This window comes from Phlebotomus argentipes, unplaced genomic scaffold, assembly GCF_947086385.1.
Source record: "Phlebotomus argentipes unplaced genomic scaffold, Phlebotomus argentipes genome assembly scaffold_18, whole genome shotgun sequence".
Classification (NCBI taxonomy): domain Eukaryota; kingdom Metazoa; phylum Arthropoda; class Insecta; order Diptera; family Psychodidae; genus Phlebotomus; species Phlebotomus argentipes.
This window is the reverse complement of record NW_026776177.1, coordinates 16,366,437-16,507,247: the sequence shown is the minus strand read 5'-3', so window position 1 is coordinate 16,507,247 and position 140,811 is coordinate 16,366,437. Positions and strand designations below refer to the sequence as shown.

The 140,811-nt window shown below is 41.1% G+C and overlaps 12 protein-coding genes and 1 non-coding gene across 28 annotated transcripts; 4 read left to right on the top strand and 9 right to left on the bottom strand.

Annotated features, from left to right (window-relative positions):
* Window positions 1-20,987: 20,987 nt before the first annotated feature.
* LOC132260391 (LIM domain only protein 3) lies at window positions 20,988-38,223 on the bottom strand. The gene is made up of 4 exons (XM_059758460.1): window positions 37,859-38,223; window positions 25,575-25,825; window positions 25,385-25,510; window positions 20,988-22,122 (listed from the first exon to the last, which is right to left on the bottom strand). Exons 2-4 carry the CDS (start codon window positions 25,823-25,825, stop codon window positions 21,762-21,764), a joined length of 738 nt encoding a protein of 245 aa, XP_059614443.1. The 5' UTR covers window positions 37,859-38,223; the 3' UTR covers window positions 20,988-21,761.
* Trnat-cgu (transfer RNA threonine (anticodon CGU)) lies at window positions 27,399-27,471 on the bottom strand. Its single transcript has one exon. It is a non-coding gene; the product is annotated as a tRNA-Thr (tRNA).
* An 8,866-nt stretch (window positions 38,224-47,089) lies between the features above and the next one.
* Window positions 47,090-48,964, bottom strand: LOC132259254 (uncharacterized). Its single transcript, XM_059756815.1, has 3 exons — window positions 47,637-48,964; window positions 47,519-47,570; window positions 47,090-47,383 (listed from the first exon to the last, which is right to left on the bottom strand). The coding sequence occupies exons 1-3, from the start codon at window positions 48,347-48,349 to the stop codon at window positions 47,090-47,092; spliced, it is 1,059 nt and encodes a 352-aa protein (XP_059612798.1). The 5' UTR covers window positions 48,350-48,964.
* Window positions 48,965-49,439: 475 nt separating this feature from the next.
* LOC132260582 (histidine--tRNA ligase) lies at window positions 49,440-53,089 on the bottom strand. Of its 2 annotated transcripts, XM_059758802.1 has the most exons (5): window positions 52,854-53,089; window positions 51,642-51,785; window positions 51,345-51,566; window positions 50,849-51,277; window positions 49,440-50,474 (listed from the first exon to the last, which is right to left on the bottom strand). In XM_059758802.1, exons 2-5 carry the CDS (start codon window positions 51,702-51,704, stop codon window positions 49,662-49,664), a joined length of 1,527 nt encoding a protein of 508 aa, XP_059614785.1. In that variant the 5' UTR covers window positions 51,705-51,785; window positions 52,854-53,089; the 3' UTR covers window positions 49,440-49,661. The 2 variants fall into 2 exon arrangements, with proteins under 2 accessions (XP_059614785.1, XP_059614784.1); XM_059758801.1 differs by lacking the exon at window positions 51,642-51,785.
* LOC132260579 (facilitated trehalose transporter Tret1-like) lies at window positions 52,573-79,861 on the top strand. 4 transcript variants are annotated; one of them, XM_059758797.1, is made up of 11 exons: window positions 52,573-52,603; window positions 56,568-56,809; window positions 69,796-70,128; window positions 75,852-76,026; window positions 76,108-76,295; window positions 76,369-76,601; window positions 76,678-76,919; window positions 77,367-77,672; window positions 77,997-78,020; window positions 78,085-78,218; window positions 78,279-79,861. In XM_059758797.1, the coding sequence occupies exons 2-11, from the start codon at window positions 56,783-56,785 to the stop codon at window positions 78,429-78,431; spliced, it is 1,815 nt and encodes a 604-aa protein (XP_059614780.1). In that variant the 5' UTR covers window positions 52,573-52,603; window positions 56,568-56,782; the 3' UTR covers window positions 78,432-79,861. The 4 variants fall into 4 exon arrangements, with proteins under 4 accessions (XP_059614780.1, XP_059614783.1, XP_059614782.1 ...); XM_059758800.1 differs by lacking the exon at window positions 52,573-52,603 and adding an exon at window positions 52,625-52,713; XM_059758799.1 differs by lacking the exon at window positions 52,573-52,603 and adding an exon at window positions 54,054-54,101.
* LOC132259926 (ovarian-specific serine/threonine-protein kinase Lok-like) lies at window positions 71,751-73,442 on the bottom strand. The gene has a single exon (XM_059757752.1). The coding sequence runs from the start codon at window positions 73,354-73,356 to the stop codon at window positions 71,962-71,964; it is 1,395 nt and encodes a 464-aa protein (XP_059613735.1). The 5' UTR covers window positions 73,357-73,442; the 3' UTR covers window positions 71,751-71,961.
* A 1,623-nt stretch (window positions 79,862-81,484) lies between the features above and the next one.
* On the top strand, window positions 81,485-101,642 carry LOC132261223 (piezo-type mechanosensitive ion channel component). Of its 12 annotated transcripts, none has more exons than XM_059759905.1 (32): window positions 81,485-81,727; window positions 83,457-83,565; window positions 84,469-84,564; window positions 84,624-84,795; window positions 85,292-85,615; window positions 85,687-85,806; window positions 85,867-86,062; window positions 87,169-87,216; window positions 87,491-87,581; window positions 88,144-88,268; window positions 88,342-88,539; window positions 88,612-88,816; window positions 88,886-89,088; window positions 89,395-89,543; window positions 89,614-89,896; window positions 90,095-90,397; window positions 90,467-90,624; window positions 90,686-91,020; window positions 91,148-91,788; window positions 91,990-92,296; window positions 93,861-93,920; window positions 94,752-94,891; window positions 95,317-95,520; window positions 96,424-96,833; window positions 97,046-97,162; window positions 97,351-97,422; window positions 97,745-97,858; window positions 98,601-98,736; window positions 98,810-99,396; window positions 99,459-99,606; window positions 99,673-99,887; window positions 99,970-101,642. In XM_059759905.1, exons 2-32 carry the CDS (start codon window positions 83,502-83,504, stop codon window positions 101,483-101,485), a joined length of 7,737 nt encoding a protein of 2,578 aa, XP_059615888.1. In that variant the 5' UTR covers window positions 81,485-81,727; window positions 83,457-83,501; the 3' UTR covers window positions 101,486-101,642. The 12 variants fall into 12 exon arrangements, with proteins under 12 accessions (XP_059615888.1, XP_059615887.1, XP_059615885.1 ...); XM_059759904.1 differs by having other exon boundaries at window positions 88,141-88,268; XM_059759902.1 differs by lacking the exon at window positions 87,169-87,216 and adding an exon at window positions 86,454-86,606 and having other exon boundaries at window positions 88,165-88,268.
* LOC132261224 (uncharacterized) lies at window positions 92,852-93,797 on the top strand. The gene is made up of 2 exons (XM_059759912.1): window positions 92,852-93,218; window positions 93,279-93,797. Exons 1-2 carry the CDS (start codon window positions 92,913-92,915, stop codon window positions 93,645-93,647), a joined length of 675 nt encoding a protein of 224 aa, XP_059615895.1. The 5' UTR covers window positions 92,852-92,912; the 3' UTR covers window positions 93,648-93,797.
* A 343-nt stretch (window positions 101,643-101,985) lies between the features above and the next one.
* On the bottom strand, window positions 101,986-102,512 carry LOC132260048 (uncharacterized). Its single transcript, XM_059757952.1, has one exon. The coding sequence runs from the start codon at window positions 102,482-102,484 to the stop codon at window positions 102,095-102,097; it is 390 nt and encodes a 129-aa protein (XP_059613935.1). The 5' UTR covers window positions 102,485-102,512; the 3' UTR covers window positions 101,986-102,094.
* Window positions 102,513-102,670: 158 nt separating this feature from the next.
* On the top strand, window positions 102,671-105,458 carry LOC132260257 (cysteine-rich with EGF-like domain protein 2). Its single transcript, XM_059758260.1, has 3 exons — window positions 102,671-103,685; window positions 103,813-104,244; window positions 105,223-105,458. The coding sequence occupies exons 1-3, from the start codon at window positions 103,193-103,195 to the stop codon at window positions 105,456-105,458; spliced, it is 1,161 nt and encodes a 386-aa protein (XP_059614243.1). The 5' UTR covers window positions 102,671-103,192.
* A 1,301-nt stretch (window positions 105,459-106,759) lies between these two features.
* Window positions 106,760-107,249, bottom strand: LOC132260258 (uncharacterized). Its single transcript, XM_059758261.1, has 2 exons — window positions 107,194-107,249; window positions 106,760-107,082 (listed from the first exon to the last, which is right to left on the bottom strand). Exon 2 carries the CDS (start codon window positions 107,055-107,057, stop codon window positions 106,764-106,766), a length of 294 nt encoding a protein of 97 aa, XP_059614244.1. The 5' UTR covers window positions 107,058-107,082; window positions 107,194-107,249; the 3' UTR covers window positions 106,760-106,763.
* Window positions 107,250-108,326: 1,077 nt separating this feature from the next.
* On the bottom strand, window positions 108,327-119,726 carry LOC132259706 (uncharacterized). Its single transcript, XM_059757437.1, has 6 exons — window positions 118,249-119,726; window positions 115,539-115,717; window positions 112,130-112,222; window positions 111,856-112,068; window positions 111,602-111,709; window positions 108,327-110,975 (listed from the first exon to the last, which is right to left on the bottom strand). Exons 2-6 carry the CDS (start codon window positions 115,633-115,635, stop codon window positions 109,468-109,470), a joined length of 2,019 nt encoding a protein of 672 aa, XP_059613420.1. The 5' UTR covers window positions 115,636-115,717; window positions 118,249-119,726; the 3' UTR covers window positions 108,327-109,467.
* A 2,966-nt stretch (window positions 119,727-122,692) lies between these two features.
* Window positions 122,693-136,845, bottom strand: LOC132259704 (nitric oxide synthase). The gene is made up of 15 exons (XM_059757436.1): window positions 136,419-136,845; window positions 131,632-131,794; window positions 131,262-131,495; window positions 131,052-131,191; window positions 130,649-130,823; window positions 130,171-130,562; window positions 129,962-130,106; window positions 129,058-129,162; window positions 127,533-127,562; window positions 127,380-127,420; window positions 125,142-125,721; window positions 124,917-125,064; window positions 123,859-124,717; window positions 123,719-123,785; window positions 122,693-123,432 (listed from the first exon to the last, which is right to left on the bottom strand). The coding sequence occupies exons 1-15, from the start codon at window positions 136,514-136,516 to the stop codon at window positions 123,325-123,327; spliced, it is 3,285 nt and encodes a 1,094-aa protein (XP_059613419.1). The 5' UTR covers window positions 136,517-136,845; the 3' UTR covers window positions 122,693-123,324.
* Between the last annotated feature and the right edge of the window lie 3,966 nt (window positions 136,846-140,811).

Genomic DNA, 140,811 nt, shown 5'->3' with positions numbered 1-140,811 from the left:
GTTCACTTTGACACTTTGACGGAACAAAAACGTCCAGAAAATCTGAATTTTCGTTAAAATTCAAGTGAAAATTAATACTAAGTCTGGTTGTTGCGAAATTAGGCGACTTTAATCATGTATTGATCACAATTGTGGTTTAATGTGCGTGAATTTACAAATATTTGGTATTCATGTCAAATTGTCTAAGTCTCCTCTCGGCTTAGCGTGTGTATGTGAAGCGCCTTATCACTGTTAGCACTTTTCGCTGAGTATAGAACAGACACAGTGAGGCAGAAGAATTGCACAGCTCGTGATATTGATCAAGGATGCCAGTTTAGGACAAGTGAGGGATTCTCCCGTCTTCCGCTGCACGAATTGAATTATACGATTATGTTGGACAAGTATGTTTAACAGCGTAATGTGCTTTTTTATCACCCCCAACGCCGCTCTATATGTTTGCGGTAATGTGTTTTTTATCAGCTTTACACCTCATTCACTTTTTCGCCCCCCAACCACACGTGTGTGCGCGCCCGGGTTTTTGCGCCCCGCGCCCGAGACATGCCTATTTGCTCATGTGGAAATGGAATTATTTATTTACATAATACACTCTTTTTTTGCAAGCCGCACTATCTCAATCTGGCGCGGCGAACCGCGGCAGCGCCAATCTGAATTTATGAGTGTATCAAAAATATTAAATTAAAGTATTACAGCCTGGTGGCGATTTTCCTCATTTCGAGGATACATTTGTGATCATTATGATCCGCATTTGGTGAAGATTTAATGTCACACTGGCTGTGAAATTCCGACACATATTAAATCGGGGAAATTAATTAATAATTCAGCAGCGATTAATGCTCAATTTACACACTAATTATTCATTTTCATGCACTATTTATGGTAATTTTCCGATTAAGAGAATGATTTAGCGAAATTCGTAAATTACATTTCTTTCCCATAAACATGAAATTTTGTCAAGTGCAATGAAATTTTCCGTTTTCCCTGGGTGACGACTTCAAGGGGCAAAGTCAGGGGGGTTTTAGGGGTGCACTGAAGTGGAATTAAAAATTAATAAATTTCCCAAATACACGCGGAAGTAATTAATTATGCGACGGGGAATCGTCGATGCGAGAAAAAAATCGCATGGTGCGGAAAATGTGATTTTTCTCCCTGGCTCTGCACCGCCAAATGAGTGTTTTTTTCCTGCCAGTGTTTTTTTTTTTCACCCAACTCTGCACAAGCCGAGGGAGGGCGGAAAGGGGGTGGCATGAAAAAATGACACGCGGAAAAGAGCGCAGAGGTAGGCCGCCAAGTGGGTAGAAATCCTCTGCATTTACGCAATAAATATAAACCGGAAATGAAACAAAACAGACGACAGAGCCGCTTCTGGCGGCTCACATCATTTCCGGCTGTTGAAAAAATAATATTTTAAAATTGATTTTTCTGCTGACGGAAAAAGTGCCTCCACTTTGGCATTATTTATTTAAGTTCGCGGGCAAACGACGAGACGATGACCGAAAATTTAATATTTGTCGATTGTAATGCAGGGGAAAAAAGGGGAGAATAAATGGTCGGTTAAATGGTATGAAATTGAGGAGTGTTTGTGGGGTTTTGTCACGATGGCAAAACGGATACAAAGTGGTAATCATCAATCATAAACAATCGGATGGTAGATAAGAATTCAATTGAGTTGATTGATGACACACAGAGCTATTCATACGCTAAATTAAGACTTGAATCCAGTCATTCTGATAAGGGATGTAATTTTTCTTCCCACACTTGGCCATTCATCCATTCTTCTCGCCCGAAGATGTGCACAAAAGCCTGTCGAAGGTTTTTCCTTCACACAGAGAGGAAAACCTGCGAGTCATGAGGGGTGATTTTTTCACCACAAATCCACAGAGGATCATGAGAAAAGAGGTTCATCGCACACAAATTAAAATTACAAATCAGTGCGGAGAACTGACTGCGATAAGAATTTTCAGAAAATGTGTGGCATTTAATTTCCCTTCCCCATGCGTGAAATGAGGAAGTGTGAGATGAGGGAGTGAATTAGGATTTTGGGGGTGAGTTGGGATGTAAGGAAGAACTTTCAAGAATCAGTGAAGTTAAACTTCCACTATACTTTGGGATTGTTTCTAATTAAAGATTCAAATTCAATTATTCACACGTCACATGCTACAAATTTACCCCTTGGCAAGAGTGACACGGCCAGAAATCGCATAACGCCCCATCAAATGATATGTGCAGAGATCGTGGTGTTGGAGCTGTATTTACAGTGTAAATGTACTTTATTGAGAGATAAATCTGTATAATTTCCACCCTTAAATATCTCGCCTATTGTATCCACGTAAGAGGTGTCAAACTTTGACACTCTCCTCACCTTTTCCTCAGCAAGTTTTCCACCATCCGCCATCTTCATACATTATGAATAATCACAAAGTCGTGTATGGGGAATATATGATAAATTTATTAAATTCACAGCACTCGTGACTGCGAAAATTGTCACTGAAGCGACAGGGAAGTGATTCTCATCCTCCTTGAGCATCTTCGTGTCGGATTTATTCATTTTTAATCAGTCAATTAAAATGCTGACCTTAAACTCTCGGATCTCAGGAAAATGCCCTTTTCCCAATTCACCAACTCACCCTCTGTCATGTTTCCGCTTGATGGCCTCGCCATTACCTTCGACTAAACTAAATTTAAAGACACACCATAAAATCAAGGAGAAGTTTCTTCATATCGCCGGCAAAGGACTGAGACGAGGGCTTCTTACCGACATAGAGATTAAGTAAAGTGGATATACTTGTCTCTGCTTAAGTGACTTACCCCTTTTCGGGCTTATGCTGTGTGAGAAAAGACCAAGGTGGCAAAGAGAGAGAGAGGAAGCATATTTTAAGTTATTTTAATCACCACCTCACAATGTGAGTCTATCAAAAGGGGTGGGAATTGAGGGTCGCTCTCCTCTCTAATCCTCCCCGGGAAACTCACGACTGGGGCATTTTTGTGCTCTACACCAGACGATATGGACGGAAATCACAGGGATTATTCTACTTTTAATTATTTATCCTATTAAGAGTGAGACTTAAGCAATATACGGCTTTGCGAATTCTTCGGAGAGTCTGCAAACTTTCAGTTTGCTCTCATGCAAACTTCCGAAGCGGAAATGTGCAAGTTTCGGGCTTATTAGTGAAATATATTTTTGCGTTTTTGGTATCACATGAGTCTCTAAAAGCTTTACGGACTATTTCAAGATTGGTTCAAGTCCAACATTTTCATCATTTTCTCATCAACATTGCGCACTTCTGGCATTTCACCGTAAAGGGGTGAAAATTCCTCTAAATTTAGTATCTTTCTTGTCCCTGGAAATTTCCTCAATAATAATAATTCTTGAGTTCATCGCCAGAAATCCTCTGAATTGACTCACCCTTAGCGCGTGGCTGTAAATAAAGAAGCAATGCGAGATATTTAATTAATTTATTGCAAAACATTTGATCCTCCCAATAATGCTTGCCGGCAAGCATGAAGTTACTTGGGAAAGTATGAAAATGTCTCATGTGAACATTAAAGTGAAAAATGTTGCACCGTTTGTCATGTTAACGACTTGTGTGCGGTGTTTATTTGAACAAGAGCAGCACTATTGAACAGGTGCTGATATTCATGTAGCATTTGAGACTGGGCGAGAAAGAAAACTCTATCACGTGCTTTTAATAGTCCATCCACGTGGGAAGAGTTAAAATTCCACCTGACAGGGTGAGATTTATACCAGGACTTTTTCCCATTTGCCACTTCCACTCTGGGTGCGTTTTTCTCCATTACACGACCCGTTTTGGGGTGTGTGTGTGTACAAAAATAACCCTATATATTCGCCTAAGTCTGAGCTGAAGAATTAAGAGGGAAAAAGCGCTGGGCATTTTGCATTGAATCACATCCGAATGCTTTGTGATGGGGCATTTAATTCCCGCGTCCGAAACACCCAAATTCTGGCCAAGTCTGATAACAGACAAATAATGTGCTCAGGTCAAATGTTGCCCACTTGTTCTCAGGCATGGACTCAATTTACCATTTTCGCCAACTTTATCAGCATTCGCCCTCATGTGGAGCCAAACTCTGGCATTTTCCGCACAGACACTAAGAACGGAATGGATTTAGTAACACCCGAACAATGCACAAATTTTCAGCATTTGGCAAATAAATTGAAATGCCATTTTTTTTTGTTGTGTGGGAAAGCTTTGAAAGAAAATATCATTACAATGATACTATAAAAGTGCAAATATAAAGCTCTAAAACTGTCATCTTGATAATGTTTGTGGCTTTGTTTACGATTCTCCCTTGAATGTGTGCCCAAAATGCTGTGCTTCAGGTTCTTCACCCTCAGAAATACCCTCACTGAGCTTCAGCCCCTGCGGAGGAAAGGAGCGAAAACAAACAAAAGTGATAAGACGAAGTTGTGTTTTATTGGAAAATTGAGTGTATCGATAACTTTTATCGGATTCATCCTATTTTATTGAATTTACAATTAAGGGCGGAAAAATGTTCTGTCTTTTCTCAAATATCTCACAACGAAATTCTTGGGGATTCTCAGCCTGAAAAATGATACATTAGGGGTGGGAAATTGATGTTTTGACGGAAAAATTATCCCAAACTTACATGAGAAGCAAAGGAGAGGAAAAAAAACCGTTGACTTTCGGTCGAGGGTGGAAAATGGGAAGATTCTCTGCCTTCCGATTTATGTTTTCTCAACTTTCCTCATATCTCTGACGTATTAAGTGAGACACATGTGAGGAATTTTCCTCCCACGCCGACAAAAAGAATCCACATCACCGAGGGTGAAGGATGCGTTCGCTGAGGGTGAGAAAATCCTGTGTTTTTTACAGCTCCGGAAGACACATTGATAAATGCGACCAAATAGTATTTATTGATGTGTCATCATATTTTTTGGACAATTGAGATTTGTTATTCCCGCCGGGTTTGTCACATGTCTAGAAGAGATTGTTTTCATTTTTTTTCGGCTTCTCCAGTTAATAATTGTGCAGAAGGTTGGTTTATTTTCGATACGGTGCTCAACATGAAACACAATCCAATGAGGGGCCATAAATTAGCCACCACATGGTTAATATATCAAGAAATGCCAGGCGATAAATCTTCAGCTGGCCTGTCTGAAGAGCCACACGGAGAATATTTTACCCTCAACTGATAATTTTCCTGAGAATTACATGTGAAGCAACACACCAATCAGTGGAGATAATCACCGAACGATTGAGAAAAGCGAAAGCAGGTTAAAATAATATAAAGATAATGTGGGAAAATCTTAAAGACTTCGCTCACAAGTGCTCTTAATCTAGTCTCTAATGCTTTAATGTTACAGTGTGACTTCATGTTTAGAGATATTGCAAATAAATGCAGTCAAATGAGCTCTTTAACAATAACGACTGTGAAATAAATGCATTAACACCGCTATTGGAATTAGAATTTCACAAGAATTCAGCACAATCAGAACTAACAAAACAATTCATAAAAGCTTAGAAATAAACATGAGGATTGTCCAAAATATATTAAATCATCACACTCTTTTTGGTACTTAATTTTCAATTTGTGAAATTTACAAAACGTGCAATTAAAAATACGAATTGCGATTTACTTGGAAAAAAGAACTCTTTTCACTATAAGAAAAAACGAAGAGTTGTCCGAAAAAGAGAAAAAATAGCCTTAAAGACAAATTAGTTTTATAAACTAATAAATATATGATAAATAATTGAAAGAAATCTATAGAAAACAAATTATGTTTATCAGTATGAAATCTTAAAGTATCATTTCGAGACTATAATCACAGTAAACTATATAGAAAGATTGCAGTCTGTCACAGGTTTTGTTGAAATCAAGTAAACGAACTTAAACTTATTCAAGCTTAAACGAACCAATAAAGTCTGGGAATAAGCAATAAAATCAAAATCTTGCCAGCAATTCTCGAAAAGTTTGTGCTAACAGAAGAAGAGAACCAGAAAGCCTAAAAAGCAATTTATAAATATAAAAGAACTTGATTGTTAGGTTTCTGACAAGGGCTAGACTTATAGTTAATTGATAATTAAATATAAAAAAAAAATATGGGAAAAATACAGCTCGTTCTCTAAGTTCGTTTAAACATACAAAGGTTTGTGCATAAATCAGTATAATTTTCATACTCGGACACCATTTTGTAGCATTTCTTTGCGTTTTCTCATTAAAATCGCGAGACTGACGGATGACAAATCGAGTGAATCTCATTTGGAGTGACGACAAAGCTTCGTCTATGTGTATCCACATCACTGGCAAGAGCAATCAACTTCAGCGTGCTTATAAAAAACATAGAAGCGGTGTGGGAAAATGAGAAGGAAAATTAGCAATGCTTTGGCAGAGTGTAGAAAAAAGGCAGCAGCAGAAGAAAAGCTCCGTTGTCTGCTGCGCATCCTTCCAGTGAAGACGTCGCGAGCAGTAAATGGGTGGCAGTGGGTGGCCAATCGTCGTGAGCGTGGCGCCACGCCAAGAGGGCGGAGCTTCCAAAGCTCCAACACTGCTGTCCCCCTCAGAAAGCCCGCCGAGAGAGAGAAGGGATACAAATCAGAAGCACTCTCTTCGGCGCTGAACTTGCACTGTGCTTTTTTTGGCCAGCGAGAACCCATTTTCTGTCATCGCGACGGCAAATTAAACGCAGGGCGGAGAGGAATTTTTTGGCTGTGTGCGCTGGATGCGCTTTCGGGACGATGATGAATCTGCCTTCGGCCTGTCATCAGGCTCTTTTTTTCCGGCTCTCTCACGCGTGCGACGGAGAAAGCTCTCCCGGCTCAACAGGTGTTTGTAAATCAAATATTTCCGCATACAACCCGGATCATCGAGTGCGGCTCGTCGAAAGGGTGGCTTTTGCGTGCCTGGCGAGTTCAGCGTGCGAGGGGAGGTTTTGGGAATGCTGTGCCCAAGGAATGGAAATTGAGTCGTCAGTGTGGATTGAGTTACTCAACTGGAAGTCAACTTGCTGCTGGAGAGTTTACTAATGCAGCTGAACTTGTCTCACTTTTTGGGGGCTTAAATATGTGAAATTTATTTCAATATTTTATCTCGTAAAAAATCTTATTTTATTGTCTAACTGAATCAGAATTGTGTACTGAATCAGAGTCTTTAAATCATAAATTAATTCATAAAAATATGAATTAGAATTTCGAAGTATGATCAAATGTTCAAATCAAATGCAAATCAACACACTTGACCAAATGACTGAACATTGAATTATTAGAATGTGTAATTGAACGTTGAGCAAATGCGATTCACTCTGGTTTTTCGGCAAAGTTGCTCCGATTGCTTAATCTCCGAAGGGGTGTTGCGTGTTAAGTTCCGAACGGTGGCAGATGGTGTAACATATCTCTGCAAACTGATGATTTATAATATTAAAACTCATGGTGTCTCATGGCGAAGTGCGGCGCGAAATTTGTGGATTTCTCCCGCATGTTTTGAGAATGAGCCGCACATCCCCACTTGACGAAGCTCTGACCGCGGCACGGCAGAGGGTTTGCCGAAGTTGTGCGGTGCCCTGTGCGAATTAATACGTGTGTCGCTGATTCACGAGGAGGTTCACCCTGAAAACAGGGGCGCCACCGTGGGAGGGTGAGTCTGGCCCCGGTCATTTAGCATGGGGAGAATGCCGAGCGCTCTCAGTGTTAACAAATGACACTCGTTAGGACAACATGACGTCCCAAAAACGGATTAATGATGAGAGGAAGGTATTGGTTTATATGTAAATCGACTGACACACATGTGGACCTTATTCACAGATGCGGGTGTGAGAATTGCAGAGTTGATTTTGATTAGTGGGCTTGATTAATTCCACTCTGATGATTTTTCTTGCCATCGCGCGATGCGCTTTTTTGCCATTGCTCGTCTGCCGCTGGCAGAATTCCAAACTTCCACCCGGCGTCATCTCAACAGACTCCCTCTTCACCAGAGGGTGTGTGGAACTCATCATGTTGATTATTCCAATTAAAACGCCACATACCGTTAGGATGAGACACAAAAGACAGTGACAATTTTCCGAGGAATAGTTGTCTCTTATTGCCTAGAATATTACAATTTAATCAAAATCCCTCCAGCCACGCGACAACCCTTTTCCCATCCAAACTCTCTGCTTCTCTCGGGCTGAGGGGATGATATTTGGAATTTAACCCCTGCCACTTTGGGATAATATTTCTTTATTATAATTAGAAATTGTCTCCTGTGGAATCCCTTTGATTTTGCTGAGAACGCCCCGCGCTTACCTCTTCTTCAGGACCTTTTGTGCCGGAGAATGTTGATATTCAACAGAGTTCTCCTCGAGGGCTGTCAAGTGCTGCGGAAAATTGCCTCAGTCCACAGGTGACATCCCAAATGCACTACTCGTCATCCTTCTGCATTCTATCTGTGAAAAAAATCCCCATCCTTTCTCTGAGGGATGGAATTACGAAAACTCTCAGTGGAATGAGAGATTGTTGGCAAAAAAATCCCTGTAATTAAATCCACATGGAATTATTTAAACTTTCAAAGCAAATATTTTATTTTGCAGTTAACTCCTAAACAAACTCATGTGGGGTGGTTTCGGTTGGAAATACTGTGGTTTTTCCATTGTTTTAACCCTGCTAAATACTTTTACAAACTATTTCATATCTTCAGCTTCTGGCAAGTTGTTTTTCTTTCCTGTGCCATTCAAGTCGATGCTGGAGAAGAAAGGAGGACTGCGTTTTTCACAGAAGAAGCCACCATCAAAGCATAATCGAAGTTTCTGCCATTATTTCAATATTTAAGGGCTGAAATTGAGCTGGCCAATTGTAAAGTCTGCGGTTGGTTGAATTCAAATGTTCACAAAATGTTATAAGCTCATAATTTCAATTACAATGGGGGATAGTTTTGGGTGTGTTGCCTTAGATTTTCAGAAATGGGATAAATGTTGTCACACACACACACTAGATAGTTAGTATATCAGGAATATTGTGAGAAAGTTTTAGCACAAAAAGGAGACGAGTTTGCCATTTAGATTGCGGATCGGAGAGGATATGCGAACGTGCATCTCGCCATTGCACAAAAGGGGTTGAGATGTCTCTGAGTGTGGTTGGCGGATGAAAAGGCATCTCAAACTATGGGTTCGTCTATAGAAACTGTGAAATTGTTATCTAAGACATGCAGGCTAATAATAATACCCAGAGGATTGTCAAGACAAATATATGTGAAGAGCTTTCCTGCGGGATGATAAGGGTTCGCACAGCATATTCACATGCGAACATTGGAGAGTGGCAGGGCTTATGAGAGGGTTGATGGAAAAAGTGCAAAATCCATTAACCATTTTGCCACTTGACAGTGTCTTTTGTTGCTGATATTTTGGAGGACCTCCAGTGGGGTAATTAATCGTCATATATATTCTCATTATTTGCATCCTCTCGGAAAACGAAGTGACAGAAGTTTGGCTTCGTGTGTGGGTCTTTTGGAAACTCCGTGCGAGGGGTGGAAAGTTTCACACTTGTGCACAAGAGGCCAACATTTTGCCTCCTCACACTTAAAACATTAACTGGACAACACAAAACCATACCGCAATGTGTAATTTATCTTGAGAATAAATCACGATTTATCTTAGCCCATAAGAAACTTTATGAGGTTCCTTGTTTGTTGTTCAGCCGAAAGTTAAACATTGCGGATGAGTGGAAGTGGAGAAGTATAAATTCACTCCTTTGTGTCATTTCCATCTCGGAGGCTCTAATGAACATGTTTATGATTTTACGTCAATGCTCACGAGCATTGAGAGGAGTTGCAAGTGTTTGGAATTCGCCCAGAACAGGAATAGGAAAATGTAATCACGGCGTGCATCAGTGGACTAAATAGTGTTACATCCGAGGCACATTTTAGCGATGTGGCAATCACCTTCTGGTTGGTTTGCCGCGCAAACACGGAAGCTACATCAGAAAATGCATATTAGCGATTTTATTGCATTTGCATCGACAAAATTGTCGCGGCTGCCGTTAAACGGATTTCGCGTCTCTGCGTGTTCGGCAATTGGCTTAAAAATCTGATTTCCACGCGGTCTCTTCGCCATCCACAAAAACCCCTCGCGGCAAATTGAGATCCGAGCAGAGAGTGTAATAATGTGAATAAATGTATATACAAATACAACTAATTTTCATCCCTTTTAATGTGGTTGTTATGTTGAAAATTAAACACATCGCAGAGATATAATTGCGTAATTTCATTCCTTTTTGTTTCCACCCTCGACGGCCGAGACAATCACATTCCTTGTCATCCACCCCTTCAAACGAGGCCAACACAAAAGTCTTATCTCGCCTCCAACTCCACGAGTGGTGTTGAATTAACAAAATTGCACCACCTTTATTTCCACACTTTATTTCAGGGCCCCACGTCGCCCTGAAATCTGCAAAGTTTGGGGGTGGCAGAGTGGCTGGGTCCTTTGCACCCCCGCCGCCAAAAGCCTGGGCGGAATTCCAGATTCTCAAATCACATGCAATTTTTTATCCGACCCACTCCGCTTGCACGGAATCATTGTCTCTCTCTCTCGCCTTTAATTGCCGTAATTAAAATTGTGAGAACTTAATTCATGGTGAAAATCCAAATCGACCCTCATTCGCTCGAGGGTGGCTTTTTTCAGCTCTTCTTCGTCAGACCCAGACTTTGCGGACTTCAACTTATTGCGAGATAACAATTTGGCAAAATGTGAGCTGCTGAAGTGATTGCAAAATAGTTTTCCGAATAAAAGTAGCTAAAAAATCTAGTTTTATTTCTATTTCTCTTTCCTCCACAGTTCAATTCTATTTTGTAAATCTGCTACGCTTACGCAGCGATAGAGGCTAATTACAGGGACGGCCTGGCATTTGTTGGGAATAAATGTCCCTCGGCTTTTCACCGAAACCACCACTTTTCCCCCCAAAAACAGGATGAAAATTTTCGTTGGAAAGACACCACCATTTAACGCACAATTTGTCCGTATTAGGCGCATCATCCCTTAAATGAGACAATTTACTGGCTCTGATTCACACTCATTACATTCACCTCGCAATCTCTGCGCGTGAGATAATCTCGAATCATTGGGCATTATCGACAGAGGCTCAACAAAGTTAAATCCCCAGGATGAAAGAGTCTTCTCTACCTGATTGGAATTTTTCTGCCAACAATAATAATCCAATTACCTCGAGACACGCTGGATTAATTGGTGGCTCAGCAAATGGGTGAATTTTTCACTGAACATCACACAAATTAGCCCTCAAAGAGATTCTGCACCGCGGAAAGCTCTTCAAGTGTAATTGCAGGATAAACCGTAAGTGTTCTCATCATTTCTCGCACGATAAGCGCGTCTGTGAGACGAAGAATCCCCAGGAAAATTATCCCCATAGAACTCCACAGTTGAGAGGAGACAATAGTTCCATGTGTGGAGCATTAATTACTGTATCCTTCCTATCTCGGCTCAAGCATTTGCATTTCCCCAACATCCAGGGTAGAATGAATCTTAATTAATTATTGTATTAACATTAAAAAGAGCCAACATTGCCACAGAAGGACGCTTTTGGGTGGTGAGACAACTGCAATAGGGGAGTTAATATTTCAGGACGAGAGACTATGAAAGGGAGAAGCAGCAATTTTTAATCACCCAAATGGAGTGCACTTATCCTCGATGGATCTCGAGAATTCGCAGTGAAGAAAGAAAGAGTGTGAAATAATTTATTTGCAAAGTTTTACAGGATTTTTGCGGAAAACTTTAATAAAGTCCAATAGCACAAATTGGCGTCTCTTTTCAGGTTAAAAGCGAGACACAGTTTCCCAAAATAATCACCCTAATTTTCCAATGAAAGTCAATAGGAGAGGGTTCAAAGTGAAGGATTGCTGAACACCATTATTCTCCCCTTTTGTGGCGGAAAACATCTCAATAGAGAAAGAAAATTCGGGTGGGTTAATGGATCAATCGAGCGTTTTCCTTTCACCACGACAATGCTCCCAATTTCTCACACTCCTCAATTTCTCCGTGGAATAATGTAAGTGTTTTTCTTCCCAGTGAATTATTAGAAAACTTTAGTGGGTGTGCAATTTTCATCTGGATGCTTTTTCCCGCACACAAAGTGTTTGTCTTTCCCTGCAATGTAATCCGGAAGATTGGGATGGATTTTTTCACACCCTTCCGCTGCATCACCAGAATAAATCATCGACACTTCGATAAATGGTCAAATAGAGATTTTGGACACCTGCTGTTCTGTTTGCTCTGACCTCCAACCCTTGAGATTGCGCGTGTTTTCGGTTCCGGCAACAGGGGGAGGAAGTAAATCAGAGGCGAAATTACATTAAACACTATATATACACCAATATTGGATTGAAGTCTCATTCCTCTGGCGATGTTCATTGAGGAAATTTTCACAGCTCAATGTGCCACTTATTTCCACCCCCCAAAAGACACTCCTCGGGAAGGAAATCTCTGAAAAATAAGCAAGTCCTCGCACTCGGGGAGTTTATGAAATGTACGTTTAGAGCAACTTTATCGCCCACTTTATTTTCTTTTTCCCTGCCCCCTCGGAATCACCCTCTGGGAAAGCGTGTGCCGATGGGGACGGTGGATGGGATTTCGCAGACGTCGTCGTCTTTTCCGCTCTGCGACGGAATGTTGAGGCAGGTTCACGATTTTTCCGTTCGCTTTCGCACATCAATGTTTCCCCCACGAGGATTTTTCAAGTCAGGATTTACACGTTCATCATCTTGTTTCATTACACCCAAAATTGCCATTTCTCAAGCCATTACTCACTTTCTCACATCCAGTCGGGATTTCTCATTCAACTTTGCCGACGTTGTGCCGCTTTTTTATGAGCCAGACATTAACAATTTGCACGCAGTTTCTATGCTGAATTGCTTTCTTATTAAAGCTAATATTGCACGGGATTTACATGTCCTTTGATACCGTGATTATTCCGGGGATTAAGCTATAAGAAAACAAATACAATAAATGGAGTAATATTAATTTTGTATCACAATTTTGACGTTAGAATACTGAAATTTAGACCAATATAAAGTCATCAATTATAAATTATCAAAATACTGTTTAAATGTAAGCATTCGAGATCACAAAACCTGCGCGTATTCCACAAAAGCTTGAGGGTTTGGCTAAATGATATCCACTATCAAAGTGTCATTGTTGGCGATTTTCGACAAAAACACCCAACATTGAACAATTATCATTGATAATATTGACAATGGCGTATTAAATTAATGATCCACAGGCCTTCAAACATTTCTGCCACAGCGTGTGTGTGCAAAATAGATGGAAAGCACGAACAATCATCGTATTTATCACTATATCACATTGACGCTAATCGATTAAAAAATTAATTATTTCACCAATTGGCCACACATTGCGTCTCTCATGCTCAATTCCAATGCTAAAAAGAGGCACGATTTCATAACAGCATTAACATTATTGTTCGCAAATGACACTAATGAATGAGATAAAATAATGTGCATTTGTGGCCTCAGCCGAGAAGCTTCCCACCCTCGAAAGCTCTGCCAAAATAATCATTTCCCTCCTGATTGGTTAATCCATGTGATATTTCGCGTGTCTACAGCCATAAATGAAAACAATAATGTTATGCATATAATACGCATATTCATTCAGTCATAAATATGCAAATAATATAACATTATAATCGAGGACAGCGTCATGCGGAATCCAGCTGGATTTAGCGTTTTGCAAAATACCATTTAATATATCTGTCACAATTCCTTTCGTCCCTTGGCAAATTCACTCAATTGACTGTTATTTCTTGAGTGCGAAAATGGAGGTGTGGAAGGAGTCGCACTTGTGCAGAAACACCCATTAAGGGGTTAATTCTAATTAATATAACAACCCTTGGCGGGGTTGAAATTAAACAAACTTTCCTGCTCAAGAGGATATAATGGTGGAAAAACTCAATTAAGAAATTTAAATGAAGATTTAAGGTTTTTTCCTCACATTGAGACACCCATTTGCAAATGAACGTCATTTTTTACACCCCCAAAAAATTCTCCCCGCACTTTTCATGGAAAAAGGGTTACAGTAGAAGAAGAAGAAGTTGAGTAATTTCCCAAGCTTTTCACATCAAGCAACAGAATAAAAAACAGACCATTAATGCAAATTAATAGACTCAAATTAATCTCACAGGTATTAAATTATGATCTTGCGGTATTTTTCCTGCAATTCATAATTCATTGTAATGGACTTGGATGAATTTTTCAGCGATGATACTTCGCTCTTCTTGAGCATTTCTGTCCACGAAGAGGCGAAGAAAAAGGGATGAAAATCATAAATTCTAATTTCCCCCCGTGAAGACGATAGAATGACTCTTTGTTCTTTGGTTGAAATGGTAAGAAAATTTCCAGAGGAACATTAGCATTCAAAATTCACGCCATTTCCCTGCTAAGGCTATTCAACCCATTGAATTTTAATGCCGAATTTATGCATAGTTATCTCTCTTCGCCCATTGAATTGCTATTATTTAACCGAAGAACATCCTCGTGATGATTTAAAAAGCTTCACAATGGTTTTACTAGAAGCTTATGGAAGTTTTCTCGGGGATTTTAAGTGTTGCACAACACTTTCCTCTCCCCCTTCAAGTAAGCGACTTTCTCTCATCTTCACCCCCAAGAAGTCGTCAACATCGACTTGCGTAAAGCCCCAATAATCACTCTCATATATTTTATGCTTCGCATTCTCCTGACACGATGTTTTTTCCGCACTTGAATCTCCCATTCTTCGCGGAAAAGCGCGTGTGTTAGACAATGTAATGCGCGGAGACATTCCTTCAAGTCGTGAAAAATGATAAAACAAATACAAGAACAAGGAAGATTCATGTTGAATAGCAAAGAAGGATTTAGGGCGCATTTCGCCAATTTAACGTTCCCTTTTTCGCCCAGTCCGAAGGGCTGGGGAGGCAAGTATAATTGATCAAATGAATAATCTCCACCCTATTCCACCTTCAAAAGCCCCATGACAAGTGTAATTGTGTGATTCATTATGTGAAAATATTTAATTAAAATATCGCCGTTTGAAATGGTCCGATTTCAAAGTCCACAAACCCTCGAGAGGCCGCACTATTGTTTGGCCAGAAAGCGGGGATCACCGCTCCTCGAGAGTGACTGGAGGGTGGCTTCAATTAATGTTGAAGGCTATTTTGCGCGCTCTTGAGCCCAGAATCATTAATCACCGTGTCACAAATCATAGAGAATTTTAATGCCCGTCTCTCGGCAAAGGGGAGAATTTCCATTTTTACACACCCCATCGAGCCTCAATTTCAGATGTATAATATTCCACCCCCAACAGAGTGAAAATATAGATTGGAAAGTCCACAGTTTCAAAATCAATTTGCACGTGAAAATTGAGAACGTTTTGCCACCAATTAAATTCTATTATCTGCATCATATGAGCATTGCTCAAACAATCACGTATCAATGATAAAATGATAAAATGAATATTCCACCGGAAAGTTCATACGCTTTTCCAGCAAAAGCATAGTTGCAGAGCGAAAGAGTGTAATGAAAATTCTCCGGTAGTCTCAGATTGACTTTCTGACTCTTTCGTTCCCATAATTTATATTCCCCAAGCGATAATCTAATGACACGGCGGTAGAATGTTTCCCAGCTCCGGCACGAAATTGCTTAATTTACAAAAATAGCCCCGAGACAGTGAGCAAGTCCCCCAAATCGAATATAATTAGTCTGGGCTATTGGCCAGTCCTGGTCGTCCTGTGAAATTCATTTTAAACAATCCCCAACCCCCGAAAGCTCAGAGATTTTCCGGGGACAATGAGTTGTGGTGCAAAATTCAAATGGTAATTAGTGCAAATAAATACCCTTTGGCCGCACACACACTTTTTTTTCTCTATCATCCCTCTTGTGCCGGCCAAATCGGGAGAGAAAAGGCAAAGCACATAAATTAAGACACACAATAAATTTCGCATTAAATGAAACACAAACCGCCCACCAATTTTGCCCATAGAACGACCACCCAAATTACTCTAAGGGTGCCTTCAGTTCGCCTCTAATTACATATTCTATGCGGCTTGACCATTTTTCAGACGGACACTCTCTCACACCCAGCAATGCTCTCATGGGAAAATCTATTAGGGCACCACTTAAGGGTTTTCCTGCAGATCATGGTTGAATTAAAATCTCTCCTGCAACACCATCTCTAAACTGATTTATCTCGGTGATTTATCCACAGGAGTTTTCCTGCAAGCGCTATTCCTCACCATTTTCATATTATTTTAATTGGTTTCTCGGCATTCTCGTTTCCACTCCGGCCAAGACGTCCATGCATGGATTTTCTCAGCAAACATGTGCACATGAAATCTCCATCACCTCGTGGAAGTGTGTGATAATTGAGTATAAACCCAGATTCTGGATGAGAGAGGCGAATCATCCCCAATAATGCGGGGCAAACCTCACAAATATCCTCAATGTCGAGAGCCCCTCGGTGTAATGACCACCAACTGGTGTCTCGCCGCACCCCAAAGCAATCGGCCATGGAAAAGGCGAGAGGTTTGGGGTTAGTTTGTGTCTATTGCACAGCAACTGGGTTTTCTTTGTTGCTCGTAATCTGGTCATTTGACTAATCTAAACAGACCATTTTCATTCCGCCACATTGAGAAAATCTTCATGAGGGTTGTTTTGGGGAGGCCGAAGGGATGAAATGTCTTATTTAACCACTGTTTGCCAACTATGTGGGCGATGGAAAAAGGAGACACTATAATGTAGGTCGTTAGGAGGGTTGTTGAATGACGCCCAAACTCAGTCTTTCAATAGTCACAGGTTTGCTGAAATGATACAAAAGAAAAACGAGAGTGGAATAAAATAGGGAAGAAATCACGATTCTCAGGAATTTCCTTCATTTACTCATGGTACAAAATGAAATTAATTCAATTATGTGTGCTTTGCGAAATTCAAACGCAACATTTCACATACAAATAAAAGCGCAACACAAATCTAATTACATATCCACAATTGAATAGCGTTTGAGTTGGTTTTGAGACATGGGCAAAAAGACAAATAGGGAAATGCAATTAGAGGAAAAGTTTGAGGGAAGGATTAAGAAATGTGACATTTTTCCTTCAGACACGCCCTCTTGGGACGCCGTGGAAAGGGTGGCCAGAGGCATTGTCTTAAATATTGTGTCGTCACAGAATAAACACTCCACAGAGAGAAATAACACTAATTCCTATTCTTAAGGCACTCTTTTCCCTCAGCATCAGCACGAAGAATCCTCAACGACTGTACACTGTGAGAAATGGGAAGAATTTCTTTCACACACTGTCTGAATCACCAGAAATTGACGCATATTTATCCAGGAAGAATTTCTGTGTATCTTTTGTGGTGTGGAAGAAATTATTGATTGTGCTGATAAAATCTTATTGGTTTTATTCCCAAAATTCACTTAAGGAAACACTATAAAATATGTACGGAAATCAGAACATTTCGCTATGTTTTCTATGCGTGTAGTTGCGGAACTCAATGAAATCTTATCGACTCGTCTGTTTGCTTTTTTCCTCTTTCCACACACTCAGCGACTCACACTCCGGAAAATCTTGAGGGAATGTAACGAGGTTGTAACGACCGAAACGGGCTTCGGTGGTTGTGCTGTTAATTTTCCACTGATGCATCACTTGGGAGACATTTTCGCTGCCATAGGATGAAGCGAAGGAAAGTGGATCTAACGACTCCTTGATGATAAGACATAAATGTGGAGGAAGAACAGGAGAAAAAAGGTGAATGAGAGGCGAAAAAAAGGAGCGTGAGGAGAGTCAATGGAAGGAGTTTTTATTATTTTGATGATGATGCTATTTTGTATTCGTCGCCCACCCTCGAAAATGGCTCGGAGGTAAAAACACGCACATTTTGCACGGAGAGACGCGAAGAAGGGCGGATAAACTGTGTCTCGCTGGGAGTTTGTTGTACAAATTAATTCATATAATGTATTAAAAATTGAGATTAATCGTTGTTCCATCTCTTTTGAAGATTAAGAGATTTGATTGTCTTAATTCAAGACATTCAAACTCTCTCGCGCCATAGCCTCGGAATTAAGTAAATTACCTTTTCTACCCCTTCCTTCGCTGCTCCAGCCCAAAATTCTCCTCAATCGCTTGAGCATCTGAAAGTCTCTCAAATTTGTACAAGACAAATTGGACAAACTTATAAAGTTCTTAATCACACAGCACAACACATAGTCGAGAGGAGGCAAATGGCCCTCATCGGGTGGAAAAACACCCCCTCGAGTTGCACGAGGGAGTCAAATATGATTTTCACAGAGGTTTAGACGCACATAAAATGCAAATTATACACTCTCCTTTAAGTCGTTATAGGCATTAGCTTGGAAGAAGCCTTATTAATTCAGAAATTCTCAGTAGAGGAACTTTAGCATCGGCGCGGAGGAAGTTCATGTTGTGATGATGATAATGCTCACTGCCAGACCATATATACAGCCCATTACAATGTGCTGTGCGATAAGCCTCCACATGGCACAGAGAAGACACGGAGCCAAACTTTCTGAATAATTTCCACCAGATACTTGGCCTGAGGTGCCTTTTTATTCCCCCTTTTTGACTCCCAGAGGCGCTTTTTTCTTCCACTTTCTTGCCATATTGTTCAATTGGAAGAAGAATTGATGATGAGATATTCACTGCGCTTTAATGATGTGATGCTTTTCCGGTGAGTGTCTGGAAAAAAAGCGAATTAGGCACATAAATCGCATGCAACTGATGAAATTCTTCTAACCACACACAGCGCCCAAAGGCAGGCAAAGTACACAGAAGCATCTTGAACTCATTCTTCCCTTCAATCTTTGCATCTTTCCCGTGGGACGAGTGGAAAAATGTGTCTGTGTGTTTTCCCATCTAATGCGACAATCGATTAAGGGAAAAAAGGTGTTTTTACTGCCTCGCGCCACGCCAGACTTAATTTCCTCCCCCAACACTTTTGAACATATCGACAGAATCGCATTTTTATCTCACTTCCATTCTGGGGGACTTGGAAAATTTGCCATTTAGCGTGAATGATTTTGTGTGTAACCTTTTGAAGTAGGTCTTCAAGCATTTAGCATGGTAAATTGTTTGCCTCACGCTGCAGTGTGGCAATAAAAATGGGTGGTCATGCCCTCGTAAAATGCTAAGGAATCACGATAAACGTCCACGAGAGGGTGGAAAATTAATCAAACAGCTGGTGGTAGATGGACTTCATGAATAGGTGAACAATTTATAGTTGCCACTCGAAGTTGGGGTTGTGTGTAATTCTATTTTGACATTTATACAACTAATTGTGCGGACTCGGTTGAGTTCACATCGCCATAAAATCATATTCAATGAAGGCGGTTTTGAGTGAAAGCCAATGACGAGACTTGAAGCTAATTTGTGGTGCACACGGAAATCTGCGAGGATAGATTTCTGGTAGAAATTGATTGAAATTCCCTATAAAGCTGGCATTATTCTTAAGTTCTAATAGGAATCTGCCTATCAAACAGCACAGATTTTTTCCAGTGTGAATGCAGACATTGTGTGAAATTTAATTTTCGACATTTTCATCGATTAACCCCTCATTGCTGCCGACAATGTCGCAATAGTTTACTCGTGTACGTTTTTTTTTTCCTGGCACGAAGGCCAAGTTTGGTGGTATATTTGGTGAAAATTTTTGTGAATTTTCAACGTGAATGCAAACACAGAAAGAGCCGATAAAAGTGCCAATTCTCGTCTGCAAAAGAGGTGGAAAAAGTGGGGTGCAGCGCCATGGAAAAGCGCATTGCGCGGGGGATGAAGTGAATTCATGGTGGTAGCGCAAAATACATCCAGTTTTTTTGTCCACCCGAATGCACGAAGCCATTTGGTCGCTTTACAGTGATAACACCTTATCTATCCGCGAGTATTTGTTTCAACCGCAGAATGTTTAACATGACGGTGTTTAAATCACAGCACGACTGAGCGGCAGCAATGGGGGCGCGCAGAGTGGAGTGAAATTGAGGGTGAGCGACAAGGGTTGCGGATAAAAATGCGTTAAATTGCCATATCGAATTCTCGGTGAATTTTCTGGTTTATTTGCTGAAGATCTCTCTCGTGTAATCCACACAATGCGTGGTGTTTTTGTTAATTGTAATAAATTGGAAGACGTTTGTTTGAATTTGGCCAAATCCGGCTGAAAAATTGCCCAGAAGATTAGACTGTCGAATTTCAGTACAATCATTTTGTCATTTCCACCTTCAAAGCCTGCGATTTGAAAGGATTTTCCGCCAGAGTCAAGGATTCTGATGGGGAGGAGGACTCGAAATATGGTCTCAGTGGGATGTAAACTTTACATTCAGCACACTCACGAGAGCTGTTCAGGAGGGGAAAGAATAATTCAAGTCATTATGTCGCATTTAGAGCGATACGAAATCGATAGTCACACTCCATTGATATGGTTGATGTTAGGCTTCTAACGTGGTGTGCAATTTTCCGGGATTTCCCTTAGAATTTTCCAATGACATGACGCTTAATTTTCACAAATCTTTCATACATTTCCACTCATTTGCACGCCTCGCAGTCTCTTGTCTCGAGCGTATGAATTTCCTTGGAAGCTGGGCGAAATCGAATCGAGAAGTTTCGAGGGTGGGTTTCAACTGACAGCCTCAGGGTGGTCTTTATAATATTAAATGCTCCAGAGATAGATGTGTGTTTATGGAACTTCTGTCTGATATAACTTTTCGTGTATGAATTTATTACACACAATAGTCGTTTACTTATAATGGAAGATGACTGTGAAGACGACAAAACTCGAGTGTGCGGTGGGAAATCACCCCCAAAGTCATAGAGACAAATTCCACAAGAAAGATTCCCCCCGCCCCCGCCGGCGAGGGTGTCTTCGGGGCAATTGACTTTCACACAATAAAGCCATTTTCCTCCTCAAGTCCATCTTGATGAGGGGCGAGAGAGCGCAAAGGGATTCACACCACCGAAGAGGCAATCATGGAAAATACACTGTTTTCATTCAATTTTTCATCATATTTTATTTCACTGTCTTTGGTTTCCTCGTCTCTTCTCCATTCCACTTGATATTTACAATGCCACATTGAGTTTTTTTTTCCTCTTCCTTGCCTTGTCATAATTATATAATTCTTTTACCTCGCACTACAGTTATTTTTTTTTCTTTTTAAATACATCTTTTAAATGCGCTACTCTAGTGGTATTTTCTTTTTATACATTTAAAAATTAATAACAACCAAATTTGTCTTTATTCTGGGTGTTTAACTTAATCGGTGGGGTTTTACATGAATTGATTTATCAAAGAATACAACTGCCGTCTTTCCGTTGAGATTATCTTTTGATGCATTTGTCCAAAAAGCTATTATATGTCATCATCGAAGAGGGAGAGAGTTGAAAATGTTATACAATAGGTTTGAAATGCAGTCAAGTTACTTTGTTGAAGTATATTTTGCTCTTTGACTAGAGATTATGTTTATTTTGAAAAATTCTATATTATAATCGTTTCTTCCTGAAGAAATGTATCGCGCGTCTTCACTATATTTATAGATAATTAGATAACAACAACAAACTAATAGTCTTAACAATTTAGAATTCATTAATGAACGGGTGTGTGTGTGTGTTTTCCATTTTGGAAGTAATTTGAGCTTCGGAGAGGTTCTTACGAAAAAGAAATCACGTTTATGGATTCGGGGTGATCTTGCTTTCTCCAGCACTCATCTTGGGGGGGAGTTGGGGTGGTGTTTCGGGGGAGACTTTGAGTTGGTGAGCAACTTAACTTGACGTCCCGAGTGTCTGCTTCATGTGACTGGGCGTCCCGAACGGCGGCGGCGGTCCGTTGGACTGATTGGCTGCATTGTTGGCATTCTGGTTGTTGTTGTGATCTCCTGGCGGGCGCTGCTGTCCCGCAATCTGCGCCATCGACGCCACGGGGGCCCCGTTGCCGCCCCCAGGGTGGCCCAGGCCCATGAGGCCCTGCTGCTGCGGGGGCGGCGGCACGCTCTGGCTCAGGGACGAGGCGTGCCGCTTGAGCATCGGATGGTTCGCCATGGACGCAAACACCAGTCGCTCCTCGTAATCGTACTCGCAGAGGATTTTGTTCTCGCACAAGTAGAACCGATCGCCAACGCAGAACCTGCAAGGGGAGGCGAGGCATTAAATTTTCTGTCAATTTCCTCGCCACACACACACGAAAAAAAACATAGTCTGACTTTCCGCGATATTTTTTTCCCCGAAACGCCATGGACATTTTGTATCAACCTTCAATCAGAGACTGTTAAATTTTAGAATAGAATGTTGTGGTTTTGTGTATCGCCGCAGGATACAATTTTTGCTCTATGCGTTGCAAAGGGGTGGCTCAACCCTTGGAATTCATCATTCCCAATTCACAGTTTAATTTCCAAACTGCACACTCGGACCAGCCCCTCTAGCACACGAGTAAAAATTGAGGAGCGAAAAAGGCTCGCAATAAGCGCAGGATAGCCAAATGGTCGTCTCAGACACCAAAAGACGTGATTTCAACCCCATTGCAGTCTGTTTAGGTTGCGTTCTGACTTAAGAAAAAACTCGATATCATTTGAAAAGAGACAAATTCTCACTTCCACCCAAAATCAACTATTTATGCGGCTAACATTGAAGCCAATAATCGTAAAAAAAATATCTTTGCGTCCTTCCGTCCAGTGGACGGTGAGGCGACGAGGAGTGGTTGTTGCAATGCTGGATTGATTGCATTTTAACTCAATATTTCCGGGTGTAATGAAATAAACCATTCCTCAGGCCTTTCATCGAAATATCCTGACCAATGTTGCTTAATCACAAAAAAAATAATCCATATCTCAAGTGCTACTCAATTTTTCCAATATTTCCCATCTTCGGCAAAGCAGAGAAAGGCAATTTCTTCAGCGAAAACGTGTGAGGAAAGTGTAAATTTATCGCAATAATGTGACTCTGTGAGTGCGAGAAAACTACCCCGACGGGAGTCGTTTATGAATATTTCATTTAAATTCCCTGGTATTGTTTCCTCGTGAATATTTTTATATATGAAATAGGTGAACACTTGTTTATACAATTTTCTGAGGGTGCGATTGTTGGTAACAGAGAATTTATATGTAATTTTTTTTGTATTCGACCAGAGGAATTATTCATTTTCATTTGCAATTCGGACAGAAAGTGTGTTTGTGTGGATGAAAATATTTTTTGGAAGGAGCGGAAAAAGTATTTTTATGAAAAATATATTAGTTTCATGTGTGGGCATTTGAGTCACATGCGATGAATATTGCACACAAAGGGGTTGCGATGTGTGCGAGGGCGAGTGTGAAAAATCAGCTCCAAGACAGCAACAAAAGGTGCGATTTCCACTCTCCGTTTCTCTTTCGGAGGGGATTAAATGCACATTAGAGATCGTGAATTAAATCACACAAGTCCGGGCTATTCAATTTGCATCCATTTCAACCGACCACCAAACTGTCCCCCTTCGCGACAACCCCTGAACCATTAATCCAATTCGCGCGCCAGCCGAATTGGCCATTGTTGCCGTATGTGCGCTCTGGGTGGATGTATTTGTATAAAGATTAATTGTAAATATGGTAATTAAATATGATTTATACGCTGGCGAATTTCCGCGAGAGAATTTTAGATGCGGGGCTGGGGAGCAGATTTTGCGGCCGCACAATATATTGAATACTATTGCATTCATACAGTATTTTAGGAGAGTGCAAATCTCCGCGCCCAAAATAGTGTATATCGTTCAATAATGGTGCCAATACGCCACTCTAAATCCCACCATTCCGGGCCGTGTGTTTGGTGTCCGATGAAATGAAATTCGATTCACGCCAAATTCCTCCACGGACACCCACATATCCAATTGCAGCCCAACCCTCGCGGCGGTAATCCCGGAAGGGCCCGCGAGTCCATTCAATTGCATTCGCGGGGGTGCATTATTGCGTTAAAATAATATGAAACCACACACTTTGTGTCAATTAATTATCATAATAACACAATTACACTCTATCTCATTTTCTCACTCGATTTTCCACCGCTTTTTCAATGGACGGAGACGTATTTTGACCATTTGGTGGATTTTCTATTCGACATCCAATGCATTTTGCACTCACAGTGTGTTGGCAAATACATGATCGCTCATTCAAATGAGTCAAAAATAGAGGTACAAAAGGATGAGCGGCTTTTTGATTCAATCAGTTACATGAACTACAACATTTTCCTGGCTATAGAACTCTAATTTCATTGGTTTGCTCAGCAGAAGTATCAGGATTATTGAATTTCTATTGCAGTTTCTCTTACAAATCTGTTTCTAAAAAAATCGTGATTCTGGAAGCTGAGTGGCTAAAAACAGCGCTAAAGTCAAACATAACCTTGATTTTTAAAAACTTAATAGCTGTGATTTTGAGCTAGATAGATTCTAATTAAGATCTATTAAGAATATTCAATGTCATTCAAAGATTATCGCCAAAGAAGACACCAAAAGTGCGATAAGAGGAAGGAAAATGCTTGAAAAACTCAGTAATAATGTTGTAAGTTAGATTTCAGTTAGTTTACAATTGATGTTCAGGAAATACAATCTTTCACTCAAATATTTGTCTCTTCCTAGACTCATAGCGAATTATTGGAGTGTTAGGAAATTTTGTACAGATTTTAGACATACATATCATCTTCCCCTTTAAAACAAATAAAGATCTTCATGGAATTTGTCAAGCAACATTTTTTAATCGCTCAATCCACGGATCAACTTTCCGAACGCTGTATTTTTCCAAACCGCGAAAGAGCACTGAAAAATCCAAACAATTTCCTGTCATGCTAAAGAGTCAATTATGCAATCAATTTGGTCTCAATGGTGAAATAACACAGGCGTAAAAAATATTTTGTAAATATTTTTCCTCCCAATTTCCGATGGAAAGTCACTCAATTGTCTACATTAGTGCGTGAAAATAACTGCGGGATGGCTTTTATGCATGCCAAACTGTGTGTGGGGGATTGAATTTTGTATAAAAATGCTGGGATATATTCATGGTTTATTTGATAAATTCTGACAATAGCGCTTTCCCATGTGACTCTTTTGCCATTTTCCGAATTAATCCTTTGCATGGCGAATTGAGCGCGAGTGTGTATCGGCATGGAAATGTTGCATGAGTGAATTTTCTAAATTCACCATATGGAAATCCATGGCCGGGGGAGCTCAACATTGTTTAATGATTATTGCAATAAATGTAATTGAAAATGACACAGTCGTGATTGCCGTTTCGGGCGTCTTTGGGGCGGGCGTGTGCGGCTGCCTCGGCCGGGGATGCTTTTGGCAGTTATTGACGTGTCATAATGCGATAATTATCGATTATGTGCTCCGATAGTGGCTCGCCACGGGCATGGGTTGAGTGTTGATTTACCTGTGATTGCATTGCTGGCAGGCGAAGCACTCCAAGTGATAGACATTGCTTCGGGCCCTCATGACCATCTCGAATGCCGGGATGACTTTGTTGCAGGCCGCACAGAAGCCCGTGTTGCCGAACAGCCTGTCCCAGTGGTGGATTAACAATTTAGTCACGGAGCATAATTGGCCACTCCCGAGCGTCTCACCTGAGATAGTCGCGCTTGCAGAGCATGAGATTCCCTTTGGTGTACAGTGTTGAGCCCACCTCGCCTAATCTACAATCACAGCATCCGCACTTGAGACAATCCTCGTGCCACAGCATGTCCAGGGCTCTCAACAGATATCGATCCTGAATGTGTTTTCCACACCCGGCGCACAATTGATTCGTCGCCTGGCCATTTCCGCCTCCGCCAACCCCAGATTGGGGCTCACTTTTGGTAACATCCATCGTCATCATCTGCAAGCGAGAGAGAGAGCTCATTAAAATCCACTACATTTCCCTCACGACTTTTTTCCTGCGTCCTTAATCTCCACTCTGGCCAAGACAGAGAGAGAGAGAGAAACAATGAGGAAAATCCATTAGGAAACTATAGAGGTGAGGGTAATTAACGCTATTTAGCGTTTCTCCGGGCGCGTGAAAAGTTTTCGTGAGTTTTCAGAGAGGAAAAATGCCCACGAAAGTTTTTTTTATTCACTCAAGAACAATCGATTTTCACTCTAATTGTGCTTTTTAAGCAGTGGCGAATCGTTTTTGAGCGATGTCTGCGCCCCCTAGGTTAGGTAGCAAGCCTAGCATAATGTTATGATCTTGTTTTATTCTTTTGGAAATTATTTTTTTTTATAATCGTTACTGGTTTCGTGATACATTATCTTTTATTTAGAATTGAGCGCATTTCTAAATCATTTGATCAGTTCTTAGGATGAAAAGAAGCCATGTTTTCCTCTGATTGTTTTCAAAGAGTTCCTCAGAATCAATAGAGTGTCACTAAATATTGAAGGAATCAAGGTTTCACCAGTGAGCAAACTGGTTTGCAACAGGAGTTTTCATCACTGTTTTCATTGGTTTTCACCACCCAAAAGAAGTTTTCAGAGTGCTCTTCAGCCAAATAAATACCATAAATTGTCGCCATTCCATCTCATTACAGAAAATCACATTTCCAACGATTGCTGGTGTGTGTTGTGGAAAAACTGCCGCAAAATTTGCAATAAGCATTCCAAAAAGTTGTTCAAATAGTGCAATCAACTCTCACATCTCGAGAGCCCGGGAACATAACATGATGAGAGAGAAGGAGTTGTGCTTCGCTGGGCGAAGGAAGAAAAATAGCGCAAAAGAGTGGAAAACAGAGAACTTTTCACAAAGCTAAAAGAGCGATAAAACAATACACAAACTTTTTTTTTCGGGGAAAGATTTATACGCTTGAAATGTGTTCCGTGCGCGGGGGTTGTGCGAGGGAATTCGTGTTCACTCGGATAAAAATCCAGAGAGTGAGACACCCGCTGAGAACGAACTCACGTTCACGGACTTTTCTCGTATTTTCAGGAGTGTTTTGGGTGGTGGTGGTTTTTCGCCACCCTCTCGCGACATGTGTAATCGCTTGAAATGGGTCCGAGTTGGGTCAAGAGTGAGAGAGAGAGAGAGAGAGAGTGGGGCGCCTCTTCTTGGGGGTGAGTTTCGGAGAAACATTTCTCGCTTTCAAGCCAACAAAGTGACTTCGTCGGCTGTAAAGAGTTAACTTTCTCACATTTAATTATCTTTTAATGGCTTCGGTGGAGCGTGAGTGGTGGAAAAATTGTGAAAATCCACAGTGTGATGCCATTGAGGGTTGAGAAGATGTTTGCCTTCGTTGGTTTTAAAATCAAGCGGTTGCATGAAACCCAGTTGCGTACGACACATGAAATTGCATGGTGGTTTTTTGGATGAAAAGTGCCATTTTCGCGATTAAATTCAATACTAGAGCACTATTGAGGGCCTCCAGATTGCATATTATTGGGAATTATTGCGTAAAAAAGCGACCGAAGGGGAAAAAAGCTGCCCGAGGTGAGGTTTGAACTCACGACCCCTGGTTTACGAGACCAGTGCTCTGGCCACTGAGCTACCCGGGCATCGCGTAAAAGACGTTCACACTCTCTACCACCTTTTCAGCCGCTCTCCCGACGAATTCTCTCTCAATCTCAGTGGCGGGAATTTTATTTTAAGAGACGTGATTTTCTCCGCGCACTTCGCATTGTACTGATAATTCTCTCCAGCCTTGAGGTCAACTCAATCACATTCTTTCCACACTTTTCAACACTTTCTCCACTTCTGCCGCTGGAAAGGCCTTCGATTATTAGTTAAGCGATAGGCGAACAAATCGTAAAAGCCACTGTGAGGCGTCTTTTAAAATAAAATAAATTACAGAGGATGCCAAAAGGCTGTCACAAGTCAGGAGTTGTGTGTTAAATAATGCATTAATGGGGTGGCTAATTAAGGGATAATTGGATTTGAGATTTGTTCTTTGAAGTGGGTGCTTGTTTACTCGAAAAACTGAGGCCAACATGTGGCTGAGTCAGTGCTAAATCCGCTTCTGACGATGAGATTAACGCACATGCACTGCGCGTCAAGTGTTTAAAGGCATTTTTTGCCGGTGTTTCCTCCAGAAACCCTCTTGGAGAAGCATCCAGCGGCGTTAATTAGCATCTCACTCTTTCATCCAGACGCTGTGCGACTGAGGAAAAAGTGGAGGGCTGGCAAATGGGTTCTCGAAAAGACATTACTTAGAAAGTCAAAAAACACACACACACACACAATCTCAGCAATTTCAGCGCATTTTTTAGCTGTGCAATTGCAAAAGTGTTCTTTTCCCACCGTCCGGATGTTTATTCATCAGGCAATTTTAGGGGTGACTTGCGAGGGTTGCTGACAGTGAAGCATGACAACGAATGGTGTAAAATCTTCTGTCACGATTGCTTGAAATGTGGAATATTTACTTAAGATTTGTGTATTTCTCAAGTGTGCTCGCAACACAAATCACTCATTTTAGCTAGACGAGAAAAATACCAGTATAAATTGGTCCAATTATCACAAATTTGACTAAATGCTAATGCATCATCCGGTTTCTTCATGGGAGATTTCTTCGCGCCGCCGTTTCTTTATATTTTTTCCAGCCTTGTCAATATACAAAACAAAGCGTGGGCGCGGAGAAGAACGAGAGAAATTGTTTATCACTGTGCGTGAGGGAAAAAATCACTATCTCTGGTGTAGAGAAATTGATAAGAGCATTTGTTCTTTATTTGTCGTGCGCGGAATCTCGCGTCACACTGAATCATTGACCCAGACTTTGGAGGAATGGCGAGAATTCAGCTGAGAAATTGTTATCAGGGAAAGAATTAAAATAAACAATGATTTTTTGACTTCTGATTTTTGTAATTTTCGTGTTCTCTCAATTGACACTTGATTAACAATAAAAATCTTGTCTCATATTTCTTTTCTAGCTATGATTTTAGCAATCAGAAATATTGCGGTGTTTGTGAAAGTAAATGGCGCATGCAATATAAAAGCTGCCTGAGTGAAAGCTTTCCACTCATATGCTGATGTGGGGAAATAAAAGGTGGAAATGCTGCGAAAGGGGGTGGAAAAGTACGTCTAACAAGCCGTTGAATAGAAATAGCGAGTGTGTGTAATGAAAAGTGATAGAATTGAGGTGATGAAAGAGTTTTGCCGTGTGAAATTGTATACTCCTTTTTGCCACTGCACGGATCAATTTAATTATGTTTCCACGTCTGCAAATATTCGCCCAGATTTTCCTGTCCCATTAGTTCCATTCCTTTGTGCATGGCAAATTCATCGTCCAAATCACACCCACACAGCATTTGCCGCACAAACGCAAATGCTGTGAGATCGACGCTGAAGCCCAGCATCGATTGCGATTGGTTCTGTAAGATGATGAAGAGCATGGGATTCTATTTTAATAAATTTAATGAATGTATCTGACACCTCGTGTCTCTGATTGCCATTTGAAACCAGTCCTCTAATTAGTGTTATTGCACACAGACACACACATCACTCCCGGTAGCGAAAGCAACCCTCGGCGTCATCGTCATCGGATTTACATTTATTGTGCTCATGACACATGATGCGCTGCACTTCTCCCCCGGCATTCCGATGCCCTCTCGGGCCCAGAACGGCTGCAGCGCGCTAATAAGGCACGAGTCTCACTCTCAGACCCGGAGTGTATTGACACAATATTAATGGCCATTTATGTACATTCATATTACATAATCTGCAATTTCGCCAAACGCAAAATTCAACACAAACACACCAATTCATCAATTCAACCACCTCAAAGTGTGCACTCGCATAATTTCACCGTCGCCTGAGTTGACAAATTTCATAGATTCGAGTGGAATTTATACTATTTCATTGCGATGAATATGTTTCTTCCAATTAATAGTAGAGTGAAAATTCAGATAAAAACATAGTCGTCTTTGATGCACAAAATACTACTAAACAACATCCTTAATCTGTAAACTACAAAAAGCACGATTAAAGGCCAGAACTCGTCATCGAAATCCACACCATTCCAAGGCCTTCGTGAGAATTTGAGTAAGACGAATTGTCGATATTTGCTTTGGTCACCGAAGTGCCACAATTGCCTGCATCTAATCGATGAATTGGTATGTTCGGCTCGTTGTTCTCGTGGCACTGCAAGTGCCTGCGGACTTGATTTGGTGCCATAAATCAAATTGGCGCATAAATTCCCATCAATGCCATCTGGCTCATTGCTGAACACTTTCGCGAGAAGAGGCGCGCTTATGGAATTGGATTTGAAGAGAATATCAAGTATGCTGGAACGTGTGTCCGCAATAAATAACGCCCAGTGCGTCGCGGATTTCCCGCCAAAAAGTCCCTGCCATATTTTCCTCAGCGCGCAAACTGAAATTTCCTTGTCGCCACACACGCTCGGCTGGCGCATTCACGACGACGTCCACCCACTGACCAGAAGCCATGCTCTTCTCCTACCTCGAAATGTGTCACTACCATTTATGACGCAAAACCATATGATTTAATTACCAAGGAATGCCGAAATTGCTCACAAGCCGGAGAGAGATCACATTTCAGCGCACATTCGCAACTTTGCTTTCCAGGGATAAATTAATTCGTCCCTCTCGCATCTCAGTCGCGGGGAGGGAAATCAGAGGCACTTCTCGGGAAGAAGTCGTGAGAAAGTGATTAAAAGCAGAAACTGAGAGTGTCACTTTCAAAGGAATTCCTCATCATGTGGCGATGTTTCTTCGTTTTTGGGATAAAAGCGCGCGCAACAACATGTCACCAAAACCATTTTAATGAAGACTTTTCGCGGCAGTGGAATTGTCGATTTTCAAGTCATTCAACAGAATTTCCTTCCTCATTCTCACACCGACCTTAATATATTAATTTGAGGCATTTGTCTCACACTCCTGACCAACTTCCCGTTCTGTTTTTTTCTCTCTCCGCACGCCCTCTTTCTCTCACACTCTGATGGTGATTAATGGAAATTTATTCGCATGCACGCAATCGTCACAATTTGCATCAATTTCACTATATATGATATTGGTAAATATTTGCCGCGAAATGCAGTGAAAAAATATTTGTGTTCTGCTTTTTTCGCTACACGCCAAATGACACGCACTCTCGATATCACTTTTCTTCCTATTGCGAATGGCGCGGAGCCCGAAAAAATATTTATCGTTGTCAGATTAAATTTATATCAATATCAATATTGACTTCTTCACACGACGCGTGTTTCCCCGAAACTGTTTGATGGCTGCAGTTGAGTTAATAAAAAGAGGTATATAATTCCTCTTCCACCGTGCAGCATTAATTATAATACAAAAAAAATGTGTATTTTTACTACAAACGGTCCATAAATCAATTCAATATCGAATTATATTTCCTCTCAATGTGTGAGTTATTTAATATCGCGAGTGGGGAGGCAAAAAAAAAGTAATTACGGAGTGAGAGGCAATTAAATATTGCCGAGAGATTTAACTTCTAATTTAACTGCATTATTACTCAATAGGAAATTTTATAAGGTACACTTTTTGATCAAATTTCCTAACAAGAGAAATCTCTCGGTCGTAAAATTTGTGTATCATTAATTAATTGCTAATCAATGAATGTGAAGTGTTATGAGTTTCTTTGCCAGATATTTTCCTCCTTTCCTTGCTTCCTAAAAATCCATTCACACAATTGAAAATTTTCGCCCCGAAAAAAAAAATGCCTCGCATTTCATGGTGAAAACATCCATATTTTCCATCACACAACCAACGATATGTGGTGCAAATATTGAGGCAAATATTAATGCAATAATTAACATAATGTAATTTTAATTCACTTTAGCAAACATCATTTACTGATTAATTAAGTAATTTCATTTTGAGCCAATTATTTGTTTTGTGCGCACAACCACACACACACACACACAGACACACATTTTAAACCACATCTGCTTAATTATTTCAATCTTCTACGATTTTTTAATATGAAATAATTAAATAATACACACACTCATGTGAAATATTTGTTGTACTTCGTCTCCATAGAAGCATAACATAATTACATTCTTATCACTTTAATTGGATACGTGCCATTTCTAATAAATAATTGTTTAAACTTACTTCACAAACTTTTATAGTTAAAACAGACCATCAAGTGTGCGAAAAGGAGGGGGGCATAAAAAAGGGGAATTGCGGCAAATTAGGAGAAGAGGAGAGAAGTGTAATTGTAATGCAATATTTATTTGCGGCAGAGGCGAAGAAAAATGTGTATTTGTCGCTTCTTTTTATGCTTTAATTGCTAAATAGATTAATAATTAATTGAAAGTATGAATACGGGTGTAATAAGGTAGCACTTTTAGCAGGTTTCTTCGACTATTGCTGTGCCTCTTTCCTCCGTCCTCCCCTTTTGCAGTGTGCTCACAACTTATGGTACATCAATTTGCAAGTGTTTTGCGGTTGCAGAGGTGCACAACATTCCGAGAAAGTGAGTAAATCACTCGAGAATTGTTGCACAATTCGGACAAAATATTCTAAATGCCACTTCACAGACACGAAAAGGGTTAAAAAATTTAATGCTAAACATCGCATTAATGTGCATTAAGTTGGCGAATTGCACGCCCCTTGCATGTAATATGAAAAACATATAACGTCTCATCCGTATTTCTGCGAAAGCACTCTACAGCATGCTCATTAAGTAAATTGATTAGAAATTATGTCAATTTCATACTAATTACATATTCTTCTGCTCTGAGTGTCGCTTTATTTGCCAACGCATTTTCCAATTGAAAAATAATATAATTTGCAGAGGAAAAGTGGCGAAAAACGACAAGAAAAGAGTATCACTGATGGAATGTCTGGAAGCACACCCAGCAATTTCATTGATTGCACGCTCCTTAAGATTTATTTCTTGATCTCCAGAGAACAATAAATTAATGATCATGCTAATCGGCGCTGCACAAAGTGGAGGTGAGCGCTTTTTCTCCTTCCACAATTATTGCACACTGTGCGTGTGTGTGTATAATTTAATCGGTTCGCCAAATGGAAATAATTATTGATTGATTGTTCGCTTATGGAGACATTCATTATACTTGCAACATCATTCAGTGCAAAATGCGATGAATATAAATGTTGCATAATGAGAGAGGGCAAAATTGCCCACAAAGTCATACACTTTCTTGTCAATCATGTGACTTTGAGGGCTGCTGCAGTTTTATTTCACCGTCACAGCATTTAATTCGCCACGGAAGTGCCAGACACTTTGCATTTTGGCCCCGAGCGCCAAATAGTGTGTAATTCTTTTCACGGACTCTCGCGCGCAGAGGATGATTTTCTCCAGATGCTCATGCAGGTGTAATTAAAACAATTACCACTCGATGTCAATGGTGGCGAAAGAATTCAGTGCAATTGCATTTGACATGTACGGGCTGCGCACATGAACTGAGGCAATTTGCATTTTGCACACGCTGCATTTTCTGCCACAAATTGATCGAGCACACATCGCGAGATTTATCAGGTTCTTCATTCTGGGTAAGATTATATTCAGGGAATTTAAACGTCGCCTAATTGTAGAGCAACGCAACATATTTTAAGACTATTATTATATTTATGACGAAGACAGCAGTAAATATTCTGTCAATAATTGTGTCTTTATTAGCATACAAAATTAGAGAGTGTTTTCGACCACATTTTCAATAATTACATTTCTTTAAAGATGCGCTACCGTCTTTTCTACGTAAAAACAAGTCTGCAGCACTTCGTGCAGAAGAGCTCCTGTTAAAGTTACTCAAGATGTTAACTTCTTTTTCTCTTATTCTCTTATTTAATTCCATTTAGCGTTCATCTGAATGGGCGTGGCTTGCAAGTGGGCGGGATTTCTCAGTATATTTTTGCATTCTGATGCTCGGGATATAAAAAGTTCGAAACAAGGGGCACAATTTGAGACCCAATCGTGTCAACCATGTTCAAAATAAAAGACCAAAACCCGATTTGTCGATGTTTTAATCGATTTTTGAAAAAAATTGTTCTATTCATCTGTAATGTTTGTTGTTTGGGTTGTTTTGTGCGGAGTCCACAAGGAAAACGGGAAAATTAATAAAGTGTGTAGTAGCGTTGACCACAGCTGCTCCTCTTAGTATTAACCTTAAACCGGATAAATTCGGAGCTGTGTTAATTTGTTGCAAGCGACGCTTCGTGTTTGACTAAAATTCAAATGACGCGGTCGTTTTTTCGCTATTTTAATGCGAAAGCCAGCAATCAACTCGTGGCTTCAGCATCGCATTACGCTGAGAACTATAACACAGTGCATGCGATACGCTGATGGTGTATGAAATTGTGCGAGAATGTGCTGAGACAGTGGGCATAAGGCTCAATTGAAAAATGAGCTGCGCTGGGGAGGTCAAACGGCGCGAATTTTTGATACGCGCCACGGGATAGTCCGAAAATTGTCGCACTCTTGTCGATACAATGTATGGAAATTGCGAGAATGTGGCACACGGAATTGTTCATTAAAATTCATAAGCGCAAACATCATATTTATGCAGATGGTGTGTTATTTAAAATGTATTTTTCAAATATTAATTAACGATTTGCCATGATTTAATTAAACGAATTAATTGTGATCTGCTTCTGGGATGATTCCACCACAAATCCGCCTCATTTGGCAAATCACGCGTGCATCAGCGTCAAAATAGCGTCAGGCCATCGCGAATGGGGGAGTTTTCCACTAATTAATTGTCATAATTGAAACGATATACTTTTTTAAACGGCAGATGATCAATTTTTGCGCCCAAAATGAGCAGCTTGTCCCACCATTAAAAGCAATTGAATAATTTATTCACTTAAAATAATTAGCAAGTCTCGATTATGACCGTTCTGGGCAGTGAAAAACCGCATCAATTTGCAAGAAATGTTTATTGTTAAACTCGCGCACACGATTGTATTTTGAGGCCCGAATGATGTCAGTCACAAAACACATCTTCCGAAAAAAGATCCTGAGCGAGAGAGAAGCAAGAAAAAATATTTGTCATAACATGACATAAAAATTTTATGATGGTCTCTAATTGATCTGATTAAAATAATTGGATTGCGATAAGGCGAGAAATAATTAAAGAGAGGGAATGAGCATTTGAGATGCTTGTTTATTCCAATGTTTGTCCACACACGAGTCACTTTTCCAGCAATTTCATAAATATTACTTCATGTTAATTCCCTTAAGTAAAGCGAACGTCAATCAACAAATTTACAATTTCTCTAATCACAGTCTCTCACACTTTTCCACCATATGCCATTATTTTGTTTGTAATGAAGTTTGAAACTATGTAGAAATGTGGCGATCGAGTTTTTCTCCTTCATATTCATCAAACTCCGCATGTGCTTTATCAATTGGGGAAATGAATGTTAATGAGTGTGAGACGCAGAAAAAAGAGGCTACAATTAATTGCGTGGAGAGATTTTGCTGTGCTGTGCAAAATGCGGAATGGGAGATTTGGGAAATGCCTCGCATTGCGTGAAAACTACTAAAGTCAACGACAATTTGCTTCTTCGGTGAACAGGTTCCAGTGCAGATGGCTGGAGACGCAATTGCAAAAAAATGAGGTAAATAATTCACGTTGGCAATTACACTATCAATCGCATCCAATAAATAGTGTAATTATTTAGCATATGCATGTAAAATTAATTTATTAGGTGATTTATGTAAATATTGCAATTATATTCTGAAAATGAGTGTATAGTTACTCAATTTGAAATAAAACCATTCGTTATGTTCCGCTGAATCCACAATATCGCACAATATAATGTTGGCAGGAATGATTTGAATAAATGAGCGGTGGAAAGAAAATTTCCCCCCTTCAGTGACTGATTAAATTGATACAATTCTTCAATTTAATTTGCTTTTTAAATCAACCTCAAACCTTCATTTGTACACTTCGGGCTATTCGATGTGCCTTCAATTGCACACGAATATGTTCTCTGGCTGTAGCTCAACATAATTCTCATCCAGAACTCGCGCGCGCGAAAGAAAAAAAGAAGAAAAACTCCTCATGCTTTATGTTTACCTCTGAGAAATTTCTTGTGTGCGAACAATTAAAGGCACAGAGAAAATATTGGGTGGCTGTGGTGAAATGTATGCCTTCGCCATACAGTTTAGTTAATTTAATTTTCTCAAATCACGACATATTATTAACATTGTCACGACATTTTCCACTTGTTGTGTCCGACCGTGGAGTGGAAAAAATTTCCTCGCCGAAGCTATAAAAGTGCCTTCGCGTCTTGAATTTTCTGCCATTGGATTTTCTTTCTTCCTTTTCTGCAAATGAGGTCTCTTTACCACCGACTTGCACTGGCTTTTTGTCCACTTCACCCTCGAAATAATTGAAAATATTGTTGATTAGCAAACTTGTTTTTCTTTCACCATTTCCCACCTCTTTCTTGCCCGCATTCCGAAGGGTTGCTCATTCCGCGGAATCGCATACAATGAAATCAGTGCAAGTTTCTTACTTTAGAATTGATCAGGAAGATCAAGATGACTCTGTTTGAAAACTGTGAACAAATTGTCAATGTGTTTTTCCTAATTTCAAAAGAATTTGCCAAATTTTCGTACGATCTAAATGACTTTTGAAATAAGCAACATAATTAATTGTACGTTTTCTCGACCGCTAATGCAATTAAATGACTTTTACAAACCAATTCATTAGAAATCTGAAATGATCGATAAGAAAATGCCATGAAAAACTTCAGTTCTTGCTAATCTTCTAATCAGAGACCATCAAATCACTGACTGTATAAATTAAATGCGTCAATAGAGACTTATCAAGTCCACAACTTATCAACCTTAATCGGCCAGCAACACAGTGTCAGCAGACTTTCTGTCACGTCAGTCTCGACTGCACTGCTTTGCCCTTCTGCGAATCCAAGTCTGAATCCGCACTCGAAACGGTCGACTGGGAAAGCCGAGGCAATATGATGGGTAGTTGAACTGTGAATTGTGTGAAAAATTGCGTGGGTTGAGAGTGTAAGCGAAATGTGCGTGTTGTGTCGTGCAGCACTGATTTTTATTCCATCTCAGTCCCTCGCGAGAACACACACAATTTGCATATTAATTTATTTACGCGACAACTTTGTAATACAACCGTGATTTTTTGCATCCCCCACACCCTTCCTTGGCGCTCTCACGCCCACTTTTCAGCCACTGAGTAATTGCAGATATGTGTGTTTTTATTAAATTAATTGCATATACGCAATTTTCATCGCGCGGCACTTCCACCGGAGGATTTTCCGTGTGCGGTTTGCCAGGAAACAGACGTGCAACAGTTTTCGAACCACATTTCACTCTGCGCCCGTGACAGAAATGTTTGTGATTCTATTATTCAGTGAATTCCATGGGCACTCTTCGGTCTCGTTTTTTTTTGCGTGAGAGTCGGTCAGAAATCAGAAACACTTCCCAAAGACTCAGCTTAATGATTTTGTACGCGGGGTGTTGAGGGGCGAGGGCGGAGAATTCTGTGACAAACTGTGCGGCCAGAAGTTGCTTAGCCATGAAATTGGTAAATTGTGCAAGAATACACAAAGTCAACCATTCATCATTGCAGGGAAAACAACCCTCAAGTTGCGGAAAAAACTCTGCATTTCCATAATTTGTGATGCCGGATGGAGAGGTTTTCATTTCAAAGACTGCGAGGGTGCAATTGGAGGCAGAATGCTAATGAGAGTCAGAGTGGGGTCTTCAATGGGATAATAACTGAATATTCAGCACAGAAACTTCCCACTGATCAGCCTCTCATGCTGCATCTTGTGGTTTTTAATGGATTTTTAATGGATTGTCCTCTGTGTGTTTGTCTTTCTCTCTATTTAATTTGGCTCTCTGCATCACCAATTTGGTGTGAACTGTGTGGACAAAAAGTCGAAGGCTCTCAGCACAAGTGGTGCTGTTTTTTGCCGAGAGCCCCACGCGACGGAAAAGAAGCTCATTACTCACAGATAATCCGTTTAGGGCGACTATTGTGAAGGAGTTGAGTCGACCGGAAGAAATTCAATTGATTGGCTGGAATAAATTGGCTCAAGTGCGGCTCTTTTTGGCTCTCTTCACAAGAAAAGAAGAAAATTACCACCACTCTTGGACCACTTGACACTGTTTTCGCGGCACAGCTTCACACTCAAATATTACTCAGATGATTCGTGATCACTGGGAGGATTTCTCCTCGTGTGTGTGTGTGTGTTGGCAAAAAGAAGTATCTCTATCACAATTTCAATGCCACTACGGACAGGAAAACTCACTGACTCACGATGTGTTTGGAGGAAAAGTGTCGAGAGTCAATCTCACTCGTTCGACGATCGCACGCCGAATGAGTGGAAAGCAGAACTGAGCTCTGGAACAGCAAATGTTGGAAGTCAGTGAGTCTGGGAGGTGGAATTTGCCGGCTTCTCCTCAGCCTCTCTCTCTCTCTCTCTCTCTCTTCCGCCCTTCTGAGCACTCTCGGGCGCTTCTCTGTGAATGTCTCCATGGGAAAATCCTTCCGATGCACTTTTCCTACCCTCCTGGGGTGTTCCATGAATTCCGGCTAGAGGAAAATTAATCATTTTCCCGCTTGTGGACAGAAAAAAAGAAGGCCACAGAAGAAGAAATCCGCCGCGCATGCGCGCCACGAGCCAATGTGCCATCGTGGATGAAAAACACTGGGCGGTGTGGAATGAGGGGGTGGAAAAGCGGGGAAATGTGCTTGGGAAGTCATGTGAATTTTCTCCCAGAAGAAGGTGGAGACAAAAATGATACTGTTGAGCTGTGGTAACATCATTACAAGTGGCCCAGAAAACACTGATTATTTCCATCTCTGACGCCTATTTTGCTGCCCCCAAATATTCTCGGGGAAGAATCCTCCCTCTTGTATTGAGGGAAATGCTCGATTTTCCGCTGTGGAAAAGTCCCTCTTTCACTGTTTATATGAAACATTTTTTGCATGTTTTCTCTCTCATCTTCCGCTAATGACAAAAGAGATATTTTCAACCCTTCTCGTGTGGTGTGAATTCAATGGGAGATTCGCGATTTGCTCGCTCAAAGTCTCAAAGAAAAATGACACACACACACACAACACAGTCAAAAAAAATGTGTCATGAATACAAGTTGCAATAATTACTCAAAACTCTCAGATCTGAATGACTTCTTAATAAGTTAAGTCCCTAAATTGATTACCATACTGTTCCTCCATTCTTGCACATGAACGAGTTCCATTCAATTCGCACCCTCGAGAGGGTATTTTTCATCAAGAGAGGGATGCACTTCTGAGAAGGGTTGATATTCACGGCAAAATGAATTATCTTATTAAAAAGTGGAATTTTCTGCGACACTATCGCACTCTGCAATCAATGGAGTTTTAATTAAAAAATCTCTAAAGGTGACCAACCATTTTTCACGCCTGTATTCTAACGCCAGAACATTAGAACAATGCCAAAGGAAATTGGTTCTGTCAGCGCGAATTTTGTCTCCTTGAATCACCGCATGTCCTGAAGTGGGGAATAAAAATCACCCTGAGAAGTTGTAAATTGTAATTATTTTTCTATTGTTGGCACAGCAAGAAAAAGATTAGGAATTTGAATAAAAATTGTATAAATAATACCATGAAATAATTTCACTCAATGAAGACGCACTCATAAATAACAAGAAAACTTGCAAGAAGTGCGGGAACAATTGTATCAATTACACCAAACACTAACCGGGCCGGCGAAGGGGTGAAATAAAATTTAAACATCATTTTTCATTGCGGAACGAAAGAAACTCCGATGGGATTTTCGTTAATCTGCGGGAGACCAGAAAGACTGGTAACGCACACAAGAGATTTCTTTTCTCACTCCGCAACTCGCCTGGAGGAGAAATTTGAAGTAAGTTGTTCAGCACCCAGAGTGGACAGAAGATTAATCATGAGTGTGATTTACAAACCCTTCTGCCTCCGTCCCCAGGCGCAAAATCAACCCCATCACTCTTTCCATAATTGAATTCTGTGCGGTGCCGCCAGCAGTGGCACAATAAGAAGGAAATTGATGGTAATTATTAATTGGGTTAAGTACTTCAAGGGCTGCTGATCGTCTTTCGCAGAGAATTTATTAATATTTCACCCGATAACTTTTCACCTTCGCACACAAAGTTCCCGCTGAAGTGGCGAGAAAAGTCCTGAGAAGTGACATGTCACTGTCACTCGTGCCTCCGCAGCATCAATAAAACATCCCAACATCTCAATTCTGAAAACACACAAAATCTCCCAAGGCGCACTCATTCGCTGTGCGTGGTGTATTTACAAGGGGAAGATAGTACAGCACTTGCACAATGTGTATGAAGAATCCTTAACACTTCTCAGGACTTTAAACATCATAGGTAGTTAATAGCAAGACTAAAACCACCTAAAAACTAACCGCAATCTAACTAACAGTTCTGTAACTCTGTTTTTCAGACTAATTGCTTCTAATTGCACTTTCGGTATCGTAGAATCTTTCTAAAAATCCTTAACATGTCTTAGAACTCTTCGTAGAGATTGCAATTGGAATAAAACGATAAAATTAAGCAAAACTCCAGCGAAATTGTACCAAATTTTAGTTTTATTACCATGAAAATCAACCCAGATTATTATATTGAGGTTATTTTTGACTTTAACTTTGTTTCTTAATAATTCAGCTTCCAAAATCACGATTTTTATTGAGTAAAAGTACGCAATTCTACTAATAAAGTGAAAATGCTTTTAGTTTAAGCACAAGAATTTCTGCTTTAAGATATAATTTAGTCACATAACTTAGAAAAAAAATATCAAAATTATGACTTGAATAAGAATCAATTTCTGAGAGTGCAATAAGAAACAGAAAATCACAGCTGTGAACCAAATATCCGGCAAAATTAAAACACTTCCGATCATATTATCTCCCCTTGTGTATTTACGCAAGAAACTTTGACTCTTTCTGGAGAATTTCAGCTACAGGAATGAGTTCCGTACAAATGTATTACGAAATTTTCCACCCTTGTCATAAGTTGCGTCTCCTCGGAAGACACTCAACTTCCTGTGGAGTCTTTTGGATGGGTTGGAAAACAACACCAAGATTGCGAAATACACAGCGTCGTCCTCACAAAAGGATCCAATTCAGCTCCTTTTATTTAAACAGTTTTACACCATTATTGTTCGCGAACACGAGGGTGAGAGGCGACAAGTCTTTTGTGACATGCGGTTGTTACGCAATTCATGGGGAGAGATAAATCAATCGGAGAAAAGTCAAGCAACAATAAATCATCAACATTTTAGATGTGTGCGCGACATTGAGTCGTCTCTCTGTCCTGGAGAAGTGGCTTTTTTGCGCGCCAAATTGAGGATCATCCAAATTTATATCACAAATGACAATTTCAATCAACTTCTTGCACACCTCTCGATTCCTCGTCAGCATCAATGCTGGTTTCGACTGTCACGGACAGGCATGTTTTTCCTGGACTCTTGCATCAAAAAGGTGCGACGGCAAAAACGTGGGATTTTGCGTAGGAGAAAGACTAGAATGAGTGGATTTTTTAATAAATTAATCTCTCTGAAAGCCATTTCATTACTTCAATGGCTCCAGTGAAGTGCAATTCAGCTCTTTATTTGCACTCAACCCTCTCTCTTCGTCACATGCGGGTTGATTTTGATGCAAATCAGTACAAATAGCGCATGTTTCAGGATCGGAGTTTTGGACAGAATTCAATGCAATATTTATTTATTTACTTCCACGGAAAGGAAGAGCACATCTTGCGGTGTTTTCAGCTTTTGGGGACACTTTTGTCGTGTATCTGTGTTGCATAATGCGCTTCCTTGTTATTTCTGTATTACATCACATTTGCTGAAATATTTGTTCAGAAACGCGTCGAGTATTTATAGAGAGAAAGAGAGAATGGAACGGGGAAAGCGGGTGGAAAGACACGGCAAATGTTGCACAATGGGAATCCGTTGAGTGTCAATCAAATGCAGATATTAGCTGGAGGAAGACTTTCCCGAGGGTTGAGCGGGATATTCATTACATTCACCCCATTTATTATTGCTCTTGTGCACATTAATACCATCAATTAGGTTTTTCTTCACTCTGTGCAAAGAGAAGTGCGTGGATAATGGATCACGCAGAGAATTTCCATCTTCTCTAGGCGCAAAAAAATCCCACTTTAGCAAATACAGAAACACTTTCCATTGAAATTCGGTAATCATTTCCAAACAAATAATTAATAACGCTGAGAAATGTTTTTTTCCTCTTTTTTGCTGCTAATGTTTGTTTGCTGTTGAGCTGGAGGCATTCGTTCTGCGCTTTGTGCAAGGGTCGCATCTTTCAATCAACATTAGCAAATAGGGGCACTTCGCATGCCCAGAGAGACTATCTGGATTACTCACATGCACTCCTCTTTCCCAGGGATTTTGCCAAACTGCAGGAGAAAAAAAAAACCCATTCATTAGCATAATTCCATGAATCTTGTGTGCGGGATTAGGCAAACAAAGTGCTCCTGATCAAATTAAATCAAAGAATATCTGTCCGGGAGAAAATTATATTGGTTTTAGAATGTTGTTTTATCATTTCACCAGACGCGACAGAGTTGCTGGTTAAAAGTGCGGAGGGTGAATTGATTCATATTGAATTGCTTGCATAGAAAAGGATCACAAAGCATTTTCCACCACAACTTTCCATTCATTTTCCCTCCTTCATCGGAGAGAATCAATAAAGAAAATTGATTTATAATTAAATTAGCTTCAAGTGCCAATTTGGCTTCTATATTGGAAGGTATTTGATGAAGAAAAAAAAAACACAGTATAAGATTTAACCACCCTCGAGTTCACTCTGCGAGGACATGAGCGAAGAAAGGACACAAAGAAGGAACGAATAAAGGCACCATTGAGGGTAAAGAAGTGGAGTGAGTCAAATGGACATAAAATAGATTGACTTTGTGATTTTTAGCGCGAATTTCGGCAATTATGTCCGTCTCGATTGGATAAAACTTTTCTTGTTATCCCCCAGCGAAAGTTGCCACTGTTGGCGGCATGAAAAAGTGCCGCCCAATTAAGTCTCTTCGCTGCGTTTTATTTTAATGGGTGATTCATGGAGAAAATTGATGAGCATAATTTCCTAAAACGCATATAAATTTCCCTCAAACTCATATACAATCCATACTGTTTTGGGTGTTGTGTGGTTTATAAATAATTCAGCACGCAGTTTTCCACCCCATTTGTGTTACCGGCACTTTTTGGATGAGGTTTCCACCGTCACAGTTCATCCTGCGATGTGTGTTTGTTGTCCGGGAAGGAAGATGGGACACCACATGTATTTCACCCCCTTTTAACAATTTTCCAAAATGTGTATTTGAATTCACCCTCAGCCGTGTCATCCCACTCATCTTCGGCATGGAGATTGCGGTGAAAATTCTCAATTGTCTCAATAACCCCACCCTTGGCGTGGCCGCAAGAAAATCATAAATGCGCCCTCCTTCGGGGCGCATGGCTTTCTGGTTGAGTTTGTGCCTAGGGGATGAAATAAGGAGAACTGATCAGTATCACTTTGATAAATGGGAAATTTGATTATGCCGGAGAAAAAGTTAAGCTGTATAATTCGTGGAAACTGAAATAGAACACAAGCGTTCTGGTCTGATTCTCAATTCAATGGCATTTTATGTTATTATATGAAAATACTCCATCGCAACCCTCAAAATATTCGAGGGTGAGGCGTGAATGTGAGTCAAATTGGCGGTGCAGAAGTTATGGAATGACTTTGAGAGGCAAAAATTATCATTCTCATCCCTTATTTGTAGGTTTCAATTTTAAAAATGAAATAAGCAGCTGAAAATGGTTTAAAGTCACTTTTCTAAGGGGTTAAAAATCATCAGAAATAACCAATTGAAGTGTAGTAATGCATGAAAATAAGGAAAACTATCGATTGAGGTACAATTTCGGCGGCCGTTGCGACTCTCAGGCCGATGATTTGCAGGAAAATGTATGAAAGATCAAGAGGGTGGCACTAATTCATAATTGCGTGGTGAATAATTCTCATTGAGAATCACGTCTCTCGGCCAGCACGAATCAATGGACTTTTCCTGTGGAGGGTAAAAAAAAAAGTAACAAATTAAATTACGAATGTTGCGCTCTTTCAGCGAAATTGCATCAAAATTGCAGAAAAATCCTTCCATGCGTGCCATTGTGAGTCAGTCTTGTGTGATTTTCAATCCATTAATGCATCGCATTTTAATTTAATGTCAGATTGCTGGATTGGCAGTGGTTAAATGGAAGATTGGATATTTTCTCCTGACGTCCCCTCGCCACGCAAGACGCCACGTGGCGGCTGGAAATTTGGACGCCACGATAAGAGCACCGCCACGCGTCCTCTCATTGTTGCAATTTAATGTGAATGCACATTTCTGGTTTTAAGTGGATCTTCAGCGCAGAAAAAAAAAACCACCGCCGAGAATGGTATTTCGTGCGTGCGTGGAAAATGCCGAGATTCTCGCCGGCGGATTGTCTTCTGCATCAGATAACAGCGAAACCGTGTGACTTGCTGTGACTCCGTGAGGATTCCCAGCAGAAAAAAACCATAATTCATTTGAGCTGCTAATTCCGGCCACTTCAATATGTGTGCCACGAAAGGGAGACTCGAGCGAGGCTCAGGAGAAGGACGCCACGCGAGAAGGCGCACGAGACGCCTAATCGTGACAAACAATGTTTTTTTTTGGAGGAAAATACACCTCGGCCACAAACACCCGGTCACGCTATATTACACGAATCGCTTCGCAGAGGGAAGTGGTGGAAAAGCCAATTCATTCACTTGTCGCACGGACCTCAAACGCCAGCGTGACTTACAGTGGCTTATCAATTAATTGCGAGCACAAAAGAGCACACGATATGCCACCTAATAAGGGGTGGTTTTTTGCCTTCTCTTCCCACAATTTATGGCGGATTATTGCGTTATCTAATCAAATGCCCCGGAGATTTTCGCTAATGTCTGGGAACGGGGAAAAAGGAGTGAAATATGCCATTTCGACTGCAGGAATATTGTACATTTCTCTGTTCTGCGGTGGGATTACTGTATTTTTTCCCATAAAATACAGCAATTTTAGCATTATTCCCTCGCTGTGATGTCTTTGATTTGAATTTTTGAAAAAAAACCTTATTTGAGTAACGAATAATTTTCCCACAGAAGCTGTGAAGAGAAGAAATTGGAAAGAAAATCTAGAATTTCTCCTCAATCCAAAAGCAACAATTCATCATGGAAAGAAAAAAGCAATTCGGATCAAATTTTTGAGAGTAAAAAAAAACCGTGGCAACCGAAAGGGTGAAATTGCTGAGAAGTCACAATGGAAATTGCCATTTCTCACCGTATTGTTGGAATTTGAAATTTCATGTGGCTCGTCTCTCGGGATGTTGAAGGCGAAAGTGGCGGAAAACGAGCCCTAATTCAAATCGAAAGGGTTGCTCGCCTGCTAAACTCCCAAGAGGGTCATTTTTCGCATTTGAAATCTCCTTCCATCGCTGGACGAACTTTAAATGATATAAATTTCTCAGTGCGAGTAACTTTCTTTCAGTGCCGAAAAGAAAATTCCTGTCCATCTGGAGATGGATAAAAAATTCCTTTTTGTGATTTGTATCCAAGGTAAGAGATCCTTGAAGTATTTCAATATCTCCTGGCGTAACAATTGGCAAATTGTTGAATAACTTGAGAAGAATGTCCAAGAGAAATCACACTCAACATATTTTTGAGATGCCCAGAGGGTATTTTTCTCTCACTCCCTGTCCAGAGATGAATCATAGAAAGAAGCATCAACCCTCAAATTCTTTCCTCCATTTCGAAGGAATATATATTTTAATAAAGTTCCCACATCTCCTCGGTGATATCCAACAAATAGCCAATAAATGTCCAGTCAGAGTGAATCAGAGACTGAAAAATTGCTCTTTAGGTGAAAAGACATCGAAACCCCTTTCCAAAATTCACACGCACGCACCAAAAACATCCCTCCAAATGAGATTAAGTCCCTGATCGAGAGGCGTTCCGCCGTCAGAGAGAACAATTTGCAAGAGATACGAGAAATGCGAGTGTTTCTCTTCTTCTTTTTCACCTCCCCAAATATAATGTGCGGAATTAAAAATCCCTGCCCGGATTATGTTTCCAGCGACCAGCAAAATACGCAGACACTATTTACATTTCCCATGGAATTCGTCACGGTGAGGCAGGACCTCTTTCTCCCCTCCTGTTTTCCCCGCAATAAATCTTCCCGATGCCGCACAATCAAATTGCCCGAGAGCGGAAAAAAGTGCCCTCTTGGCGCTCTGAATGGGGCTTTTCGGTTGTCGTGCTGGCGAGCGATTAAGACGCCATGTATTTAGTTACAGCTCGAGCTTTTACACAAGACGTATACATAATTATCGAATTTATGAATGCACAAAGTGTTAATTATATTCCAAACAACCGCCTTTCTTGCCAACTTCGCCTTGCTTGTGTTATTGAGGTGACGTCGGCGGATAATCGCCAAAATTGCCTCAGAAAATGACTGTAAAGTGCAGAAAATATACACTGAACCTGAGTTCAAAGGCAAAGAACCAATAATAAGAGTTTAGAGCTATTTTTGAGGGTTTCTTTTTCCCTTAATCACACAGTAATTTCTACTTATTCATACTAAAGCAATGCTTTGAAACAAATCTAAAAGGGTTGCTACAATTATTTACATATACCAAATACTTGCCACCCCAGCTAAAATCACCTCATTAACAAAATGAATCCAGTGCGAATGTCTCATTAATTGGAGGAAAATCAACGAGAGAGAAACAATGCGGACGCTCACAGGATCTAAATAACCGGTGTAAATTCTGCGTGTGGCGGGAAACACGTGAATCCAAATGCTGGACGCATCAATTAGGAGAGACGCAGAATTATGCTCGCCTCATTGCAGGAAAGCGCCTTTTTGGCTCAAATGCGCAGCCGGTCGGAGTCAGTGAGGTGGAAAAATGTGTCTGCGACAGTGTTTCAATGCGGCCAAATTGACAAAGAGAACCGACAGTGAAATAATGTGGAAAATGGAATCAAAATTGACTCTCTGGGCAGTTTGTGGAGGGAGAAAGAGAGCGAGACAAAGGAATGTGGCATTCACCTTGTACCTGAAATCTCCACAGAGAGGAGAGATTTCGCTTTATTCTTGCACCCCCAGAAATAAGACAGTGTATATATATATATGGAAAATTGCACTCTAGAAGTCCCTGAATCGCAGGTCTCGGCGCTCGTCGCTGAGATGATCCCTGAAGCGCATTGGACTGGGGCGGAAATCTAATCTGGGCGCACTGAGGGGCGCCCCGCCTTCACTGCCGGCGGCCAGGCTGACAAAGTCCGGACGCCTTGAGCTCAGCACTCCGCCGGAGTCGAGCATGTCCCTGGGGTCCTCATAAATCGTGATGCGGTGACGGGCGAAGTAGCCGTCCTCCCGCGGCCGGCCCAGCGTCCCCGCGGACAAGGGATGCGTCCGCAGGGGTGGCGGGTACAGCGCCTGCAGGAGGCAAAAAGTGAGTCACAGACAAATCAATATTTGGCCAAGTCACAACGTGATAAATTGCCGCAAAGGTCTGTCCACCGTGACGAATGCGCTGCCCCGGAGCGAATCTCTGTCACAATTCTCACTCACCTGGCCACCGGAACCGTAGTCATCATACAGAGGTCGTCTGTCGTCCAGCGGTCTGTGTGCAAAGAAAAGATCACCAGTATTTCGGGGGGTTTTGCGGAACGTCTTTGAGCGACATCACCTGTACAGTCCGTGTCCGTAGTTCTCCCGCACGCCCACCGCGTAGGGTCTTCCGCCGTAGCCATCATCCACCATCTCGTACCTCTCAGCCTGTCCTCGCACGTACTTGTCCCTGTGCCCGAGGCGGTTTCCCTGGTCCTCCGCCAGCAGATGGTGTCTGTTGTGCATCCCCCGATTGTCATATCCGCCATAGCGATCGTCGTACTTGTCTCGCACGCTTCCATCGCGCAATCCCTCGCGATACTGCGAATCGTGGGCATCGCCCTTAGTGCCATGCCTCTTGTCGTACACCAGCTTTCCGCCCCTGTCGTCCGAGTCCTCGTAGAATGAGCTGTTGCTGCCGCTCTCGTCCTTGTGATACGTATTGTGGAAGCCCGACTTCACATGCTTCCTGTTGTGCTTCTTGTCCGTCTCGAAGTCCTCGCCAGTCGTGTGCTTGAGCGTATCTGAACTCGATCCCTGCTTCTCATGGTTCAAATTGTGTCCATTCGAGATGTTCTCCAAGTTGTGGAATTGCGACACATCCTGAGCCGCCTTCAGGTTGTTTCCCTTGTCCGACAGCTGATTCTGTATGAAACCACTGGCCGCCGTTGATCCCTGGGCGCCATTCTCGAATCCGTAACTCACGTAGGGATAATCATTGGCGTAGGGCAGACCACTCACCGCCTCGCCCAAGAGATGGATCACCACAGCAGCCACCAGAAGCACCATCATTCACCGCGGAGTCACCTGAGACACTGATCGCACTGCCGGATTGGGTGCCTCATTAAATATTTGTCGACACTTCACGCTTTAATCCGCGGCGTCATTCATCGCGATTAACGCATGTTTCCGTGAACATGAAAAGAGTGTCAAGAAATTGCCTCTTTTTGTCTTGCTGCGGCTCCTCAAGAACCTCTCTGGGCCCAGTTTAAATTCTTGTGCCGGGTGACTGATTTGGTGACACCTGAAGAATACCCAGCGCCAGTCAACCTTCACCATCTCATCAAATTTACACAATTAACAAGGAAGATAAATCCATTCAATTCACCACACTTCATTTCCCTCCTTCGCGACAGTTGCACGCAACCTCGTGGCAACTTTTGTGTGTTGCGCGGAAAACCCAAAAGATCTTCAAGCTATTGTTGTCCTATTATTTCATCCCAACAGCATGTCGCGGTATTTAAGGACGTTTTCCCTTCTGATTCCAGACTTCATGGCAACTTTTCCAATTAATGGCTCATCAACACATCATTGGATTTATCTTGGAATGCTGCATTTATCCAAGAGAAAATCTTACAGTTCTCATCCTGAAACAATATCAAAAACTTTCGTTTGATTTTCTGTTACATCTTGAGATCATGAAGCTGTTTCCTAAGAAATTACTTACCTTTTCTCTATTTGAACACTTCTGTAATGCTTTGAAGAGCATAAAGAGACTAATTAGCCTGTATTTCGTCCCTTTCAAACACTTTTTCACCCATTTTTCTGCACTGAACGGACGTTTTTCGCACAAATCGTAGAGTTCTAACGAAAACAGAAGCTTACAAATCAACTGCTGTATTTATTTCTCTTCTTTTTCTCTCTCTCTCTCCTCAATGATATATCGCAATATAAATAGCCTTAAATAGTAAGCTTTCATTTCAACTCTGTTCATTTAAATTATGTAAATCATACATATCGAGAACTGGTGTGTTCCTAAAGAGTACTTTTGTCGTATTGATAGAAATATTACATTCAAGCGTGGTATTTCAAGTGCTCTTTTTCCCCCCCAAATTTAATGATCAAAAACCAAATGCATTTGTAGACAAGTTCAAAATTGCTGTTTGTTATTTCAGTAATAAGAATCATATTCAGTGTGAAATACCACTCTTGTTCGGGAATTCTAAGTAAAAATTAATTGAGAATTGTCTTTCTCACCATTGCGTGTGCATTTTTTATACCTGTATCTCAGCGGAGAAACTCATCGTGTTTTGAGGTAAAGTCTGTGGCAGGACAGTGAAGCACAGAGACAACCGAATGAGTGGCGCACGGCGAAGCTTCCAGCTTAGAAGTCACCATTTCGCAGCTGCGAAAGCCTCAGACTGAGCTCCTCGGCGATGTTCACGCGTGAGATCTCCACTTCCTTCCTCGACGACACCTCGCGCAGCTTCACGACGCCCTTCTCCAGCTCCGAACTGCCCAGAATGAGCGCGAACGGGATTCCGTGCTCCTCGCAGTGCTGCAACTGACCGAGAAGCTTGGGATTCTCCTTGTAGGAATGCTCCGCCTTAATCCCGCCATCCCACAACTCCGTGATCACCTTCAGTCGCTGCTCGTGCAGCCCCTTGTGGGCACTCGCCACGTACACTTCCACGTCCGTGGTGCGCATCTTGATGCCCTCGGCCGCCTGCTTCGCCTCCAGCAGCGAGAAGATCCTCTCCACGCCAATGGACACGCCCACGCACGGCACTTGCTTGCCCTTCGGATCGAACATGCCCACGAGATTGTCATAGCGTCCACCGCCGGCCACTGAACCCAGCGTCACGGGCTCCACGTCGCCGCCATTCGTCACCTCCGGCATTGCCGTGAGCACCGCCTCGTAGATCACGCCAGTGTAGTAGTCCAAGCCTCTGGCCAGACTCAAATCGAACCGGATCTCATTGCAGAGACCCAAAACCTCGCAATACTTCAGCAACTTCTTCATCTGCTCCAATCCCGTCACCGCCGACTTTGTCGCCATCAACTTCGCATCCTTCTGCAGCTTCTCCACGAGATCAAGACCACCGGACAGCTGAACATATTCCCCAATTTGATCCGCCGTCTGCTCGTCGAGTCCCTTCTCCTCCATCATTTCGCGCTTCACCTCCTCCCATGGCGACTGAAAAGAGAGCAGCAAGAAATTTAAGAAATCTCACACGCTTCGTCAACTCTTGTGCATGAAGAAAAAAAAATTAGCCACACTGGCAATAATATGCTTTTTATCAGCACTCAAATGCTGATGTCAGGTAAATTTCCCACCAACATTGCGATTCTCATATTCTACAGCTCATCTCAATTGCAATTCACACTGTTGCCAATCTGTTAAACGCAGTTAATTTTGTGATTTGTGACGACAAATGATGTTTTCGTGAATATTTCTTCTCGATTTAATCTTTTAATTGAGCTCATTACTGCATTTCGTCGCTTCACTCTTCATCGGAGTTCTGAATATCAACATTATTCTCCGTGCGAAACGCATCTTGTGCATCTTACCTTGTCCAGTTTGTCGACAGCCGAGCAAATGGAGCGGAATTTGTCAGTCGGCACGCCGCACGCCTCGAACATGCCGTCCAGGAGCATTCGGTGGTTCAGCTTGATCACGTAGTCGCCGATATCGAGTCCGCTGAGGATCTCAGACACGACCTTCACGCACTCGGCGTCCGGAATCATGCAGTCGTACGTGCCGGCGATGTCGAAGTCGCACTGGTAGAACTCCCTGTAGCGCCCCCTCGTCATGGCGGGATTGTCCCTGCGGTACACTTTGGCGATGTGGTAGCGCTTGATGGACGCAATCTTGCTCATTGCCAGATAGCGAGCGAGCGGAACGGTCAAATCGTAGCGCAGAGAGAGAATCTCTCCACCCTGATCCTTCAAGTCGTAGATCAGCTTTGAGTCCTCGCCATACTTTCCCGTCAGCACTTCCTGCAAAGGACAAAAACACACTCTTCAGCACCTCAGGTCACCTCAAAATGCGCCCATCGGCACTCACTTTGCGCTCAAAGACCGGCGTGTCGATGCTCTCAGCGCCGTGCTTCTTGAATACTGTGACAATCTTGTCCAGGACGCCCTGACGCAGAGCCATCTGCTGCGGATTGTAGTCCCGCGTGCCCTTGGGCGTCTTCAGCATGAACTTCTGCCCACCGGACGCCTCGCCATCCTCCTCGGTGACCTTTGCCTTCAGCGCCAGCAGCTTTGCCACCTCAACATCGATCTGCAACAGGGCAAAAAACAAAACGAAGATCGTTACGCAAGCAATCAGAGCATCACCGCCACTCGTCACCCTAACCTGAGCTGTGCAGAAGCCCCGAAAGTCTCTCATCAGTCGAATCTTTCTCAAAACGCCTATCATTTTGCCTCTTAATCTCTTTCCAAAATGCGTTACAATTGAATCAAAATTCTATTATCGCACTCTGATGACGTATGAAATTTACTGAAGTATAGTAAATAAAGAGATGGTGTAAAAAGAGTGAAGAATTTAGTAGGAAAAAATAAAAACATTCGGTTTGTCAGCCAAAACAAGAGACGTGCTCATTTTCTACACTTACTAAAGCCTACGTCATTGTCGACACGAAAAAGTTACCTTTCTCGTGAAGTTTGGAAAGACATCACAAAACAGAAAAAGGCATGAATTGCTTAACTAACAATCATTTAGTGTCATAAAAGATCAGTTTTTTTCTTTCAGTTTTAGTGGTGTTACTTCCGATTTTAGTGAAAAATCGAGAAAAGGTTCCGTATTTTTCGTATTTCGGGATAAAATACATGAAGATACAAGACATATCGAGGTGAAGTGGATCTAAAATTGACCAGAAACAAGCAATTTTCACCCTATTATCGGCATATTGTGCTTAAAATCAGTAATAAATATTATTGCCTTTCGATTTAGACTATTTCCAGCAGAACACAATGCTTAAATGACAAGTTTACGAGAGAAACATCAATGTGTGCTAATGTGGTAATCAATAGAAAGCGGAGACAATAGCGTTCGGTCAACAATGCGCTCATCCGTGACGCACCAGCGAACAGAGAATCTTTCTCTCTGGCATGTCTGAGCGCGGAATGCCGAGGAAAGACGCCCAGTCGAGCTGAATTGGGCTCCAAAGCAGTCGCAAGGGCGCCGGGGCGGAGGGAAAGGGCCCCAAAGTGCAGAACGACATGGAGAGTTTCTCAACAATTGCATGGCATTGGACGGGAAAAACTAATTGGAGTGAACGTGAAAGTGTGCCTGTGTCGGATTGGAGAGCCGAGAAGGTGAATTGCTCGCTGGCGTATTGAAATCGCGAGTGAGGAGGCAGAAAAAAGCGTTGAGCAATGGGTTCACCAGCTGCTGGTCCAGCGCCATGTGCAAATGCCCAATCAAGGTGATTTTCGCTGGCCGTTTTTGCGGTCGCCCCGACAGAAATGGGTCAAATTGGCGTGACACGCGGCGCACGGGCGCCCCAGCGATCAATTACACGGAAGATCATGGGGATTGCTTGGGGATTTGCAGTACTTTGCTCACCTTCTCCTTGGGCTCCTTCGCTGCCTTCAATTTCCTCACCAAGTCGCCTTGCACTTTGATTTGCTCGAGAATCTTCTCGCGATTGTCACTCATTCTCTGTCCTGGTGGTGTTTGACACTTTCTCGCAGCACTGGCACAGGTGGAATACGGCTCTTTCACGGGGAATTCGCCACGGAAAAGGAAGAAAATGTGCTCTTGCTCTGACACGCAAACCTTTCGCACTTTGTGACAGATACTGGCATGACAGCGCTTCCGGAGCTTTTTCGGAAGTGGCGCTGCCAGCGAAGCGTCATGCCAGTGCGTTCATTCATAAATACTGGCAAGTTTTCCGCTTGCAAGTTTTGAAATAAGAGCTTTTCCGTTGAGAACACAGCGAGAAAATATTTCCCAAAGCTTTGTGTAATTCCAATAAATCAGGCATTCTAAAAGGAAATTTAATTATCTCAATAAATCAATGAAAATTTGCCACCATAAATGTTTAATCACTTTTAATCACCTGTAATTTTCTCCCATTGTTTATTACACAATGTTCATTTCTGTCTCTCTCTCTATTGTCAACACACAAAATCCCTGCGTGATTGTTATCTTATCTGCTCCAAAATGAGCCTCCACTTCCCGATTGAGGAGCACAATTTCATGGATTCGCTCCGTTCTTGCGGAAAACTTGCAGATGAAGCAATTATCCGTGGCGGTTTCCCATTGCGAAATTACTTACACGGAAGTAATCTGATAGAAGTTCCAGTGAAATCAGCAGTGCGGACATAAAAAGAGCAAACATGTGGGATCTCGTGAGGCGGGAAAAAAAGAACAGACGGCAAAGAAATAATAAAATACACCCCATGGAAAATATTCATGAAGAAAAGTTCGTCTCGAAGTGTGGGAAACTTTTGCTGAATATTCAATTCATTCCCAGAAGGCAACCCAAAATCCCCACGCTCTCTCGCTGTAGCTGTTTTTCCACCTGAAAATTGTCTAAACATTTATCTGTGTTTTGTCGCTCCGTGGACAAGAATTGCTGTGGAGAGAGAAAGAGCGCGGCTGCGATTCTGGAGCGTGTGAGAAAAATGATGCGATGCGGGTTTTGCCTCCCTTTCATAATCATTAAACAAAGATCACACACTTTCTCCCACGCGTGCGCAAAGCGCCCCCGATTCTCTGGGGATGCCACGTCTCTCGCGAGCAAGAAGAAGAGCACAACCCCAGACTATTTGGCGTACTTTAGTCCAGTCGTGATGTGGGTCGATTAGGGTAAAAGTGTTCCATGATATTTGTAAGTGAAGTTCACCATTCTCTCGGCCCTCGGCCCGTGCCACCCCCCTTTGGGGCGCCCAGCGCGCGCCCGCGACGCCCCAGAGGGGGCCCCAGTGTATTTTAGCGCGCCGCGCTGAGTGCAGAAATCGCATTGAAATGGGACAGAAATAATAGAAATAAGAATGGAAAAAATCAATAATTGCTTCATATTTCTCCAACTCACCCTCGTGCGGGATGTTGTCTCTCTGATGGGCTCAAGGGGTGGCAATTTCCTGTCATAATTTCCCATTTCATGTGTGCGTGTGTGTGAAAAAAAAATTCCCCATTCCTCAGCATCACGCAGATAAATCTCGAGCAGCTCTTCTGCAAATCCATCTCTTCATTTCTTCAATTTAATTCCCTGCAATTTGCCAATCGACTTCAACCCTCCGCCAGCGAAGGGGGGTGGGTTGGCAAATGGAAATTAAACCTCTCAATTTGACTAACCTGCCATTTGTGAATTTTTCACCAGCAACCATCAGAACTTTTCAACTGTCTCACGAGCAATTTGGTCAATAATTGCAAAACTTTCCATCCTAAAACATCCATCTTCATTTTCCACCACTTTTCCGCCAGTGCAGAATTGTCAATAGTCCTTCGTGGGATCATCACTCAGAGCCTGAGCAAAAGTTGCTCCTTCTGCGACTCCGCGCGGGGCGACAAGGGAGGAATTTGCGAGTGAATGAAATGTGGGGTCGAATGGGGTGAATAGCTCCTGAAATGATTGCGTGTGCAGAGCAGAATTCGCGAACGTGGCGAATAAATTCGCGATTGTGCAGAAAATTCCGTGTGGGTGAGCAAAATTTCATTGCCCTTTTTATTATTAGGTGTTGCATTCCAGAGGTTTTTGGCTAAATAAACATTCGAAAAGGACGATTTTGGAGCTTGTTTGGCACAATTGCAAATCACTCAAGCTTAAGAACCTTGAGAAGAACTTAACATTTAAGTTGTGGTGCAGAACAGATTATTCCTTAGCTCCTTAGTTGCTTTCAAGGTTGCTTTTGATCAAGTATGTCTGAATATATCTTCTCTTGACTTGCAGAAACACAACGAAAAGCTTAACGTGAATTAGAATCAAAGATCCTGGTCTTCATACTGTTTTGCATTCATAGAACTTCCCTTAAGTCTCCCCTTAAATCCTCTTTACATTCAGACTAAAACGCTAGTAAAATAGAAACTCTTGAAATAAGGATGGTCGAAAGTCCTGTGGAACATATTGAATATTGTGAGAGAATTTCCATCGCAATAATCCATAACGCGGGTAATCCGCTTTTGGAAGTGCGTCTCCCATTTTGGCTGAGTTATGCTCGCTCCAGAGATGAAATGTTGGCCCCAATGCGGGTTCGAGGGGTGTTGCGAAACAGTTGAAAATTTCTGGTTGGCTCACAGGCTCCGATATGCTCCCTTTCTTCATATGGCGAAAGCAAACAATTGAGGCAGGAATTTAATTTTTTCCCTCTCACTCTCGCCATATAGTTTCCCCATTTGGGGTCGCCGAGGGGCGCGCGCTGAGAGGGACGAGATCTCCACTTTTGGGGTGGATTTGTGGAAACCCGCGCTCTGTGTTTCACTCTGCATTGTGTGTGTGTGTGCGCGCTGAAATGGGTGAGACCAGCAGCTGTTCACAATATTTGAGCACTTCCTGGCTGCAGTTCCCGCTCGGAAACGCTTTTCTTTCAATAGTGAAAATTGTGAACTTCTATCGCGCTTCCTCGATCAACATGGATTAAATTTCCCCCCGTCAGTCTCCCAATGGCGCCCAGTGTGAGTGATGTAGCTTCAACCCTCCCGGAATCACACCCCTGCGTGATCCAGCACAAATTCCAACTCGCCTCGAGCGCTCTTTTGCACTTTAAAGGCGACAATTCGTCGCTTTAATGCGACGCCAGAGCAAAAGTCAGCGCTCGACTCATGAAGATCTTTCTCTTATCGGAATGCCTTTTTTCCCTGTTTCATCCTTCCCCTCCCCCGCCGCCCGAGTGCTCAGGGAGTCCTTTTTTATCAAGCGCTCGCACATACGTGTCTCGGAAAAGCAGGAAAAATCCTCTCGGAGGCAATTTAAGGAGAAACGTTTATACCTTTTCATCCACTTCAACGTCACAAGATTTACACTTCGTGTGGAAAAAATACGAACAAAATTTCCACTGCGAACATATCGATCTGTTATTCATCTGAATATAGTTGCCATTTTTCCTCAAGACTGATTTCCCAGGAAATACTAAATTGATCAAATCTCTAATAAGATGCACAAAAGAGACTTATTTTACATTTCAAGAATCTCAACGAACGTAAAAAGCACAACTTTTTTACATCTTTTCGGAGCTTTTCACATTTTCCCCGCCCTGATAAAAGAACGACACAAAAGTTCTTCATTGGAACACAATATAAAGGAACCTCTTATCAATGCGATGAATGTTTCACCAGATTTTCTAGGAAAAAAAAGTTGTTATTTTGTGATAAAGACGCGAAAACACATAAAATAGGAGTGATTAGTAAATGATACACGACTGCCGAGGGAAAAGTTAACGCACACAGGAAGAGGAAAAGCGAAATTAACAGTCAAACGTTGGCGGAGGAGAGAAAAAACAAGGAGAGTTTCCAGCGTGAAAAACAAAGGACGAGGCAAAAACATCGGAAGGATGGAATCCCACACAAATAATTCCTTGGTGAGTATTTTCTTTTCTTATCGCTCACCAGTGTTTTTGCCAACACCCTCCATTCCTGATGGGTCACTGCGGCGGCTGCTGGGCCGATTCATTAATCACTTCCTTGGGAATTTGAGACAAATTCCCAGGGAAAAATAATCTCGAGGAGATGTGCGGTACATTAAGTGGGGGGCAGAAATTGCCCACTTACACGCGCATAAAATGTATAAAAATTAGAATTGGGGAGGGAGATGATGAAAATTGTTGCCATTTGCTGTGTGTGCGAGGGTGGGAAAGCTGTCTCGCCCAAGAGGCAGACATTCGGTATGAAATGGTGTACAACTCGTCAGAAGTGGGTGTGTTTGAAAATTTGCAGTATCTGAATACTTTTCCGATTTCTCATGATAATTTAGTGAGAAAAGCACAATTATAGACCACAATCTTTGTGATTATTCAATCTTTTTTTTATCTTGATTATTCGATGCGATATTCTAACATTGTTAGGTTATTTAATTATTTAATGGGCAATAATTAACGTCAAAAAGTGAAAAAAACGTCACAAAATTTGCCACAATCGAATTTCTAACACCTAAAAGTAAGAGTAAGAGCGCAGTATTTTAACCTTAGGGCCAAATTTACCTTTTAGAAATACAACCAGAACTTCTACATGCTTTTCAAACTTGATCAGCTGATGATAAAGTGGGGCTTTTTCACGCGAAAAGGTTTATTTTCACAAATGTGGCCAAATGTGGAGAAATTTATCAAATATTCAAATATATTAAAATTCTGGTTAAATATTCCTAAAATAGTTTAATATAATTTGTTTTATTTAAATTTTTTGCCGGAAATATTCAATTTTTGATTATTTTTCAATTCAACATTTGATTATCGGCTTTCTCCTGGGGAATTTTGCATGCAAAAGTGGATTTGTCTGTACAAATTTGAGGCAAAGTGGCTCCGCCTTGGACTCGCGTGGGCGGCCGGGATGGATTTGCCGGGGGCCAAAGTGCTCCCCGGCCTTTTCCTGGCATGTGTCTGCTGTGAATGGTTGCGAAAAGGACGGAGGATTGGTCAACTGTGTGTTTTCCTCGACCCGTCATCCCTGATATTGCGAAGTGGCACCATGTGTGGCCCCAATCATAATAATATATATCACCAAATTTGGCTATGGCGAGATATAAATATAAAAAAGCAATAACAACTCAATCTCTATGCGAGGAAAATCCTTCTGCCCTAGGCACAAATTGCCGGCTAAACCTCCAATCTGCTGACGTAATCTAATAACATTATTATCACTGAGATCTGTGTCGCATTTTCTCCTTTTATATGTATCGTGCCAATTGATATCAATTCAATTGACAGGGGAGAATGCAAAGGCGACACATTTGCTGTCACACCGGAGGTGTTCTCTGCCGAGACAAGTGCGATGAGGAATTGCTTAAATATGGAAATATTGATCGCGCGATAATGGATCATTCTAGCGGAATATGAGACTGTGTTTGCGGGGCGGCTAAGAAAAATTGCCGCCAACTTGCAGTATCGATTGACTATTTTATTAAAGTTAATTGAATAGCCATAAATAAAAGACTGAGACTGGAGGCGGACCAATTTTGCAGTAGACTCACTTTTATCGTCGGCACCGTAATAAAATCCAATCGAATACTTACCAATATATTCGCTATTAAACATTGTAATTGATTGTTTTAACAATTGCAAATAATCACCTTCCAATCTCTGCATAAGCTTTGGTGGGATTGTAATTGCACTCAGAGAAGAAATGTGTATTCAATATTTGGGAAGAAGTAATATTAGCTTTAAGTAAACACTAGATACGATTTACTGACGCATCTTCACATGTCAAGAAGGGCCTTTCTTGACCTGTCAGAAAGCTCGACATCACTTCTTTTCTCGCTGTGAAAATCCTTCTGAAAACAAACTTTTAATAGCATATTACAAACATATGATTTCAGTCCCTATTGGAGAATTGCAATGAATTTGAGAATAAAGTTCACAAAATCAATATTTTCCACAAATAATGAAGAAAAACTTTTAGTTTGTGTCGTAATATTGCTGTATTTTCAGCAACACATTCAATACATGCCGAAAGCACCCAGAGATTTCTGTAATAAAGCGTCACATATGAAAAGGTGCACACATTTCAATTTTTCATGTTGCTGCATTTGCAGTTTATTAATAATGTCTTCTCCAACGTAACATATTAATTTCACCAAGAGAAAATCCATAACATTCTCAATCTCAAATTTCGTGTTACAAAATATCTGCAGCACACTTCAAAAGAAGTGCCATGCAATTCTTCCTCCTCCTCCTCCTCCTCGTGATATTTCAGTTTAATTGCAAAAACCTCGTCAATGACTTAATGAGAAAATTGGATCAATTACTGAGAATTTCTTGGTCATTTCTCATCAATGTCTCAATATCAAACGCAGTTAAAGTCAGAGTCATCAAAAAAAAAGTTGTTAAGACACACACTTTCTCACATTTCTGCGTGCTTTGTGGCTCTCACACTTGTAATATGTCGAACTTCAATTACAAATCCAAGCGAAATTTCTCAGGATATTTTATGGCATCGGAGAAATTATGGCCCGAGACTTTGCCTATATTCAAAGAAGAATGACTAAGGAAGTATTTTATATTAGATCAATAAATCAGGGGGGAAGCAAATGTACTGCATTTAATGGAGGTGCCGATATAAAAGGCATCGCGCGCAGGGCGATATTGTAGGGAAAATGTCTCATTAGATTGCGACCAATAAAAATCCGCAATTACGCAAAAAGTTGCAGAACTTCTCCGATGGTGGAAGCCAACATATCGATCCGCATTGATGTATGCCTTCTCTGATAGGTGAGGAAGACATTAAATAAGCTCCTCGTGTAGTGCATAAAATAAACTACACAATTTATTGCCTTCCTTATGCAACGGCGTGTTGTGAGAAGTTTAATCAATTTAATATCAATTAATTTGCAGCAAATAAATAAACATTATTGAAGTGTTTCTCAGCTTGTTTTAGACTTGTTCGTTCTTTCGCATCGCCAAACAGCACGCCTGAAGTGAAATGTCCCGTGCAGAGTCCATTGCCAACTGTCAGAGAGTTTCGAATGCTCGCCTGTCCGTCTGTCTGACCATTTTGTGGCACAAACTTGGATTGCAGGAATATTTTATTCTCAAAACACTGTGTACATCTCATGGAGGCGCAGGACACAATGGCAGAGGCCAAGAGGAATATTGATTAGAAATTATGCCATGCAACTGCACAAAAACTGTTTAGGGGTGATATTTCTCTGGCATCAATCCAAATCGGTGTAGTGAAATTGCAACATAATTCTCGGGTGTAAAGAGCGGGAAAGTTTGCTAAAAAGGAATTAGTGTTGTACGATAAATTGGCGGGTCAAATGTCATCAGAATATTGCAGAGAGTTGGGTGGATTTGGATAAAAGGACATTGATAAGCAGATGGTTTGCTTACATAAGTTCTGTAATAGATTCGCTTGTGGCCTGAAAGCAAGCCTAAGTGTGGTTTCAAGGCGCAAGATAATACAAATCTTTATCATAACATTATGTTTGAGTGTTTTTCCTGATTTTTCTGACTCTCAAACAAGTCCATGACTGACTGTTTGTCTGAAATTTGTTTAGACGCTGCGTAATTTATCAGAAATATGAGAAGATGAGGATCGGACAGCGAAACAACTGTCAATGGACGAGATGAAATGGGAAAAAGTCGTGTTCAATGATTTTGAAGAGGGTTGAACTGCGAAGTGTGTGTGTTTGTGCAGAAGGGAAACCCCAAGCAGAGACAATGTCTGGTGGTGATCCTAAAATTGGATTTCTCTAGGCCACTTGGTTCTCATCAATTAGGAGGAAATTAGAGACAAAGAGAGACTAAAGGGGAGAAAAAAAATTCACACGCATTTTCGACGCACACAATTGCATTTCACGTTAAATCAACTGAAATGGAAATATACAGTATATTGTTGATTTACTCAAAAATAGCGCCTGTCAGATATTTTAAGTGGCTTCTCTACATATTATTACGCTCAGTCACGATTTCTTGTTTCGTGTAAAAACGGAAGAATAATTAAGAAGGAGGACTTTTCGTGATGAATTGTGGCTTTATTCACGATATTCTAATTTATGCATGCAACATTCTTCTCAATTTTCTTGACAATTTCATTTACTATCACTCAAATCTTGTCTCTTTTCTCAAAAGGCCATTCAGTTTGGGGAATTTCGAGGGAAAAGTTGTCAGAAGAGAAGCACATTTCATTAATTTATTATCACTTCGTCGGTCTCGAAATGCAGATGAATGATATTGAGAAAGAAAAAGTCTCTGAGTTGAGATACAACTTTTCAATATTGGAAGAATTCAATTCAATTTTACGCATTTTGTGTGTGTGTTTTTTCTCTCTCTTTCGATTGGGCGAGAAGCGAGTCCGAAGAGGGGCTGAATATGGATTTTTATGATAAAGTTCTTCAATCTGAAATTCAATGATAATTGCCAATGCGATGCCATGAATAAATTAATTCACTCTTCCCTGAAATTTGGCTCAGCATCATTATCATGAGCAATCCATAAATTCTCAATATGATCATTACTTCTCTCAATTCGCTGTGAATTGTGGACTTTTCTTCGCCAGCATCGCCAGGGTCATGCTCGAAATTCAGATTTATTGTTTTATTATCTCCTCAAGAGGGGCTGAAAGATGCCGGGCTCGCGATATGCGCGCGTAGACGTGAATGGCGGCCTCCGGGTGGGATGATAAATGACAGAAGATGAAATTTTCCACGTGATGAAAATCACAAGGATAAGCACGAAATGATTTTCCATTGATAAACCACGTGGAAATGGAATTAACTTTTCCAGTGAGTCAACACTGTCGCTCTCACTCTTGCCGAACGGGGAGGGGGAAAACTTTGTCATCCCCTTGAGAGAGAGGGAGAAAGAGAGAGAGAGTGAGTCACTTTGCAGTGGAAATTATGGACTTTTTCCACCTACACTCTTGACTATTTCCGCATTATGTGGAAAACTTTAAAAGGAGGGAAAAACTTTAAAATTGCAACATTTCTCCTCATCAACCAAAAGTTGCGGTTGAGCGAGGATTCTCTGAAATGCGGTTCAGCGCTGAGCATTGTTTTGCCCAAAACTTCCCTTCAAAGCCACTCTCAAATCGGAGCACAATTTATTGCAATTAAATTAAATTATTTCCCTACAATTATATGCTAATTTATGGTGGGGATTTTAAAACCAAACTTTCACCTCACACACTCTCTTGTCTTCTGTTGTAGATAAAATACAAGTGTGTATATTGGAAACAGATGCCAACGGCAATATCCTGGAGCCTATTATAATATTTTCACTGCTCCGTCTCTCTCCTTCCCTCTGGCAGATACATAAAACATGATCCTCATTTTTTCTCCACTTCGTAAATATTTATTATCCCATTTTATGGCACCAACACGCAAACACGCTTTTCTATAATCGCAGTGCAAATAGACAGAAAAACCTTCCTCGAAAGTTGACCAAAGGATTTATTATCAATTACATTTCATGAATTTCCTTGAAAGGTGAAAAAGGCCTTTCATCCTTTTCCGCTTTTTTCCAGTTTTCATCTGCTAAAGTTCTTATCTGATTCATTATAAGCGACAGCGTTTTAAAAGGCAATTTTGTGGCCTACAATTTATGCTGTAGAATAACATAAAATTGATGTCAAAGTTTCAAGCACATTTCTGTCCATAATTTAGTTCGATAAATGTGATATCCTTTGCAACATGTGTGCTGAAAATTATATTAAGGCCTTGATTAAGACTTTATTGTCTTCCACAGAGAGACAGAAAAGCGGTAGAATTGAACCAATTTTCCTCGACACATTCTTTAGTGACTCAAAAGACACTCAATGTTTGAACAAAGATTGACTAAAAACGCTAATTTGTCATTTATTTGGCGTCTAAACAATTTAATCTCCAAATATCAGTCACATTCTGTAAAACTACAAAGTATTGACCATCTTTTCTCTATCGGGTTTTAATAAATATTCCTACTTCACATAAACCTTTTGCTCCAACTGACGGAAATTGATAAAATATCCTGGACAGAATGAATAAATCTTCTTTCTCCTAATGGATTTATGAGAACAATATATCTGTCATGCATTGAAAATGTGTGTCAATATATTGAAATTTTATTGATATTGAAACTTACATAGTGTGTCTTCCGCCGTTTTCAGCGCAGAGGCAAGAAAATATGATTACAAAATAGATGATATTTGTTTATGAAAACCATACCAAAAGCTGCCAAACATCGCGAGGGAGTCTGAGTGATTTGTTGGAGTTTGTGAAGAGGAGTCTTAATGAAAAATATTGTAGTGAATCATGTATGTGAGATGGTGGAAAAGTCTCCTTTCTTGGGTGACGCCATGAAAGCGCATTCATTTGGATAAATAAACAGAAATAGATGCATATTTAGTTAGCTACTTTGGCGTATGGAGAGTTTATATCATGATATGCGCCACTTAAGTGCCTTTTCGTCTTCAAAGAGGCCCAACGGCGCGAGTGAGGCCAAACTGATTGATCCATTTAATTGATCATGAAGTGGTCCATGTTGGGAGCTCAAGCGGAAGGCGGAATTGATCACTTGGAGTGCGCTCGGAGGATTTGCTGAAATCCGATGAATTCATTCCATTTAATCGCTGACAGTGAGGCGAAGGCTGGAAAGAAATTGGTGAATTATTGAGTTGCAATTTGTGCCTCTTGCCGATGTGGGTTTTCCTACATACTTATTGACACTCTCTTGATTTATGCCGAAGTCGGTTCCCATGGCTTTGGTACGTACATGAATTCACTGCATAAGGGAATTGTGAAACATGGCAAAATCGCTGTTATCGCCAACATTCCATTTAGCATGTGAGTTTAAGCAGAATTTGATCGCTCCGGTGGTTTTTTTCCGCCTCACAATCTAATTGCAATTGATTCGTCACAATTGAGATAGCACTTGAGGCGAACAGATGGGTTTATTGTGTGGTCTATTTAAAATTATGCTCAATGCATTCAATGTGGTACTTATGCTGTTGTGTATTTAATCCCATCATCGATCATTCACTCCTCACGCAGTTCTTTCATCTCCTTCCATCCAAGTGGATCTGCCACTGCGAGAGAGTGAATGAGCTCGCGGCGGACGAGAGGAGAAGTGCAGAACAAGGGTGGAAGCCAGAGTGAAATGCTGTGTCCAATCTCGTGCCTGTAACAACAAACCCAACCGATCCAAATTCAGTCGCACTCGAGACACTGCATCGAGAAGATCATCTTTTTTCCTCCACCACCACGACGTGTGCTTTCGCATTTTCGGGGAAATTTGCCCATTTGCATTTCACTTTAATCTCTGTGTCACACGGATATTTCCGCGTGGTGATGAACAGTGAGTGATCGTGATCTGTCGGGTGTGAATATATAATTAATGGTGGTATAAATAAACTATACACACTCCAATTTCCTTCTGGGAAACTTATTTGTAAGCAATTGAGGGAGAAATTACGCTGGATGTTGCATCGCACGAGCCAGAAATAGGCCGGGAAATTTTCTATTAATTAGGTAAATATAACGTGTGCGGCACAATTGCACAGCATTATGTTGCTTGATCTAACCAGAGCGCCCAATTTTCCTCCATCAAGTAAGCTATTTGTGGAATGAGAGTGTGAACTTAATGCTAAGATTGAGATTTTCGGCACGCGAGATCATGTGAATGCAGATGTTGTTAGAAAACATACGGAAATTTCCCAGATGAACATACTTAAAGCAAACTATGACACAAGTTAACTTGCATATAAATTTTGATGGACTTTAGAAAATACTTCAGAGATTTTTTTTATCAAAGAGAACATAATGGTCAGAAGTGATGTACAGAAGTATTTGGAAGTGGAAATGCTTGAATATTTTTAATATACAAATTACACCATCCCAACACCAATTCATGCACTTTAATAAAGAAGTTTGATGAGGATTACAAGTTTTTAATGCCAAATTCATGTTAATTTTGCTAAGATTGATCATAATCTCTTAAATACTGTTTTAGGACACAAAATTGTCTATTTTAACAGTTGTTTTTAATTGATTTTCTACTTTTAAGTAGGAATTTTCATCCTTTATCAAAATTCTTTTAAATACCTCAAGATATTTTTTAGAATATGATCCAAAGTGCACCCAAAAGAGTGATTTAAAATTATATCACATTAAAATATACTCAGGAAACCTAAAATATTTCTTAAACACTAATTTTCCATTAGTTATTAGAGTCACAAAAGTAAGAATGGCGTCTTTTTGTTCAAAGATTCTTGAAGAAAATTGCATTTTTAAGCACAGTTTTTTGCCACAGTTCTGGAAGTCTCTGCGATTTTTTACAGAAATTGTGGAAGATTTTTATCATTTCTTCTCAACTTGAATAAAATCTTTCAAAATGTCTCATAACATTTTGAAAACTTACTCTTCGATTACTCAAACTGAAATTGCGTGCTGTTTCGATGAATGTGTCCTTATAAACTTTGCAAAAGTTAAAAAGCCTGCGGACTTTAGTTGCTGAAGTGTCCTCTTGAGAGTCCTTATTTGAATAGATAACGCCGCATTTGGTGCTCTGTGGCTTTCGATTTAAGTTTGTGCGGCGGTTTCTTGTTGTCTCTAAGATGACCCTTGAGGAGCGTGTTGTTTGAACCCCAGATGGAGTGTTTTCCGGGGAGAAGAAGAAGCAGAAAAAAAAGTAAATCCATTATGAAGCTGTTCTTTTACAGATTAAACTCAGAGAGATGTACGGGTATATATAATGAGAAATCCCGAACACTGGAGCAAACTTATTAACAATTTCCAAAGTGAAATGTGCTCAGGAAGACATAAGTCCGATGGTAGTTTGGGAAAATCGAATAGCCATATAGCAATGTGAGCTACATAACTTTTCCCCTGTGTGCTGAACTTGGAGATAAATCTCCCGAGGAAAGTTTGATAGTGCGGCGGATGGATGAATGGGGTAAAGATGTTTGGCAAATTTTCATGATAGTCAATTTATTTATTTTGTCAAAAGGAGATGAAAACGGACGAGATTTTTATGAAGCGCACAACGCTCGCCTTCACCAGGGTGACAATGAAGCTCGACAGAAGCTCAACTTCCTGCGACCGTCGCGTTTGCTTATCCTGATGATGGGAAAAGGGGCAGAAAAGACGCGGAAATATTGTTGTGATATTAGTTCCGTTCAACCCAGCAAACAGATAGTATTGCACTCGATGGCAGACTTGCGGTGGCAAACATGCGCATCGAGAGGGTGACCGAAGATTCCAGACCACACTCAATCGCCCTTTATCAATCGGCACATGTAATATTTACAATGGTTACGATGGTGTGATATGAGCTGTGTGTGTTTGTTGCTGTAAAAGCCGCCCTGTTATCACTCAATTTAATCTAACTGGGCCACATCAATGCGAGGCGTTGCGGGCTTTTTCGGGGTGGGAAAAAAAGCCACAAACAGAAAATCCCCCTTCGCGGCATAAGAATTTATTGTGCCTCTCCTTCGGGGAGGGTGGAAGAGATATTTTTTTTTGCCATCTCTCTTTGCAAAGCTGTGAATTTCGATTTAAGAGAAAATCCATTTAGGGTGTGTGTGAGAAAGTCTGGGGCAGAAGGCAGAAATGAAATTTCCCGCAGTGCTTGACTTTATGAATGCCAAATGATGCAAGCGACAGATTCCTTCATGAGATCTCTCTTCTCTGTCGCCCAACAGCCAGAATATATTCTGCAATACATCATTCAGCATTTTTCCATATCTCTCCTCGCTTTTCCACTGCAATGTACCTTGCCAAGCGAACTTGTTTTCCTCGCCACGGCTCTCATTCATAGTTGAAGAGCTGTAGAGTTATTTTCAGGTGAAATAGACCAAGAGTGTTGGCTATATGAAATAAAATTGATTTTTTTCTTCGCCAACCAATATCACTTGGGTGTGTGTTTGGCTGCAAAGTGAGAGAACGAGCGCAAAGGTTCAGGTTACGCGGATTTTTCTTCTTTCCTCTGCAAATCGCTGTGTGAGATCTTGCCCAGGGGAATAAAAAAGCAGTGAAAGACAACATCTCTAAAACATGATGATGAATTTGCTTATTGAGATCGTGGAGATGTGACATGTTTCTCTTCAGTATTCTTTTTACTATCTCTCGCTCTCTCAGAACAAACACTTGCACTTTGCAAACTCCCAGAGTGGAAATGCGAGCCAAAGACCAAGTCGAAGGCTGATGGAATTCGCAGAGTGAACGACGGTTGAAATGAGCTGCAAAACTGCTCGCAATTGAGCAGCATTCACATTAAAAAAGCGTTCAGACAATATATGAAAATAGAACACAGAAACTCAGAACACAACTTTAATAATTTCTTCATAACTTCCTGCCACTTTCTGTCCAGTATTGAGCAGATAAAAGCACTTTTCTCAGCACATACAATGAACATCCCTTAAAAACTGTATCTTACATTGCTTTGAGGGGCTAAAAACATGTTGATAATGTCATAAATATTTCTTAACTTTCAAACAATTTGTAAGTCGCAATTTATACGATCGCAAGTAATGCTGGCACTTTGACCTCAAACAATCGCTTTTGCGAGCAGATCTTCGAGCACGGATGAAATTCTCAGCGAAATATGTTCGCTGGGCAATGCATTTAGCGAAGAACATTGAAATTGTATGTGCATAAAGATATTTAAAATATTTCATATTCTCTCACGGCAAGAAAACAGCAAAATATAGCAAACCTTTTAAGCATCTGCGGCTCTTCTGTGAGCAAAAATGATTAGAAATTCAGTGTGTGAAGATTGGTTTTCTGCGCTGTGCTCCTCTTGCTGCTGAACAGCCAGCGAGATTGTGGAGTTTATAGGTGGTGAAAAGCAATGACAATTGAGCGCGAGGCGTTCAAGGATGTTTTCACTCTATCGTAAAAATAAAATTTTATAAACCGCGGAGATATTCGCATAGAAGTTTAGTCAATCTTATTTTATGTGCATGAATATTGTGGCGATTAAAGTGCTTCAGGTGCCGCGACGGCTCTTGCCACTGGGAAAGAATTCAATTTTTCTGACTTAACCAATTGAACTGGCTCTTCTGGTTGTCTTGATCGAGTCGTTAAGCAAAGTGAGCAAGAATAATATTCAAGTCCTGCAGTGTGTGAATGCATAGTGGAATTTTGCATTATGGTCAAAAGTTCAGAAGTAGATCAATAAATATTATCTGCATAGATGCAAAACGAAAAACGGAAAATTTTCGTCTCAGCTGGAAACAAGTTCGCTAATTTGTTTATATATATTGCAAGAAATTGCTACAATTTACTAGCAATTTTGCACACTTGCTCAAATAAATATAACGATTATCGTATTATTTATGAAATTATTCACGAGGTCGGGCTGAAACGCGCGCGATGTGGGAAAAGGTGGGCAGCAGAAGTGAGCAAATTTGATGAGATTGGACGCTGATCACCGCGATCGGAGTGGAAACTGCGAAATGTGTGCGCCGAGAGAGATTGTCAAGAGAGCGCTTCTTCCTTTTGGCGCCTCCGGCTGCAGAAGAGGCAATAATTATAAAAGACAAATATTCGCTCTTTGTCGTCTCTTCGCCTCGAGAATGGAGAGATGAAAGGCAGACGGAGAGTGAACGGGCCAAAGTGATACCCATAAACCTTTAATAGTCTCCTCCGCAAATGATTGATTGCGATACATCAAATTCACATTCTTTCAGCGATGCAATTTTGCCCATTTTTTCACCACTCCGTCGGAAGTGACACCCCATCGCGATGTGACATGCAATTTGTACATAAGAGATTCGCAGTTAAAATGGAAGGGAAAATTCTTCCGCATGCGACTTAAAGGGCAATATGTACACTAATTTTAATGGTAATTGTGTTTGTTGTGCTGTTGTAAGGGAATAAAACCCCCAATGAATCATCAAGATGAATTTCCTCATTTCCCTGAGAATGTGGAATCTCGATGGGAAATATTTCTATGATTTTCACAATGTTAATTGTCTTTTTTCCCCTGTTGACTCTGTGGGACGATCATGAATTCTGTTTTGACTTCACTTATCTCAATGATCAAGACGAAAGAATGGTGAATTCTGTTGATTCACTCTCTCTCTCTTTGCTGAAGGGCAGGGCGCATATTAATTCTCTATGTTTTCTCAATTCACCCACTCAGTGCAGAGAATCTCCGCAACAAGACGTTCATTGCAGAAAAAAAAACGGCCAACAAAAAGATGCGTTTGCTGAGGGATATTTCAAATGTTATTTGAAGCAACATTTAAGGCATCGTCTGGGTTAAAATCAATTCACTTCAGCGCATTGTTCAACATAATATCTTCTCTTCTATTTTATTTGTTTTTCACTCCCAAAAACAACTGAAAATCGACTTTTCGCTTTTCTCCATCAATTCAGTCTTGAAATACAGTAAAAACTCTCCAAACCGAAACAAGAATCTAATGAGATTTTCACTAATTCTAAAACTTTGCAAACTTGAGGAATTTCTCTGTCATTTGGCTGTTGGGAAAGAAATTCAAACTCCTCAGATGATTTTCTTAGAAATTGGTATTATACACATTTTCCTATCATTCTGAATTTTCCACATGTACGAATTTCTCTTCACAAAACGACTTCTCTTCAAAATGGCTCACCATTTTGCGGAATATTTTTTTTATGTCATTTGGGACAGGATATTATTGGGAGGTGGGTTTAAGTGAGGTCACAAATAACATGCTGAGTTTTTCCACTCGAGAAAATTGCAACTGTCGGAGGATTTTCCCAAATAGAGCAGTAAGACGATGGCTCTTCTTCGCTGAAATAATGTCGCCATGTTCTAGACATAGAGAACAAATTTCAGCGGCATGAATTGTAATTTTATTCTATTTCTCTGTGACATGTTAGTTTATGAATATTTACTGAAGAATGTGTGCTCGGGAAACTCATAGTTTTCTCACTCTCTCTCTCTCTCTCCAGCTGCTCGACCAGTATCAGCGTCACATCGAGCGTCAGGAGTACTTGAGGAGGCAACAGATAAATCAGCTGTATCAGGAACATCAGTATCATCATCGATTCTACGATCCGGAAGATCATCTCACGTACGAAGTTAGACAGTATTCAAATGATAACAATAACATTGGCTGGAAATACTACGACAACTTCTATCCACACTTCGATGCACCTGTCATAATGCAACGCCAAGAAGTTATAATAGAGCACAGCCAATTAGTGCGGGATGGCGAGGCACAGCCGCCAAATGCCACGCGAATTAATGGCAACTTCATGTACAGATCTCATCACTACACACAGGTAATTATAGACCATTCAATAGCATCCATTTTCCCCCTGACCGCGCGAATATGACGCGCAAGGGATGGCAAAATGGTCTCAATTTGTACACTGCTTCTCCCAAATAGTTCATGTAAAATCATCAACTCTTCAAAACACGCAATGAAACGCTTTATTTCCCTAATACTTCCTCTGAAATTGTACAACGCTTCTCAACACAATATCCGCCCCTTGGGCGAGACGGGCGAGACTTTCTCGCGGGACGAAGTTTCTTTGCCCTTTCGTCGAGACATTGCCTTTGATATTCATTCACTCCTTTTGTCCCAAAGCCCATTTATGCTGAATAAAGATCATGGCAAACAGAAGATGGCAAAATTGGTGTATTTTTAGAGCCAAGTCAGCAAATTTATTTGCTTAACCGCCACTGAGAGATGTCAAGGAGTTGAAATGTAAATACCAGACGAGAGATCATTGCAATATCTATTTATGTGTAAAATTGAGATTCTGCAGTTTTTTTTTTTTTTGAATATCGTGCTTTAGTTTATTTCAATATAGGGGTAAGTGGGGCAGCTTCAGATTCAAAATGCTGTTCCAACTTTAGGATTTTTTCTTGAAAAATCGGCTGAATATATTGAAATGATCACAACGCTCAAATAAGCTCTTGTCTGTTGAGCTTCAGAAAATGCCTTTCATTGGGCATTAAAACTGATCCTTTTTCCTCTAAAGGAGAATGAAAATAATATTGCAATTTATCTGAAACTGCCCCGCACGGGGATGTTTCGGATTGCTCTGGGGCAGCTTCAGATTTTCACTTATATTTACCATAAATTCCATTGTGGAATTGTAGAATCGCGGGCAAATAATCACTTTGGTTCCTAATCTACACACTGACACTGTTTATTTCGCTAAAAATCGCCTTTAAATTACTATTTTCGCGACTTTTCTGGACCCTTGCACGCACTGTCAAAATGTCTGAGCGAAAAGCAAGTTGCCCGTCATTTTTCCTGTATCGCAACGCCACCATGCGTGAGTGGTGGCAACTTGACGCGCCGCGAAACTTCCGCGCAAAATGTTTCGCGATTGATGATTGATTTTCGCGTGTATTTTCTCACTTTTCCACTAAGAAGTCGTTTAACGTGATGAAGCAATGCAGCACAGAACGGCACTTTGTGAAAAATCTTCAATATTTGCCACAAGAAAATTTCGACCGTGATGTTGCGTCAGACTGTCAGAGCGCGCTGTTGTCAGTCCGTGGCGATCCGAAACTGCCCCGTGTGCAGTGTTTGTGCATTTTCCACCACCCACTGAAAGGGCCGTGCCAAGGAGGAAAAGTTCGGGCATATTTAGAATCTCTACTAAATTCTCAATATCCCGTGTAAGAGTTTCTCGCGAATTGTGGCTTTTTTAATGGAGAAAACACGCAATCAATTCGGCAGCAAAATTCTAGTTTGTGAGTGATTTTCAATTTTCACTTATTTTATCTAAACAGTCAAGGCAATCCTGTGCAAATTTTCGTCAATTGTAGTCCTTAAGGACTACAAACATTGTGTGAAGACCAGGAATTTATTCATGCAAAAATCTCTGAGAAAATTAAGAAATCTGAAGCTGCCCCAATCTGAAGCTGCCCCATTTACCCCTAAGGCACTTTTCATCACTAAAGTCAAAAGTGAGCCTATAAAAAGGCTCAAGAACACAAACATAATTCAACATTTCACTGGTTATTCATCAAAATGTGAAGAAACGAAACATTTTTTGAGATCACAAAATTTCATCAGTATTAAAATTAGAGCATTAAAGTTGTTAAAGTGTTGAAAATCTACGCGAATCCTTTTCGCCGGCGACTTCATGAATTGCTCATACTGCGGCGTCGTCACTTCCTGGGATGGCGTTCTCTATCAACTGCGCGACAGTGTTTCGCGTGCGCTCGTCCGCGAGCCATTTGTACTTGAGCACTTGCTCGATTGTGGGGCGCTTCTCCGGCTCCAAGCGCAGACAGTCGAAGATGAGCACTTGCACGTCCCTGCTCAGGGTCCGGAAGAATGAGCTCAGCGTCACTTGGCGCCGCCCGTTGTGCAGGACGAACGGAAAGTCCCCGCACACGGCCGTGTACAGCATCACGCCGAGGCTCCAGGTGTCCACCTTCTCCGTGTACGTGGCCCTGTCCTTGTTTACCACCTCCGGCGCGACATATTGCGGTGTGCCACACATCGTCTTCATCACGCTGTTCGTTCGCACGAGCTTGCTGAGCCCGAAATCTGTCACCTTCGCCAATGTCACGTCCTCACGGGTGGCGAGAAGAATATTCTCCGGCTTCAAGTCACGATGTGTGATATTCTGCGTGTGCAGGTAGCACACGGCGTAGCACGTCTGCAAGAAGTAGACTCGGGCCAGATCCTCAGGCAGTCGCTTCAGTGGATGCGACATGATGCGCTGACACAGATCGCCGCCATTCATCAGCTCGAAAAGTATGAACACCGCTTCCGGACGATTGACGATTTCGTGCATCTGAATCACGCACGGATGCTTGAGTCGCTTCAAAATCTCAATCTCGTTGAGCACCTTCTGTTTGCCCGCTCTGGACGCCTCACTGAACTGACACTTCTGCACGATCTTCATGGCGTATGGCGTGCACGAGCGCACGTGAAACACCTTGAGCACCATGCCACAGCCGCCGGCGCCCAGCTTCTTGCCCATGTAGTAGTGCTGGGCGATCTCCGGCGGCACATCCACCGTGAAGTTCTTGTTGAGGTCGCAAAAGCGGAACAGGAAGAACTTCGGCGCCAGCACGCTGATGAAGTTGCCGCTGCGCAACACGCGACTGCGGCCTTTGCCGACGTGCGACGCGTCCAGGAACGTGCCGTTTCGGGAGAGATCTTCCAGTATGGGTGGATTGAAGGGGTGGCTCAAGTCGCGTCTGATGACAAAATGCACCTTGCTCAGCTTCAGTCGCTCGCTTTCCGGCATCTCGCTCTGCGTGATGATGAAACTCAAGGCGCCTTCGCGGCCAACTGACCACTCCTCGTCGAAGAGATCGTGAAATGTGCCATCTCCGTCGTTGCAGTAGTCATTGAGGCAGCACTCTCTGGCGGACGCTTCCATGGGGGCGCGCAGCTTCTGCACAAAAACTCGCCCCCACGGATGCCTGGTGTTATCGAGCTCCTCGGCACCGATTGTCTCTTGCGATGCGTACTCACTGTCCGTGAAGGACTGTGACTGGCTTTGTGTGCAGTCCTGCGATGTATTGGTCATCTTCACAGCCTGGGGGCTCAGCTTCCGGAAGCCTTTTGAGGGCACATAAACAGAAAAACACAGCGAGCACAAACAAACTGGCGCATTTGTCACGTAACTTTTGACAGCTCCCTTTCCACTTGCATGCCATTCCACACATTTTCAAATCCAGATCACTTTTCATCCGCTCGCATCAAAACATCCTCTTCGGGCTGGTGGAATTCAGATAATTTCTCCCATTGGATTTTTCCTCTCAAAAACTTTCTCATCTGTTTATTTGCACGCAAATTTATTCTCGAAAGTACAGTAGAAGATTATGTGGTCGTTTGGATTTTCGCAAATAATGACTTTCTCTGGTTTCTACGCAATGATCGCCCAATAAATTTCCTCTCGGCCATGTGAAAAAGGTAGTTCTTGAGATAGAGAAAGAGATCAATTTATTGGATGGTCAATAAATTAAGTGGAGCCACGAGCCACGGGGCGCTTATTTTGGGATCTTTCATCTCCACCAAGTAGTGTGTTTTGTGGCAGGAGAAATGCTTTTTAAATACAAACATTTCTAAGTGAAAATTTTACACGGCTCTGCAGAGTGATGTGCAATTGCTGTTGTCATAATGAACATTGCTTCGCATGACGCTTCGCACTGTTTGCTTCCTCCAGGGAATGATATAAATTTGGTATAAGGAACACACAAAAGAGACGCAGACAAATAGTTTGCGTAGGAAATTTATAAATTTAGTGGTGACACAAACAAGCGAAGCATTTAAAGATTGAAAGATTATATTTAATATACACACAAGGATAAGTGCGTGTTCTTAATGGCTGTATTTCTCTTTCCCAAATTTATGTATGTACATTACAGCCTGATGACATTTCTTCCACATAGACAAATTGTGGAGAAATGAATGAGTATAAATATAAATTTGCCAAATGTAATATTTGGGCAAATGTAGCGAGTAATGCATATAGTGTGTCTTTTGTACGTTTTCTGGCATTATAATGGAGGCTATTAAAAGTAACTTATTGAGCAAAGTACGCATAAATTAATAAGGGCGCGAGTACTAAACGTGAATTTTGAAATTAATTTGTGAGAAATTCATTAGTCTGATTGATTCTTCCCTCGCTTTGACGCGAAGTGACACGGCAAAAGAGCAATTTGTGAGTTTTCTCTGATTTCCCCAAATTGAAAGGGTTGTTAAATTGCGTAATCATTTTATTGGCAAAAATTTCAAGTCATTGTGACGAATGGGAAAGAGAGAGGCAGAGCGAATATCTGGGGAATGTTCGCTCGATGTCCCACACCCTGGCCTTCATGTTGACTTATGGTGATGAAAAAGGGGAGACAGACTAAGCAATTTAGTTAAATTTCCTAGAAGAATGTTGCTAAACAATTCTATTGTTGCAATCAACACTGTAAATCTCGGACAATTAATATTAAACTGGGCGATATAGTGTTATATTTCAGACCTCTGCCTGAAGTACGACGGCACAAGAGTGTTCCAGAGAATGACATGAAAATTGATGTCGAATGATGCATTCGTGGATGTGTTTTCTGGGCGCAAAAATGCACTCTGACTATATGTTGAAAAATTCGAAAGAATGACACGGGAATATGCGATGAACAAAGCGCTTTACATGCACTAAAACATTAAATCAATAACATTTTACTTCGCTCTAGTCTCAGCTCAAGTTTATCTATTGATTGACGTCATACAGTGCAGAATATGGGAAAGCGGAGCAATTTTGAATATACAGAATTCTATGAAAACACTGCTTCACTCTCTTCTGTTAAATGAATTCAATGATATTCAAAATACTCATCGTATAAGGAAGAAAACTCTTATTTTAAGAGAAGATAAATTTTATGCCAACTGTTTAATTTATGCACACTGATTTCGCACTTCCTTCTAAAGCTGTAGAGTGAAAGAGCGTCGTTGCTATTCTGGTACTAAATCCTTGCATGTGTTATCAATCTTGGCGCTTGTGTAACGATGAAAACAATGCCGCGGATTTCGATCTTTTCATGGAGTGTCTCGCCGCAAAGAGGATGGCTTAAAAGGAATTGCATGTTATTTGTCGATCGTTTGGCGCCAATCATATTGTTGCAAATTGGTCGCTTTGATGGGTGAAATCAGAGTGAAATTGATCAAGACGGTGCATTGTGTCTCTCTGGCTAGACGAAAATCTCCACTTAACCCTCAACACCATTTGTGGCAGATCTTGGGCATTGTTGCTGACACGTTCGGAAGAAAGAGAGATTTTCAATTTTATTGGCTTTGCATACAAATTCCTCAACACACCTACACAATTATGGTTGATGGGTCTTAAATTTTCTCTCCTCTGACTGCGGCTTTAAATCATTTATCACATATGCATAGTAATCTGTCGTTTGAGCAGTGTTAGAAGTCCTTGTTGGGCATGTGAAATCAGATATAGAGGGAATAGTTGGGTGGAACATTTGATTGACCAGATAAGGAACGACTCATTTGTCTGCCTTCCCCTTTCCTTATTTTCAGATTGTGGCCGCTTTGGCGATCTCCTTGGGGCCGCTGGCCGCTGGCTTGGGCAAGGGCTACGCCAGTCCCGCCATCGACAGTCTGCAGGAGTTACAAATCAAACCGCGTGGGAACTACACGGCCTTCTCCGTGAGCGATCAGCAGGCCAGCTGGGTGGCCAGCCTGACCCTTCTAGGTAAGGCGGATGCCATAAACATCCCCGAGGATCTCTCATCCGGAATGTCTAATGCAAATAAATTACAATAATTTGGTGCAGGTGCCCTGTTCGGTGGCTTATTCGGCGGTCTGGCCATGCAGTACGGCCGCAAGAGGATTCTAGCCTTTATGTCTCTACCCTTTTCGCTATCGTGGATAATCACAGTGTTTGCCAAGTCAGTGGAAACGATGTTTATGACGGCGTTCTTCGGGGGCTTCTGCTGCTCAATCATCTCCATGGTGACTCAAGTAATTCGATTTATTTATTGCCCCCCTCACTTTCGCCCAATATTTTTCAATCACCCGCCATTCGTCTCTACAGGTCTACATCAGCGAGATCTCCTCACCCGATATCCGTGGATTCTTGAGTGCCATTCAGAAAATTGCCGGCCACTTGGGATTCCTGATATCATTCTCCCTGGGCGCGTATCTTGACTGGCGGCAGCTCGCTATGCTCGTGTCGGTGGCTCCAATTATGCTTTTTCTAACTGTGATTTATGTACCAGAAACTCCGAGTTACTTAGTGCTGAAGGGACGTGACGAGGACGCCTATCGGTGAGATTACGCGCACCTTCGCAGTGCACATTAGAAACCCCCCACTGAGACTCTCTCTCTCTCTCGCTCTCCGCAGATCTCTTCTGTGGCTTCGAGGTCCAAATAGAAATGTAGAACTGGAATTGGAAACTATCAGGTCAAACATACGGGCGGTGAAGACAAATATTGCAATCCTGCCGAAGATCAACACCACGAATCTGCTGTCGAGTGCATCCATAAGAATCATCTTGGCCAATATAAAGTCAGCTCTGAAGAATGCACGCCTCATCAAACCTGTCTCAATAACCTGCGGCCTTATGATTTTTCAACGATTTACAGGTAATGCCATTAGAAGATATATCACTTCAAACATTTTGTCTCTCATGCGACGCAGAGAGATTTTTTTTTCTTCCGCGCATCGCCAAGGCGGAAAGTGAAATGTGTAAATTGTTCCTCCGCTCAAACTTAATGATCTGGATGAGAATCTCTAATGCCTAATTTATTCATTAAGCTGTTTGTAATTCAATACGAGGAAAAAATGCTGCCCTTTTCTCTCCCACTTCTTCGGCCAAATTTGAATATTATTGTTATGATATATTAGCAGCAACATCTCTTAATTGTTGCTTCAATGGGCCCAACACTGATCAATGACCCTCCTCAGTGGTGTGAAATCATAAATGTAATCTCCTGCGAGTGTATAATGAATGCGCCCCATTGACGCGATTAGCATAACAAGTGAGAGACAATCTCGATGAGACTATCGATCTGTGCGCTTCTCTTTGCCAGGTGCCAACTCATTCGGTTTCTATGCAGTGAGAATCTTCAGGAAGACGTTCGCCGGAATGAATCCGCACGGAGGCGCCGTGTCGGTGGGCTTCGTCCAGCTGCTGGCGTCGATGTTGTCCGGCTTATTAATTGACAGGGTGGGCAGAATTCCTCTATTAATTACGAGCAGTGTCTTCATGTCACTCGCACTCGCCAGCTTTGGATCCTACGTTTATTACGAGGAAACGAATAAATTAATTGCTACGAATAATTTTGAAGTCGACACTGCATACAACAACGACTGGATTCCCCTCCTCTGTGTCCTCGGTGAGTGGAATTGAAACAATTTAGATGGGCTCACATGCAGAGATTGTGCAGCTTTGCCGCCAACTAATGGCAAAATCTGTGCACTTCACTACATTTAATATATTGAGTTACAGAATAATTTCCATTGAATTATGTGAGGAAAGGATGCAAAATGCATCCTGATAATCAACTGATATTTTTATCACCTGCCAGATAATATTTTTTTTGTAAAAATACTCTTTTAAAAGCGCCTTGCAATCTTGAAAAGCACTAAGAGAAAATTATCAATTAGCAATGTTAACGATTCTTGTAATTGTTTTCCTAATGCCTCTCTCTATTTTCCAGTTTTCACAATTGCATTTCAACTTGGTAAGTCACATGTCACTCTCAACTCTGAGGCATTAATTGCTGAAACTTTTGACTCTCATTACAGGCATCTCCCCAATATCTTCCCTTCTTGTTGGCGAACTATTCCCATTGGAATTTCGTGGTGTCGGAAGCTCAATTGCCACTAGTTTTGGCTACTTCTGTGCGTTCCTCGGCGTAAAAACCTTCGTGGACTTCCAGGTTGGTCACAAATGTAATCACAAAGATCTTCAGCACACTAAATGCGCGTGTCGTTTTAAGGAAATATTCGGACTTCATGGTGCATTTTGGCTGTACGCGTGCATTTCCTGCATCGGCCTATGCTTCATCGTCACCTTCGTTCCGGAGACAAAGGGAAAGGACCTCGATGAGATGAACCCGAAACTGGTTCACACGTTGACTATAAATCGATGAGATATGGGTACCCACGTAGAATACTTAGTATAGCGCGTAGTTTTGCGACGTAGGCATTATCGTGCGAACAGGAGATTCTGATAAGCTTTGCTAACATTTCTAAAAAAAAGTATATATACATTAGTAATCAAAATAGCTTTCAACGTAGATCGTAAGGGAATTTATGTCTTCTTTCCATTGCTCAAATCTATAAAAAATTTAACATCGACTCTAGAAATATAATTGCATCTCTTTCGATTGTTTAGAGACCTTTGGATCCTCTTGAAATGAAAAATAAAAATGACAGAAGTTGTTTGGCAGCACAATTTTTCCGTCACTTTTCAAATGTTAGGTCTAAAAAAAATCTTCTTTCTTGCAACGATTCTGACTATGAAGTGTTCTTTCTTCTCTTATCATTTCAAATGTAGTGCGAGCAGTAGACAAAATAGCAAGCTTTCGACTTATTAAAAGGAATAAAAAGTGGTGAGAATATTAGGCATCTAAAGGAAACTAAAAAAAAATAGACTTTTTAGGGTGAAACACGCTTATGTCAAGTTCAATTATTTTATAAATAAAAGCTAAAACTAACTTGAAGAAAAAATGAATCAGTATGATCGCGAGAAACTAATTAATATCGTAAAAGGAAATCCGAAGGAATTTGTACAAGTTTTAGATTACAGTTTTGCCAAGTGATTATCGTCAGACACATGCATATTTCACGTGTGGCGACCCTTTGAGAGAAAAGAAGAGGAAAACAAATCATGCATGTAAAAAAAAGGTATAAGAAAGTGTTGTAAATGCAAAAAGTATTTGAAATATTAATGAAAGAAAATATTGAAACTAATAGCTTTAGATGTTGAGGACAATTGACGGTAGAAGTGTGTATAACAGAACCAGCACATTAATTTTAACTGAACAAGCAAATATAAAAGAAAAACTTACATTATGAAAATATAAAGGGACAATATTCAACTTAAATATTCTATTTGCTGTTGGAATTTATGACAATAAATACTTTTAAAGAACGAATAAACGATTATTATACGTAGCGTGAAGATCGAAAGAAAGTGAAGATATATTTATGAGACAAATTGTCAAAATATTAATGAAGATGTGACTATTTTTACAAAAACAGAAAATGAAGATGAAGAGAACTAATTTTTAAAACCTTCTGCAACCGTGATTCTGGGAAATTACAAAAGTATTTTTGTTGAAATATTATAGAGTGACTATATTTTCAAACTTTTATCCCTCTATCACTATAATCAAAGTGCCAAATGATGAGTTTTTCCTTTGACAAGGTCCTTCAAAAATAAAAGAAAAGAAAAAAAAATGACAAGAAAAGCCTCACTTAATGTATTTGTTGGATCGTTGAGCAAAACAAAGAGAATTCAAAATAATAAACCTCATTGCAATGCAATGTCTTTGACCACATATAGAAGTCATACAAGTGAGAGAGAATAAATTAGAAAAGATACATAAAAATCAATAAAAAATATATATCCTAAAATTCGTACTATATTTAATATTGAACTTGAAACTTAAAGAATATAGATTTCAACCAACAGTCGCATAATCGAAATGTTCGGTGCAAATCGGACAATTTATGACTTACAATAATAATCATGTTAAGAGTGTTCTTTTCAACTGTTTTTTTTGCAAAGTATTAAGAGAGAAAGTTTAATCATTTGCTCAGTCAAAGGAAATTGTAAAAATGTAGGTGAAAAATGTTCAGCCGCGCAGGCGCAGCAAAAGAGTATAAAAAATATATCAAAATCAGTTGTTAAACTGCTAGAAGTGGAGAGAAGAAATTATTTAATAATGTTTAACGTAAAAAAAAATTGACAACTTGTGAAAGGACAATAATTTTGGATCTTTCAAATTAGTGGTGTAGGAATGAAAAGAAATTTTTGCAGATCTTTTAATTGAGATTGTCGTAATCAAGTGAAGAAAAAAATCATATACTAAAAAAAAATAGTGTAAACAATGTACTTAAAACAGTGAAAATGTGAAAAATATAATATCAAATATTTCTTGATAAAATTCAAACACATCATATTACGAATTTTTATCTATTTTACGATACTTGACAGGTTTTTCAATTTAGAGAAAGATCGAATTCCAGTGTTCAACTTAATATTACACACCTTTTTGTCACGTCCAAGGAATGGACAGTAAATCATTTTTCTAGAAAGGAGTTACCAAATGTTATGTCCTAAATGAACTCCAGTTTGTAGATCGGTTTTATCTGTTGAGTTGTAATCAAAAGAGAAGATTCAAGACAATATATTAATGACTTTTGATTGAAAAGCGAAACTCTTCCAATATCCTGTGCCTTTATGCGTTGTGTAATGATGATGAAAAATGAGCGAGATCAATTGCGAGTCACTCGCCGATCATCAAGAGTGACTCCAAGAAGTGACCCTGAATAGATTACAACCACTGCTTGAAATCCACAGTACTTAATGAAATATAGGAAACGTATAAAATACTTAAATTATGTGAAGATACTCGCTAATAAAAGTTACGTAGAATGATATTAAAAAAAAATGGGGTTCAAGAAATTGATCCAGTGAGAGATTTGCATAAAATTGATTCACAATCGATGGATTTTACGATAAAAAAAATTTTTGAATAAAAAGGAGAAATAATTAATGAAAATTCCTGCCAAAATGCTTAAAACGTTGGAATCTTAATTAAAAAACTTAGAAATGTAAAAAGAAAATCAAATTGACAATTGAAGCAAAATGTAAAATTATTTGAAATTTTAAAGTTTCCCACTTTGCGAGGATTTAATTACAAACCGAAAAAAATAAAGTTTTAGAAAAAAAAACGAAGCAGTTTTCATTTATTTTCACTCCATTCATCTAATCTGAGTCATATGAATAACTAGTTTTTCTGAGTTTTCATTGGAGATTTAAGAAAATATAAGAATTTCCTTGTAAGTTTTTTCACCACACGACGTTTCTTTTCAAATCAACATCCACAAGGTCCACAAGCATCAGCGCCACCTGCTAGAAAAAGACACAGGTGGACGAGTGCTTGCATGCGAGTATTTCTTCCGGACCGCGTGCGTTGTCAAAACAATGCGCGTGTGTGCGAGTTTGCAGAGTTTTTCAAGTGGATTTTCTTCACTTTTCTTTTGTTTCTGAGGCTCTAAACTTTCCATACATACGCCTTCATTAGCATTTTTGTCTGTGGCCCAATGAAGGTGGGATCCTGAGATTCCTCAGGGACGTGAAGCTGAGCAGTGGTGATCCATGGAAGGCGCACGTGGGAGAACGAGGAGGAAAATCAGCGAGCGTGAAGAAAATACTGTGAGTCGGATATAAAATATTCACAAGGGGCATTCAGGGACACCGCGAGCTTCACATAAAATCGCAATCAGCCGGATTTGGCGGCCGGCTGTGCGGCCGAAGCCGGGCGAGTGGGAAGCAGCGGGAAGCTCACTATCGCCGGTCGTAAATTGCAGAATGGCGCAAAAAAACAGACTGAAGTCATTTGGCGAATATGCCGATGACACAGAGCCGGTTTCGCGCGGAGAGCCAAAAATGGGGAGCCGCGAATTGGGGCAGCACTCAATTTGCCAATGGCTCTCCGGCGTGGTCGCGCGCACTTCTCCAGGGGCGCTTTTATCGGGAGCAGAAATCTCTGGGGCGCCTTCAGGACATCGGCTATCGCGTGATGTCACTCCCTTACTTTCGCTCGCGAGCCACTCGTTTATTTTTGGCTAATTTTCCATGAGCGCCACATCGCGAAATGCAGACGGAAAAAGTCACACTCGCGGCAATGCTGTTAGGCACAAGCACAAAATAAATACATCATTTAGGAAGAAATATTGACGCTAGAAAGCGCTTAGCTTTTTATTAGCGATAAACCTAAAGAATACAGAATAAATCCTTTTTTTCTACATCAGATAAAAAAGAATGTCGTTAGAATATGAATGAATACACTTTTTCCCCAATTTGAGGGGTAAAATTCAATTTATGAGCGTGGAAATTGAATCAAGAGACTCAATCAAGTCGAGAAAATTATGTCGATTCGTGAAAAATCACTGAATCAAATGAAATCAGCGCAAAAATGATGGAAAATTAGAGAAAATGTTGTGAATTTTACATATTTCTACATATTTTCAGTGCCAAATCTCTAACGTTTGTGACTTACAAGACAAGATTGTTGATAAAGCAATAATTTCTTTGCAAAGATTTTGACCTAGTAATACTTAAGGCTGAGGCGACAAAATAAGGATTTAGTGTTGTGCCTGAAGACGCGCCCGGCACTGTAGAATGCCACATTCTACACAATGTATCGCTCTTGGAGTTTGCCTTTTGCACGGCTCGTCTCTCGCGGTTCTTTTCGCCTTCAGTTGTGTCTGAGCTCTCGCGGAAAATACACGCGCTTCGTTAATCCGTTGGCGCGATAAAGGCAGCAACTCAAAAAGTGTTTCTCATGAGTTTTTACACGGCAATACGACCAAATTATCATTAATACAATTGAGTTTTTTCTATCAAATTTACAATCGTCAGTTGAGTGATTGATGAAATCATAATTTAATTGCTGAGATTCTTGTTGTGTATTGAACTATTGAACTTCCTCGTTGGTGTTGTTCGTTTGGATTACAGTGAGAGAAGGAGAAGAACATAAAAAAATCATCGCACGGGAATTTTCAGTGGTGTGGCTGGCATTTGGCCAAGTGGGTGGCAAAATTGCCGCGGAATCCACGGAATTTCTATTCTCTATCGTTGATTATTTTGTGAATTGTAGAAGAAAAAAAGGGGAGAAGTTTTGAAATATCAAATAGGCAGGGAAACATGTGTGTTGTATTTGGATTTATCTCACAAATGCGGCCAACACTTTTTCACACAATTCTAATTGTTTGAGTCTTTTCGACTCTATTCGCTGCCAAGGCGAAAATTGTCATCGCACTTTCAATTTTCATGTGTGAGTCGCTTTTCAGCGGAATGGAAAAAAGTTTCTGCGATTCCGCCTGTCTCTTTTTTTTCGCTAAATTAATATTGTGTTGTGGTGTGTCGTGTGTCTTTTCAGAGTCTCATTTGCATGAAGAGGAGATATTAATTGGAGAAGGACACGATGGCGAAGTACTATGGCTGTATGCTGGTGCAGCGTGTGCTCTTTCCTGCGCTTCTAGCTGCTTGTAAGTGAGGGAAATTGGGTGGAAGTGATCGCGGTGGGAAATTGGACGAGTTTATCTTGCCGCGATGTTGTCAATGAAAAAGCACCTCGTGAAGAAGACGGTGAGGCGGAAGAAAAATCAATTTTTCCACGTTTGGCACAGCGCTGAAACAGAGTGAGAGAGAGTGAGTGAAAGGCTAAATGTGCGTGAAAGGATTTTCAAGAGCCAACGGCCAATTAAGGTGTGGTGTTTTGAGAATGGACAAACCCTCAAACCCTTCGACCACGTGCAGCCGAAAATATCAACAAAGGCGGCTGAATGAAGGCACCCGCGAGTGATGAAAGTGGGTCGTAAAAGAGCGATAACGGCCTCAATAGTTTCGTTGGCGGTGTAAATGGATAGAGACATTGCAAGTCGTTGACACAAATCCTGCGCCTTGACTTTTCCGTGCGCGCTTTGGGAGAGAGAGAGAAATTGGATCAATGGCCTGAAAGAGGCGAGAAAGGGAGTCTCTAAATAGGTCTCACAATCAATTAAGTGAATCACCGTTGGACAAATGAATCGATTGTTAATGCTGCGATGTCGGTGGCAAAAAGTGGCTGTTCTGGGAAATGCGCCAGCAAATTTCTGTGGATTCTCATGAGCAAGAGATCATCATAACAGTGATTCAGGCGCTGAACAAGCTTGAAATGTGATAATTAGTCAAAATATTTCGCCATAAAAAAACCATGTAATTGGCGACTATCATTGAATTTCGCTGTGAAATGCCCACAAAGTTATCACTCGAAGGCCACGAAATCATGCGAACAAGCTTCTTCTATATACAATTGATAACACTTTAGCGAGATTCTTTTTATTTTTCATTTGTAACTCAGAAGCTTGTCACTTGATATTTGTTTAATAATTTGCTGTCTCTTCTCGCAGGTTGTTTATTTAGGCCAGTGGCACTGTCGCTGCTCTATCTTCTCTTCCTCTTTCTGCTGCCCTTTGTACCTGTCGCCACGCCAGTCACGATCAAAGGTGAGAACAGCGTCCGTGGGGATTTCTCTGGATCTTGAGATTGATCCTGTCTCTTTCAGGTCGCACTGGAACGTACTTCAAACTACTCATTCTCGTGGCCACACTCACGAGTTTATGCCATGGGGTTTTTGAGAGTGTTCTCTTATCAATTGGATATGATAAGTTGGAATTTTGCGGATTGACTGAGAAGATTCTCAGGCATATTGGATTTATTCGCTTAAGTGATTTATCGTGAGTATATTTTTTTTTACAGCAATTGCTTTATTACTTACAATATTTGTCACACGAAACAACTCAAACCGGTCGGTTTATTGCTGTGTTTGTTCTTCTATGTGTGACCTTTTAATTTAGAATGAGGGTGTTTCTTTATTGTGAGTCAAATTTTTGTTGTTGTTTTTTCTCCTGAGTCATTGCGCTGCTTTTATCAGTGTTATTATTCGCTGAGCAAGATAAGATAGCGTTCATTCTGAGCGTTTTATCTGTCGATGCTCTTAGAGTGATTTTAATTGATTTATTGGCAAGCAGACGATAATTTTTGTACACCTCATCGTCATGGCTTGCAACATCGAATATTGCATCTCAATTTCAACACTTTGCGTGACATTTTTAGCGTTTGTGAGTTTTTATCTAAAAATAATTTGTTGGATGTTTAAGAGTTTGTAGAAATAGTCAGAGTCCCATTAATATTCTCTTTCATCTTTGCTAATCTTTCTGCTGCGTCTTTCAGTGCTCTCTCTGTGATCGTATGGATTGCGCCGGAGTTGGTGTTGCTGCTGGCGTCCACTGGCGTGTATTTCATCCTGAAGATGATGGCCAATGGACAGGCGGCGCCGAGCGAGGGCGCCGGCGACGAGGGCCAGCGCGATGAGGCGGCCGACGAGCCGAGCTACACTGTGGAGAAGTACAATGTGATCTGCGTGGCGGCCAAAGTGCTGTCCATGGCGGCACTCCTGCTCGCCTCGGTGATGCGTCCGTCGGTCCCGAGCGGTGTGTATTTCCTCATGTTTCTGGGCCTGGCCACATGGTGGGCGTGCTACGGGAAGCTCGAAAGGTGCTCAATCATCAATCACACGATTAGGCATTAGGCTAATGTGTCTCTGTCCGATGGTATCTGTTTTGCAGGGGTTTCGCAATCATATCACGCGTGATTATGCTCTTCCTCAGCATTCACATTATTGCATTTATGATGTATCAGACGCCGTGGCCGCAGGAATATTTTCCGGGTGATAACTTATTGCCAAGGTAAGAGATCTGCGCGATGATTTGGCGGGCAACTAATTGTTAGATTCATTTGCATTGCAGACTCTTGGGATTTGTGCCACTTTTTATATCAACTTGTGATAACTCTAATGGTACCTTCAACGGAACATACGCGGATGATATTCGGATTGTAAATTTTAACACTGATGCACCAATCGATGCAATCCTCAATCCAGTCATCATTCTCCTCTGCTTCTACACACTGGCAATCTCATCGACAATGATATTGAGACAAAAGGTGAGCTATTTGCTGCTCTAGTGCATCCGCGAATGAGTTTGGTTTGTTGATGTTTATTTATGCCTCCGTTTTGGAACATATATAACAAAAATTGAATGGTTTACTGACTTCGATGGGTTGTTGTTAGTTTATATTGGTATTTTTTTTCCTCTCTTTCGCCACGGTAGATTGGAGATCAATGTTTATTTTCATTCACTCTAATTTCCCTTTCCGTTTTTTCTTCATGTAGCGTGATTCTAATGAGACATTATACAAGCATTATGTTTTTTATATTCTTGAGTTCGTTTTACACTTCCATGCGGTAATGCTTTTTTTCGAGGATATTAATTATGATGGCAGAGGAGCATTTTCCGTGTGATTTAATTAACCACTGACACAATGGTGTGCGTAGGATATAAAGAACAAGGCTGGTGGGGTGTTTGGCCAGCTGGAGAATGGCACGAAATTCGGTCAGCAGCTCTCTGTGAAATATCCAAATGTACCACCAGTTGCACGTAAGATTGGTACACGTGAAAAGTGGCAAAACACCACGAGAAAGGTTAAAGTAAGTCTCTCACTGAATGCTTAAAGATAATGTGTTTCCTTTGTTATCACACCACCTTTTTGACTGTAAATATTTATGGAAAAAAAAGTTCACGTTCATAGGAATAAATAATGTATAAAGGAATGGAGAGATCTTTATAAATAGATATTATTTTGGTGTGAGAAGAAGAGGAAGAGTTTTGGGAGCGCTGTAAACAATTTATTGCTTCTACGAGGAATATATAGCTCATAAATTTAGTAAAATAAATTTATTTGAGTGGTTTCTCGAGATATAACTTTCCGGTGTGTTGCAAAAGTTCACATATTGCACAATTTCACTCCTTGTTTGATACATGATAACTACACATTCGGGCTGTGCAGAGGCGTGTGATTAACAGCAATTAACACAATCCATTAGACATGTTGACTAACCATCAGGGAAATTAAAGAGTCACCCTTGATCAATTTGCAAGATTGTTCGGGATTTGCATGAGTTTGCTCAATTCACTCGACATTTTCTGCAATATCATGTTTATTTTGTCTGTTTTTTTATTTTCTATTTTGGCTTTTTGACATTTTTTTAGGCACGTGAATATCAAGAACTGAATTTTGTTCCCACAGAACAAACACCTGTACGTATTGAATAATTTTATCTTATTCCACTGTTAATTTTGTGTGTGTCTATTTTCCTCCTTTAGTGCCAAAGCCTTTATCATCCAGATCATTAGAAATTGTCTGGTAGATGATATGTGTAAAATATCACTATTTCTGTCTATTTTGTGTTTTTCTTTCCGCACCCAAGAATGACTGTAAAACTCTCTTTATAGTGTTGTGCTTTGAAAATTGCGAATATTTAGTCTCAGGATGGAAATAAGCATAATTATTAATTGACTAAATGTTTTTTAGCTGATGAGACGCAGTACAAGAAGAATGAGAATGCCAAGCTTGACTGGTAGGAATTCAAGGGACGGAGACGGAATTCCAATGAATGAACTTGGTAAGTTCACTAGAGCAATATTTCGTGTTGATATTGAAGCAAGGATTGGTCATTTGTGGAATTAATTTTTATGATTCCCATACTTTTTGTGCTCTTTTATGTTTTTATTGTTCTTTTTTACGCCTTGGACTACTGGAAATTTGTCTCTTCTCGTGTAGAGCAAAAGCAGGTTGTTTCTGATATCATCAGAAATTCTGTTAAAGCAATAGAAAAAAAAAACATTTGTGCGCATAATTCTGAAACAAGTTGCCTAAGAATTAATCTTATTGTTTCTAGCTCTTAATAAACTCAAATCCATAAGAACTCGGTTTATTACATAATTTTTGTCTGTTTCTGAAATTTCTGGTAGTTCTTGTGCGAATTTTTTCAATTTTCTCTATCCTTCCTGGCATTCTTGTGAATATTGTCTCATTGCAAAATATTCATTCTGTATTTTATGCACAATCATTTGTCCTGTTTCTCTTTCCACACCTTTTTGGCGTTGATGCACACAACATCCAAATCCTGTTGATCAACCATCAAATTTCCCCTACGAAAAACAAAAAAAAAAACCACTAAGAAGGAAATGAAATTGCTTCCACAGAAGAGGATACCTCAGGAATATTGGATAGTTTCTTCACATTTGTACAGAATATCACTGGATTTATATTCAAGCATTGCTACATCTTTATGAATATTGCAATGATGGTGAGTTGATATTTTCCCATTGGCGATTTTTTAAACGTTTGCTTAACGTGACGAGATGTGTTTATTGTTGCAGACGTGGAGCATAATGTATCACAGCTGGTTGACGTTCATCTTACTGATTTGGGCCAATGTCTTGTGGATAATTCCAAATCAGAGGAAGACAATGTTGCAATCTAGTCCTTTTGTTGTGATCTACGCAGAGTTGCTTCTTCTGGCTCAGTACATCTATGGCATGGATCTGAATGAGGATGAACTTCCGGCGACAATTGATGTATGTTGACAAATTGAATCTAGTGTGTTTTTTGGCAGTGTTCTGAAGTTTGTTCTCTCTCTCTGGTGACAGATCAAAGGGATAAATCTCTCGCAAATCGGCCTGGTGAAGTACACGTATTTACCATGCGGCCCGCTGATCATGAAGACCATCTTCACTCTCATGTTCTGGGTGACGCTGAGGCAGATGACTAAAGAGCGTCGGGAGCAGAGACAGACATCCACCTTGGCGGATATGGTGGCGCCTCTGCAAGTGACTGTTGGCGCAGCCACAGCTGGTGAGTTTACATTGAAAATTCCCCAACGTTGCGAGTTTCTCATGTCATCTATCTTCACATCTCTGACAGATTTGGCACCGCGAGCAGACGAGAAGGCCAAACAGTCGCAGTTCATCACAAAGGCGGCAATATTATTTGATGCATTTCTCACGAGATTCTGGATATGGATTGTTGTCATAACATTGTTTGCCTCTGGTATTGCTGGCCAACGAATGACTGGCTTTAGAATCATCTACATGGCACTCTTCCTTGTCTTCCTCCTCACATTCCAAGTGAGTTTATTGACCATCGCCGACAAGAGTGTTTTATTATTGAATTTCCATAGGAATTGACATTTATTGAGGGTGAATGAACGTGCAATTTTAGTGAAATTAATTGACATGAAGAGACCTTTAGCAAGTCGACGCTAAAATTGAAGCAGAAGAGCTGAAATTATTGTCACCGGGTATCGAAATTGATCTGTAGAATCACCAATTCTGGTTCTTTCCCTGCCTCTTGACGATTTTTGAAGAGAAACACTCTTGTTGAATGACAAATTTCGTAGAATTCCTCTAATGAATTGCTGTCTTTGTCCTCAGGTTTCGTGGAAAGCATGGAAGAAAATGATGTATGGCTTTTGGTTGACTGTAATTATTTATGCCATGGTGATTTTAGTGTTGGTCTACACATATCAATTCGACCGATTCCCGCAGTATTGGTCAGAGTATCTCAACATATCAGAGACGCTGTGAGTGGCAATGCAGCAAAATCCAGTGAGAAAAACGTGTGAAATTAATCGTATGTATTAAACTTTACAGACAAGGTGATATTGGATTGGAGAAGTATAAAACTGGAGATCTCTTTCTGCATCTCGCAATACCGACAATTGTTGTTGTGATGACAGTGCTGCAGTTGCATTACTTCCACAGCAAGTTCTTGGCATTGCTGGAACCACTTGAGGGTTCAAATTTGGAAGCCATAGAGCCGAATTCAAGGCAGTACGAGAACTTGGATGAATCTGATGAATCTCCAAAGAATGCCAAAGGAAAGAAGTCACTCTTCGCCAAGGTTCTCTCGCTGACGGGATTGTCGAAGCAAGAGGTAAATTATAACTCTGGAATATTTGTGCTAAAGTCAGTTTAACATGATGAGTTGTATCTCTTGAGAATGGCAACATTCTTTGATGCTAATCAAAAATACACAAAGGGACGTAATTCTGAATTCAAATTAAATTTATCATTGATCTGTGATTTGTGTTCAATGGAAGAAAAGAAGACTAAAAAGCAATTCTTATTGCAGATTTATGACTTCTTCTCGAGAGTCAAGGAGAAAATAGTTTACACATACGAGACGACACTTCTCTTTCTTGATATTCACCTGATAAAACTGGTGATATTTGTGGGCTTCATGGTTTGTGTGAAAGAACCGTGTTTCCTGCACATCTTCTTCACGGCAATAATTGTGATTGCCGCTCTATCGAGAACAGACTCTCAAATTACCATAAGTCGCATCTTCTCTGTCATTGTGGCGGTGCTGTTTCTCGCCAAGATGATCTACCAAGTCAAGTACATCGAACACACGAATTACGACGTTATTTGCAATGTGAGTAGAATGTGAAATTGTGTTATGCAAATAATACTTTAACGACTAAACAATGTGCGTTCATTGCAGAACGAAACGAATCCCAATGGAATCAATAATGCCGATTGGTTTGGATTTCACAAAATATCCGAGAATTCAACACTAACGGCACTGCTGAAGAACTACATTGGCTACATTGCCATCGTGACAATCGATGCCATCATCAGGTATCATCAGAAGATAAAGAGGTAATGGAAGAGTGATGAATTTCACACACGCTCTGACTGAGCGTTTCAATTCAATTCACAGGATCAAGATGGGTCAGTCGCCTGAGAGGCCGGATGTTATGTTTCCGGAGGTGACGAGAAGAGATGCAGAGCAGAATCTCACGCTGATGCTGCAATATCTTGCCAATTACGCCTTCCATCGCTTCGGCGTCGAGGCTTGCCTGATCGTCACGGTGATTGTGATTGGGATCCGCATGGACATCATTGCGCTCTTTTACTCAATCTGGTTGTGCTTCTTGTTCGCCGCGAAGAGGGACAAAATGGCAATGCTGTGGCCTGCTTTCCAGTGGTTCTCGGCTCTGTCCATTGTTGTGCAATACATTGTCATCGTTGGAGTTCCGCCAGGACTTTGTCTCAGTAAGTCTTCTTGCAGTTTATCGTTAATATAACGGACATTCCGATTTTGCATGATTACAAATTTCCCATTTAAAATGTCTTTAAAACGTAAATCAAGCAATTTCTAATAAAATCCAACTCTTTCTAGCTTATCCTTGGAGTGAGGGAATCTTGAGGAATCTTCAAATGTGGGCAATGCTTCCGGACGCGACATTGTTTAAAATCTCCCAGAAGATCATTCCTGACTTCATTCTGTTGATGCTGGTCACTCGCCAGCGATATGTCTTCAAGATTGAGAGGGATTGGCAGGAGAGGGAACAGGAATTCCCTGGTGGGACAAACAAATCCATCCTCACAGAGATTGAAGGCTTCATTGGGAAGAAGTTTGAGAATCCAACGCCGGATTTTACATCGAATGTGCGAAATTGGCTGGATGTGTTGAAGCGTGGCTTCGTGCTGGGATTCTTCTGGCTCGCACTCGCCATTGTCTTCCTCACGGGAGCCAATCGGGTGAATCTGTTCTCCGTGGGCTATCTCATTGGCTCCTTCACGTTCCTGTGGCAGGGCTCTGACTTCTATCTGCGCCCCGTGAGGACGATTCTCAGATGGTGGCTGCGACTGATAGCGTACAATGTGTTCGTGGTAACGACGAAGACAATTCTGCAGATTCCCGGATGTCTGTTTTACAAGACACTGGAGCAGTACACTTGCTGGCTCATTCAACTGCTCAGCATTGTGTGCACGCAGAAACTGAAGGGAGATGTTTCAGTGGCATCGATTAAGGTCAAGGTGAGTTATCTCTTATTTTGTGTACACTTTTCTGCAGTTATGTTATCATGATGAGTTGTATCTCTTGAGAATGGCAACATTCTTTGATGCTAATCAAAAATACACAAAGGGACGTAATTCTGATTTTATCACAACTCTTCAAAGCTTTGAAGTTTTAGGTAGAATGTGCTAATATCTTGATCATTGAACTGTGTTTTCCAGTGTGCTGTGAATGCTGATCAAGCGAGCATCTTGTGGGACGTCATTTGCTTCGCTTTCCTGGTCGTTCAGTATCGAATCTTCCAGAGTTACTACTTCTGTCATGTGGTGAATGAGACGAAAGCTGGGGTGATTCTGGCCTCTCGCGGGGCTGAATTGATAGAAGAGCTGCGACAGAAGAAGATGAAGCAGGAAATGGAAGCGGAAGCGAGAATATTGAAGAAGCTGAAGATGAAAATGGATCGCATCAAGGCGACGCAGAAGAGACTTCTCGTGCCTGTTGTTGAAGAGCCCAAAACCCATGCACAGGGTGAGTCACATGAAGGCTTTATAGTCGGATTTTGAGTTACGTTTATTTATAATTTTGCCAGAGACAAAAGTGATGAAACAAGTCAACTTTTTTGTTTGTGTTATAATTAATTTTCCGTTGTCGAAATTGTGATTATGTTTTTGGTGATCAAGAAGAAGGCATAATTTTTGGATGGGAAAATCAAGAGAGAAGAAACAATGTAAGTATGATAATGAGTGATTCGTCCAGTGAATTGGCTTATTTCAGTAGTCTTTAGAGGCAGAGAAAAGGTAGTTTGCAGCTGAAGTAGTGCTTATAGTGATCTGATTATGATGAAATTGATAAAAATATCACAATGATCTTCTCTAGATGATCAAGCACCTTTAGCGCGAACGCAAAGTTTATCTTCTTGTGCAGGATTTCACACGCCAATCGATGACGAAGTGGCCGGTTCACTTCTCAATGATGTTGAAGGTTCGGATATACCGTCGGAAATTGCTGGTCTTGGACCAATGACGTCCAGAGGAGGATCTCTGCTTCTCACTCAAGTAAATCCATATTGATTTTGCTCATTGATAAGCGAAGGTATTGATGGGATATTGCTTATGTGAAGGCTCCGTCGCCAAGTTCAGCTGTGATGACTGTGTCTCTGGATGGTTATCTTGAGCCACATCGTTTGTCCTTCAGTTCACCGCCGGGATCGGAGTTGATAGCGGCTCAGGGTGGATCAGATGAGTCTTATCCGGTGTTTTCTCCACCGCCAATGGATGAGAATCGATCTGGAGCACAAAATAATTCCCTACAACCGCCGGCAAAGCAATCTTCGCGGGAGTCACACAGACAACACCGGAGACAATCGAGTTTGAATACTGTTTCCTGGCCAGATCAATTTGATGGAGGAACCAGAAATAGACTGGCGTCAAGTAATCTTGATCCGCCTGATGTAAGATGCAATCTCGGAGGGATTCAGCTGTGCATAGATTGATGGTTTGATGCTTTGAAGGAGGCGGACGATGCGTCTGAGTCACCGAGATTGCGCCATGGACACCGAAGGGAGTCCAGCATGGGCACATCCTGGGCAGCGGACACTGTCAATCCGCAGCGAAGGGCCAGCGATATCTCCTGGGCAATTGTGGATGACGAGATCTCAGCCAGAAGTGTTCCACGACGAAGGCCGTTCAGTTGGGGTCCTGTTGGCGAAGCTTCCTATCGCCAATCACTCCTGTCCACCTCGTCGCGATCACCAGTGTCTCATCACGAGTGTAACTATTTCCCTCCCAAGAAGCACGTAGATGAGAAAAAAGCGAAGAGGCTGTATAGAGATCTGAAGAGGAAGAGAGCTTGCACACAAATCTTTGTTCTTATTATGTAAATAACACTGCCAGAATCACTGTAAATAGTGCGAGTGCAAGAGAAGGTAAAGAACTTCACACATGGACAATAAAATTGATTTATTTTGCTTGCATTTGTTTTACTGCTACAATTTTTTTTCTCTCTTATTTTTTAGGCTCTGTAAATCACATGTTTATTGTACACGTCTCACAATGTTGTAACTACTGTTTTCTTATTTATGTGTCTCTGACAGAAGTGGATTCGGGGGATTTGGGGGCAGAGGAGAGAAGACAGCGGATTAGGTGTGCCCGTGGTATGGCAATCCTTTGATGAGTAAAACCATAAAGCTCTGTAGTTGGATTAGTTGAGGAGGCTTTCCTGTTTAGATGAAGGCGCAATTTGCAAATCTGTTGAGTTGAGCAGTGTTGATGAGGGTTTGCGAAGTGAAGAGTTTGTGTGGATTAAAAGATAAACACGTGCAAAGTTTAACAATCTTGCAATCTATCTACTCTTAATGTTCTCTTGCATTTCTTTTGATTTTCATGTCAGAACTTAGCACAAGTTGGTCGTTTGATCACTCCGGTCTGTGCATAATCCGTACAAACTCTTCACTTTGTTCTCAACACATCCGCTGAAGGATGTAATGCAGCAACACAGCACAAAAACACGATCAATAGCTTTGCTCTTTGGCGCAATCTTCTTTGGAATGTCTCCTTGGTTGGTCTCATTTCTAGAGGACGATGTGAACTAAAACTAATGAAAATTATAATAAATATTTTCCCCTTTATCGCCAACCATTTGCAAGAAGTCTACTCGGCATTGTTGTGGTTTCTCATGACTGTTGTAGAAGGAAAGATGATTTTGCTAGAGAGTCTCTTTCAGGTGCTAACATCGGTGGAAATCTGTGTAAAAGCTAATAAATAGATGATGTCATTTAGAGAATGTAGACTAAAAATTTCTCAGTATATCTTTTCTTGTACTCCATGTGGCTTCATTTGGGCACTATTTCAACATTCTTACTTCACAAGCGCCAAAATTTACTTCACTTTTTCGATTTACCTCCGATTTTATTCTCTGTATCATACACATTTCCGAAGTCTGTGTGCAAAATGGAAGCTAACGAGCTCGTTTGTTTGCCTTTTAGCCATTCGTTCTGGAGATTATTACATGTTTGAGGATCTCGATGACGAATTGGAGCTGGATTTGTTGGCTGAACCAAAGTCTGATGACGATGTTGAGGATCAACAGAAGCAGAAGATGCAGAAAAAGATGGGTTTGGGCGAGGTTCGTATTGAAAGCTTGTTTATTTCTTCATCCCTTGTTTTTTTTTCTTGTGAAATCACCTCTCGTTTGTCTTATGTTTTCCCGTAAAATATTTTTGTCTATAATTTATTGACTAAAAAACCTTTATTTTTTGTTACCAGAGAGAAGTTCTTATGTTAAGAGATTTGACTCAATTGAGATCAGAATTTGAAGGATGAAATGAATTTCCTTTCAGAATCTCACTCATTTTGCAAAAGTGTTTTCTGTAATTCTGCTTTGTTCTTTTTATCCTTCAACATTGTGTTATCACAATTATGTATTTCCACCATCATTTGAGTGCTTTTAAAAATGCGCCACGAGAGATCAAAACGTCGATAATTGTAACGATTGCTTTGTCATCGGTAAGGCAAGTTGGTAAAAGCATAAAATCGAACCATTTCTTGTAGTTGATAACGACGAAATTGAATGAAGGCAAAGTGCATAAATCATCAGAATCCGATCCTGGCTTTTCCACATCATCTTTCCATCGCAGAAGTGATCGTGAGTCCAAAAAGGGCAGGAAATCCTACCAGAAATTCGATTCTGGTCGCTCGATTATGTCTGAACCGCTTCCGTCACACATTGGTAGTGGTGAAGACGATGATGACGATGTGAGTGGCTTTTACTTCAAAATTCAGTTATGAAATTGTATATTTTCATCGCTATTTAACTAAACAATTGGCTAATTTTCTAAATTCTGAGAGAAGCAACATTTTGTAGACAATTCATTCAATGTGCTTCTGCAAATTGTATTTACTTCGCACTCTGCTCATTATCGCACGTCACATTGTAATGTTAGACTTTGAAGAAAAAAAATGCTGCACAATAAGTTTTAGTTTAGATTTTGCAAAGTGTCTAAAATCTATCATCTTCATTGCTTTCTATACGTTTTTCTTCATAGAAACTATAATGTTTAAATTATGATACACACAAGAATGGTACATTTTCCGGTTGTATTTCATTTCAGACATTTCGCATGTTTGTCTTATGTTAATTCATCAGAATGTCATGAGACAGTCTGATTTTGTCCTAAGACAAGTGTTATTTTTCTTTCAGTGAATCAAATTACAAATATCAGTACGCTCAACTACATTTGTTGAATTTATCATGGTCTTTTATTTGATAAATCATTGGATAATAGAGGAGAAAAGTCCTTAATATTTGGACATTCACCAGAAATTCACTGAACTTTCCATAGCGCGCAAAGAAACCTTTCTGTGTGTATTGTAATGTACTTTTCACTGTAGTTTAGTCTTGAAAAGCCTTTGTGGAAAGTCTAAATTTGTGTTGTCTCTTCATGTGCTTGTATATGATAAGAATTCATTGATGCACGAAAATTATGAACAGTATTGCAGGGTATTTTCCATTCTTCTTGCTCTGTCTATTTTCCTGTTATCAGGAAAATGGTGAGATGTTTCAGATTTGGAATGTGTGTCAATTCAATACAATTGTGGAGAAAATGGCTGAGAGATTTGAATGTGTTTCGTTGAATAATGCGCTAAACTGCACTTTAGGTATCTTCGAAGCTGGCTTCGAAGCGTCGCGAGGACGCCGATGAGTTGGACAGGGATAAGCCGGGACCAAGTCGTCAGACGCATGCTTACAAATCGCCTTCGGACAGTGACGATGACGACGATCCGACTGAGCGGCAGCATCTGAAGAGGTCCAGCTCGGAGGAGAGCGTGACCGAGATGGATGGAGAGGAGGAGCGTCCGAGAGGGCGATTGGTTGGCTTGAAGTTGATTTGGGCCTTTCTCGAGGGCGCCATGATTTCCCTAATCATTCGCCTGAATCGCATCTCGAGGCACTATCGATACGTCGTGCGTGTGTTGGCGAGAGAGAAGATTGAATTGAAGAATTCGCCGGACTTTGGCATTGGCAGACGGGCGGGAAATATGATGTGGATTCCACAGAGGATCAACAGGTATGTGAAATGGCGAAGAAAGAGCAATTTTCAAGCTATGTAAATTGGCTGCAAAGAATTTCAACGTCCAGGAATTTCTCGTTTCTGGAATTGTATAGAGATTGTTGTACAAAAAGGAAACCTTTTCAGTGGCAGAACGTTTAGAGAGTGTTCTTTAGATGCTGAGAATTTATGTTATTTTGCCTTTCTTTTGCTGAAATATGTGCTTCTAGTGATCGATCGACGGAAAGCTCCACCACTGAGTTGGAGAGACATCCGAGAGTGGCAGTGAGTGAGGATGATGTTAAGGTCGATACGGCAGAAACTGAGGACAGATCAGAAGATGAAGGGTAAAAAATGCAGATTTTGTATATAAAATGAAAGCATTTCTGTGCAATGTTGCTAATTTAATTCAGTGTTTATGAATAGCGAGAGAAAGATAAAATTGTTAGAATTCTAGTGAATTGTTTAATGTTAGAAGAGGAGTGACAAGTATTGATTTTCTCTTGCGTGTCGTCTTATGAATATTTTCTTCCAGATTGGCGGCCAATTATGCGGCGATGCAGCAAGTTGTCATGAAGGCGAAACCCCAAGAAGAGGAGGAAGAACAGTAAGGAAACACCCGCAAATTCACTTTCCCACGCCTTCATAAATAATGATAGACAGAATGAGAGTTTGTTTGTGTGCCGTTCTTTCATTTTCCGACAAGACTTTCTCTATAGAATGGTGTTGAAATATGCATGCAAGTTTGCCGATGTTTTACTTTACTAACAAATCCGTGTTCTATTTAAGTAGATTAATTGTTCTCAAGTTCCTTTTTCTGTACTGTGTGTGTGTGTGTGTGTGAGTGGGTGTGAAGTGTTTGTACAAAGGCTGTGATTGATGAATTGCCATGGAATTAGACACACTTACATAGTGAGCTTTTAATGCAGGCGCAGAGAAAGTGTGGTGCCAGAAATTCGTATCTTGGCGCCCTCATTGGAGCGTGGCTTAGATGAAGTTACACCATCCACTGCAAAAGTGGACAAGCCAAAAGTTAAGGACAGGTACATGAGAGTGCACACAGTCACAGCTTGAGATGAGCTTCTTCATCTTATATTTTCTTTTCCTCCCACGCGAGAATTGAAAGATGCCAAAATGAAACATAAAACTATCACACAAAATGAAGCTTCTTTTGGTGACAAATCATCTTTCAATCCTTACACACATAAAACCCATACCAGAAATTATGTTGTCACAACACATGCGCTTAAATGCTTACGTGCTACGAAATTCTCTACAAAAATTGAACCACGACAGATTTGATTTTTGTCTTGCAATACACTTTTTTTTGGATGTACTGATTAGAGTATTCTGTACATTTTTTTGCATGTGTTTGTTTTACTAGAGAGATATTTTTTGTATGTAGGAAAAAGAGTATTTTAGATCAGAAGTTTGAACATTTGAAATCTAGAGATGACTTGAGACTCTAGAGAGATCTTAATTTTCTTCGGATTGGGTTTTCTGACCAAATGATGTCAATTTATCAAAAAAACTTATAATTTATGCGACGGGAACCAAAAAACGTGTATTTTTGAAACTATACTTAATTAATTTGTAATTTTTGAACTTTACTTACTTTTTTTTTAGGTCTGAAGACAAGTTTTTAATCCGAAGAGAAAGTTAAGATATTCGGTTGTTTGCAATTAAAAAGAAATTTAGACTTAATCGACTCCTTAAGAAGCCAATTACTATATTTCTTAGTCCCTTTGTTTCTCCATTAATGAGAGATTTGCTTGTGTTTTGCAGAAAATTCAAAGTAGATGAAATTGAGGATTTTTCTGAGAAGGAACATTCATCGATTGTTGAACTTCTAATGGCTTGTTGGTTTGCCATTCTCTCCAACACGGATCTTGTGTGCTATTTTGTCGTCTTTATCAATCAAGTGAGTTTCCTTTGGCAGGAATGTTTGTCATTGCGCAGTTTCTGACTATTCATATTGTGGTTTTATTCTTCAGGTCAATTCTGCGAGTATTCTCTCCTTGCCACTGCCTTTTATGGTCTTCTGCTGGGGAACTTTGACTGTGCCTCGGCCGTCGAAGACTTTCTGGGTCACGCTGATTGCCTATACGCAGATTGTGGTGCTGCTGAAGTGCGTGTCGCAGTTTGAATTGCTGTGGTGGAACGAACAGGCAATTCCGCCGAATCAGCCACTTGCGCCAGCTCGAATCATTGGCATTGAGAAGAAGAAGAACTACGCAACTTACGATTTGGCTCTGCTGCTCGTGCTGTTCTTCCATCGCTTCATGCTGAAGACGCTGGGATTGTGGAAGTCGGACTTCAAAGAAGAGCCAATCTCAGAGGGAACCTATCAAGTCAATCACCAGCAGCAACAGCAGCCGAACAATCAGGAGGAAAAGGCTCTGGTGAAGCAGTCCAATGAGTTGGAGAGGAAAACCGATGAGTCTGGATCCAATCAAGCCATCGCGATCACAAAAGTGCACACAGAGACGATCCTCTGTCCGTCCACGGATATGCAATTGGTTCAGGTGACTGACGTGAAGGAACAGCCGTCATCGATTATTCCGCCTGTGGTGAAGTTATCGTGAGTTTTGACTGAAGATTCGCGATGGGAGAGAATTGCACTGACAGAATTCATCCTTTCAGATTCAATCGCCATTGTTCAGCATTCCGGATATTCTTTGGGCAACTCCTTGATCGCTCCTCCCGAGTGTCTGCCGATGTTTATGCCTACATGTTCTTCTGTGACTTTATCAATTTCATGGTTGTGCTCTTTGGCTTCACATCATTTGGAGTGAGTTTCATCGGACATTCGCGTGATGTGAGCACTTCTAATGGCGTTTTTGGATTTTCTTTGTAGTCTCAGCAAGGCGATGGCGGCGTCACGGCGTATTTGGAGGAGAACAAAGTGCCTTTGGCATTTCTCATAATGCTAATTCTACAATTTATTCTCATCATCATCGATCGAGCTCTTTATCTCAGGAAGTACATGTTGGGAAAAATCATTTTCCAATACGGCCTCACTGTCGGGATTCATATCTGGATGTTCTTCATCCTGCCAGCAGTCACTGAGAGGTGAGTTTGAGCTCGGAATGCATTGAAAAACTACCACAATTTGAGTGCTTATCTAATGTGTCCTTTTTTGTGTGTTTTGCAGGAGTTTCAATGCAAAGAATCCTCCAGTTATTTGGTACCTGATTAAGTGTTTCTACCTCCTTTTCTCCGCCTATCAAATCCGCTGCGGATATCCGACCAGAATCCTCGGCAACTTCCTCACGAGGAGCTTCAATTTTGTGAATCTCGCCGCGTACAAAGCCTACATGTTCATCCCATTCCTGTTCGAGTTGCGCAGTCTGATGGACTGGATTTGGACGGACACGTCGATGACACTGTTTGACTGGCTGAAGATGGAGGACATCTTTGCCAATATGTACCAACTGAAGTGCTCTAGGAAGATGGAAGACGACTTCCCGGCGCCGAGAGGAACGAAGAAGACCACCGTGGTGAAGTATCTGATGGGCGGCGGCATGTTGTTGGGCCTGGTGACGATCATTTGGTTCCCGCTGGGATTGTTCGCCCTGGGAAATACTGTGGGTGAATCCAATCCACCCTTCGATGTGTCCGTGACGATGAAGATTGGACCTTTTGAGCCCATCTACTTTGCCAATGCGCAGGGTAGCAATATACAGAAGTTCACGGAGGACGACTGGCTCCTGCTGAATCAGCCGTACAAGCGTGACAAGACGGCAGTGACTTTTCTCACCAACTATGAAGCTGCAGATGTGGCTGTGGTGGATTTGGGGCCAAATTCCACGTCTGTGTGGGCGATTTCGCCGCCCGATTTGCAACGCATGCGAGAGGATATTGAGTCTCAGGACACACTGAAGATCTTCTTCAGATACACTGTGTCACGCGTGACGTACTCCAAGGAGAATCCGGGCGTGATCACGGACGAGACGAGCTATGATCTCGTGTACGGTGATCCCATAAGGCAAGTGCTGAGTGGCATGTTGTCCAATCAAACGGCGGGCAATGTCTCGATTCCCCACATTCTGCCCAAGTTCTTGAAGGTGAAGAACAACGGTGTGCTGAAGCCAATTCCACAGCTGATTCCCAGTGACTATCCAGAGGATGCGGGCTATCGCAACATCACGCTGAAGCTGTACGAGGCGGACAACGTGCGATGGTGGGAGTTGAAGGAGGACTGCACGGATCACTTCTATCAGGACATCCTGAAGGACATCCCCAAGGCGAATTGCGACTCTGCCATCGTGATGTACACGTTCAATGACAAACTCTTCCCGCCGACGCTGAGTTATCTCACGGGTGGCGGAATTATTGGCATGTACACGACTTTTGTGATTGTGATTTCGCGCGTGTTGCGCGGCATCTTCTCGGGATCGAGCGTGAAGATCATGTTTGAGGATCTGCCGTATGTGGACAGAGTGCTGCAACTCTGTCTGGACATTTATCTCGTGCGTGAGTCGCTGGACTTTGCGCTGGAGGAGGATCTCTTCGCCAAGCTGATCTTCCTCTATAGATCGCCGGAGACGATGATCAAGTGGACGCGTCCCAAGGAGGAGGAGACGCAAGGTGATGACGATGACGATGACACGAGCAGCATGAGGAGTGGCAGCAAAGCTGGAGGCGCTGTGAAGAGGAAAACCACGTAATTAATCTAGTCTTTATCCCCTGAATATCGCGTGTCAAAATAATAATGATGCATTTTTTGATGTCGCTTAGCGACATAAAACGTTTCATTTCTCATGTAAATATCTCACGATGATTCGCATTTCTCTTCCACACACACACACAAACAAACAAACAAAATCGCGCACGTGTCGATTGAAGAAAAATACCTCATCATAATTACTATTATTGTTCTTTTATGGAAAATATCGTAATGGATTTCTAGTAAGATGTTGATGTGAAATATCTATTTGACGATTGTGAACTTTTTCTCCATAAGCGAACAAAGAATATATATATATATATATCGCACAGTTATTTTTAATGAAGAGCAGAATTTTACACTGTATTTATCTCTGGAAGAAGAAAGCTTTTGGAAACTACCGAATGTTGTTTTATTCTTAGGTTTTGTGCAGAATTTGATGAATCTTCAATCATGATTTTTTATGGTAAATCTCAAGTCAAAAACACGACAGATTGAGGGATTTGCAATTTATTCAGTAATTCTACAGGATAATACTCTATTCCAGCCAATAGAGTACTACATTGCGTGCCATTGTCACCATATGTACATCATTTTCCGGGACGTGCGCCTATTCGCGAGAGCTCCTTTTGCGTCGGCCGAATCTCATGTGTCCGTAATCGTCAAATTGATCACCTTCGCCGGCGCCTCTCTTGCCGAAGCGCATGTGTCCGTAGTCGTCGAAGCGCTTGCTCACGTCGCTGAAGGGACTGTCCTCGTCCTCGTCGATGATCCACGCCATCTCCTGCACCGGCTTCGCTCTGTGCAGCGTCGATAGGCGCCTAGGTGCGGCAAAGAGGCCACCACGCGTGCGGAAGTGCGGCGTGAGATTCTCCGGCGGCGGCAGAAGAGGCTTCGGATTGCTGGACGTCTCAGCACTGGCCAGAGTGCCCAGAATCAGCAGATAGTACGTAGCAATGAGCACCATTGAGGCTGCTGCAGACACTGTGATGCTTCCCATTGTCGCCTCTAAGACACTTTCTGCACAACTGACTGCCGTGCTCAGCCTCTCCCGGACATTTATACCACATCCAGCGTCCTGATTTGTATGCAGAGGGAATGCAAGAGTTGAGTGACAGGAGGACGGAAAACTGGTGGTCGTTATTGAATTATGGCGCGCGAGGAGCAAAAATAATTCCCCATGCTAAATTTAGAGATGTAAACAAGTCTGGATATGCAAAGGCGTTACTTTACAAATCTCCCCCCAAAATGTTGACCGTTTTGTTCCTCTGCCGGAATTGCCAGGAACTTTCCACCGTGGACACGATATTTCGCTGTGCTGATCACTGTGTGGCGCTAGTGGGGCTGTTGTGTACAAAGTGTCACTCTGTGATTGGTCGCGAATTCCGGCACACGTTCTTCAAGAGTGTTTAGATTTTTCTATCGGTTTTCCCATCTGATTTTCTTATCAAATTGCCACCAAAGAGCTTCCAATTTGTTGACGTGGTGTTTGATTTACTCACTGAGAGACAATTTTCAGTTCGGCAAGTGGCGTGCGAAGTGAACATCAAATTGAAGGAGACAAACATTGTGGCTGCACAATTGACGCATATTTTCTGAGAAAGACAGGGATTTTTCCTGCAGAATCTAGAAAAGTTCTGAGAATTCACTTCTCTCAGTATCATATCTTGTGATCCAGACAGCTGTTGGAGGAGCATTCGTCTGCCAAATGTTCAGGAAGCTAGGTTATGTCATTCTCCTGACCATCACTGCTGCGCTCGTCGCTCCGCTGGACGCCCAAGTGGCCCCGCCTGTGCCATCTGCCGGGGACTCCAAGAGTGGCAAGAATGTGAAGCTGCCGCCGTGCAAGTCGTGCCGCGTGCTGGTGGACTCCTTCCAGGCCGGCGTCCGGAAGACGGAGCGCGGCAAGCACGGCGGCGGCGACGCAGCGTGGGAGGAGGAGCGCCTGGGCAGCTACAAGACTAGCGAGCTGCGCCTCGTGGAGATCCAAGAAGGCCTGTGCCACGATCTGACCAGAGGCACGGCACAGTGCCACGATCTGGCCGAGGAGAACGAGCAGGTCATCGAGGATTGGTGGTTCAAGCACCAGAATGAGGAGCCGGATCTCTTCAAATACTTCTGCATAGACAAGCTCGCCGTGTGCTGTCCTGACCTGCACTTCGGCGCTAACTGCGATCCGTGCAGCGACTGCCACGGCAATGGTGAGGAGATTTCGCATGATGCTTGCAACATGATCATAATTCATGAGATTTGTTGTGTTTTGAAATTGCGGCGCTTTTGCAATTTGATACATTTGATATGAGAAATTCGTCTCCTCTCGCTTTCCAGGTCAATGCAAGGGAAATGGCACGCGCAAAGGCAACGGCAAGTGCCTCTGCGACACTGGCTACGCCGGCGAGGGATGCACGGATTGTGCTCTGCACTTCTACGAGGCGTTCCGCGATGACACGAAGCTGCTGTGCACACCGTGTCACGCCGCGTGTGCCAACGGCACCGGCTGCAAAGGCCCGGGGCCGCGCAGCTGCAACGCATGCAGCAAGGGCTGGGCGGCGGCGTCCGGCGAGGGCAGCGGCTGCTTGGACGTCAATGAGTGCCTGGAAGTGAGGAACGCTTGCCAGAAGAATCAGTTCTGTGTCAACAACGAGGGCTCGTTCTTGTGCCTGGAGTGCGACAGATCGTGCAACGGATGCTCAGGCGATGGACCAGATCTCTGCACCGCGTGCGCCGATGGATTCGAGCTCAGGGACGGATTGTGCACTGGTGAGTTGGCTGGTGATTGATCTTAGTCTAGTTTATCACACATTCTTCCTATACTTGATGATTTACCGCAAATTTAAGGCACGAGGGAGTTTGTGGGGAAGACAAAAGGACGCTTTTGGATTGGGTTAAAGGCTCCGGAAGAGGCTTCAAGACAGCCAATGTCAATTATCTCTTGATTTCTTTAAGAGATAATTATTTAAATTAATTTAATTTCTTCAGATTGTGACGCATTCTGGCGTATTTACAGTTGTTCTCAATTATTATTATTAATCTGTGGGAAGAAATAATTTACTTCAGGAAAGGTCTTAAAGCCCCTTTGTTCTGGTTTACTTAGACATCACAGAGATGGTAATTGGACAGGTATTTTGGGTATTTATTTTCTTTCCCTGAATTGAATTCTGTTTGATCAATTTTCTTCCTGACATTATTATATGATTCATCAACTGAATCCTTTATTTTGTTACAAAGGTGGGGAAATGACAAGTTTAATTCATCTTCGGAGATTGATTTTGCCCTCCCTGAAGTTCTTTAATGTGTGTTTCAAGGATCCATATAACTAATTACTGCTTGAAATATTATTAAATATGAATTTACAATTTAATGTTGATATTCGCTTCGAAATTTGGCAAATTCACAACAAACCCCTTAAAACACTTTCTTATCGTTCATTAGAGTGCTAATATTGCTCTGTAATAATTATAATCCGGGATTTTTTTCTATTGATTTTATTGTTATTCACTGGAATTTTAACTGAAATATTGCAAGTTCATGGAAAAACTAAAAATATTACCATGATTAATCGACGTTTCATTATTATGCAACAGCACAAGTTCTGTGTAGAATAGATAGTTAATTGAAGATTTAAGCGTAGCAAATTCAGAGGTGTTTTTAAGAGGTAATATTAGAATATTTTGACTTAATTCGTCGATCTTTTTGCGCGTGAATTGCTGATGTGAATGGTTTTCTGCCCTTTTGCAGACACTGCCGGTGAGAAGCGCGAGCAATACGTGACAATGACGCGGTATTTGACGTATCTCGGGCTGTGCATAGCGACTTGCGTGATCTTCCAGAGCTCCACCTGGATCGCCTCTCTCGTGGGACTCGCGGTGGCGCTGTACATCTCCGTGTCTGAGTATTGGCTGGCCGGATCGTCGGCAAAGGGCGGCAGTCCCACGATTCCGGACCACCTGATGAATGAGTTGCGCGGCAAGTGAACTTGAGTGAACCTCTGAAGACTGCTTTTTTTTCCTCCGCGATCAGACGCCCATCGGAAGAGAACACTTTCCAGAAAGAGAGCGAAAAGTGTTTGTGTGTGTGGTTGAGAATGCGCGCGTGAAACTAGCTTTTTTGGAGACTTGTTTTCTGAAATTCGGCGGCGGGCGGGGAGGAAACAATAATTGGGAAAGAAAACGACATTTTTATGAGCTTCTTCTGAATGGAATAATTATTGGGAGAGGATAAAAAGAGACACGCAAGATCTATGATGGCAATTTTGGGTGGTAAAGAGAGACACAAAATCGCAAGTTAATTAGGTATTCAAGTTTTTCTCGTTTCTTCTTCGCCGCGCGCGCGCATCTTCAGCAGCAATTTTCTCTCACCTCAAGTCTATGATGTAATTCAATATAAACAGAAAATCCTCAAGTTCTGCCTCTCTCTCTCTCTGTCTCTCTCGACATAGTGCTAATTTGAATGGGACTCACTGTGATGAAGACGCGGTCAGAGAGCTTTGGTGGCGTGCGGGAGGCGCGCGAGATTTTATTATTTTGTGGCTGTGTTGTGGGGAAAAAGTGAAAGTGAGAGAGACACAAAGAGACCTTTTGAATGGATCTTTTGCTGGACAGAGTTTCGATGAGAGAGAGAAAGAGACGCGCACGATAAGAATTTTGATTGGGAGAAAATGCCACAATTTCTTCTGTGATTTGAATTAATTTTCCTTCAATTGACCATCGCGCGCCACTGTCAATTTACTTTCACCTCTTTTTTGTGTGAGCGCGCGCGTCTGAACGCACGGATGAACGGAGGAGTGAGGAAAGGTCACGAGAAGATCACACAGAAAAGAAGAAGAAGAAAAAAAAATAGTCACGAGCGAATGAAGTGACAATGCATTGGGTTTTTTCCTCTTTTATATTTCTCTTTTGATCGAAAATACTTGTGTAGGCATTTCATATATATATATAGAACAATTATATGCACACTCTCTTGATAACAGTAAAAAAAATAGTATATCTAACACAATTTCATATGTCATTTGCTAATGAACTCTGCGAGATGTTCTCTGCGGTTTGCTATGGCTTCTTGGCACTTGACATGGAAGAATACAGAGAGAGGAGTTCCTCGCGAATGCCGAGCACCGGAGGAGCACGATGTCTCTGGGGGAGCCTGGTTCTCTGTCCTTTGCGCGCGTGTTTGTTTGTGTGTGTGTGTTTTTTGTGTGAATGTGTGAAAATACCTACTGGGAGGGAGACGGAGGACAAAGGAAGAGGACGAGAGGCAGGAAGAAGAAGCTAAGGCGCGTCGCATCAAGAGTCGTAGCCGATGTTGTCGACCTGCGGCTGGAGCCTGGCGATCACGTCGCGCGGTACTTGATCGCCCAGAATGGAGAACAGGTCGATCTTCTGGCGCGCTGGGATGGATTCGTACGAGGCGAGTTCAATGCCGCGCTCCACCTTCTGGATCTTGGCGTCCTGCGGGATGAGGTAGGACTGCTGCGCCTGTCGGATGGCCTCGTCTGTGAACTGTGCGCCCTCCTGCGGGCGGGCCAGCGACAGAGCCGCCAAGCAGCTGATCACCAATGCACTGACAAGCACTTTCATTTTCTATTTCTCTCTCTGTGTCGGCCTACAAGAAAGTGCCACTGATTAGAATAGCACACAGTTTCGCACGCAGAACGCACAATTAGCACTGATCACCGCGAGATCCGTGAGGGAAAGAGAGGCGCGAGAGACTCACCTGATCACACGAATGCGGATGATATCCACTGGGAGGGCTTGTATAGGAGTGTCGGCGGCGGCCACAGAGTAAATTCTTATATAGGCGCAGCTGTGGCGCCCCACCGACATCGCCCAGTGTCTCGATGGAGTCCCAGTGGAACGAGAAATTCAAGTCGGCGCTCATCTCCCCCACTTTTCACTTTCTTTAGGCGGGAGAACCGAGAGCGCGCAGTCTTTCCCAACTGTATCATCTATGATCTCACGACGCCAAGACTCCGTGGAGCAATATTGGCTGATTGAGACCTTGAAAATCAGTGTGGCAAGAAGGTGAAACTCCGGCAGAGGAGCTTTGGGAAGTTGACGTGATAATTGGACAGTGAGAAATGCACGATCTTCATCGCCCAAATTGATCTTTCACCTCAAATCTATCCACTGTGTGGCTGAATGTGCGAAAATTGTATGTTATTATATTTGCATTTTTTAGGATATCGGGTTGCGCTTCTCTTTCCACGTTGATGTCTTTTTCACGTGATTCACGGTCAGGAAGGAAGTTCTCGTGCATATTTTCAAATTTGATATTTTCGTGTGAACTTTTTCATGCTTATTTTGAAGGGAATAATTTTGATATTACTATTTAATTTGAAACTAAAATAGCAATAATTATCTGGTGCAGATATTTATAGTGAGCGATAAAGAGGGAAATTGACTGTTGGATAAGAATATTTAAGAGAAGAATCAGGCATTGAACATTTCTTACTACTTCTACACAAGTTTCTCTAAATCAATTTGTCGAAATAGCTCAATAGTTGCTTAAAATCACATGTTTTTCACTGATTGTTAAACTTGTGCAAAATCTTGGAAGGCGAGGAAGAAAGTCTCGAGAATCTATCGACTGACCGTTGAGTGTTTTTTCTGCATGAGGAGAAAGCTGTGCGACTGCTTGCCAATTTTGGTAGCTCTGCTTATTTGCTATTGAAAACTATAAATTATGCTAGTGAATAATTAACAACTGCGTTGTTCCACATTTTTTCTCTGCCATTTTCTTCGTGAGAATTTCCTGCCTTCGCTCACGCTGGTGTCATTTTCGCGACGATCAGCGGCACGCGATCGGCAGGAATTGGCGATCTGAGCATCAATGTCTGACCATATGGAGCTTTCCGCGCTGGCACAATTGATGTGGGGCAACGTGACTGATTTTCCCACACACGCGATTACAACACTTTCTCCGGTGCGCAAGCATCGGGAGATGCGAGCGCCAAATTACAATATTCAAATGCGAATGTTACACAATTTCTGCAGACGTGAGGAAATATCCGCGAACGAGGAAAAGAATGGGGAGAAAGAACACGCCATAATGGGTCTATTTGAGTGTTTTTTTTTTATTGAATTTTAATATTCACTTCTTTTGTCTTTATAGTTCATGAAATGTACAATTACATTAGAAAAGGATTTCTTCTTCTCTCCACTTCTCATTAACTTGCTAAAATTTCATTGAATTACGACTTAATGACTGACTTCTTCTTAGAAAATAATAATTGTATAATAATTTATACTGCAAATAATTTGTTTAATTAATAATTCTCACTATTTTAAATACTTCTCACTCGTCGACATGTTTAAAATAATTATTAATACGGACTATGAAATGCATCAAAAGTGAGGAGAAATAAAATTTAAATGCACATCACATAAAAACGTTTAACGAAATGTGTTTGTTTTCATCATAAAATGGCTTCACAACAGAAAATTTTGCAAATCAATTTTCACCTTTCAATGCATTCAATTGAGTTTATAATATGACGTAATTTGTTTTTAGTGTTCTTAATGTGCATCACTCATAATCGGCGATCCTAAATGAATTAATAACAAAGTTTGCTTCTGATTAATCACTCTCTATGAGACTTCTTAATTTGCTCTCTGACGCAGATAAAATGTTTTTTTTTCTTTCTTTTGCTCTTCTTAATTCTTATCTTTATAATCATGCAATTTCATTGCAGCAATGAGAGAAATTCCACTCATTTCAGTCTGCAGGTCATTTTGCAAAATATATTAATAATTACCACAAAGAAAAATTCAAATAGATTTTACACAATAAAAAAATTTGTAGTAAAAAATTGCTAATAATCTTTCACCTACAAATAATCTGGCACTCAAGTTCTTTCTCTCTCTTTTTTTCTTCAAGACATCTTTTGCTGCATTGCAGAAATGAGGGAAAAAAACAAAGAAAATCATATGAATAGTCGTTAAATATCTGGGGAGGGGCGATTAAATAGTACTTCCTAGGGCTGATTCACTACAAGGACCTCAGCAGTCCTCGATGCGACGCGTCCGAGCGATTGTCCTCCACTTGCAGGGACTCATCGGCGAGGCTCTGCTCGCTTCTGTACTTGAGACTCTCGGCGTCGTCCTTGGGATTGTGCGGCGGCACGACCAGGGACTCTGGCGAGGAGATCTCCTCCTCCACCTTCAGCACCGTGTCCTCCGTTGTCGATCCCCTCGGCTCGTCCGTCGTGCCGTTCAGTCGGATCATCCTCTCCGTCGAGGCGTCCATCAGGGACTTCTCCGCGTGGTCGTGATGCGTGCGCGACTGCTCCATGTCCTCGTCGGCGAAGGGCGCGGAGCCGTGCTCCCGGCCGTACAGGCTCACGTCCTCGGGCAGCGGCGGATACTCGGGGTTGATGAGCTCATGGTTGGCCAGCTCGTCCTCCTCGATGTACGTCTGCGGATGGCTGACGCTCTCCTCGGCGAACGCCGCCGGCGAGGTGCTAGTCGTGTCCTCCTCGCTCGTGGCCGAGAATCCGCGGGCATTGAGCCAGTTCTCCGTGGTGTCGTTCTCCGTGGACTCGTCTTCCGGGAAGTAAGTGGTGTCGAAGATTTCCGTCTCATTGGAATTGCCATCCGGCGCTGGTGTGTATATGATTGTGTTGTAGACCGTGTCGTCCTCGTCGGTCAGCGAGCTGTTTACCAGCAGCACCAGATTCTCCCCGGAACTCTCAACTTGTGGCGTGGAAGCGACAATGAACACATTACTGCTTGACGCCCTGAAATGATCCTCCTCATCTCTGCCCGGCATCTCTGTCGTTCCACTCTCCACGTCGAAGATCTCATTGGTGGCGTCATCTCCAGAGGCCATGGAGATGAAGTCACTGCCACCCATCGAACTGGCGGTTGAGCTCAGCTCGATGTGCTCCAATTCCTCGCCGCCCAGCTGCAATCCTTCCACGCCAACAATCGTTATTGGCTTCGTGTTGCCGTTCTGGTCCACAATCACCACCCTGTCGCCCATTTGCACCACTGAGGGATACAATTTCGCATCTGCCGGCGCAGTGCTGGACAGAAAGCTCACCAGCTCCTCCTCTGGCGTGGAGATCTCAGTCAAGTTCAGCTCCTCGGGCATCCGCTCCAGCAAACTCTCCTCCGTGACTGTCTGGCGAACGCTCTTGTTCGTGTCACGCGTGGCCTCCTCTTCGCCCACCTCGAAGTCCTCCAGTTTGTTCACGTCGCTGCCCTCCGTCGACGCCACTGGCGCTGTGGAACGAGGCGTCTCCGCTGTCGCAGTGTCCGTGCTCGTGGGTGTCTTCGCTGTGGGCAGAGATTCGATTTTGGGCGGATTCGTTATTCTGATCTCCTCCACTTTCGTGATCTCCTTGATTTTGATGCCCAGGTGGTTGTTGGGCAGTGGATAGAGGATCGTGGAGCGCACTGTTGTGGTCGTCTCGCTGTTGTCCATCGCTTCAGGAGTCGTCGTTTCCAGAGGATTCGTCACGAGCATCATCTCAGTTGGTCCAACTTTGACGTGCTCTGCAAGGAATTACCAGAAATGAGGGATGAATAATAATGGAGCCACCAAAAACATTATTATTCGCTGATTAAATTAATTAGACCTGGAATTTTCACTTGTCTTTCAAGTAGGGAAATTGATAAGGCGTATTTCAATCCTCAAAAGTATTTCTTGCATATTTTCTGCACAAACGCGTGGTTTTTGAGCTATTTTATCTTGGTTTTGGCCTCAAATTTCACTGAGAATCATAAATAAATATCGTTTAGGATCTCTGAGAGAGATATCAATCGTAAATTACTTGAATATGAGTTCAAAAGCATCGATTTTATTGTAATAAAATTCAATGAATTGCATAAAGTGATATTCTTGCTAGTTTGCAATTCCACACAGTAGAATTATTAATGCTCGACTGTGTAGATTTCGTGTGCAGATTAAGTGTTCTCGTGTTAATGCAAGAGCAGAGGAGCATCTTCATCGTGGTATTCAGACATTATAGCTCTTTTTACTGCTTATTGGCTATAACAGGCTATTTAAAAATTGTAATTGCTCAAATAAAAACACTGCGTGCGTAGCGATTTATGCAAAAACTGCGCTCATCTGCGATTCTTGAAACTAGTTTCGTGCCTTAAGAATGCAAGACACTCACCCAGAGGCGGACAGTTGTCGTACTCCGGACAGCACCTTCCGGCGATGTACTTTGGCTCGCAGTCGTTCCTAATGTAGCACGTTACATTGTTGCAGATAAATTCGCCACCTATATATTGAGAAGTGGATTGGGAGTGAGTGAGATGTTGGATTGCCATGGCAATTGAGGTTGCCAATTAGAGGTTCTTTTTGTTGTCTCTCTCTCTTGAGAGGCAAAGCACGACAATGTGCGCGCACAGCGAAAAAAGCCAATACCTTGACAGTAGCACACTCGACAAGGTGTTTCTGGATCAACGAGCTTCTCGCCGGTGGCATAAATTTTACCGTCTCGCTCGCATTGACACTGAAATTCTGGGCAACATTCGCCGGTCTTCTGAATCACACGACAACCGGGTTTTGTGGCGCACGTGGCTTGGCTTTTTGGCACCAAAACACCGTCCAGGAGGCACTTTTCCGCTTCCTTTGCAACTGCAACACGCCAAAGAGTGAGTGAAATTGGAATTGTTGGTCAGATTGGGATGCAACTCACCTTGCTGGTAATCAATTGATCCATTGCGAGGACTGATGATCTGCTCACTTTCCTGCTCTCGCAACATGCGCACAACTCTCTGGTGAATTGGACCTGCGGAACGGATGAGGAAGAGGCATTGCTTAAGTGCTTAGATTTGCCAGGAAGAAGCGTGTAATTGCGGAAGTGGCGGAATTTTGTTTATATGCTCTCCAAATGAGCCATGTTCTTCAATTTTAATTTATGTGTCTGTGTCTTGTTTTCAATCTAATTCAATGTCACTGGACATTGGAGCTAAAAATACCGCACAACGCGCGCGCGCGCATAATTTCCCATTAAAGGTAATTTACCGCCCACGAAAATTCGCTCTGCGACATCATCAACACTCTCTCAATTGAAGCAGTTATCAAATGGCCATTTCTCATCTCTTGCATCTTGTCCATGCTTGTTTTTCAATTTACTCTGTGACTCAATCAGTGGAAATCATCCATTAATCACTGCGCAGCGTCGAGACAGCGAGGAAATTCCATCGCGATTTGTCTGATATGTCGTGGACAAATTAGCCATTGACGTCGTGAAGATTATATGCGCACTGCAACTTAATCAGTCGCTCTATGGATTCCCATTTCACCAGATTTTCCACTGCATGGCAAAAATTTGTGCCAATTATTCCTCTCTGAAGATGCACGTTTTCTCCACTTCTACTGACGTTTTTTCCCCCGGAGATTTTCGTCACAATTTCATCGATTCCCATCCAGTAGAAATAATGCAAACAGATTATATCACAATCACAGTCATTTTGTCAACTTGTTCGCTGAATTTTGGTTTTTTGTCTGGTCACTCAAGCCACTGATGAATGAATCAATGGCCAGGTTTCCCCATTCAGTGGTCGACCTTTCTTTTTCTTCTGAGAAACTCAATACTTTTGCTTACGTCTATTCGCGATAAATCTTTATCATCACATTAATTTGCGACTGGAGAAAATTGAGAAATTTTCTGCAAATTTTTCCGTCAGCATCGACAATATCTTGATAATTTTGAAATTGTCTCGTGCGTATACTCTGTTTCAAAGATTTCCAGATCGTAAGATTAGCACAAGTGGCGTCATTACAACAATTTTCTGCCGTTCAAGTGAAGATTGTGGCTTCAAATTATCGAGAATGTCATGTATTGCAATGTGTTATAACAGAAATAAATGCGCATAGTTTCTTTCAATAAAAACATCTAACAATTATTCGTCAGAATAAGAAACAGTATTAGTCACAGAACCGTTTCCAAGTGAAACTGTTTCGCAAATTAATCAGTGAATCACTTTGTAGAATTTTTCTTGAAAATTTCCGAAATTCCTCGCCGAATTTATGTATTGACTTGTCTAATTAATTCACATGCTGTGACACGAATTTATGTCTCAATTTTTTCCCATTTCACGGCATTTCAGAGGACTTGTTTACCGAAAACGCGGCACTTTCTGGCGATTGGGTGCAAAAAAGAACAGTGATATCTGAAATCGTTTGGCATGAACTCAAATGCACTAATGCGGTAATTTTGCCAATCAGTTGAAATATCTCGGATATTCAACAATATTTTAAGCGTCTGTTTTGGTTCACAGCTCTCGACTGAGATAAAATTCCATAAATTTATGGCAATGCCTGCTGATTTCTCGTGAGAATGACTTGATTTCGCGGGTTTTCATCAAAAGGCACTACTTGCTGCTGATGACCAGGGGAAAAGCACAGCATTTCGCGTAAACAAGCGTTCGTGACAGTTGCTTTAAACATGGGCGCTGATAATGCTGAAGACGAGGAATCTCATTTGGTAATTGAATGCTAAGGCAGCTGGAATTTTTATCGCATAAATCATGCCCTTTGCCAGTTGTTCTACCTTTTCATTTTCTCATTTTCTCATTTACTCTATCGCACCATTCGATACACTTTTGCGTGATGTGCTGAATTTCCCACGAGAGAGCACGTAAAAAACGCTAAATAAAAATCGATAACATGGGATGTGAATCCATACAACAGCGCGAGATGTTGTGATCTTGGCCACTTTGGGAAATTATCTCAATTGCCGCGTGTCTGGGCAGGAATTCCAGCACTGCCAGCAATGCGATTGTGTAAATTTCTAATAAATACACAATTCCATTCGACGTTTCGTGTCCTTATTCATTTGTCGCGTTGGATGGAATTTGTCTTTGCTCATTTCCGGCCGATGTTATTCTCAATTAGTCTATTTGTCGCATCATGTTTATCCTGCTCGAGGAAGTGCTTGTGGAGCGACGCCTCTTTGAGGCATTTGCCAAGTTTATCGTGTCAATTTATACAATAATATACTGGAAATTTCTCTCTTAACGACTTCTTGTCGATTGCAAACATCTTCATGTGCACGTAAAGCGCTGAACAGGAGTCAGACTGCGAGACAGGTGAAAATTAATGATCAACACAAATAATAGCTTCGGCACTTTAGCCTCACATTCTGCAATTTATTGCTGTTTAATGGCAAAATTATTGGCTCAATCAATTCAATTGGAATCGCATTGCGGCGCCTCGCGAAGATGCATCACAATCAGGGGCGCGGATGAAAGGAAAATCACTTGTCAATCTGTCACGACAATCGGAAAATGATAATTGATTGTTCCCCTGGCAATGAAATCATCAATTACAACTATTTCTTTCATGTCGCTGAAATTGTGAGCCATTGATTTAAATTTTAATTAACAATCGTCACTTTAATATTGCTGCGCCATTGTTGAAATAGATTGACGTCTAAGAGCAGGAGAATTGTATAGAATTACATAATTACTAATTATATAATGCGTTTAGAATTCAGTTTTACGATCTTTGGGTTTCTTGAACATCAACAATGTTTAATGGTGACAGACAAAAAGAATAAATTTCATACTAAAATCTAATAGTCCATTCAGCAAATCTTAATAAGCGTTGTTATGATTTCGCTTTGTTCAGTTTAAAGCTAAGATTTCTGGATGTCAAAACGAACAGTCACAGAGTGGATTTTGAACTGAAACGCAAATCTTTAAACTGTACAATCAGAACTTCACAAAGACTGAGAGAATGAGAATTATTAGTAAATAATTGAAAGTCTTTAAATTTGTTTACTGTAAATTCTGCTCTTTAACTCGAGAAATACTAGTTTTTCCGTCATGTCATCTTAAATTTTTCCCACCCAAAAAAACAGAATGAAATTAATCACCAGAAAGGATGAATTGAAGTTATGCGCACTTCGCAATTTCTTTGCACGGCGAATAATGTGAATTGTGCGGGGGAGAGAATAACTATCAAGAGCTTAATCATCGGGTAAATTACATCGCAATGGAGAAAAGCGGTGAGAGCGAAACGGGGAGAAATTGAAGTTGTGAAATGTTACAAAACTAGCGTCGGGGGGAAAAATGGTGCGAGAGGAGGAAAAAACTCACTGGAATTCACTGTGTTGAATGTCAAGAGCAGGTAAAGGCATGATCCAATGATGACTAAAAGTGGTGGCCACCTGAGGAATCCGGAATTGCATCTCATTCTCTCCACCTTCGAGTCCAAGTTCTCTTGTCCAAAGCGATTTTGTGGTCTCGAGTGTCCCTCAGTTCGCCTTCTTGTGCACCTGTTGGAGAAATAGACAATAAATTAGCCTAATTGCCCGGCTATTATTTAATATGCCTCTAATGAACTGCTCAGAGGAGAGAAAGAATTCACGCAATTTCCACTAAATTGTCCATTTAATGAGCATTTAGAGTGTATTTAGCGCAAATCACAGGGGAGATATATTGGTTTTCTCCTCTCTCTCTCCGCCCGGCCAAGATTTCCCCCCTCCAACACCAAGATTCTGACTTTCTTCGCGTCTCGGCATTCGCCAACTTCCTCGTATATCAGCTGGTCTGCGTTAAATAATGCATAACATATTTTTATACATATGAGCATAAAGCATTAGGTCAATGAAAATGAATTTGCTGGATATTTCATGACCACAGCACGCTCCAGCAGAGTATTTCTTTTAGGCACGAACATTCTGTGTAGCGTTTCTTTTTTTATATGAACTTGCTTTTTTCCTGGGCCATAATTAAAATGGAAAAGAACGTGGAAGAAATGATTTTGAAGGTGAGAAAGTCACGGTCTCAATTTAAGTGCTATATTTTCACTTCCTCAAGAGAGCCGAAAAAAAAGAGGGAATTTTGCAGCTGAAGAATGAGTCAAATTGTCCAATTCTCCAAAGGCACAGGAAAGTCTGTGTAAGTCAGACAGGATGTCCTGTCTCAAAGAGGAATTCACCGCACATTCTTTCACGTTAAAATGGGAACTGCATGTTGAGCACTAAAAATGAATTAATCCTTGTCATTTCCGTGTAGTTGACACACTTTAAGCTGGTGAATACGTTTTTCCCAATTGATTGAATTTTATTGATTTTCACTGGCAGCTTTTTGCCGCTCTGGGCGTTCCTCAGAGTTGGTCTAATGTGCAATTTTCATTCCTGACGCCAAATTACACTCCAATTAAACCAGAATGAGTCGCACAAGGGGGTTAGAATTGGATGTGCATAGAAGATGATGAATTCTTCTTGTCTTGCGGGTGAAATTCGCTTGAATCCGTGTCAGAATTTTCCACAGTTGGAATTCCCACGGAGGAATTTCCTCAAAGTTCACCTCTGAAACTGACGCCTCGCACTGGTGAAATTTCATTTGTTCGCCCCAACCAAGGTGAATTAACTTTTTCCCTCCTTTCAAGGCGCGCTTATGGTTATATTTTTTTTTCCAAGAAGACGCGCCACAGAGAATAGAGCCACAATACCACCAAAGAGCTTTGCTGATTCACTTGTGCGATATCCACCGAAAAGGAGCACCGCGAGGCTTTTTAGGGAATTTATTGAATTTCAATATTAAACTTCCACCACCGAGTATAAATTTTGCTATGGAAACGCTCAAATTTGTTTGTTAAAATGTTTGTTAAAATCCATTCTCGCGCCCTGTCTCGCTCTAGCACGTGCCGTTTCACTTCGTAACATATTTTTCACCCTCGCCTTTCCGCCATAAAGCACAATTATTATTTTTCATGGTGAAACATACACAATGATGATGAGCTCTCCCAATAAATTAGTATGTAAATTAGATTTTCACGTGAATACAGCTGGGAAGATTGTGAAATTGTAGTGATAAGAAAATGAGAGTGTGAATCATCGTGCAAAATTTTGCTACTTTTTTCTCCCAACACTTTCAAATTACTCAAATCATTATTTAGTGTTTATGCTAAATTATAATTTCGTTTTTTTTTGCCGCAAGATGCGAAGCTTTGTATTTTATATTACTCTCTCGCTAATTTCACTGCACAGAAGAAAGCGCGGAGGAATAGTTGCTATACGCTTTTTGATCGATTGTCTCTCCATTGTCAATGTTTTCAGGAAAAATCAGGGTTAAAATGAATAATATTGTCAGGGGAACGCAACTAAAGAAAGAATTTCATGCAAAGCAAATAGATTTGAGTCAATTTTCAAATGTAATTTCTTGACATTCAAAGTTGCGAGTCTAATATTCTAAGAATGTAAGCAGATTTCGTGAAAAAATTTAGTTTTTGACAATAAAGAGCGAGATTGATGGAATTAAAGTTCAGTTTATACACTGAAATTCCTCAAAAAATGTACAATTTAAGGAAGCACGAAGAAGATTATGAGAAGATATGCGGAATGTCAAAATTCTTTTCGACAGTCAGATGTTGGCAATAATGAATTAGAATCTTTAACACACAATTCTATCACTTGTTTTCCCCTCGGAAATTGTTGTATAAATTGACATAGTTTTGTTCAAAAGAAATAGTTCTCTTAACATCTTAGTCATTTATTATTAAGAAGATGTAACAATTCATATTAATGTCATTTACTCATTATATTGCTATTTTTGCCTCCAACAACACACGTGAGTCATTCGGCGTGTGAGTAAGAAGAGTGAGAAATTTGGATTGAAGGTATTCCCCAGGTGAAAATGATCCCAAATTATGAAACCTCACATTATGGCGTGCATTACAGCTTGAAGATTAGGATTAAAACCAGCGCCACACGCAATGATCAGCTCTCTGTGCAGTTTGTTCTCGAGTTAGCAGAACAATAGAGTTGAAGATAGTTTCTGTGCAAGTGATTAATTCACGTACCTTCTTGACTTAGTTTTCAGCACGCAGGCCAGATGGTGATAAGAAGTTTCGATGAAAAACTATTAAACTTTTTCACGCACAGCGAAGGAGAGTTGCAAAAAGGGGAAACTTTGCCCAGTGTTGTATTTTTTCCACTGGTTGTTATTTATGTTTTATTGAATGTTGCCGAGTGATATTGGTAGTCACTGTTTAGCCTAGTTTTACTCCGAATTATTTTATTTGTACTTTGCCTGTGTTTGTGCCTTTTTATTTGCTATTTTGCGTCTTCTCTTTTACATTTATATATTGTCTCTCGTCGGTTTTTTTTTAATATTATTATTGTGTTGGAGATGAAAAACTTCGCACAATTTCACCTGACTTTGCGCTGTAATGAATGGAATTGAACTCTTTTGCACTTAACACACAACCAAAGTGGAAATGAAAATTGCGAATGTGTATATGAAATTATAACAATAAAAGTCACTCACTACATTTAACAAAATTTCTGTGATTGAAGTGGGATAACAAAATGGCAATTATTTGATCGCGTATTTGCAATTTCTTCGCTCAATTTCAAAATTCAACTCAGTGGATTTTCTGTCAACATTGGGTTAATATATATAAAAAAAAAATTGAATTCTCTCGACACTTTTGTCACTCTCTTCTCGCTCTCTTTCACTCTCACGGTGCACTGTGAAAATTGCCTAGTTTGTTGGTGGAAAACCCGCAGTGAGAATTTCCACAGACGCCAGAGAAATTATCAATTTCATAACACCTTTCCAGTTGATGTTTGATAAGTGGAAATGTGTGCTGAGGAGTCGCGGACAGGCCGAAGAAGATTGATGTTAACAGTGTGAATGCTCACAGCGTACTGACAGTGGCTTTAATTTGAAAAACTGCAAAAGTTTCCCGATCGAATTGAAACACGTTCCAAGGCGATGAGAGAGACAAAGAGAGAAGAGCTTCAATATTTAACAGACACTCGCACACCAGCTCACAAACTCACATGGGAATAGTAGAAATAATTCAAAAGTAATTTTCACATTAAGTTATTCAGGGCACGGGCGAGAGGGTCTCGAAGCGGTTGAGGGTGGCTTGTTTGGCTTAATTGTCTCAGAAACGCGCGCTCTCTCGCCTCACCTGCTCATCCCAAATCGCACCACACCCACGCGCGCCATCTGCCAATTGACACCCAACAGCTGCCGTCGATCCTCGTGCCAGGATGTGCGATTCAAGGAGCCCAATTATAGGGACGAACTCCAGTCGAATTCGTCAATGTGCGACGGTTGAGTAGACACAGCGAAGTGCGGCGTAGTGGGAGAGGAATTTCATTCATTTTCACCTCTCTCTCCATTCTCTCTCTCTCTCTCTCCCTCTCTGGCTCACCTTTTCTCTGGGCATTTCTTACACTCTCTCACACTCTTATAAGGCAACAATCAACCCAAGAAATGTGTCAATGTTACCCGGCCGGTCAGTGACTAATGCCAATACAAATAAAAGCGCAGAAATTCGCAAATCTCGCATTCGTGATGACTTGGCCAGCAAAAGATGCACTTGGCGATGTCGCGTGGTGAACTTTTTGGCCACTTGTGAAACTCTTCAGCGCTGTGTTGAATTGCATTTGCTGCAAAATGCTGCAACTTATGAAACTCCACGTCTCTAGATTTGTTTTACATGACTATATAGCTATCGATGCGGCCTCTCAATCACCTGAAATTATCCAGTGTTTAAGAAGAAGATGTGCGTGCGTGGGATGAGTCAATAATGCAATAATTGAACATATTAATGACTTGAAAAAGTTGCAGTAACTTTTTTTCCCAATAATACTTCTAGTGGCGAGATTAAAAATTGAATGCGTATTCAATGACTAAAAAAATACATAAGATTGACAAAATAATTGATACTTATTTTTACTCATAAAACTCAAATATTTTACAGTATAAACTTTTCTGTTGGATATCGAAAATTCCCAATTCTTGAACTCCTTTGTAATTAAAGTCTTTCACTAAATAGAAATATCACGAGAAAGCTCAAGATTTGCAAACTCTCAGTATGATTACTATTTATGAAGTAATATGAAATTTGGGGTTCTTAAAAATTGCTTAAATTAAACCTGTGTTCCTAATATTTCAGCTGTCATTGCGTAATATTTTCAAATAATTTCCTTGAATAATTTTGCCAATCTTTGAAGAAATTCACGCGACCTCTGAAGGTCGGACAGTTGTCCGGATTCTGAAAGTCATACTCTTTTGCAGAGATGCTCTTAAAGCGTTTCCAATGTGGAAATGTAATGTGTGTCACACGATGGCCGAAGAAGATAGTAATTTTGATTGAGGAAAGGCATAATTGCGCGATTTTTGCGGTCTCATACTGTTTGTGTGTGTGTGTTTGTGCTTGAGTCACTTGCGCAATTGTGACATGGGCCATAATTCTGTCCCAGAGTGGACGGAAATGGAATTTCTGATGAGATCGCATCGTAGAGCCGAAAAAAGTGCGCGAGTGACAAATATCAATGACTCTTCTGTGGGCATTCTTGCTTAGAGCAGAAGTCACCAAATGGTCTGCGAAAATCAACCTTCAGACTCGTTTAAGTGAATTCAGCTCTATCGGCATGAGAATAAGGTATACAATTTCGCGCAGAGACTTTGCAAATCAGCATTTCAATCATATTTCACTACCAGTGGAATTCCATGCGTTTTTTTTTTGCTTCGTGACCACAATGGAGACAATGAAGTTCATTGAACATTTCAGCTGCTTCAGTTTTCTTGTTCGGCATTATGAGGTGCTTTTTTTGCACTAATTGATAAAACGTGCAAGAGAGAAAATTTATCCAATTCCACACATCTCTATTTATAGAAGTCCGCGGATTTTATGATGACGGTGAGTGGCATCTTTGAATGATGAAAGAAGCAAGAAGATTGAATTCCAAGAGTTGATAGTTGATTATCAATGGCCAACGGCTCTCTTCTGTGGCTTCAACCTCACACACTTGGAAGGTGTTCCAATGTGATCATTACAGCACGGATGCCGGCCTGCAGAGAGCCAAATAGCATGTCTTCAGCATTGTGTTATTTTCAGCGTTGCTCAAGCTTCTGGACTTACTTGAGCACTTCTTTCTCTCTTCATTTCTGACTCGCCGCTGTCTATTTTCACCTCCACTTCGAGTTGATATTCTTATACCACTTTTTTTTCAGTATTCAGATCGCGATTGAAATCCTCTTCAAGAAAGTAATTTGACCGCTGAAAAACTCGTCTTCAGTTGTGTGGCGAATTTTATGTAAATTTCTTTCTCTTTCTTTAATAACTCAATGTAGCCGAATACATTATAAGTTAAATGAGTGCCTTAATTAGTGGCGAAGTATTCAGAAATGTGAATCAATTAGTGCATTTCAAGGTGGTAATCGCAAACAAAAGTCCATTTGATATCTCTCACCTCAATCGCGGAGTCTCTCCATCTTCATCACGGCGAAAGATTGGCATTGTCCGCATTTCGACGAGGGTGAAAGACGCTGTCGGCGGACTTATTGGACTGATTACCCGGTTGATCGGCGATAGGTAACTGTAAATGACATCAAAAGACATTCATTTCTCCATCCTTTTTTGTGCACACACGGCCAGAGGCAGCGCGGCTCCTGGGATGTTGGCGCCAGCAATAAAATTCCATCGGCATTCCGCAAGATGCATCTGCTCTCTCTCTCCCACCGCGTAGCTCTCTCGCTCACATCCAGTGCGATTAGTCGAGCATTCCTCCGCGGCTCTCGGAATGATTAAGAACATACCACGAAGGACAGATTCTTCTGATTGACTCATCAGATATTTTCACTGTCATTCTGTGCTTAACACAAATGAATTCGTGGCATGTTTTTTCTCAAGAAAAAAGATTTATTATTGTTATGTATACCATTTTGTTACATTTTTTTTATTTTGATACAGTACAATTGAGATGTAAAACTCTGAAGATTTCTACAAGGATTACTTTAAAATTGTGAAATTTATCCCACTCTTTGTTGATATTCTGCAAAATATATCCCGCCACTTTACTAACTCCTACTAACTTGTGATATTTAATTGATATTTTGTGGATTATTAGAACGCATGAGAAGAATACACAATTGATTTCTTCACATTCTTTCACCTCTCTCACCTCGATTTATTGTGTGCTCTTTCGCGTGTTTCACCTAAAAATTTCCTCTGCACCGACTTAATTGCCTTTAAACTTAATTGAAATGCCATTTTATGCAGAATATTTTCTACAGCTCAGACACTCTTTCTCGAAGGGCATTTTTTGCATCTTTCTCCAAGTTGTAGTTAAAGTGAGGTTTAGCGCTTTGGATTGCTGGTGAGAAATTGCATGAGATGCACTTTAATTTTCAGCTATGGTCACTATATTGTTATAATTGCATTTTCCCCTACATAACCACAGGATTATTCAAATATCCACAAAGGAAGAGATATGTCAGTAACTAAAGTGTTCCTTCAGGTCAAACTAAATTGGACCTTGAAGAATTTAAATTGAATTTAAGGTAAGATGAAGAGAGAGAGAGTGATAAACTATGCGTTAATTTCAGGACACTTTCCCAAACATTATTCGTGAAAGGGTTTTCCTCGTCATTTGAGAAGCAATTCTCATAACTTTTCACTGTGAATAAACAATAACATGTCTTTTTTGTTTTGTCGATAGCGCGCTTCATATTTTGTTGTCTTCCAAACGCAAAATCCTGAGTTTCTTACACTTCACAAACAATCTCACCCTCCACTTTATCATCCTCCACCCCATTTTGCCCAAAGTGTATGCAATAAAATACCTCAGTGAAGATTACATATAGTTATTAAAATAATATCTTGATAAAATCTGACAATTTGAATATGCATAATTCCTTTCAACCTTAATTACTCTCAATTTTCGATGTGCTTACGCTTTAAAATGTTAGGAATATGAGTAATGATAGAGTTTATGTTTGATATTAAGTACCTTATTCACGACTGGTCTCTATAGAATTCAATTTAACTACCATAATGTGAAGTTATTCAGTGGTGGTAATTATAAGGTAAATAACCACGGAAAATGTGCTAAAATGCTCCGCAAGTGCCTGTCATTTAGGGCTGTGACGCCATGCGGATTCGAGCAGATTCTCGTGATTTATTGTGCACTTCCGCTGTCCTGAGTGTGATACCGAAGATGTCCTCATGGTAACGACTCTCGTCCTGCAATGAGAAATGACACTGTCTTTAGCATTTATGCAATTTATATTCATGACTATGCACTTCACATATCTTTTCGGCGGCTCTATTTTGAAATATGTTTTTCGAAAGACTTTGACACACGGAATGAATGTAAATCTATTTTTTCTCGCGTCAAATCAATTGATTTGTGTCAAAATATTTGACCATGTTTCAATGCCAGAGTGTCAGAAAAAAGCTCAATGTGAACATTGGGAATCACTGACTTCGTGACTAAATGTAAAGGTTCAAATTCAATGGAATTATTTACCCTCAATTGCAGCATGAACTTCTCAGCTTCACTCTCTGGAATTGATTCCTTATTGGCGATGATTTTCCTGGATAAGAGGCAGAGAGTCAATTGTAAGGCATTCAGCATGAATCTACGCAAATTCAAGTGCTTTTCCTCACCTGAGCGTCTGGTAGACATGTTCTGCCATCGTGACGTCACCGCAGACGTACACATGTCCTTGCTCCACGACGATCAGCTGGTAGATGGAGTCAGCTTCCTGCAGAGCGATGTCCTGCACGTAAGTTTTGGGGACATTCTTCTCCCGTGACAGCGCCAGGAAGACCTGATCGAGCACTTTCTTCTCCTTCAGCGCCTTCTTCTCCTCTCGATAGAGATCCAGATTGTTGTTGCGACATCCGAAGAGGAGCCACACTTTTGACGGTGCTTTGCCTTCCTTCTGCTGCACTTCCCACTCTTGCCAGAAGGATCTGAAGGGCGCAATTCCCGTGCCGGGGCCAATCAGTATGATGGGCTTGGTCACATCTTTGGGAATGTGGAAGCTCGGTGCACTTCGCACGAAGAAGTACACGTCTTGGCCGGCCTTGAGCTCATTCAGATAGTTTGAGCAGACGCCATAGTGCTCAGGACCTTTGCCGTCTTGCGTGCAATACTTGACGATCGCCACTGTCAAGTGCACCTCATTGTTGTGCTTTCTCAGCGAGGAGGATATCGAGTAGAAGCGCGGCTGCAGCGGCATGAGATGTCCCACAAGAACAGCGGCCGTTGGCTTGCACGAGGGGAATTCCTGGAGCACTTCCAGCAGATGTGGGATGCGATAGTAACGCCAGTCTTCATAGGCAGCCGAGTCGTTAGCCAAGTCATTCAGCTTCTTCTCGTCCTCGGCACTCTTGCAGTATGTGGAGAGAAGTGTGAGGATTTGCCGGGAGGGCGGAGTGGTGATGTCCAGATAGCGAGTGAGAAGAGTTCGCAGCGAACAGGCCGGGATTTTGTCATGGGGAACCCATGATTGTTCAATTCCTGCGGGAAAAGGGTAGGAAAGTTAGGCCATTTACACGTGCGCATGGAAAAAAAAGTGCGACAAACCGAAGGGAGATCTTTTTGGTCCTAAAGTAAGCATGTAAGAACAAACATAATCTCACAACCCTCTCAATATAACGCCAGAGGTAAATTGTACAAGAAGAAGGGTTTGACATGTTTAAATATTAAGTACACTCACCGTTTGGCGTGTGACTCTCCTTGAGCACCTCAAGCTGAAGAGGTGCATCAGGATTCTCAACTCCCGCCAGTCGCTCAATAATCCCATTGACGATGTCTTGTCTATTCTCAGGAACGATTCCCACGTGATCACCAGGTTCATAATTAATCTGCGAAGGGAGAAACATATTAAATAAACATGAGAGTTAATTGAGGTTTCTGACGTCGCACAGAATAGCCGATTTACCCCTTTTGCATCAATCTCCACGAGGATTGTCATGCGTTCTGAGTGTTCCGAAACGCCCGACTGGAGATTCGTGGGATCCTTCTTCAGATTGCCAATGACTATCTTGCGATGGTGGAAAGTGCCCATGGCATTGTCCATTGCGGGAATGCTCTTGGCCTGTGTGAAGCGCACTGTGCTCTCCGTGATGGTCTCCTTGCCGGCCTGCCACGACGACGTGGTTTCGTCTGAGTCCAGGCAGAAAGTCTCGCACGCGACTCTAAAGATTTCCGGCGCCCATTTGTTGAACTCCTGCTCTTGACCACTGATTTCATCACCTGTGCTCATCTCCATGATGCGCTCGCCGCCCAACTCGCCCAGCAAATTGTCCACGTACTTGGCGAAGGCGCAGAAGTTGGGATAGGCCGTCGAGCCCAGACCGAATACGGCAAAGTGGACATTGGACAGCGGTCCGAAAGCCTCGTTGCTGAGATTTTCGGGCGCTGGCGCGGATCCACCTCTCACGGAGTCCAACCTGTCCATCTTGCCATCGGCAATGTTGTCCTTGCGCGAGTTCGCCTTGATGAATGACTTGGACGAGGCGGGAACCCTGGAAAGAAGATATCATTTCCATTCCCATATTTTATTCATGATCTCTGCAAATGGGCAAGATAATTAATTATTATGACTCTTGCAAGAATCCCAACAACTTGCATCAGATGCACATTTTCACCCCTTTTCACCCACTTTCGCACTGCTCCACTCTGATTTGCATATATTGTATGTCTGAAGCTCAGCAATCAACAATTTATCATATTCGCGGGAAAATTTATACATAACTTTTTATGCTAAATTGGAAAAGTGATATGAATTTTCTGTATCACTCATAATTTCTCCTAAACAAATCACAATGATATTCCGTATGTTTACGAATACAGCTCATTTTACCCTCGTTCCTCCCTTGGCACAACTGAAATGGCACAGCGCACAATAAACTATGTGGGTGGATATGTGCTAGTGAAGATTGAATAAACTACTTTATAGTCTGTTGGATGCAAATGTTTGATAAAAGTTGACTGTACATTTTCTTCAGCTCTGCAACTGTGCTTTGATGGTGTTTATGCTAAATTTTGAGAAACTCTACCCAGATTCAGCGGCATCAATTTTTGTGCTTGGCTAGAAACATTATTTTCTCATGTTTTGTCACCTCGAGGAGTCTCTAAACGAAGGATTTCTAAGAAACATGTCCTCTGAGTGCCACTGAGTTTATCTAGTTTAACTTTAAATAATTATAACTATGAATTTGCAAAAGCAAAACAGATGTATTATTGTGGCTAAGATTTTAATATCTAACTCACATTTTCTTTCAGCAGTCACCAAACTTCTCTAGTCTAAAATATATGCTTAAAGGGAGCTTTTGTATCCAATTTTCGAATCACCTGAAAGTAACTAAATCCAGCAACATCCCTTTATCCATCTGAGTAATATTCTGGGAACAATATTTCCATTTTAAATTATGCAAATTCCTGACTTTTCTCAACCCCTGAAATAGTTTCGAAATGTCATTATCAATTTTCAGTCGGGAGGAAAATTAACTTTAATATTGACACGAAAGAAAAGTTGTAATTAGTCGACGTGATGTCCTGAATTGAGGTGAAAGTTTCAGACTTGACACTATTTAAGGGTCAATTTCCTGGAGGAACATTGATAGTTCTCCTCTCGTGTTTGACTTCATGTTCACCAATGATATCTACATGGAGTGTATAGACTCTCATTGTGCCCCGCCCCACTTTTCCCCTTTGGACAAATATTATGTACATAGTTGGCAATTATTGGTAATTGGATTATGGCATCTCCGACTCTCATCTCATTTTCATCCTTCTTAGGCTCTCTATCTGTGGCATATCCTGGAGTGTCATTCATGCTGGGCGGAATGTGAAGTTGGGCGTGATTTGGGTGTGAGGGACCTTTCACGTGAAGAGCTTATCAAGTTCGTTTACTTGTTCTGCACACACATTTCTCGATTTCCACCAACAAAGATATTCATGCGATGTTTTACTTCTGGCTGATGCCTTTTCGATTCCAATCAGAAAATCTGAAGAGGAAGCTGCCAATGCAATGACGGCAAATATCTCATAGAGTGAGAAATGTGACATGTATTAAATACAGGGAATTATACGTGGCAAAAGGACAACGTCGCCAAATATTATCATTCAGTTATACATCAAGGGATTAGTGTGTCAACAATCGTATATCACAGTGAATTTTGCATCTTCAACACCGTATTGCTGAGATTCTTGCAACTGAGACAAGAAAAATACATTTCCTTGCGGTGCAAGACAGTGAAATGTGTGACAGAAAATTATTTACTCACTTGAATCCGTTGCTCGATTCACCACCTCCGGTTTCTCGTACTTTCATTGCATATAAATCATGAGCGAAGGACTGAAAAAGAAGCAATTTTTAATGTTAACATGACATTGACAAAAATACATCATCCAATTTAATGAGATCCAAGGGTGTGGCGAAGGCATCTATGAAAAATGATGTTTTTCATTCAGGGAAGAAATAACAGAGGTAGAATTTGTATTGCCTACTAAATAAATAGCATTTCCACAATAAATGTATGTTTATTGAGGAAGCGGAACATTTGTGTTTTCAGCCAATTGATAAATGCACTGTGAAACCAGACAGTAATCTTCCTATTTACCATCGATTGACAGTCACCGAAGTGTAAGAATTTATGCAATGCAACGGAAATGGTCTCAATGTTGGGGAAAATTTCCACTACTAAAACTGTGAAATTTTCATTCATATTCCAACTTTTACAACCCTTAAATCGACAACAGGGATCTTTAGAGTTTCCTTCGCCACGCTGAATGTTATTGCAGCCAGGGAAATAGAGTGAATATCATTGGAAAAAGAATCAATGCCAATCCAATTTGATACAATCCGATAAATTGCATTGTGCAACAAGATGAGGAAATTCATATTTCACTGAACGAGATCCGCAGCGTGTGGGCATTGGTCTGAGATTGTAACTCAAGACGAAGGGAAAAGCGGACACAACGCGTCACTTCCACTTCGCTTCCCTTCCTCACACCGCGCGTGTTGTCATGTCTGCGGAATAAAGATGGTAATGTTGGGAGATAATATGCCAATGTGCCGGAGGACAAGAAACAATTTGTTGTTTGTAATCCGGGCGCATCAACAATCCTTGTACGCAGGCAGCCTCTGAGGTTCCACGGCACGTCACTTGGCTGGGCGAGAAGAAAGTATAGGCGAAAGACGGTTGCCGTGGGTGGAGTCGGTGCTCGAGGAAATGGATGAGACAGGGTGGATGGAGAGGTGAAAGATATAGAGATTAAATATAGCCATAAAGAGGAAGGAAATTGTTGGTGGGATGTTTTGTTGTATATGATGAAGTGTCATATACAATACAGCTGAACGGGGGAGCGAGGGTGATTCGGAAATTCGTGATTGAACATCAACTTCCCCGCACACTTTCTTACACACTGAAAACACAAATCCTATACAGCATTACTTCACTGCTCCTTGTCAATATCCTCCGGTGCCATCTCGTCTTATATGATTTCAACACTTCTTCACGTCTGTCGCATCGATTTAAGTCAACAATTTTCTGCTTGACTTTGCGTACCTCATTGGCTACAAGGGTTACAATGTGAGCGGAATTTTTTATATGAAACACCGTCATTTGTCGCTTCGAATGCAAGATACTTAATACCTTGCGAGTGGGTGTGAATGCCTTTGCCCTCCACATTTTTCCCACACTGCAATTTTCCGTGTCGTTAAGTTAGATTCGCATTGAACGGAGAGAAAATTGCAGAGGCAGAGGATTTCGGTGTCATTGAGAATGCTTATAAATACATGAATCTTCAGAGGAAGTTAATAAAGTTTGGTGTGCAGATATTTTGCTTACCTCACCATTTTCCGGTGGATCTCCATTGCCAAACGTGGAAGCAACAACCAAAATTAGCGCTTCATGCTCTATTGATGACACATCGTACTCGGACATATTGTAAACCTTCATTGAAGAAAAGAGAGAAAAGTTGTCACATTGAAGATGGAAAATTTAATTATTGATTTCATTTCATCACAATAATGCAGAATATATAGCAACATAGTTCTCAATTATTCTAATGATGATGTAAATATGCAAATAGCAGCATTGACAGGTTGCAAATATGCGCAAATGTATGTACATATTTCTATGCTAGCCTAAGATTCTACAAATTGTCATCATTCATATGTAATTTTGGGTTCTGCATACTTTTAGTTTAATGAAAGCATATGCATGAATTTTTGTCATTTTTTTGGACAGGCCAAAGCTGAATGTTTCACAGAAATACAGTATATTTTGAATAAAAATACGCAACAATAAATCTATTGAACGATAAAAAATTACTATAAATTTTTCATCATAGCCTTTTCACAAATGCTCTGATGCTTTGATCTCTTTGTAATGCCTTTATTGTCGATTAAATTTTAAATGAATTATTTACTTGAATAATTTGAATTTATTCACGATTTTTATTATTTGATTAAAAGCCTCTTCAAAACATATGCTTTTCGATCCTTATAAAGTTCATATTGAAGTGAAAAGCGATTTCGAAAATTGGAAAAAGGATATGTCATATAAATTTATGAGTGCACTTCATGTGATGCACTTCTGGCAATTGTACTCTGAGTGTGATGGTTGAATTTTAATTCGGCATTTAATATCATTTGAGTACGTGCGATATATTCTCCATGGCATATTTGCACTCTAGCGCAGAAAAATCGAATATTTCCCAATAGGCATGCATAAGAATAGAAGTTCTCACCTCAGCATTGAATGCATGTGCGAAGAGTTCGGTCAATTTTTTGGCGTAAGCTTCTGACTTTCCCGTTTCCGTGGCGAATAGCACAGTTGCCTTAATTCGACGCGACAGAGCTCGTCCGAAGAGTTTCGATGTAAATTTCACAGCCCTGCAATATTCAATTTCATAAAGAGTCAGCAGTGCCAAGAAATGCTACTGATCTGGCGTCTTACCTGGCAATCTGCTTAAAGTGGAACTTCCTCTTGGGCTTCTTGGTCTTCGACTGATCGCGACCCTTCTTCCAAATGTGAGTCTTGATCGGCGACTCCTGGTAGTCGAAGGAGGGCTTCATGAGGTAGTTGGCCATCTCTTGGTGGTACACCTCCGTGGTGGAGGCGGACATGGGCGGCACGACCCACACCCAATCCGACGGGCATCCGTTCCTCAGGCGATTCTCATTCTCCAGATGCTTCATGAAGCTCTCACTGGCCGTGTGGTGGTCCACGATGGTGACGTTGTTGGACTGGAAGGAGTGCAGGACTGCAATATTCACCTCCACCAGAGCCTTGTCCTTCCACAGCGAGGCGGGATTGCGTGTGTTGAGGCCCATTTTGAGGGCGATGGGCTGTGAAGAGGGGTGAAATATCAAGTTATTAGCACCCCCATCAGGACAGTGCGTTCAGCCTCGAGGGCTTCTGCACTCGTGATTACCTCCAACATATTGCGCCGATATGAGTCACACAAATTGCGACAGCCAATTTCTGTGGACATGTACCAACCACTAAACGGCGAGCCCGTAAATTGAATGCCACCACAGTCGAATAGCATGCCGGACACGGCCGGAAGAGCGTACCATCGCAGTCCAAAGTCGGCAAACCATTCGTAACTGGAATATTCAGTAATTACATTTGGGCGACCAAACAATTGGTTGCATCAATAGTTGCGTGCAATTTCCTTTCGCGCACGTCATGAAATATCTCTCAATTCATTGAATTCATCAATAAATACCATTGGCTTTGGACATCACTTAAACGCCCAGCATTCAATTGCACTTGACGCTCATGGCGAAGTGCTGCGAATGGGTCTAATGGAATTCCGAATGTAATTGACTTACGTGGGATGTGTAATGGGCACTTGGAGGATTAGATCTGGTGGATATTCAAAGTATTCGGGGTCGTGTCCATTGGCAGACAGCACCATCGGCAAAATGTCCCACTCGCCGCGCGGTCCTTTCCAGCCCAATTTCAGGCAGAACTGAGAAGCGAATGCACAAATTCGTGAAGCAAAATAGCACACAAGTGGTTGAGGGTGGACTCTGAAATACCTCAGTGAACTCCAAATTGGCCGGATCACCGATGACACGACCGTCAGGCTCGCGATATCCAGCATAGGACACAAGTTGAGGATTCCACACCCGATAATCGTGTTTTCCGTCAGTTCTCTGGGGGAAAATCGTAATCGCCGAACGAATATTGCCCTTATTTGTTGCATATTTGATGTGATTGCATATTGCTTCGAACATGCCACTAGTTGTCGTCACAAATCGACAGTCGAACACCTGAAATAATCACATTCGGAAGTTGTTATATAGCATAGAAGTTGGGAGAGTGTGAAATTATCTCATGAATGGTGTGAAAATTGTATTACGCTATCGCGATAAAAAAAACCCATGCGATGAATTGCCAGCAAATTACCTGCAATTTCGACCACTGAATGCGTCCAATGCAGCGATTTGCATTCCTCCAGGCCATTTTGGCGCCAAAAATTAATTCAGTTTCCGTCAATTGATACTGCCCAGTTGTCTCCACATCGTGCTGCACCTGTTGCCAACGAGCCTCGTGAGCCGGGGACTTGAGCCTTGAAATCCGCCGGAAAATGAGAATGGAAAAATTGTAATGATGATTATTCATGTGTTAATTCTCCACCAATATAATGAGAATTCTCGTGTACAAAGTTGCAAATGGCTTAGATGACCGATTTGGACTTGAACTTTTTAATGAAATGCATCAAATTTCAAGACAAGAACTCAATGTGCTCGCAGAGCAATAAACAGACAGAACGGTCGCGAAAATACATTCAAATGATTGAAACAGAGCCTAATTTTTCCAATAACATTATTAGCAGACAGATTATGAGCTTTTCATCACTTTTGGAAAAAGCTTCATTCTTCATTTCATTGCTGAACACTATGCACAACATATTTGAGCCATTTCAGCATGGAAACAACCCACAAACCGATTGATCAACCATTTTCTTCAAGCTCGTCGTGGAAATCTAACGATGGTTTCAGTGTCAAACGCTTTTCAGCAATTTATTAATGGTGAAAATTAAATTTGAGCTTCGATAAGCACAAAAGGTGGTAAAGTGTTTGTGTATATTGAATAGCACAGATGAGATGCAGGTTTAGTGTACATAAAAACATGTATTTGCCTATCGTGAACTGCATACAAGCGAAGCAATGAGCACTGAATTTTGTATAGACGATGAGATATTGGCAAATGGGAAACAAGTGGTAAATGTGTAATATTAGTTTCATCTAAATAAATTGTTATCAGCATTTCGACTCTAGTGCATTTATGGTAGCGATGAATGGAGACTTTAACAGAGTGTAAACGTTAAACAGATATACATTACATATAATGAGGGGGTTGCGTTGATCGTAATTACTAAAATGGTATGTATGTTAATTCAGCATAATGGCAATTTTCTCCCACTCAACCTATTACAATATTTGTTTCCAATTAAATGTCATGTCAAATAGGGGTAAATGGGGCAGCTTCAGATTGGGGCAGCTTCAGATTTCTTAATTTTCTCAGAGATTTTTACATGAATAAATTCCTGGTCTTCACATAATGTTTGTAGTCCTTAAGGACTACAATTGACGAAAATTTGCTCAGGATAGCCTTTACTGTTTAGATAAAATAAGTGAAAATTGAAAATCACTCACAAACTAGAATTTTGCTGCCGAATTGATTGCGTGTTTTCTCCATTAAAAAAGCCACAAATCGCGTGAAACACAATCAAAGGTTATTGAGAGTTAAGTAGAGATTCTAAATGTGCCCGAACTTTTCCTCCTGATCACGGTCCTTTCAGTGGGTGGTGGAAAATGCACAAACACTGCCCACGGGGCAGTTTCGGATCGCCACGGACTGACAACAGCGCGCTCTGACAGTCTGACGCAACATCACGGTCGAAATTTTCTTGTGGCAAATATTGAAGATTTTTCAAAGTGCCGTTCTGTGCTGCATTGCTTCATCACGTTAAACGACTTCTTAGTGAAAAGTGAGAAAATACACGCGAAAATCACTGATTAGAGCAGAAATTTCGAGAAGCACATTTTGCGCGGACTGCGCGTCAAGTTGCCACCACTCACGCATGGTGGCGTTGCGATACAGGAAAAATGACGGGCAACTTGCTTTTCGCTCAGACATTTTGACAGTGCGTGCAAGGGTCCAGAAAAGTCGCGAAAATATTACTTTAAAGGCGATTTTTAGCGAAATAAACAGTGTTAGTGCGTAGAATAGAAACCAAAGTGATCATTTGCCCGCGATTCTACAATTCCACAATGGAATTTATGGTAAATATAAGTGAAAATCTGAAACTGCCCCAGAGCAATCCGAAACATCCCCGTGCGGGGCAGTTTCAGATAAATTACAATATTATTTTCATTCTCCTTTAGAGGAAAAACGATCAGTTTTAATGCCCAATGAAAGGCATTTTCTGAAGCTCAATAGACGAGAGTTTATTTGAGCGTTGTGATCATTTCAATATATTCAGCCGATTTTTCAAGAAAAAATCCTAAAGTTGGAACAGCATTTTGAATCTGAAGCTGCCCCACTTACCCCTAATCTTCATTATAGCGATTTATTATGGTGTGAAAGGCACTCTCGTTGCCAATTTGCTGGGGTGTTATAACAAGAGTATCACTCTCAAGAGGTGATGATATAAAATTGTAGAATTAATTAAAAAAGAACTCGAGGGACGCGGAATGCGAGTTATTTGTACAAATTTTACTACCATCATTTACAATGTATTTAACCAATTACCCTCACCCTTGCGTGCTATTGATTTTATTACCTTCCCGGCCCTCATTAGGCGAGAAATGTGTGGGGCGGATGTATATATAGAGCAAATGGGATGAATTTTACTGTTCTCTCGAGTTACGAAAGCCACGATTTTAGTTACAACTCATGCCAAATTTTTGACGAAACTTGGCTGCGGAGGTTTGTGATGTGGAGCCTTCGCGTCACTCACATTGACAGAAGGTAAATCCTCACTTCAAGTGAAGGACCCTTTCAATTAATGTGTCTGATTTCAGACAACACAAATATTATCAACTGAGCGCTTGTGTGTTATCAATCAGGAAAATCAATGTCACTCGGGAAATTCGAGAGTCAACATCTTCCGAAGAATTTCCTCAATTTTCACGAGACACACACGGTTAAATGTTGCCTCCGGGGCAGAATTCTACGTATCAAGAATGCATGTGTAAGATATTCTTTGTGCTATCAAACGGAGCATCGACAGCATCTAACCAAATACATATGTACACTAGACGCCCTGTTATTAGATCAATGAAATTTTTATTCAATTTCTGCTTGGCAGGAAAATGCAAGATTGAGGGAAATTCTCTTGACTCAATTATTATAACAATTTGCCGCGTATGCATTTGGTGACTGTGGCTTTGGATGCAGCGGTGAGTCATCGATTTTGGACTCCCATTCTGGCGGTCAGGCCTTAAATCCGCCCTGGCCAAATGTCAGAATGATGGTATTATTATATTGCAGAGCAGACGGGCATGCTTATATTGGATATTTTTTTTGTATTAATTTTTCCCCAATTCATCCACATCGGCAAAATGATCCTCGACCGTGGATTGAGGCTATGAATGTTGCCATAGTCTTCTCAATAATAGGGAAAATGCGGGAGAGAAAGAGAAAGATGCGGAGCAAAGATAAAGAAAATCCTCTCATATTTGTTAATTCTACAGTCAGAACGTATCATCTCCTCTTTCCCTTCAGCAGATTTTTACTTGCCTCCGTCTCCGATTCAATATGAATTGATTCATACGAATAATATGGGTTGAATGAGAAAATAAACATTTGTCGTGCGACAGCGGGTGGGAGGGCATGTGAGATAAAGAGAATTACTGAGGTAAATCTCTATGGTAAACAGACTTGAGCAAAAAGCGAGGCATTCAGAATAATGTGTATCAAGTGTACTCCTCCAAATTCCATCTCAACACAGAATTAAAGTGTGTCTCTCGCGTCTTTTCCTACACTCTTGCCAATCCAAGTGAACTCCAACTTGACTTGAACAGTTCCTTCGCACAAGGCAACACTTCTTTTGATGCACGATTTGCCACAGTGTAAGTTTTCCTCTCACAGGCTTCACCAGAATATGTACTTACAACAGCTTTCATCGTCAATTCTTTTCCTGGTTGTTTGCAACCATTGTGACTTTAAATATGATTGTGAAAAATTGTGCAAAACTAAGCTGAAATCTCAATTGGAATTTCTATTGCAAAAGGAATTGCTTTAAAGGAATTGGAGTAAATGTGACGACAATAAAGTTGTGCAACAGTTAGCATAAAGTTAGTCAACGCTCTCAAAGGGAGAATTTCCCATTGCAATAACTTTTGAGGTTGCACAGAGAGAAATATCTGTAAGTCAATTTTTAGTCTTCTGAGTGTATTTCAAAGTGATATTGCGCATTATATGATCCATCTCTTGGAATCAATGCCAAATAGCAAGTGACATAAGAAGAAAGACGTGTTTTTTTTAAACATCTTTTGCTAAGGGGAAGATATTATGATCAGAATTGGTGTACAAATCAGTTGAAGTGCTTCCCCTTGAGAGTGGCAAAAGTTGCTTCCGAAAGGTGACTTTGTAGGCTTGAAATCTTTAGAACACGACAAGGTTGACAGATTGCTAAAATATTAAAGAAAGATACGCAGAATTGACTGATTTAGACAAGCGAGCTATTTTCTGATTACTCTCGACATCCTCTTAAGCTTTTCAACAGATCTGTTTGTGACCACGTCTTCACATTGTGTACGTGAGGTTGTTTCGAAATTTGTTAAAATGTCGAAAATTCCATCAAATCTCCTTTTCGCATGAAACTTTTAAACTAATAAATAAACTTGTTCTCGATCGTTTCCACATAATCGCGTAATGCTAGAAAACTTCAAAATCTCAGGTGTTAAATACATGAATTTCTACCAATTGCTTTCCCTTTGCTTAAAAGCTCTCTCAAGTGTCTACTAAAATTAAAACTCAACATACATATTTCATTATGCAAAACTTGATAAATCAAATATTCCTATAAAGTTACGTTGACTATGTCGTGTACGCTAAGAGAGAAACCCAATTTAAAGTTCAAGTCTCATATCGGATGTGAAGCAAATTATGAAATTATGTTATACTCATGAAACTATCTGGGGGAAAAAGGAAAAAAAAGTGTATATTTCAGGAATTCTCACCGGCGAATCGATGTAAAGTACTGCTCCAAGAAATCCTTAGCATGTTCCAGGACAACTTCCGGCTTGCGAGGTTCAACGCCAACGAGCATAGGAAACATTACGCTGCCATAACAGCAATCCGTCTTGCATTGCAACTGAAAAATACACAGACATATTTCTTAGGATAATAAATTCAAGAAAAAAAAAGAAAAATCTACAGGAATTTCCACTGTATTTTCACGATAATCCTGAGCATTCAATGGCACAGCTTTTCATCGTGGAACAGTAATTAAGCAGTCATCATTGACTCCATTCTAAAATAGTTTGAAACCATTTCACTGTTCCTCATTCATCTGCAAGCGATCCAAAAGTTTTTGGTCCAGTGCAGAGGCGGAGAATGATAGATAAAACTTTTCCCTCTCTCTCTCTGTCTGTTCGCCTTTCCTAACGTGAATGAAATCAAGAGTGCAACTTTCCCGGGCAATGTAGAACCGTGGAATTGAATCGTAAAATTGAGAGTGATGATGGTCGAGTGGACAATGCGGCTATGCAAAGTAGCAACAAGTTAAATAAGCTTTCAGGTATTTTTTTTCTTTTATTCTGGATTGTCCTTAGATATCATTCATAGAAAAATCCGTCTAGACGAGCGACGAATGAATTGAATGAGAAAAGCTTCAACCGAGGAAGTTTCTTCGGTCTTCAAGCAAAATGAATTAATTCAGTGGAAAAGTTCATCTCTTTCATGCATTGTTTCACCGAGTGAATATGGTTAGAATGCCAATTTGTGCTTTATTTTCACACAAAACATGTGCTGAATAGATCTTCATTTCTCTCGTTCCTTTTCTTCTCTACATTTCCTAACTATTGAAGTTTATCGAAATCCACCCTCTCATCAATATATTGTTCGATAGAGAAAATGGAAAACAATATAAATTTAAGCATTTTTCCTCAAAGTCCTCAAATGAATGTTATTTTCCTACAATATTCGCCAGCAATGGCAGTGCAAATGCTGGAGAAGAGAGACTTGCGTTTTACCATTTAAATAGGAATTTATTCAATGTATTTCTCCTACAGTACAGTCCGCATTTTTCCCAATCGAAACTTCCTTATCGTGGTTCTTTTCGTTCCTCAATTCGCCTCAAATTCTATGTAAATCATGAAAAGGTATAACAAAACGCATAATCTCTGTGCGACTTGCTGTTTGTTGGGATGTTATTACAATTTCTTTTTCCTCTTTCGCTCCCATTCACTTTTTCCCCATCGTCAGGCCCTCAATAAAGCACAATGTGTCTATATACAGGTGGCCGAGGCAATACAGGCCGATATTGGTTTAATAATGTTGAATTTTTATTGAGACTACAGACAAATGGGAAATATTTATTGCATAGAATTGCGTCGCAATCCTTTGTAGTCCCGACATTGCATTTTAAGCGATTCATAAGACATGCCATCATGGACATCCTGTGGAGGCAATTTCCATCATTCCGGGATTAACTTGTCCAATTCATGCGGACAGTGTAGAAATGAAGAGAGATGGGAATTCATTTAAATAAAGTCCAATTGACTTTTGACTTAAATCAAATGTAAATTAAATCTTCTAAGCTGAACTTTAATAATAAAAAAATGTTTGTTTTATTTTAAGCGATTGAATTGGAATACTTTCCTCTCGCAAGGCGATGGATAATGAAGATGTGGGTGAACTTTATTCAAAAGACATTCGAGAATCCAGCGTGTTGAATGGAAGAAAATCCTGTAAAACTAATTCACTTCTATGCGGTCGAGGAATTTTGTGAGGAATGAATTACAATGAACTCATGTGCAATCTCACAGGACTCAATTGAATTTAATTAATTTTCCCCATCACTAATTAAATTTCTCAGCACAAGTGTTGGATGTTTGGCTTTGCCAGAGTGGCAGAAAGTTGTGAGAAAACACGGATTTCTCAACACTTGCCGAGCAGATAATTTTCGCCCGTTCTTCCCAAATTAGAAAATATACATGCTTTCATTGACTCTCAATAGTCACTTGAGTGAAAAGTCTATCCATGGTCTTCGGCAATCTACAGCCATTTGTATTCGTTCGGCAGGAAGTGGCGCCGAAGGAGCGAACGGAACGTCGAAGTGTAGAGATAAAAGCCTCGTCTAGTCCGCCTATCGCATCCCACCCTCGGGGTTTGATTTGATCTCTTGAACATATCATCGCCCTCGTATGACTATTATTTTTATTTCAGCCACATATCGTTCCTTTATAGCACTCTCTTGTGTCCCATTTCGCAGCTCGGACTCGCTTCGCTGCAGCTTTACCCATTGAATTCCACGCTTGTCTCCTGAACTTCACTTCTCTTTCTTCACACCGAGTGAATTTTTTAACGCAAGTCCACAAAAAGTTTTCGAAGGGTCACTCTAGTGATTATCGAATTTTTATGAAGCTAATGGAAGAAAGAAAAAGCCCGATGAACTTAATTTCGCTTCTACAGGACGCACACTGAGAGAAAAATCGAGCTAGAATTTAGTCGATTTCGGCATAAGTCCCAGAATAATTAGATTGAAAATTGATTAAGGAAGATTTTGTCTTGAAAAATACTTAAAGGTTTTGTAAACCCTATTTTAATTTATATACCGAAAAAGATTTGCAATTATGTCGAAAAAACTTGAAATAATACCAAAAAGGACATAGAATTCAGCAGATTCTGACTAATTCCAAGACCTTTTCTAAAGACTGATTTCTTGGTTCTACTGGCAAAACTCCTATGGAAATACGGAATCAATTTCGTCAATATCCTATAAGATTCATAATCAAAATGTCTTATAGGGTCTTAAACATTCACTTTTCTTCGGATACAGTGAGACATTTAGCCAAACTTTTCAATCTTTCCTCCCAAAAATAACTATTTTCTCTCGTAAATACGAGTTCCTGACAAAGTTCTATAACCCTTGTCGTAAAACTCTTCACCTCCTCTGGTCAGTGTCACAAATCTCGCAGCACATTCCGCCCTCTATTGCGAGACCAATAAATATGGTCAATGAAGTTATTGTTGTACACCATAACATATATTTTATAGCTTAAGAGAAAAACAATGATAGTACATCAGTGGGTGAGAGCTTTGGGGGTGTTTCACACTTTTTTTTCTCACTTCTGCCCTCGCCTCGCAATCCGTCTGTGTTTTGTACTTCTTTCGTCTTGTGTTTTCCTCTGTGCGTTATCAAATTTTCTCTGGTGTCGGCCGGGTGAAGAGGAAGGTATTTAGGATGTCGGAACAAGAGTTGAGAGGAGGAAAGCTTCCTTTAAGCTCTTATGTCTGTTTTTTACTCTTACTGGATTCACCCACATTCCGCCCCACCCACTTTCGGCGGAGGCTTGCTTGTCGTCTTTATGAGGGGAACTTTCCTTAAAGAGGATAAATAAAAGGCGATATTCAACTTTTTCCGTCAATAATCATCTACTGCAGTCCAGCTGTGTTTCTCTTCCCAAACCAAAAACACGTGACAATAATTTTGCAATAAAATGTAATACTTTGCCATAAAGTCTCACTATTATGTGAACAAGAGTGCTTTTTGAAGATGAGAATGGAGATCACGTTTCTTGGCACACTTTCAATCCGATCGCAAGGTAAATAATGAAAAAGAGACAAGAGGAAAATGTTTCTGCAATTGGCAGTAAAGATAATTTGCGCTGCAAAAAAATTGACAAGTGGTTTTGCGTCAATTTGAATCGAATCCAATTCATTCACAATTTTTCTCCACTTTTCTCTGCCCCCCATTTGTTTCTCCCTTGCACGATGGAAGAAGAATCGCGTTCAAATAATTGTTATCAATTGAACATTTGTAAGCGAACATCTATAAAATTTCCAAGTCGCAATAATTCATCAATCTGGGCTTTTCCGGGGGCAAAAACGCGACACTTGGCACAGAATTAATGAGGGAATATTTGAAAATCTTCTTAACTTCAAGGAGGGACGCATAGGGATGGTTGGATTTTATGAAGGGAGGAAAATTGTGAAGGAAATTGGAGTTATATTCAGAATCTTCATTCCAATATATACTTTCTAATTCGCGGAGTGATTGTCCGAAATTTATTTATAGCTATCTTCTATATCATCTTGTCTTAAACAGATGCTAGAAACCATGAATTGGACTCTGATAAAAGCGGTGATTCTATGTGATTTTAATGGAATTGGAATGTTAAATGTTATTAAGAAAAAAAAATGTTACGCAAACAGAAGAATTCTTGACTAAAAACAGACGATTTCTTATAGTTAAATAGAGGTTGAAAGACATGAATGGTAAGTTTGCTCGAGAACAAATATTTGATCTACCAAACACTATATAGGGGTAAGTGGGGCAGCTTCAGATTCAAAATGCTGTTCCAACTTTAGGATTTTTTCTTGAAAAATCGGCTGAATATATTGAAATGA

What these genes read in the sequence shown, in the direction of transcription:
- LOC132260391 (XM_059758460.1), bottom strand. Translation starts at nt 25,825, where the DNA reads ATGATGACGATGGATGTTACCAAAAGTGAGCCCCAATCTGGGGTTGGC. An exon ending in TGCAAGCGCGACTATCTCAG is followed by an intron (nt 25,511 to 25,574) that starts GTGAGACGCTCG and finishes CCACTGGGACAG; the next exon opens with GCTGTTCGGCAACACGGGCT. An exon ending in TGCCAGCAATGCAATCACAG is followed by an intron (nt 22,123 to 25,384) that starts GTAAATCAACAC and finishes CTCCCCTTGCAG; the next exon opens with GTTCTGCGTTGGCGATCGGT.
- LOC132259254 (XM_059756815.1), bottom strand. Translation starts at nt 48,349, where the DNA reads ATGATGGTGCTTCTGGTGGCTGCTGTGGTGATCCATCTCTTGGGCGAG. An exon ending in TACGGACACGGACTGTACAG is followed by an intron (nt 47,571 to 47,636) that starts GTGATGTCGCTC and finishes CTTTGCACACAG; the next exon opens with ACCGCTGGACGACAGACGAC. An exon ending in ACTACGGTTCCGGTGGCCAG is followed by an intron (nt 47,384 to 47,518) that starts GTGAGTGAGAAT and finishes TGCCTCCTGCAG; the next exon opens with GCGCTGTACCCGCCACCCCT.
- LOC132260582 (XM_059758801.1), bottom strand. Translation starts at nt 52,946, where the DNA reads ATGAGTGACAATCGCGAGAAGATTCTCGAGCAAATCAAAGTGCAAGGC. An exon ending in CGAAGGAGCCCAAGGAGAAG is followed by an intron (nt 51,567 to 52,853) that starts GTGAGCAAAGTA and finishes GCCCTGTTGCAG; the next exon opens with ATCGATGTTGAGGTGGCAAA. An exon ending in CGCCGGTCTTTGAGCGCAAA is followed by an intron (nt 51,278 to 51,344) that starts GTGAGTGCCGAT and finishes TGTCCTTTGCAG; the next exon opens with GAAGTGCTGACGGGAAAGTA.
- LOC132260579 (XM_059758797.1), top strand. Translation starts at nt 56,783, where the DNA reads ATGGAATCCCACACAAATAATTCCTTG. An exon ending in GGCCAGCCTGACCCTTCTAG is followed by an intron (nt 76,027 to 76,107) that starts GTAAGGCGGATG and finishes AATTTGGTGCAG; the next exon opens with GTGCCCTGTTCGGTGGCTTA. An exon ending in CGTGACGAGGACGCCTATCG is followed by an intron (nt 76,602 to 76,677) that starts GTGAGATTACGC and finishes CGCTCTCCGCAG; the next exon opens with ATCTCTTCTGTGGCTTCGAG.
- LOC132259926 (XM_059757752.1), bottom strand. Translation starts at nt 73,356, where the DNA reads ATGACCAATACATCGCAGGACTGCACACAAAGCCAGTCACAGTCCTTC.
- LOC132261223 (XM_059759898.1), top strand. Translation starts at nt 83,502, where the DNA reads ATGGCGAAGTACTATGGCTGTATGCTGGTGCAGCGTGTGCTCTTTCCT. An exon ending in TCCTGCGCTTCTAGCTGCTT is followed by an intron (nt 83,566 to 84,468) that starts GTAAGTGAGGGA and finishes CTCTTCTCGCAG; the next exon opens with GTTGTTTATTTAGGCCAGTG. An exon ending in GCCCAAAACCCATGCACAGG is followed by an intron (nt 92,297 to 93,860) that starts GTGAGTCACATG and finishes TGTCTCTGACAG; the next exon opens with AAGTGGATTCGGGGGATTTG.
- LOC132261224 (XM_059759912.1), top strand. Translation starts at nt 92,913, where the DNA reads ATGACTGTGTCTCTGGATGGTTATCTTGAGCCACATCGTTTGTCCTTC. An exon ending in GTAATCTTGATCCGCCTGAT is followed by an intron (nt 93,219 to 93,278) that starts GTAAGATGCAAT and finishes GATGCTTTGAAG; the next exon opens with GAGGCGGACGATGCGTCTGA.
- LOC132260048 (XM_059757952.1), bottom strand. Translation starts at nt 102,484, where the DNA reads ATGGGAAGCATCACAGTGTCTGCAGCAGCCTCAATGGTGCTCATTGCT.
- LOC132260257 (XM_059758260.1), top strand. Translation starts at nt 103,193, where the DNA reads ATGTTCAGGAAGCTAGGTTATGTCATTCTCCTGACCATCACTGCTGCG. An exon ending in CAGCGACTGCCACGGCAATG is followed by an intron (nt 103,686 to 103,812) that starts GTGAGGAGATTT and finishes CTCGCTTTCCAG; the next exon opens with GTCAATGCAAGGGAAATGGC. An exon ending in CAGGGACGGATTGTGCACTG is followed by an intron (nt 104,245 to 105,222) that starts GTGAGTTGGCTG and finishes GCCCTTTTGCAG; the next exon opens with ACACTGCCGGTGAGAAGCGC.
- LOC132260258 (XM_059758261.1), bottom strand. Translation starts at nt 107,057, where the DNA reads ATGAAAGTGCTTGTCAGTGCATTGGTGATCAGCTGCTTGGCGGCTCTG.
- LOC132259706 (XM_059757437.1), bottom strand. Translation starts at nt 115,635, where the DNA reads ATGAGATGCAATTCCGGATTCCTCAGGTGGCCACCACTTTTAGTCATC. An exon ending in ATTCAACACAGTGAATTCCA is followed by an intron (nt 112,223 to 115,538) that starts GTGAGTTTTTTC and finishes TCCGTTCCGCAG; the next exon opens with GTCCAATTCACCAGAGAGTT. An exon ending in ATCAATTGATTACCAGCAAG is followed by an intron (nt 112,069 to 112,129) that starts GTGAGTTGCATC and finishes GGCGTGTTGCAG; the next exon opens with TTGCAAAGGAAGCGGAAAAG.
- LOC132259704 (XM_059757436.1), bottom strand. Translation starts at nt 136,516, where the DNA reads ATGTTTCCTATGCTCGTTGGCGTTGAACCTCGCAAGCCGGAAGTTGTC. An exon ending in GTGCCCATTACACATCCCAC is followed by an intron (nt 130,824 to 131,051) that starts GTAAGTCAATTA and finishes TGAATATTCCAG; the next exon opens with TTACGAATGGTTTGCCGACT. An exon ending in ATCCACCGGAAAATGGTGAG is followed by an intron (nt 127,563 to 129,057) that starts GTAAGCAAAATA and finishes CTTCTTTTTCAG; the next exon opens with TCCTTCGCTCATGATTTATA.